The sequence below is a fragment of the Condylostylus longicornis genome, unplaced genomic scaffold (assembly GCF_029603195.1).
Source record: "Condylostylus longicornis isolate FDR11 unplaced genomic scaffold, ASM2960319v2 ptg000220l, whole genome shotgun sequence".
Lineage (NCBI taxonomy): Eukaryota > Metazoa > Arthropoda > Insecta > Diptera > Dolichopodidae > Condylostylus > Condylostylus longicornis.
In genome coordinates, this window is record NW_026578187.1 from 32,215 (window position 1) to 176,393 (window position 144,179).

General features: G+C 30.6%; 1 protein-coding gene across 2 annotated transcripts; it reads right to left on the bottom strand.

Annotated features, from left to right (window-relative positions):
* Nucleotides 1-34,530: 34,530 nt before the first annotated feature.
* Nucleotides 34,531-107,936, bottom strand: LOC129616474 (uncharacterized). 2 transcript variants are annotated; one of them, XM_055532121.1, is made up of 3 exons: nucleotides 107,729-107,936; nucleotides 34,913-36,756; nucleotides 34,531-34,808 (listed from the first exon to the last, which is right to left on the bottom strand). In XM_055532121.1, the coding sequence occupies exons 2-3, from the start codon at nucleotides 36,750-36,752 to the stop codon at nucleotides 34,660-34,662; spliced, it is 1,989 nt and encodes a 662-aa protein (XP_055388096.1). In that variant the 5' UTR covers nucleotides 36,753-36,756; nucleotides 107,729-107,936; the 3' UTR covers nucleotides 34,531-34,659. The 2 variants fall into 2 exon arrangements, with proteins under 2 accessions (XP_055388096.1, XP_055388098.1); XM_055532123.1 differs by lacking the exon at nucleotides 107,729-107,936 and adding an exon at nucleotides 106,378-106,498.
* Between the last annotated feature and the right edge of the window lie 36,243 nt (nucleotides 107,937-144,179).

Genomic DNA, 144,179 nt, shown 5'->3' on the forward strand with positions numbered 1-144,179 from the left:
ACGGGCACTTCCTATTCCTCCGCCTCGGCTTAGCGCGGCAGCTCCCGTGATAGGCATTAGTAATAGCCGCCGTCAGGGTCTCGCTGGCCAGTTCGATATCCATCACCGTTCTGACAGAAGTAGGAACGGATCCAATCTCATTCATGAGGAGCGTTTCGAATTGACTCCAATCTGTGGATTGGGGCACCCGATAAATTTCTTCTGCCAGGCCCCCGGAGACCATGATATCAAACCTCATCTGCCTATGATCGGACATGGATGTCTCATTTGAGACATACCATCCACCAACCCTACTGCCGATAAATTCAGTGCAAAGGGTGATGTCAAGGACCTCTTCCCTAATTGCATTTATGAATGTCGGCCTATTGCCCTCATTCATAATCATTAATTTATTACTATATATAAATTCAAGTAGGCCCTCACCTCTTTTGTTTATATTGCTGCTTCCCCAGACGGTGTGGTGGGCATTGGCATCACTTCCTATTATGAGTTGGAAGTTCCTCCTTCCACAAAAGTCCACTACACCCTTCAGTTGCTCGTCCGGGTGGGCACAGTCCCCCGGGAGGTAGGATGAGCACACAATGAACTCTGTCCAGCCCCCGCAGGACTTCACCTTCACCAACGCAGCTACCTGATCCTTAGAACAGTATTCTGGAATGGGAAAATACATTAGCCTTTTACTAAACAAAATGCAAGCCCTAGGCCTGCACCCAGTTGTATTATCATACAATAGCTCACCTGTTAGGCCCTTAACCTGATTTTTCACTATGTAAGGCTCTTGGATAAGGGCGATATCGAGGTGATCCTTCATAAATCTATGAGCTAGAACATCAGTAGATGCCCTAGCATACTGTAGATTTATTTGGATGCACCTCACAGCCATATCATTTCCTCCGGCTCTTGTCTATGGGCTTTGGCCCTTTAGACAAAGGCTTTACATGAGCCTTACCTCCCATTGCCGCCTTTTTACACATCTTGGTGGGCGCCTGCCCTGCCACAGCCTCTTTTGCCGTCCCAGGTGCCACGCTAGCCCCTCCAACAGCAAATACCGAAGCAGTTCCGGGCTTCCCAATGGGCTTGAGCCCTTTTGGTTCCCCCGGGACGCTTGTATTTGGCGTGCTGGTCGATGGTCCTTCCGTTTCCCTTGCCGCCATTTTCGGAGCGACTTCAGACTTTCCAATGAGTTTTGGCTCTTTTGGTTGGCCTGAAGTGCTCGTCGTTGTCGCGGTGGGCACTTGTTTTTTATTTTGTCCTGCCCTGCCGCCAGCACCTTGAGAGGATTTTCTTCCTTTAACCCGAACGGTAACACGGAAGAAATTCAGGAAAAGTCAAAACTCCGCTTTCCGTAGATCTTCCAATCCGGAATCATCCACGGAAAAGGTGATGGAGCAGCTCCCGTCCTTTTCCTTATCCATCCTCAGCACCCTCCAGGAACTTATCTTGAGGCTGGGATTTTGCTTCCCTATCCTGCATAGAAATTTGTCCCTGGAGAGAATGACGGTTGTCTCGTCCTTTGGTACGTAGGTGACGTAGACATGCTGTTTGGGCATGCCGTCGCCATCCAGTACCACGACATCGCAACCGTCCCAAGGCTTTATCTTCCTGCAGACACTGGTTATCCACTCCCTGGTGTTTTGATTGTTGCATGTTACGGATATCCATCCGTCCCTTTGCAACGCTGCAGTGAATTGTGGATGAGAGTCCACAACCCTGTCCATTTCATCCATGATGGCTACTTTGATTTTCCTCATCTGGACTTCGGATAGCCTTTCCTCTGGATGCAGTTTATGAGTGATGGCTACCTTGACCTGTGCTACTGCATCCCGATAAGAAGTCATCTTCGGGTTTTGTTGAGGAATGTTCCCAGGGACCTTTTCCTCAACATTGCCCTTCATCGACCTCTTCTTTGAGGGCCCTGCATCAGGGGTGTTGCTTTCCGACCTTTCCCTCTTTTGGCCACAAAGATGGTCGGCCACAACACCCGATCCGCAGGCCTTCAGCTTTTCCAGCCTTTCCTTCTCATATCTGCGAGCTAAGCTCCCCCTTAACCACGCAGTCATCAGCATATGCTGTTCCACCTTGACTTTGGACGCCTGTCGTCAGCTGACGTATAGATATAGGGCTGAAACTCACAAAGCAAGAGGCTCGCCGCGAGACATGACCACGACACGAACGTAACTTTGATCGTTTCAATCACCCCTTTATCCTCCGCCATTACCGGGGGGCACCACTAGAAGGTGACAGTGCGGTTTTGGGCCCCTGTAAACTATGTAAATTTTTGTAATTATGTAGCATCTTGCTTGGTGCAAATTAAAAATAAAAAAAAAATAATTCAGGTGGGCAATCATACAACTGCGTCATACCGAAGAATGCGGCAGTTTTATTACCTACAGCATATGTATACGTTAAAAATACACCATTGCAAGCCCTAATAGACTAAGGGCCGTAGTCGTTCTTTATAACAAAGGAAGTTGCAAATCAATTACAACTCAAAAGAACAAAAATTGATGCCATAATAACTGGAATCGATGCAAAAGAAATAAGCTCTGTAAAAAATAATGTGAGCATAACAATTACATGAAAGGAATGTAGGGAATTTTCCGTTACCACGGCTTACGTTCTGGAAAACCTGACAAAAATCTTGCCACGAAAACTAGTACATAAAGACGAAATGGGAGCACCTTAAGAACATAGAGTTAGCCGACCCTGATTTTGAAAAACCAGCAAAAGTGGATCTTATATTAGGGTCAGATGTCATTGGAGAGATATTGCTTAGTGGAATAATAAAAGGACAATCATACCATCCAATAGCTCAGCAAACAATCTTTGGATGGATTGTAACGGGTACTGGAGCAATGAAAACCCTTAAAAACAGCTTGATATGTCATGTTACACTGGATGACATTGACGCACAAGTCAAACAATTTTGGGCTTTCGGAAGAAATTTCGAAGAATAAAATGATGAAAGAAGATGAAGAATGTGAAGCATTTTATGAAGCAACTACTCAACGTAATAGCGAAGGGAGATATATTGCCCAAATCCCCTATAGAGAAGACTATAAAACAGCATTGCTTAATAACGACAGCAAAGAGGAGCAATCGCACACCTAATTAATATGGAAAAACAGTTCGCAAGAACCCAAAAACTTGCCGAAAGTTACAAAGCATTTATGCGAGAATATAAGAACCTAGGCTATTTCTGCTTTTTACCACATCATGCAGCACGCAACCACAAAACTTCGTGTTGTATATGATGGATCCAGTAGGTTGCAAAACTATATAAGTATCAATGATGTCATGAAGACAGGGCTTAAACTTCAACAAGATTTAACTTCTGTTTTAACCCGATGGAGAAAACACAAATATGTTTATACGGCAGACACTGAAAAAATGTATCGCCAGATTTTAATGAATGACGAATACAGGAATATGCAAAAAATTGTCTGGCGATATTCATTAAATGATCTGTATACTCTTGAATACGTTAATTACGTTAAACAGTTAACTACGGAACAGCTGCATCTCCATATTTAGCAATGAAAACTCTGCTATAACTTAGCACAAATGAACAAAATACGTTTCCAGTAGCAGCAAAAATCTTACGAGCCGATATGTATGTAAATGACGTAATGTCAGGTAGCGATACAGTTGAGCAAGCCATACAAGAAGTGGAAAACCTTCGTTGCCAATCGCGTTAAAATCATACAACAATCACCAAGGAAGATTATTTGGAATTACGTTGATACGACTGAAAATCCCGTTGATTTGGTGTCAAGAGGAATCTGTCCGAAACAAATCAAAACAAAAAATGGGGTGGTCAGGACCAGAATGACTACATAATGATACAATAAATGTAACAGACAAGGCACTTCAACCAACACAGTTGGAGTTAAAAATAAGTTCCTTCACGTCAACAAGAACACCGATCAAAACTCTTTCCATTGAAAAATTTTCATTATTTCCAAGGCTAGAAAGAACTATTGCCTTCTGTCAAAGATTTCGTAATAATACAAAATTTCCAAAAAGGAAGAATACTGGACAACTTACAACAACTGAGTTGGAAACTGCACTGTATTCTATAATCAAACTAGAAGAAACTATGTATAACACAAAAATTAGCTGTCTAATAAAAAACAAGTTACTGCCTGGTAACAACAAGATACTAGAGCTTCGCCCATTTTTGAAAAATGGTATATTAAGAGGGAGGCAGACTACGAAGAGGAAATATCGATGACAATTCCAAACATCCTATTATAATACCAAGTTTTAGTCAAAAAACACTTCATGGACGGAAGGGTTTAAGCATGTCATGGATCCTGGGAAAATTTTGAATTACCAACGGACTTCACAGAGTAAAAAAACGAATAGCGTTTGTGTCATTTGTCGCAGATACAACGCACGCCCAAACACCCATTGCGATTTATTGCAAGACGAGAAAATGTGGCCCATATTTACAGTTACAATGGTACAAACTTTGTAGAAGCATACAACCAGTTAAAAGCCAACGAGAAATTGGGGCATTTTATATCAGAACAGTCAATTCAATGGCATTTTATTCCTCCAGGCACTCCCCATTTTGGTGGACTATGGAAAGCGGGAGTCAAATCGGTTAAACGTCATTTCTCAAAAACTATTGGCGATACTAAACTCACATTTGAAGAATTGGGAACTCTTCTAGCAAAAATCGAAATTAATTTAAATTCCCGTCCACTTACACCATTTGCAGGAGGCACTTTTTGGTAGGCTCAAAACTATTTTAGAAGAGCATAAAAATCAAAATGATCTTACAAGATTAATAACAAGACAAAAAACGGAGACATTAAACGCCCGATTACGTCGTTTATACTTCTACCAGTGAAAACTCCAAAGAATGAACCACCTAAAGTAGGATCAAGTCATGATACAGTTGAAGTCAAGACAAGGCCGCTATCTGAACCCAGCCTTACTCTGCCACATAACAGCAATTCAGAAAGCACAAATCACGCCTCTACGCCACAACTTACATTATCAAGTAATGTTGCTGTAACATCTGTCACAGGGAAGCTAACAATCACAAAACATCTAGAAAACGCCCGGCCTTACATAAGTTATCAAAAGTAAGCAAAATAAGCAAATTTACTATTAACCCAACCTCCATTCCTATAAGGCCACCAATAGAAGAACTAATTGAACGTCAAAAAATCTATTAAGGGCAATTCGCCGATGAAAATAATTGTTTCACTTTTGCTCACATCGATAGTCCTACCTAAGGTTTCATCCCTATATTCTGTCACTTCCTTTAAAAATAATCCAGGAGGGTATTTTGAAGGCGTAGAAGAAGTACGTTTCATTGATGCAGAGTGGCCGTTCGCCGTCTATTGTGACTTCACTTCTTATTATTAAAAATTTAAGAGATCTACAAAGAATATCTGATATTCTTTTGAGGAATTGCTCATGTTTGTTTAAACCTAGTCAATGCCAAATACTAAACCAACTCATTTCTAAGCGGGTCTCATCGTTAGAGCAAAACAACGAACTTCGTCAGCATAAAGCTGGTGATGGATCGCTATTAGAACATGTACCTCAATCACCATTTGATTTTGTTGGAAAGCTGTCAAATATTTTATTTAGCATCCTAGACCAAGATACAGCTAAAGAACTAGAAAACAAAATTGGTGATACAAAATTAAGTATTCTATACTAGAAACCACATTCAATTTAGTCAAACTATCTGATAAGAGATTTAGAGAATTACCTGAAAGTTGTGTGATTTCAAAGATGAATCGGCAATAAATATGGATTCCGATGAAAACCACCAATAACTGAATTTACGTTATGGACAAAAGGAGAACGTTCAACTTCATTTGTAACAACAATACAATCAGTTTAACATTAGAGCAAAGAGGAATACTACAACTTCACAACTGCCAATTGAAACAACCAGCAATGACAATTTCTTCGCTCGGTGCCATTACCAGTTAAGTCGAATTATCGTATCTTTCTGCTTTGAATATCACCAAGTTCGTAAAGTCTATCCACAATTTACCACAAGATCAATTAGACAAAATAAATACTAGGCATTCAGGAAATGTCACTAAGTTTGAGGAACAACTGCATCAATTGAACACAAGCGAACAAGTAGTTGATGTTGACAATGTGGTGCACTATGTAAATAGCACCATCATCTATATAATTATACTAGCACTTGTATTATTGTTTATTGCCACAAAATGGAGAGCTCAACAACAACTTCCACAGCTTCAACCCCGAGCTCGTAATTGTTCATTTATGGGAGAATGTTGTGTAACAACAATTATTTTACCAAAATTGCTAAAATTGCTAATTTGTCCAACTTAATATTAACGCACATGTATTTGCAAACATTATATTTAGTTAATGTAAATATTTTCCCATACAAAACTTTCTCACAGTATTTTAGTAGGAGTCAAATTACATATATTTTGTTTGTTATTTTACTTTAGGTAAATTTGAAACCTATATGATACGTATGTAAAGTAAACATGGGAAAATTATGAATTTTAGAAATGTATAAAATTGCTTACTAGCCTATTTCTGTGGGAAATAACTAATTTAAAGTAGCATAATTTTTGTACAAATAGGTCAGATTTTTAATAAATAAATTAATTAACTTCAAACCAAGCAACAAGAAGTTTTTCAATTGAACTCTCTAAAAAGTATAAAAGAAAAACGTGCTTTTGTCATACAAAAATTTTTTCAGAAAATCTTAAAATAGGACTATTTCGGGGCTAAAAAGTTCCAGTTTCTGGGACCCTAGAGCCAAAACCCTATCTAATGCCGTTTGTTCCATGTCTCTAGCCCTTCTAGAAGTACCTGTATTTTTTGACACCTGAGAAGTAGCTACATATATGTATATAAGTATATATAATACTTTTTTTCTGAATTTGATTCAATAATCTTTAAACTTTTTAAATCCACAAATACAAATCAAGAATACCGTCGTAAAAATTATTATAAATCAACAACATCCAATAATGTTACAAAATATTTACCATTTCAATTTCCACAAAAACATACGGAAAGCAAAATGTTAATGAAAAAAGAGAGACGCATAATAGCAAGTTTCCAGCAATGGGTGCCAAATGCAATTTTTGTAACAAATTCAACAACTTCTGAAAGATAAGTAGCAACAACGTTTTAGTCAGCAACATTATTGCAGCAACAGTTTACAAAAATGGAGATGATGAAACATATTTTGTAGGTACATTACAGAAAGGTAATCTTTAATATGAATGGTATGTAATTTTTTTAACAAATAATAAAGTATAAATGCACAAATTGATACAGTTTTTTTACTATTAAAAATATATTTTTTAATAAAATCTATTTTTACTATTAAAAATAGTCAATGTGACATACACTATTAAAAATTTATAATATACTCTATGGAAGCAATAATCAGGCATACAATTGATTTAATAGTATATTCATATAAATTCAATAGTTCTATCAAATAAAAATTTAATAGTTCATACTATTATCTTAATAGTATTTTTCTATTGACATTTAAAGCTTTTCATAGAATTTTAGAGTTTATACTATTATTTCAATAGTTTTCTACTATAAATATAATAATACGTCCCATAAGAGTTCAATGGTGCAAATTAAATTATAAGTTTTTACTTTACACAAAAAAAATATTTTAAGATTTATAAAAGTTCTTTTTATTTCATTTATTAATTAATTACACTTTAATTTCCAATTCCAAACTTATTAAATTAAACTATAAGTTTTTACTTTACACAAAAAATATTTTAAGATTTATAAAAGTTCTTTTTATTTCATTTATTAATTAATTACACTTTAATTTCTAATTCCAAACTTATTAACTTTACTTTTAAATCTTTATTTTCTAAACGGCAAAACGATTTAATAACTAACGAGCTACTGAATTACCAACCAAGCCAAGTTGCTATTGAATTTACTACAAAAAAAATATTTTAAGATTTATAAAAGTTCTTTTTATTTCATTTATTAATTAATTACACTTTAATTTCCAATTCCAAACTTATTAAATTAAACTATAAGTTTTTACTTTACACAAAAAATATTTTAAGATTTATAAAAGTTCTTTTTATTTCATTTATTAATTAATTACACTTTAATTTCTAATTCCAAACTTATTAACTTTACTTTTAAATCTTTATTTTCTAAACGGCAAAACGATTTAATAACTAACGAGCTACTGAATTACCAACTAAGCCAAGTTGCTATTGAATTTACTCTATTTATAAGAAATAACTGTTTAGTAAGCAAAAAATTGTTTAGAATAATTCTCATGGGAAAGTTTTAATATTGTAATTTGAATATTTGGAACTTTGCTTTAGTTTTGTCTGTAAAAGTTCAATCACGTTGCAATTAAATGATTTCATATAGGAGTTTAATTGCAACGTTGAATTTTAATTTTAATTTAAAATAAATATTTTGTTTTTGTCAAATCACGTTGCGATTAAATGATTTAGAATAGGTTTAAGTAATAAAGTATGGAAATTTGATCGCAACGTTCGATTTAATTTTAGTTATAGTTAAATTTTATTTTTTGGTGTTCCGGGCGTAAGCGAATATATAACTCCCCCCTCGTTAAGCTGGAAGCTCTCCTGAGCTCCAGAGATTATATTTCCTTTACTATTATTTTCATTTGTATCGTTTGGCCGTTTTTTACATTTATAAAATTTTTTCATATAGTATTTTGTAATAAAAATTATTAAAAGCAATACAATAGAGATATTTGACAGTATTAAAATATAATGGTTTTTAATTTCAAATTTTACAAATTCTATTTCATTGTAATTTTCAATTTGCTTCAAATTAATATTTTCTAAATTTGGTATATAACTAACATTATAAGGTTCTAAATAGTTTGGTATTATTATGTGGTTGTTAATTTTTCTCTCTATGTTTTTGAATATTACGTCATCTATTTTTATAGTGCAATTATAATATGTAATTAAGTTAGTTTTAATTAGTTTGTATTGTATGTTATTACAAGTATTTTCTAACATTACATTATTTGCATTTTTTACTAAGATAATATTAGATGAAACTTCCACAATCTCAAAATTAATATTTTTCCTTTTTGTACAATTCTTAAAATTATTATTCATTAAATTTTTTATACAACCATTTATTACTTTTAGTTTATTTTCACAATTCTGTTTATTATTAAAGTAAATTTCATTTTTAAATTTCAATATATTAGTAGATTCAATGTTTATTTCCTCGAAATTTTTGTTAGGTACTGGAATAATTTTATATCCAACTGCAAGTTCCTTTGCAACGTTAGGAATCAAAATGGCAAAAATAATATTATTATCTAGACTAATAAGTGAACTTTTTATTTCTTTATATTTAAAAACATCGATTTCAAATTCATCAATTTCTTCATTGGATAAAATGGAGTGAGTCATGATACCATGTTTAGCGAAAAGAATGTTTTGTTGGACTTTGTCTATTTCTGAATTTAGTAAGTTAATATTTGTGTAACTAGAAAGAAACTGTAAACTTTTTATGCTTTTGCTAAAGGTGTTGTTTTGTTCTCCCAGTGTAATATTTAAAATTTCTTGGTTTTCGTTAATTCGTTTCTGTAGAATATTTAGGTTTTTCTGAAATTGGTCGTTTATTTTAATCTGTTTATTTATGGTCTGAATGGAGTTGTAATTTCCCTGTTCAATAAGTTTTATGTTTTCTACAATTTCAGTTTTGTCATCATCGTCTAAGTTTCCAAATAACCATTTTAAAATTTTGCCACCTAAATTAATGAGTCCTCGTTTTTGTCTGTGTGGTAGTAATGTTTTAATGTTATGTCGAGTTTTTTCGATTTGAATTTGTAATTGTTTCAATGTGGTATTGTCTTGGTTAAAAGTGTTGTAAATATTATTTTCAATTTGTGCTAAAGTATTTTCTAGTTCGCTAATATTTATAAAGTGAAGAATTTTAGAATAGTTTTGAATTATAGGAATTTCTTCCCGTTTGATTAGTTGGAATCCACCCTGATTTTCCAATACCTGAACGTCAATATTTGCAGAACAAGTATTTGAAGTGAGGAGTAAAATTAGTAGTGCTAATTTAAGTTTGTTGTGGTAGTGGTTGAGTGGAGTCTGTTTCTGGGTTACCTGAGGAAAATTTAAAATTTCTTTTTAATCTACTTGGGTGAATATTTCTATTCTGGTTATCTTTTAATTTACCGTTAATTAATTTAGATTTAATATACGTATATTTCTTTTTATGTTTATATCTTAGAGCTTCGGGATTTTTTACAAGAACTTTGTCTCCTTCTTTATAGTCAGGGTCTATCCTATCTTTGTTTAGTTTTTCAATCGTTTTAAGTTTATTTTCATCAATTAATTTTCTAATTTTTTCAATATCGGTTATTTCGTTATTTACAAAGTTTATAGGCTTAACTTTAGTTACAGAGTGAATGGAATTATTATATTTTTCGACTGCGAATAATATTTTTTCATACGGTGTTAAATGTGATTTTTGTGTATCTAAGATACGAAGGTGTTCGCTTAAAGTTCCGTGAGCTCGTTCGATTGTAGAATTTCCGGTATGGCTTCCGGGTGACGTAAAGTGAGCGTTTATATTTTCTGTTCTAAAGAAGTTTTTGATATTAAGACTATCGAACTCATTGTCGACAACGATTTTATCTGGCCTACCGAATAGTGCAAACCTGTTGCGAAGTGCTTGTATAATAGTAGTTGCATTTCGGTCATTAAGACGTTGGACCATTAAATGCTTTGAGAATTTGTCAATTATTGTAAGAAATATTTCCTTATAACAGAAAAATAAATCGACGTGTATTATTTTATTAGGAGAGCTCGGGGTTTCGGAAATTTCGAATCTATATTTATTTGGTTTGCGATCATATTTTGATTGATTACATATGTCGCAACTGTTTATATACTTATGAAATAGTTCCTTAAGTTTAGGGAAGAAAAACTCATCTTTCACTTCTGTATAATTTTCAACGATACCTCGATGGTTTGATTCTTTATGAATTTTTTCTATTAATTTTAAAGCCTCTTCTTCATTTTCTATGTCTATTGCTTTTTTAGTACATTTTATGAATTTCATTTTATTATTATTAGAAAAGAGTTCCGTGAGTTTCTGTTTTACTATATCAAATTTTTCATCATTTAATTCGGAATAGATAGCAGTTATTCCACTTCTAATGAATCGTCTAAGTATGTCATTTAAATAATGGCTATTATTGATTTCATTTTCACTAATAAAGATTTGTCTAAATTTTTTATATTTTATAATTATTTCCCTTTCTTTTTCTTTTGTCAAATAAAGCTGCGTCAAATATTTATTAATTATTATATCGGATGTTGGGAATTGATTTTCATGGCGACTATGGTTTGTTGTTATAACTGAATTATTAGAAGGTGTTTCGTTAGGGTCATCTATATGATTAATTTCATTATTTGTAGAATCCATTCTACTTAAAAAATCAGCAACACGATTTTCTTTTCCTTTTACATAGTCTATTTCGAAGTCGTATTCGTTTAATCTGATTCGCCATCTTTGTAGTTTGGCGTTCGGTTCTTTTAGTGAATGCAACCATTTTAAGGGTTGGTGGTCTGTTCTTATTAAAAATTTTGTACCATACAAGTATGGCCGAAAATATTTAGTGGCCCATACTATGGCAAGAAGTTCCTTCTCTATAGTAGAGTAATTGCATTCATGATTATTAAGGGTTCTGCTAGCGAAGCAGATTGGGTGGTTTTCTTGTGATAGGACCGCTCCAATTGCAAAGTTGGACGCGTCCGTCGTTAATACAAATTTCTTTTTAAAATCAGGGTAACGAAGTATAGGATAAGTTGTAATCAATTCTTTTAATTTTTGAAAGGAGTCTTTATATTGTATATCATTTTCATTGATTTTATTTCCCCTTTTCAAATATTTAGTCATAGGCTGAGCTACTTTCGCATAGTCCTTGATGAACTTGCGATAGTACCCCGTAATGCCTAGGAAACTTTTTATCTGCTTGGGAGTCTTAGGCAGTTTGATTTGTTTAATTACATTAATTTTATCTTCGTTTGGCTTTATTCCCTCTGGTGTTAATATGTGTCCTAAATACTCTGTCTCTTTAGAGAAAAATTTGCACTTATCCACTTGGATTTTTAGATTGAACTCTCTTAATTTTGAAAATATTTTATTAATAGCTGAGAGGTGTTCTTGTAGTGATGTAGAGAAAATAAGGATGTCATCTAGATAGACAACGCAAATTCGCCCGATAAAGTCCTTTAAAACGTAATTGATCATCCTTTGAAAAGTTGCCGGAGCATTCCTTAGTCCGAATGGCATCCGTACAAACTCAAAGTGACCTTGCGGTGTAGAAAACGCGGTCTTTAGACGATCTTTTTCATCCACCAATATCTGGTGAAACCCCTTTGCGAGGTCCAGAGTGGTGAAATATTGAGCCCGACCCAATTTATCAAATATAGAATCTATATTCGGTATCGGGAATTTGTCATCAACCGTAATTTCATTTAATTTACGGTAGTCGATGACAATGCGCCATTTTTGTTTCCCTGAGTAGTCCAATTTTTTGGGTACTACCCATATAGGGCTATTATAAGGGCTACTGGATGGTTGAATAATATTTTGCTCTAACATTTCCTGAACTTGCTTATTTACTTCCTCTTCATGTATTTTTGGAAACCGATATATTTTACTATAAATCGGTTGGGAAGTAGTTGTAATTATTTGATGTTTTACACTTCTGACACATGTTAATCGATCCCCTTCTTTATAGAAAAGATCCTTATTAGAGTTTAAAATATATTTTAATGATTTAGTTTCTTCTCTATTCATATTTTTATTTAATAATTTTTCAAATAATTCATTATGGTTGATTTGTAAAGGTTCTATTTGACAAGTGTTTTCAAAAGGACAAGCTGAATTAAATTTAATATTACGGTTGTTAATTTCTAACCGCTCCTTTGAAAGATTAATATTTGCTCCTATTGGTTTTAAAATATTTTGGCCTAAGAGAGCGTCAAAGTTTTTATTGCTAAGATCCATTACTTTCCAGGACATAGTTGAATTTTCATTGAACTCGTCAGGTACTTTTGTAGTTATTTCGTATTTAATGGCTTGGTTTCCTGCGAGTGTTTTTAATTGAATTGGATTTTCTAATTTGTTTTGTTTAGATCGATCAAAAATATTGCCGTTTATAATTGAAGTAACTGATCCTGTGTCGATCAGACAGGTCAGCCTTTTGCCTTCTATTGTTAAGTCTACTAAGGGTAATGCCGGATAGGGGGACCACAGTGAAAATTTTCTGTGGAACCCGAATCCACATCCATTGGAACTGGACTCGACCGATTTTCGTTATAAGATGGTCCTGGTAGATTATTACCTGTACCACCAAACTGTTGGTTGGGCCTAAAATTCCTAAACTTTTCGTTAGTAGTGTAGTTTCTGTCCATTGGTCTATTTGTGTAAGTGTTTCTTATGTTGTTATTGTAATTGTTATTGTTGAAAGTTCTATTTGCGTTTCTATAGTTATTTCTGGAATTTGTATTATTACTACTATGTCTAGAATTTATGTTATGGTTATTTCTGTAATTTGTATGATTATTGTTCCTATACTGAGAGTTGGTGTTTGGAACCTTGCTGTCGGATATATTGGTTTCTAATAAGCTTCTATAAGCGTCTTCTAATGTTGTTACATTTTTAGTTCTAAGGTACATTGAGTCTACTCTATTTAATTTATTCAAAAATTTTTCTAATATTGAATTTTCATTATTAATTGGATTAAATTCTGAAGATTTATTGTCATCCAAATCATATTTTAAATTTAACAAATTTAATATGGAATTTAATTTAACATAAAGATCACTTACATTTCTAAAAATTATACAGTCTGCTTCTTCTTTTAATTTCAAATAAGATTTCTGTACTCCGAAGGTAGCTTTCAGTTGTTGTTTTACTTCGTCCCAAGTTTTTTCCTGAATTCTCCGGATTGCTGCCGCTGCAGGACCCTGGATCTTGCTGTACAAAATTCTGTATAGATAGTTTTTTGCATCGGCATCCGCTGCTAAGGCAATTAAACTTTCGACTTCTTCGATGAAGGATTTTAGACTGTAGGCGTCTTGTCCAGTAAAAATTGGTACTGAACGAGCTTCGCCTATCAAGTCTTTTAATGTAATTGCAGCAAGTGACATGTTAAAATTTTTTTGTATATTTTTTAGATTATCAAAGTATTTTTCTTTTTCACTTTTCTTCATAAATGTTAAAAAAAAAATATTTTGGTTTTTTTTTTTTTTTTTTTTTTTTTTTTTTTCTTTTTATAATTTTTGTTTTATCAATTTAATTAGTTGTAAAATTTGATTTGATTAAAGATCTTTTAATAGATATTTTATTTGTGTTTTACTTATAATTTTTTGTTCGTTTATTTACCGAATTAACTTTTTGAAAAAAGTTCTCCGCCTTTACACAACTAAACTTTTATCACTCAGTTCACCACAAAATTTTTTTTTATTATTATTATTTAATTTTGCTTAATGGTTTGAGCATTACACTATTTTATTTTCTAGTTTTTTGTTCATTTAAATTGACTTAAGAAAAATGTTAGTGTTTTCTTTTTTTTGTTTAGATTTTTTTTTTTGTTTTTATAGACGGAGTCGGTATCCTACCGACTGCGCCAATTAAATTATAAGTTTTTACTTTACACAAAAAAAATATTTTAAGATTTATAAAAGTTCTTTTTATTTCATTTATTAATTAATTACACTTTAATTTCCAATTCCAAACTTATTAAATTAAACTATAAGTTTTTACTTTACACAAAAAATATTTTAAGATTTATAAAAGTTCTTTTTATTTCATTTATTAATTAATTACACTTTAATTTCTAATTCCAAACTTATTAACTTTACTTTTAAATCTTTATTTTCTAAACGGCAAAACGATTTAATAACTAACGAGCTACTGAATTACCAACCAAGCCAAGTTGCTATTGAATTTACTACAAAAAAAATATTTTAAGATTTATAAAAGTTCTTTTTATTTCATTTATTAATTAATTACACTTTAATTTCCAATTCCAAACTTATTAAATTAAACTATAAGTTTTTACTTTACACAAAAAATATTTTAAGATTTATAAAAGTTCTTTTTATTTCATTTATTAATTAATTACACTTTAATTTCTAATTCCAAACTTATTAACTTTACTTTTAAATCTTTATTTTCTAAACGGCAAAACGATTTAATAACTAACGAGCTACTGAATTACCAACCAAGCCAAGTTGCTATTGAATTTACTCTATTTATAAGAAATAACTGTTTAGTAAGCAAAAAATTGTTTAGAATAATTCTCATGGGAAAGTTTTAATATTGTAATTTGAATATTTGGAACTTTGCTTTAGTTTTGTCTGTAAAAGTTCAATCACGTTGCAATTAAATGATTTCATATAGGAGTTTAATTGCAACGTTGAATTTTAATTTTAATTTAAAATAAATATTTTGTTTTTGTCAAATCACGTTGCGATTAAATGATTTAGAATAGGTTTAAGTAATAAAGTATGGAAATTTGATCGCAACGTTCGATTTAATTTTAGTTATAGTTAAATTTTATTTTTTGGTGTTCCGGGCGTAAGCGAATATATAACTTGCATACTATTATTTTAATTGTAGTATCTTATTAATACAACAGTGTAAACTCATTGCAACCTAATGGTATAAACTATTATTTCAATAGTATTTCCGTTTAAATATAATAGTACATCCCATAAGAGTTCAATGGTACATACTTTTGTTTTTATGATAGTTTCCTATTAGTCAATCCAATCCAATTAGTTAATCCAATTGAAATTAATGGTATATAATTTATTTTAATATTGTTTTCTAACAATTATAATGGTACATCCCATAAAAATTAAAGGGTACTTACTATTGCTTCAATAGTAGGGTACTATTAGTGCAATAGTCTAATTTCATTAAAAGTTAATGGTATATACTATTAACTCAGTAGAATTTTCTCATTATTACAATGGTACATCCTGTAAGATTTCAATGGTACATACTATTACTTTAATAATATGTCATACTATTACTTTAATAATATTAGTACAATAGTCTTGCTTCATTAAAATTTAATGGTTAATACTATTATTTCAATAGTATTTTTCCCTATTTTTCATGATGCCCACTATGAAAATTAAATGATAACGGTGGAATGGAAATGATAACGACTGTATCCTATACAATAGTACATTCTAATTTGAATTTGATGACAATTTCAATAGTATAAGAATTAATTAGTAAAATATTGTATTTATTGACATATTGAAATGTATAGTATTGATTCGATTTTATTTGACTTAAGTACTTTAAATTTAAATACATTAAAGTACTGTTAAGTTACATTTATGTCAAATATATGTCAAATATTATTTAACATTTTTTTTTGATAAATTTTAAATAATTTGAATAATTCAAATTAAATAAATGCAGTAACAAAAGGTATTGTAGTTATGATATGTATGTTATCTTCTTTTCTTTAATAGACATTTTTTATTTAGTCTAATAATATTTTAAATATTGCTGTTTTAAATATTGTTTTCTATAATATAACCTTATATTGGTTATAACATATTTTTTTTTTTTCTTTGTGTACTCCCAGAAGGAGCATAGGGCTAGTGCATGATTTCTCATGCACTAGTTTCATAGCGTCATAGGATTTAACTAGGTAGGTGACTAGCCTGCCGTAGTTTTTTTTTTATATATTAATTATTTGAGGTTATTAATATTTACTATTTATTTTTCTTAGTTTTTTTTTTTTTTTAATATCGAATATTAGGAATATTTGAAAATTACTTGTATAATATTTTTATTAGTATTGTATATTAAGTTATAATAATATTGAATATAATTTTTATAGTGACCTGACCGGGGTTTGAACCCGAGACCCTTATAACATATAACATATAACCAATTTTAAAAGGAAAATTGAAATTTAATTGATGTTGCAAATATGTTCGCTAATATAATGTTAAAATATCAGAAATTGTCAAGAAATTAATTAATTTCTATTCTTTTCTAGTACTATATATTATAAAAATAAAATTATAAAAATTTCTACCCGTCAAAGGGTATTCGAACTTCACCACGTGAAATAATTTGAATGTAATACACGATTCTTGTATATCTGTTATTGAAGGTTCCAAATTTTTGTTTTCTTTCTTTACCGAACAGAAGCTTGGTTTTAAAAGCATAAACAATATTAAGCATAAACAATATTTAACATAAAAAAGCATAAACAATATCAAACCTCGATAACTTAAAATTGCAGAAATAAAATAATATTAAATTTTTGAAATAAGAACACTCCAAAAATAGTTTAGTAATGTACCGTTATTTTATTTGCCAAAGTTATTAACTTTATATCAATTTATTAAGTAGTAACAATTTATTAAGTTTCTTATAGTTTTAAGTAATATTTTACGTTGTTAACTTACTTGTATTCACAGTGTTTTCCAAATGCTTGAGAAACAACTTTACTTAAGAAAGGAGTGAGGGAAAAAAATTTATTACTAGTGAACGTCCAAGACTATGTTTGGCCAATTTTTCAAAACATTTTCATCATTGCTTTTATTTAACTTTGTAATGTGTTAAATACTATTCTTCAATAATTATTTTTTACTTACATATATCCGAATTTGCTTGTTATGTGGACTTTGGTCAATAGGTTTAACAGGATCATCTTGAAGAGAAAAGTAAAATTTGTTAAATATAATAACTCAATAACTATTGTATTTTAAAAGTACCTTCTTTGAATAGCAATCCTTATTAACAAGTGCATTTGTAAAAAACACAGCACTGCAAAACCTTGGAGCAATCGAAAATGTGTAAAAATTTTATTTTGAACATAATATATACATACATTTAAAAACAAAACAAAAATTCATTGTGGGATCACTTCTCAAAAAACTTGATATACTGGTGATATTTAAGTATTTTTTTCTATCCACAAATTCCCATAGGTATTTGAAGTAGTACTGCTAGTCTAAACTTAAAATAAAATTTTAGTTCGATTTCACAAACCAAAAATAAGACTTACGTTTTTTCTGCAAACGTTACAATCTAATTTAGTTCTCCTTTCCTAGAATGAAGCAGGAAACAGGTGGTTGCGGCTAAAACTTCAATTTCAAAACTATTTTCTATATATCAAAATAATTTTTGCATTTATATTGATTTTGAAATATACTACAATATTTAAGTTTATCTTTTTACCTGCGACATTTAAATAGAATATTTATTTTTTATGTTGGCGGGAAAATTACTATGCATTTTATAATTTTTGATGTTTTACAAAAACTTTTAAAAATAGTTTTTTTTGTAGGACTAGTTAATTACTGTAATAAAACTTGAAACAAACATACACTTAATTGAAAATGAATTATTAGAAATTTCAATTTCCGCTTTCTAATCTCCGTTTTTTCTTGTAATTTAAATCTTAAACAAAAGTTCTGCAACAAGTTTTTTGAATTTGTATGTGTAGAACATATAATTTACAGCCTTTATTTTTCTTAGAAATGGTAACTCTATAATTACGTGGCAATGTACATCTCGACATTACTGAACTAATAGTATATACGAGTACTATTGAATCAATGATATGCCCTATTAATTAACAGCAACAATAGTGCGTATACTTTTATATTAATGTGATTCTACCATTAAATTAAACTGATGTAATTGACTAGAGTTGTCGAGTGCACCCTAAAATGATGTATAAATATGTTCAAAGTATTTTATTAATTTAAAATTTCTAGTGATATAAAACCTTTTATTTTAATGAAATAAGTTTTACATTATTTTTTATGTTCTAAAAAATTTATATGCACTAATTGTTTTAATAAAATTTTTGAAAAATTTTCGTGATCGCTAAAGTTTAAAATTAATATATGAACGTGCAGAATATAAATTGTTATAAATTATTATAATATTATTATAATAGTATGTACTATTAATTTAATGGGATATACTAAAATATATGAAATCAATAGTATGCATACTATTAAATTAATAGTACATACTATTGAATTTTCTATAGACTTTGAAAAATATTCAAAATATTTGCAAAATATTTTTTTGTTTGGTTACATCTTTGCCCATTTTTTTTAAGTAATTTGTCGATTTTGTTTGTTTTGGTAAGAAAAATTTTGAACAATAATAAAAAGCAGGTTTCATTTAATTCAATAGTATATCCCTTAAAATCAATAGTATATGTAACATTATTGTTCAGTATTATGTACTATAAATTCAATGGGATACGTGATTTTTGCACTATTTATGGTATAATCTAATTAAATTAAAGAGGCACAGTTTTAAATTAATAGGAAAAACTAATAAAAACGAGAAAAAAAGTAGAGTTGACCTTGTCAACTCTGTGATACCCGTACGAATTTGTTATCCTATGTGCGAATAACTAATGTGCCATAACTAACTATGGGGCAGACTATGACTTCAAGTTGCCGTATTACCATATTAATTTATGCAAAATTTCAGTACTATATGATATTCAAAATACTGGTTGTGCCAAACTACTATTGAAGTTGTATGACAGCTACCAGAAAGAGCCAAGAAATTTTAGCGAATTTTATCAAGCACATCGGCCTTACTAATATATTCGTTTGTGTGAAATCTCAATATCACAGCTTTTATAGTTTCTGAGATATAGCCAAATAACTTTTGAAGTTGTATGGCAGGTACCAGAAGGAGCCAAGTAATTTCAACGACTTTTATGAGACACATTGGCCCTGCTAATATATTCGTTTGTGTGAAATTTCAATACCATAGCTTTAATAGTTTCTGAAATATAGTCAAATAACTTTTGAAGTTGTATGGCAGGTACCAGAAGAAGCCAAGTAATTTCAACGACTTTTATGAGACACATTGGCCCTACTAATATATTCATTTGTGTGAAATTTCAATACCACAACTTTTATAGTTTCTGAGATATAGCCAAATAAATTTTGAAGTTGTATGGCAGCTACTCGAACCGGTACCCCGATCACGTCCAATTTAAATAGGGTTCTGGCACTTACTACAATAAATCATTTGTGAAAATTTGGTGAACTTAGCTCAATTAGTTTTTGAGTTATCGTTCGGACGGACGGACGGAAGGACAGACAAAGCTAAATCAACTCAGAATTTGACGCTGATCAAAAACATACACTTGAGTCTATATCTAACACGGTTATTTCTTAGCGTTACAAACGATAAGGCAAATTTAGTATACCCTTCGAACATACGTTCGTACGGGTATAACAATGGCTTGAATACTAACTATTAAAGTAAATACTATTAAATTAATTGTACACAGTATTGAATCAATAGTGTGTACTACTAATTTAATAGGAATGTACCATTGAAACAATTCTTTAGATTTTATAAAAAATTAATAATTTATATCATTAAAATAATAGTATTATACAATTAATTTTATTATAAAATATTATTAAATCAATATTATACACTAAAAATAATAATGCGTATTATTGAAAATTAATAATTCGCGTCTTATTAATTTAATAGTACAAAAACCATTATTTTTCCTCTAAAACCATGGTTTTAATAGGAAAATCCCTTTAAAACCATGTCCCATTGAATCAGTGGTCGTGCCAGTGAAATTGAAAGGTGTATATTTTTTGAGTGTAGAAAAGAAAGCCTCACACTGGCAATATTTCATGTCTTATAAGTTATAACATATTATTCAATATGTAACAGTAATGAATTTAAATATCTATTTTAAAAAATTTGCATCAATTAATATTGCCCTTTCCCAAGAAACAACTCTTTACTAAAAATAAATTGTTATGTTGATTTATTTCACATTATATTTAATTTATTTAGAGGTATACAAACTTTATTCTGACTTTTAAATTGGTGTAGTGGTCCTTTAACCGAAGGTTCTCTGGTTAAAAAACAGGTCAGGTCACTATTAAAATTATATTCAATATTAAAGCTTTAATATGCAACACTTATGAAATAACAAATTAGTATACAAGTAATTTTCGTATATGTATAATTAAGTCACTATTAAAAAAACCAAGAAAAGTAAACAATAAATATATAAGCTTAAACACTCGTATTTAATATAAAGAAAAAACTACGGCAGGCTAGTCACCTACCTAGTTAAAAACTCTATGACGCAATGAAGCTGGGGCATGGTCTATGATGTCATGCACTAGCCCTATACTCGTCCTAGGAGTGAAAGAAGAAAAAAAATATAAAACAAAAACTTTAACAACAGTAATATGATCAGTCAGAAATGACTATTTTTAAAAATGAGTTTGAAACTAAATTGAAAAAATTATGGTGCTTAGTTTTACGATTTCTAATATTCTTTTCTTAAAGATTAACGTAGGGTAACAGAGGACAGCAGGAGTTATTAATAATCCATTAAAACAATTTGAGTCATTTAGCTTCCAGTATAAGTGATCCTAAAAAAAAAATATTTAAAAAGGTTGCGCCATATATGTATCTGGCTTCCAATTCAGAGTAAAATTTTTCGGCAGAAAAGAAACTGCATGTATTTGTGTTTCGCACTTTTTTGGTTACATCTACTGAGTTTAAATGTAACATGTGCAACAATTAAGCGATTGTTGTTATACGATTTATTGTTAAAGACGGAATGGAAAGAAAGATGAAATAATATATGAATAAAAAAAATAATAAAATTATCAAACAAATTTTTTTTTTAAAATCTGGTTGTTACGTGACGTATTTAGTGTTATGATATTTGTGTTGTTATGGGCGAGGTCGTAGGACTTATAGTAATTTTTTTATCGAAAACAAACGAATCCCTTTCATAAGAAAATAAATTTCAAGATCATAAGCATACATATAAATCTTAATAAATCGCTATATTCTAGTTAGTAAAATACAATTTAAAACTCCCATCTCTAATATTGATTTCAATAATAAAGTCTTTATACATAACAAGTCCCAAAACTCAATTTTTTTACGAAGTACCTATTACTATTTTTTGCGTTCGTTTCTGTTTCCTTCTTTAAATTCCACTGATCGTGTCACATTTCTTATTTTTTTTTTCTTTTTTTTAAGTAAAAAAGAGTTTAATATTTTAAAAAATCTCAGGTAATGTTTTTACATCTAACAAGTCCCAATACTCAATGTTTTTACGAAATATTACGAATTTTTGGCTTCGTTCCTGTTTTTTTCTTTAAATGCTACTGATCTTGTTATATTTCTTATTATTTTTTTTCTTTTTTTACGTAAAAAAGAGTTTAATATTTTTAAAAATCCTAGGATATTATACACATTTTTTAAAAAGCTTCCCATTTAAATTCTATTGCACGAAAAAGAAAGAAAAGTAGGAGGAAAGAAAAAATGAAAAAAAATTTCAAATTCATATTTCAGTATGGTTTCAAATGTTAATGAGGAAGGATGTATGATTTTTCATGCACATTTTGTATTTCCCAATAAGGTAAGCTGAGTAGTGTAGGCTAACAAAAATGTTAGTAAAAGTAATATAGGTTGACACATTTCATCAATTTGAATTGTCTCATTTCGGTTATTTATACATTACTTATAAAATTGTTTCAAATAATTTCAGTTAGTTTTTAAGTTATTAAAAATATGTATGTACCTACTTCCAATCAATCTTTTTTTGTACTTAGTTATTATCAAAACTAGTTCAAACATGTTATATTGAGTACTTAATAATTAATTTTTGCTCTTGTTTCATATTTTAATAGCAGGTAGACGAGAGTAATCTATTTATAAAATGGCCCTGGCTATGTATGAATCTTAATAGTAAACGCAAATGGATAAAAATTTACATAAGTATCTACTACCTGGCATTACACATTCGGAATTTTTGAGTCATTTGCTGAGATACTATTTATTTCAAAAATTAAAAAAATATTCAAATCCGATCATAAAAATATATGATTGTCTTTTCCAAAACCTTTGAAATATTCTTTCTCAAGAAGAAAATCAGCTTTGATAAAGTGCGTATGTGAAATACTTTTTTTTTGTAAAAATACAAAAAAAAGTATTTTATTCCGAATAAAATGAAGTTTTCTTTTCATACCAATAAAAAAAAATCTGATGTGGTCAACACATAACCGACCGCATTGTGTATTGTCTAGTTAAATGAAAGTGTTACAGAATATTATAAAAATGTCTGTTAAATACTTCTTTCCAATTTTTAGGACATTAGTAAGCTTATAGTTAACAAACTTAGAAAAATGTATTTTTGGCTCTTAGTAGAGTTTCGCTTTGTGCTACCCGAATTCCCTGAAATGCTCGCCAGTTAGTTTCGGTAACAACCAGAACTCAAATATCAAATTTCAAGAAATTCCATTAATTTGTTCTGTGGATATGGTGAAAAATGTAATATCGGCCCGCAAATCAGTTCTCGAGCCCTGATCTTTCCAAAAAAGTTATATGTTCATTGCTTTAATATGAGGAATTCATATATTAAATTTCAATGAAATCGGTTGATTATTTCTCTTTATAAACACAAAAGTGTATGTTTGGCCCGTAGTAAACGTCTAGTTGCCGATGCCTGATCTTTCCAAAAAAACTCACATGTTCATTGTTTTAATACGGGGAATTCATATATTAAATTTCAATGAAATCGGTTGATTATTTCTCTTTATATACACAAAAATGTATATTTGGCCCGTAGTAAACGCCCAGTTGCTGATGCCTGATTTCTTCCAAAAGTTAGGAATTTTTGCGTATGATCGAGCAAAGCTTATATATGAAATTTCAAGTAAATCGGTTGAACACTTTCTTCAAAATGGTGAAAAATGTAAAATCGGCCCGCAAATCCGTTTTCGAGCCCTGATCTTTCCAAAAAATTAATATGTTCATTGTTTTAATACGAGGAGTTCATATATTAAATTTCAATGAAATCGGTTGATTATTTCTCTTTATATACACAAAAATGTATATTTGGCCCGTAGTAAACGTCTAGCTGCCGATGCCTGATTTCTTCCAAAATATACGAATTTTTGCGGACGGTCGAGCTGAGCTTATATATAAAATTTCAAGTAAATCGGTTGAATATTTTCTTCAAAATGTTTAAAAATGTAAAACAGGCCCGCTAAAAAGTGCAGTTCCCGAGGCCTGATATATACCAAAAGTTGATCGATCCGTGCCATGGTGGAAACAAACTTATATATAAAATTTCATCAAAATCGGTTCAGCCGAACTTGAGATACACGCGTGCACACACAGACCGACAGACCGACAGGTTGCTAAAAATAGTTTATTTACACTTCCCTACTATGGAGAAGTGCATTCCCACCGAAAACTCGATATGCAAAATTTGTTGCCATCACATAACCTAGCTATTGTTTACACAATACGGTCGGTAAAAAAAAAGAAAATGATTTTAAATACAAAAAAAAAATTTTTATTCCGAATAAAATGAAGTTTTCTTTTCATACCAATAAAAAGAAAAAATCTGATGTGGCCAGCACATAACCGACCGCATTGTGTATTGTCTAGTTAAATGAAAGTGTTACAGAATATTATAAAAATTTCTGTTAAATACTTCTTTCCAATTTTTAGGACATTAGTAAGCTTATAGTTAACAAACTTAGAAAAATGTATTTTTGGCTCTTAGTAGAGTTTCGCTTTGTGCTACTCGAATTCCCTGAAATGCTCGCCAGTTAGTTTCGGTAACAACCAGAACTCAAATATCAAATTTCAAGAAATTCCATTAATTTGTTCTGTGGATATGGTGAAAATTGTAATATCGGCCCGCAAATCAGTTCTCGAGCCCTGATCTTTCCAAAAAAGTTATATGTTCATTGCTTTAATATGAGGAATTCATATATTAAATTTCAATGAAATCGGTTGATTATTTCTCTTTATATACACAAAAGTGTATGTTTGGCCCGTAGTAAACGTCTAGTTGCCGGTGCCTGATCTTTCCAAAAAATTTACATGTTCATTGTTTTAATACGGGGAATTCATATTTTAAATTTCAATGAAATCGGTTGATTATTTCTCTTTATATACACAAAAATGTATATTTGGCCCGTAGTAAACGCCCAGTTGCTGATGCCTGATTTCTTCCAAAAGTTAGGAATTTTTGCGTATGATCCAGCAAAGGTTATATATGAAATTTCAAGTAAATCGGTTGAATACTTTCTTCAAAATGGTGAAAAATGTAAAATCGGCCCGCAAATCCGTTTTCGAGCCCTGATCTTTCCAAAAAATTTTATGTTCATTAGTTTTAATACGAGGAGTTCATATATTAAATTTCAATGAAATCGGTTGATTATTTCTCTTTATATACACAAAAATGTATATTTTGCCCGTAGTAAACGTCTAGTTGCCGATGCCTGATTTCTTCCAAAACATACGAATTTTTGCGGACGGTCGAGCTGAGCTTATATATAAAATTTCAAGTAAATCGGTTGAATATTTTCTTCAAAATGTTCAGAAATGTAAAATAGGCCCGCTAAAAAGTGCAGTTCCCGAACCTGATATATACCAAAAGTTGATCGATCCGTACCATGGTGGAAACAAACTTACATATAAAATTTCATCAAAATCGGTTCAGCCGAACTTGAGATACACGCGTGCACACACAGACTGACAGACGGACAGACCGACAGACCGACAGACCGACAGGTTGCTAAAAATAGTTTATTTACACTTCCCTACTATGGAGAAGTACGTTCCCACCGAAAACTCGATATGCAAAATTTGTTGCCATCACATAACCTACCTATTGTTTACACAATACGGTCGGTAAAAAGGAAAATGATTTTAAATAAACGTATTGATAGGTTGACAACATGAAGAAAGATAACAGTTTTGGCTATATAACTTTCCTTTATACATAATTTCATTTGGAAACCTATAATGACCTTCTTTTACATCTGATTCAATAATATTTCCAGACTCTGTTCTTTTTGTATTGTAGCACTATTCCTTTCAACAATATTAGTGAAAATAATGCTTTTAAATATAATTTATGTATTTTTACCACACTATTATTTTAGGATAAAAATAGTTTTGTATAAAAATAAAAATAGAGAGGGGGTGGAGATGAAAAAAAATCTTCTTCTAACGAAATAAGTTATTTATTAGTCTCTTAAAGCTGCTAAAATTTCAGGCTCTATATGCCTTCATGAAGTTCACGAATATTTATTTGAAATATGAACTTTAAACTGAAGAAGTCAGTTTTTGAGAACTAAATAGACGATTTCAAACAAAACTTTTACCTCAGCTTCAAAAACTAATTTTGGTATTCCAATAATACTTTTTTTGTTAAAAATACAAGTAATTTTAACATTGAATAGTTTAAATATATATTATTGAAGATGTTATCCGAGGCACAAAAAAATTTAATACATTTCAAATGAAAAAAGTAATATATTTACCTGTATCTAAAAAGCTTTCGTAAAAATGTTTACAATTTTCACTTTCTTCTTCGACGCTGAAATCTGGATCCTTTTATTGTCCAAATCAAACACATTTTTAGCTTTCAAAAAAGCGCTTATTAGTTTCACTCTGTCCGTCCGTCCGTAGACACTTTTTTGTTTACAAAACTTCTACACCCTTGAATATAAAAAGCTGAAATTTAATATGTACATAGATCTTCACTAGAAACTTATTTCAGTAGAACAAAATTTTTACCTATCTTCCCCCCTCTAGAAGTTATACCCGCCCAAAACCCTAAAAATGGCCTTTTTTAACTATTTGTTGCAATGAAACCATAAGCATTTTTCAAATTTTGCAAACGCAGAAAGACAGTAGCTTGCTTCCCCTAGCGCGATATACTATAGTTAAACTTTAGAAAAACAAAATGGCCGTTCAAACATTACCGTTATCTAAAATTCTTTTGTTCCAAATTTTTGATGTCATTTTTCTTGTAGACCCCAGCCTGTGTAAGCTTGAAATTTTAGGGGCTTTTAGACATTAACAAACAGTTCATTTCGTTAGAAGAAAATTTCTTTTCATCTCCACCCCCACTCAAGTTATCGCCTCTTGAAATTTCTTAAATTTGAATTTTTTACGCCTTATATATCTGAAACCGAACATGAAAATTAAAAAAGCAAAAATTAATATAAATAAGGCTTAACATAACGCTCGATTTTAAGGGTTTATTGCGTCAGTTAAGAAAAATAATTATATCTTTTAATGTTATGGAATTTACAGTTAGCTTTTCGCGTTTATAGAAATTTGAAGAAGCTTGCGGTTTCGGAAATATAAAGCGTCAAAAATTCAAATTTTACAAATTTGAAAAGGCAATAACTTGAGATGAAAAAAAATTTTTTCTATCGAAATATAAACTACTTATTAGTCTCTAAAAGTTGCTAAAATCATGCCCCTACCAAATCTAAAATCCATTTTTTCCAAATTTTTGGAAACGGTAAATTTAGACGCCATTTTGTTTTTCACGATAGGAGAAGCAAGTCACTGCCTTTCTGCGTTTGCAAAATTTGAAAAATTCTTATGGTTTGATTGCAACAAATAGTTAAAAAAGGCCATTTTCAGGCTTTTGGGCGGGTATAACTTCTATCGTATATCTTATTTGATATAGAAAAATAATTTAAAATTTTAATATTATATAATATTTAGCAATAACATTTTAAAATGCTAACTTTTTAAACCATCCTCGCTAAACTTTCATTAGTTCATGTTTTAGTAATACAAAAATAACGCAAAAAAAATTTCAATGATGTTTTACTCGAAAAGACAAAAATGTAGATATCATGTTCTGACAAAAAAGCCTCGAATTAAAGGCAAAGTTAAATTTTAGTTAAAATACGATTGTAATATGAAAAAGAGTTCAGAGAAGGTAAAAGAAAGAGGAGTGCATTATGGAGAATTTTTTTATATGCAATGAAAAACAAAGATGTTAATTATCCTTTTTCAGATGAAGAATGCATAAAGAAGTTTAGCAACTTACTATTAACTTACAAAAGAGTAAAAAACAAAAAATCGTAATAGTTAGGAATGTTTCCAAAAGTTCGACGTGTCTCTGGTGGCAAATCGTGTCCCACCAAACGACAATTTATTTTCAACATATGATTGGGAAGAGACCAGAAACTGGTACTATAAATAATACTGCAAATCATTGGCGTATTGATGAAACTTCACCAAAAAAATCATCAAAGTAGAAAAGAACCGATATTCGAGATTTTTTGGAACAATTTGACAAAAAAGAGGAAGAACATCATAATGATTTCGTAAATCAAGAAAAACTTAGAGTGGAACATTTTTGTATACCTACATAAACTTACTAAATAATATTTGCAACAAAATTGTGTATAACAATGTAAATGCTATTATAGGTAGTCATTGTGTACACTCACAGGCATCTTTATTCTCAAGACTTCGTCATACCCTTTTCTGAACAAAAACTTTTGAATACACACATACGCAAAAATATTAAGACGTCTTGTACATTATAGGAGTCTATGGTATACTACAATGTTTGTGGCTTCGTGTATTACCTGCATATCCATGTACATGACAATAGGCATTAGGCTTGCGTATGAGAATCAGCACAAATTCATATTCGTATTAGCATTTTATTATACTTTCTTTTGTTTCTTTTTATATCTATTTAGTTTTGTAAACGTTGTCTAAAAGGATATTGAGTTAAACTTTGTTATCCGTTTGTATATAGAGTCTACATACATATTCAAAAAAACATTCAAACAATACAGGGTAATGATTATGTGATAATATTTTAAATAGCATAATTTATGTAAACAAATTACCTGTTCCAGTATTAAGAATACAAACAGTTGCTTAAAGATTAGCAAATTGTTAATGAAATTAAAATAAAGCTAAATGTACCTAGCTTTTAACGTTTATGATCCTGAGTTTTTTAATTTGAAGACGTTTTGTATGTAATAATGAACTTGCCTCTTTGTTAAACAAGAAACGACATGGAAACTCCTTTCTAAATTTTATTTTAACAATATTAGGAAACGTTAGTTTATTAACTGTTATAAACTAATAATTGTATTTTGATACCTGCAAAAAACTTTGGAAAACACAAAAGAAAGTGTAATAAATTTATATTATCTGTATTAATTATAAAATATTGTTACCCAATGCTATGAAAATAATTGGTCTATATAATTCAATTTAATATCAGAAATATGACACCAAGTAATATTATCTTAGGGGCCCAAAACCGCACTGTCACCTCCTTGTGGTGGGTTCCGGTAATGGCGGAGGATAAAGGGGTGATTGAAACGATCAAAGTTACGTTCGTGCCGTAGTCATGTCTCGCGGCGAGCCTCTTGCTTTGAGAGTTTCAGCCCTATATCTATACGTCAGCTGATGACAGGCGTCCCAAGTCAAGGTGGAACAGCATATGCCGATGACTGCGTGGCGAAGGGGGAGCTTAGTCGTTAGTATGCGGACTCTGGATTGGTATGCAGGCGCCCTCCAGTTTAAACGAACCTTCCCATGGTATGCAGAGCTCTGCCATGGGTGACTTTACTTTCCCGCGCTACTCGTGGGAACAAAATGGAGAACGTAAACAATAACAACGACAACAACAGCAACAACAAGAATAACAACTGTGACAAATACAACAACTGCAACAACAACAATAACTACAACTATAACAACAGTGGCAATTACAACAACAACAATACTGAGGACAACATTAATAGAAACACAGTTAGTGCTCAAGGGTCTGCGGAATCAGAGCTTCTCTCGACTGACGCAGAGGAGGAACTCCTTCTCACACCAGTAGAGGAAAAGGAGGCGTCTCCGATGAAGACGGATAATCAGGATCCTCTTGGACTTATTATCCAACAAACTGAGGAGGACCTGAAAAGGTTGGACATCAGGGGAAAAAAGCAATATTTCTCAATATCAGGGATGGCATGTCCCCAGAGGAAGCTCGCAGATATGAAAAGGAAACGCTAGAGAAGCTGAGGGCCTGCGGATCGGGTGTTGTGGCCGACCATCCCCAGAAGAGGGAAAGGTCAGAAAGCAACAGTTCAAGGTTGAGGGAAAGGTCTGACTTCTTATCGGGATGCAGTAGCACAGGTCAAGGTGGCCATCACTCATAAACTGCATCCAGAGGAAAGGCTATCCGAAGTTCAGATGGGGAAAATCAAAGTAGCCATCATGGATGAAATGGATAAAGTTGTGGATTCTCATCCACAATTCACTGCAGCGTTGCAAAGGGATGGATGGATATCCGTAACATGCAACAATAAGGGAGTGGATAAACAGTGTCTGCAGGAAGATAAAGCCTTGGGACGGTTGCAACGTCGTGGTACTGGATGGCGACGACATTCCCAAACAGCATGTCTGCGTCACCTACGTGACAAAGGACGAGACAACCGTCAGTCTCTCCAGGGACAATTTTCTAAGTAGGATAGGGAAGCAAAATCGCAGCCTCAAAATGAGTTCCTGGAGGGTGCTGAGGATGGTAAGGAAAAGGACGGGGGTTGCTCCATCACCTTTTCCGTGGATGATTCCGGATTGGAAGATCTACAGAAAGCGAAGTTCCGACTTTTCCTGAATTTCTTCCGTGTTACCGTTCGGGTTAAAGGAAGAAAATCCTCTCAAGGTGCTGGCGACAGAGCGGGACAAAATAAAAAACCAACGCCCACCGCGACAACGACGAGCACTTTAGGCCAACCAAAAGAGCCAAAACTCATTGGAAAGTCTGAAGTCGCTCCGAAAACGACAGAAACGGAAGGACCATCGACCAGCGCGCCGGATACAAGCTTCCCGGGTGAACCAAAAGAGCCCAAGCCCATTGGAAAGCCCGGTACTGCTTCGGTATTTACATAGTGAAGCTATTGTATGATAATACATTTGGCGGCAGCCCTAGGGCTTGCATTTTGTTTAGTAAAAGGCTAACGTATTTTCTCATTCCAGATTACTGTTCTAAGGATCAGGTAGCTGCGTTGGTAAAGGTGAAGTCTTCCGGGGGTTGGACAGAGTTCATTGTGTGCTCATCCTACTTCCCGGGAGACTGTAACGAACAACTGAAAGATCTAGTGGACTTTTGTGGAAGGAGGAACTTCCAACTAATAATAGGAAATGATGCCAATGCCCACCACAACGTCTGGGGAAGCAGTAATATAAACAAAAGAGGTGAGTGCCTACTTGAATTTATATATAGCAATAAATTAATGGTTATGAATGAGGGCAATAGGCCGATATTCGGAAATGCAATTAGGGAAGAGGTCCTTGACATCACCCTTTGCACTGAGTTTATCGGCAGTAGGGTTAGGGGATGGCATGATTAGGTTTGATATCATGGTCTCCGGGGGCCTGGCAGAAGAAATGTATCGGGTACCCCAATCCACAGATTAGAGCCAATTCGAAACACTCCTCATGAATGGGATTGGATCCATTCCTGCTTCTGTCAGAACGGTGATGGTTATCCAGCTGGCCAGCGAGGCTCTGACCGCGGCTATTACTAGTGCCTACCATGAGAGCTGCCGCGCTAAGCTGAGGCGGAGCAATAGGAAGTGGCCGTGGTGGAATGAAGAGCTTTCAAGGCTTAGACTAAAGACCAGAAAGCTATTCAATAAGGCCTAGGCGTCGGGTTCGTGAGAAGATTATAAAAACTCACTCACGAAATACAATAAAGAAATTAGAAAAGCGAACAGAATTTCGTGGAGAGCGTTCTGCAAAGGCATTGATGAACTCTACAGCAGTGGGTGTCTTCGCAGGATGCTTTCCAAAAAGCATCCTGCTAGCGGGTTGGGCCTTATGAAACGGCCTGATGACTCCATGACTGAGAACGGAAAGCGTTGGAGCTTATGGCGTCAACGCACTCTCCTGACTCGGAGGTTCTTCGGAATCACTCAAATGTGGTCATTGAACCAAGGGCATCCTGAGATGACTGGCAACGATCCCGTCTGGTCTTCGCGATGGGCAGGATTAGATGAGCTGTTTTCTCTTACAGGCATGGAGGGATGTAACCCCACGAGGCCAAGGTCTTTCCGTCCAATTAGCCTTACTTCCTTTCTATTGAAAGCAATGGAAAAAGTGATTGATAGATTTGTACGGGATGATGCACTGGAAAGCAATCCTTTGCATGAATCTCAGTACGCTTATCAGTCGGGAAGGTCTACTGCACTCGCTCTGCAGAGTCTGGTGGGGGTCCCTGAAAACTCACTGGAAGTGTGGGAGGTGGCAGCTGGTTGCTTCCTTGATACAGAGAGAGCTCTTGGCAACACCCCATATCATGCCATCTGCAAGTCGTTGCACAAACGAAGGATTGATACGACGACTAGCAGATGGTTTAATCGGATGCTACAGGATAGGATTATTAAGTCCACCATAGCTGAAGATATACTCTTCATCTCCGCTGCAAAAGGGTGCCCGCAGGGAGGGGTTCTTTCGCCCGCCCCCCTGTGGTCCATTGTAGTGGATGATCTAATCGCTGCTCTTAGTAGCTCCGGGGCACGTGTCTGGGGATACGCTGACGATGTGGCCTTCGCCGTATGGGGAAAATTTGAGAGCACTATTTCTTATCTTCTACAGCAAAATTTACGTGTTGTGGAGAGATGGTGCGAAGGCGTTGGGTTAAATATAAATCCAAACAAGAGCACTTTGGTCGTCTTCACCAGACGCAGAAGCAGGGATAGATTAACGAACCCAATTCTGTTTGGCGACGTATTAGTTACTCTAGGGAGGTGAAGTATCGGGGGGTAACTTTGGATGATCGTCTCTCTTGGAATACCCATATAGATAGAGTTATCGAGAGGGCTACGGCGGCCTTATGGACGTGTAGGAGCTTCATCTGGGGGACCAGGGGAATCAGTCCCAGTATAGCACTGTGGCTATATACGGCCATTGCTAGGCCCATCGTAATCTATGCATCGATTGTATGGTGCCGTAAAGCTCAGCAGGCGGATGTGCGGGCCAAGCTGGAAAAGCTACAGAGGCTGGTCTGCCTGGGAGTGACCGGAGCAATGCGGGCGGCTCCTACCACTGCATTGGAAGTGATGATCGGGTTGCCGCCATTGCATCTCCATATATTGAGGGAAGCTTGGCTAGTGACCGTCTTTGGCCAGGACGGGGAGCTAAAGTCGGACCATAGAACTCACAGAGACTTGCTTGAGAGCGACCCGATTCTAAGAATAACCATATCGGATACCTGTCTGCCGCGGTACAATTTCGACCACAAGTACAGGGTTCTGTTTCCCGATCGATGGACGTGGGATCGGGGTGGTCCGGTACTTGAGTCGGGTTCGCGCGTGTGGTATGCGGACGGGTCCAAAACGGAGTCGGGTGTAGGTTCGGGTCTATACGGTGTCCGCCCGGACACGCGTGTATATGCAACCCTTGACCCGTATTGCACGGTGTTCCAGGCCGAAATACATGCAATAAAGATCTGTCTGAGAATCAATTTACAAAGGGGGTATAGAAACCGCATCATCTATGTGTTCTCAGACAGCAGGGCTGCATTGCTGGCGCTTCGTTCAGCTCAGGTTACATCCAAGCTGGTCTGGGGCTGCCTTGCTTCACTTATGGAATTGGCATCGGAGAACAGAGTCACGATCATTTGGGTTCCGGGCCATAGTGGCCATGCGGGCAACAAAATTGCCGATGGGCTGGCGCGAAGAGGATCTGGGGCTGACTTTGTGCAGCCGCTGCCTTTTTGCGGTCTGCCTTCTTCCGCCGCGGGGGCCAGGCTTGCCTGCCTGCTCGCGGCGGAATGCGGCCGTCACTGGCGGGACGCAAAAGGGTGCCGTCATGCGAAGGTGTTCCTTTCGACGTGCTTCAGCGGATTCACCGCAAAGTTGCTGGGGATGAGCAGGAGCCGGTTTCGCACTATTGCGAATTTCTTTACGGGGCACTGTAGATTTTTTCCCCCCTGTGTAGATTTTGTGGGGGTGGCGATGAGACCGCCGTGCACATTCTCTACGACTGTCCGGCACTGGCTGTTCGGCGCGCCAATTGTTTTGGATATGGGTCCCTAAGTGTTCGGGAACTGTTGTCCAACTCCCTTAGAGATTTTATAGGCGGGAGCGTGGGGAGGCTACAATAAGTCATGAATGGCTTTATTAAATTGATCTTATATATTTAAAAAAAGTCTTACAAATATTTTCATTTCCACTCTTACAAAACTGAACGTTTAAAAAATATTTCAAATAGTTACACTCATAACGTATTTTATAAAAACTTTCTAAGACCAGCTGATGGGAATATGCTACCTTATTATTCTTATTAAGTGCTATGCTCTTTAGTAAGTTTTTTTTTGTAATACTTGTGCCGTTTATTTTTTTATTGATAGTTTTAGCACACTACAAATCTGTAAAAGTAAGATATTCAAATGTGTAAAAAGACTTTGAGATTTTATGTAGAAGTCGAACTTTTAAAAACATGTCTGCATTATCGAAAATCACTATAGTTCTAAAATTTTGGTAAAGTGTTTATTCACACTGGAAATTTAATGTCTTAATATTTGAATTTGCAATTAATTTACATATCTTTAAAAAATTTGCATTCAATTGATATAGCTGCAAGCAACAAATTTTTACGAAAAATAAATTTTTGTTTCCAATTGATTTATTTCATGTAATATTTAACATATTCATAAGTATAAAAACTTTAACAACAATAATATGCTCAGTCAGAATAAATAACTATTTTCTTAAATGAGTTAATGAAACTAAATTGAAAAATTTATTGTGCTTCATTTTTTCTATTTTTTCTATTCTTTTCCCAAAGATTAACGTAGTTCAAAGGATAACAGAGGACAGCAGAAATTGTTATTAATATTCCAGCAAACCAAAATGACGCATTATAACTTCCAGTATAATCATAGAAGAACCCTAGAAAAATATTTAAAAAGGTTGTAACATAATTTTATTATATGTAACCATAGATAAGTGGTCGTTAAGGTAAACTTGTATATTTCTAGTCTTAAGTATTATACCTGCTATTGGTGAACCTATAGCGGCAGCTAATCCTTGAAATAGCATTAAAAATCCAAAGGCATTTGTTAGTTTTTCCAGTCCCATTAGCTCTACAGCAATTATGGATCTCAAAGCAGAGAAACATGCAATACAAATACCAAACATAACGGCATAAGAAAACTGAACGCCTGAAGTGATAGAATAACAACTTAAACAAGTTGCAACTCCGCCAGCAGTTATAGCAACATTATTTAGATGCAATGCACTAATTTTGAAAGAACTCATCATACCGCATACAATCCTAGAAACGGTATTTGTTATACCAATGACGGATATAATGAAATTGGCAGTATTTTCATCCATACCATTTTTTATAGCACGACGTTCGATAAAAATAAAGGGTATAAAAAAACCCATCATAGTTAGGAATCCACTTGTGCATAAAAGCATAAACGACGGTGATTTTAGTAGCTCGACATCTAACATGGTTGACAATGTGCGCATAAAAGCTTCAGGAAAAATTTTACAACCAGGCTCTTCCCGTTCTCTTAAATCCTTTGTGGTGGGAAGTCTTGTTACTGACATATGGTATGCCAGGGATGTCTGCGACGTGTATTGAGGAATTCTTACTAAAGATCCAGTAAAAAAAACATCATCTCTGTACATTGGTCGAATATCACAATGGCTCCCTAATTTGTTGTTTCTTGAGCCGAATTCTCCCGGCCTTCTAGACGTGGAAACGGTATGACGCCTGCCTGACAGATTTTGCATTTCTTTTACAGTTTTTTCTGTCACCAATAAATTATGGCTTTCAGTTTCCTCTTTCTCTTCTTCTCTCTCGCCAAGAGTCGCAAGTTCTTTTGTTAAGTTAAAATTTGGTTTTTGCACATCATTTGTATTTTGCAAAACATTACTTTTTTTTAAAATTTTCAATTCTGTTCCTTTTTGAGAAAAATTTGTAAAATTTTTTTCTAAGTGAGCTGCTCTGAAAACTTCGAAAGCTGTTGGATGATGTGAGTTACTGGCTTGTCCCATATATGTACTATATGCGCTATTTGGAACAGAAAAAGCAAGTCTGCCTTCGGGTAAAGGTTTAATTAAATGACTTTTTGAAGAAACTCCTTTGTTTAAACTTAATTTTTCATTTATTTCTTCCTCTTTATTTGAAATTTCAAAGTGAATTGGTGGAATCGGCCGATACGCCATAGCATAAATGGCGCACGATAATATTATGGCGCCTTGAATTACTAATGTGTTCCTCCAACCAGACTGTTGAATCAAAAATTTGGTTAAAGGAGCAAATATAAATGTTCCGACTCCTGATCCACATAAAGCGATTCCAGTAGCTAAAGCACGCCATTTTTCAAAATAGTAACCAATTGTAATAACTGACGGTATATAAATTAAGCAAAATCCAATTCCACCAATTATGCCATATGTCAAAAACAAAAATTCAACGCTGTTTGCAAAATATGATAAACAGAACGCTGATGATGCAATTATAGCTCCAGCTATTGTTACTGGGCGGAATCCAAATCTGTTACATAATGCACTTACAAAGGGTCCTGCAATTAAATAGAATCCGCTTAAAAGAGAGCTCACCAGAGCGACATAGCCTTGGGAGGCTCCAAAATCATTCACTATGTACATTTGAATAGCGCCAGAACTAAACACGATCCCATCTACCACGATGTTACATAAAAAGGATGATATCATAACAATCCACGCCCATCCAGCATCTGGCGGAATAGTAACAACTGCTTCATCTTTTTTATATTCTTTAGTTTCATCTTGTTTGCTATAACATTCAGCATTTTTTACATGAAATTCGGACGAATTAAATATTTTATTGTTATTCATCGGGCTGGAAAAAATACCAAAATGAAAAACGTAAGTTAAACTTATAATATTATGTAAAAAATAAGTGAAAAAATAATTTAAATATGTTTAACTGACAAATATGTCAGTTAAACATATTTAAATTAGCTATTGTAAAAAAAGTTTAAACGTAAGCTCAAAGAAAATCCGGTGTTCCCCATTGTCATAACCTTTACTACCTTTATTTTAAATCGTCTCCTACTTTTATTAGAAACGATTTTAAAATTTGATTCTAAAAGGGCTTAAATGAAGAAATAACTGCAAAAACTATGTAGACGGTTTACATCTACATACATCATGTGACAACATAATTTTTATTATATGCCATGTCCAGAAAAAGTATTCATATTGTCGCGATAATACTATAAATAATGAAGTAGATAAATAGATCAAAAAATTACGTTATTATTATTACCTGGTAAATTACAAATAAAGGTTACTATTATTATCTAATAAATTATATCAATTATTTGTTAGGCTCTCACGCTGCTTGACACTTCAAACTGATTTGAAAATTTGAGCAAAGAAGTGTTAGAAGAGAACTTCAAGTTCCTTTATAGCCCAAAATAATATTAGTATGTGTTACAAAAGCTGATTTGAGTAGGAAAAGTTTAAAACAAGCATACAGAATAAATTAAAACCAAAAAATAAAGTAAGGTAAAATTCAACAAAATCAATATACAGTAAAAACAATAAACAAAGTGTATACAACACAAAATTATCTTATATAGTTAGGAAATCATAAAATACTAGCATTTAGTATCAATAATCGTCAAAATTAGTGTAGTTAGCACACAAGTCAAGTAGGTGAAGACATCAAACATAAAAAAAAAGAAAGGGCATAGACTATCTGGGCCATAAAGCATCTCCAACATCTGCAGTACATACTGCTTTCTATGCGGACGCTCTATCAACTGAGCAACAACAGACGCATAAATGCATTGCCGGCAAATTGTTCTTCACATTGCGTTATATTGTAATTTACATAATTAATGACTTTATATCTAACAAGTCCCAATACTCAATTTTTTTTACGAAATATTTATTTCGTTGCTAGTTTTTTCTTTAAATGCCACTGATCGTGTCATATTTTTTATTATTTTTTTCTTTTTTTTTTAAGTAAAAAAGAGTTTAATATTTTAAAAAATTTCAGGATATTATACACATTTTTTAAAAAGCTTCCCATTTAATCCTTTTGCACGAAAAAGAAAGAAAGGTAGGAGGAAAGAAACAATGAAAAAAATTTCAAATTCAAATTTCAGTATGGTTTCAAATATTAATGAGGAAGGATGTATAATTTTTTATGCACATTTTGTATTTCCCAATAAGGTAAGTTGAGTAGTGTCGGATAACAAAAATGTTATTAAAAGTAATATAGGTTGACACATTTCAACAATTTTAATTATCTCATTTCGGTTATTTATACGTTACTTATAAAATTGTTTCAAATAATTTCAGTTAGTTTTTAAGTTATTAAAAATAAATATGTATGTACCTACTTCCAATAAATTTTTTTTCAAATAATTATTTCAAAACTATTTCAAACATGTTATATTGAGTGCTTCAAAAATTTTGCTGTGCTCTTTTTTCATATTTTATTAGCAGGTAAACAAGAGCAATCTATTTATAAAATGTCCCTGCATGTGTATGTATGACCTATCTTAATTCTAAACGGAAAGAATTTTAAAATACCTGAACAAAAATTTTAAAATACCTGTTATTTTACAGTCGGAATTTTCGAGTCATTTGGGAAAATTCCATTTATTTCAAAAATAGAAAAATATTCAAATCCGGTCATAAAAATATATGATTGTTTTTTCCAAACATTTTAAATATTTTTTTTTCTCAGGTAATTGATATAAATGATAGTAAGTTTTTAATATTTTTTCAAATAAAAATAGAGGTAAAATTTTGAATTTTATATAAAATTTGTATTTAACAAATAATATTTGATTGTATTTAAGATACTATTTTCTAATTCCCTCTTCAAATTTTTTCTTTAGTATGTATTTATATTAATATTTAAGAATTATCTTTCATTAATTATATTTTCAACTTGACACCACAGTTACTCCCCATATCTTGAGTTAACTTACCCTATGAGAAAAAAATGCTGTTCACTTAAAAATAATGAAATGCTTTCAGTAACATATAAAACGTTGAAGGCGAAGGATGTGCTTGTTGTTTTTCCGTTTTTTTTTTAATTTTAAAATAATTATCAATGAAAATATTAATATATTTTTTTGATTTTTCAAATATATTTTCTAAATTTTACCTGCTTTATAATAAGTGTGAATTTATTTTAATATTTCTTCTCAAAAAATAGCCACTTCGATTTAAAAAACCCCATATAAAATAAGGTCGTGCTTTCAAGTTTCTCTCTGAGCATTGGTACTTGTTAGATATAAAGACATTAACATAATTATTAAGTATTGTTTACATGAGATGCTACATGCAATCTTCTATTTGAAATCATAGACTCCTATAATGTACAAGACATGTTAGTATTTTTGTATTTGTGTCTATTGATTATTGTAGAAAAAATGAGACTTTAGTCCATATATAAATTTCGTACGGGAATTGTGTCGCTGTGCGGTAAAATAATTTGTTTGTTGTTTAAAATTTTTAGTAAAGTTGCGTCGAAGGAGGCAGAAGCTATAGCCTACGAGGAAAGGAAAACGAACGTGCTATACCTTATATTTCCAAAGAATGAAGTCATCAGGGATAAATGGATACAAGCATTAGAAAAAGGAATTGAACACCAACGAATTATTCAGCGATATGCATTCAACATTTTCGGTCGGAAGATGTACAACATAACTTGATGATACAAAATAAAAAAACTCCGTATGATTTGTTGAGATCAAAATTGCTTAACGTCGCAATACCTTCTGTTTTCCCCGGACGTCCGCATCCAAAAGAAATGGGCTTGCAGAAAACCACCAGATGAACAAAGGAAGGAAATCTTAATAAGAAAAGAAATGGAAAACCAAAAAGTCCTTGTAAACGATATGATATGTACTTTTAACGATATTAAATTTGATTTAAAAAAAAATTAATGCATAACGATACAAATATTTTGAAACTTAATTTGTCATAAGATTTTAATGATCTTTTTCAACATTTTTTTGCATATTCTAGATTTAGCTTTGGAAATAATTCTTGACGAATACAATTATGTTAATGAACTTATTTTTTTAATAGATCAAATTAAATTACTTACAATTAAGAACTAGTCGTGTGTTTTTGTATTGCAAGCCTTGCAAGTATTATTCCTGTAGTTTTGAAATTGTGTTCCATTCTGTGGCTGAGATATTTTAAGTTTACTTTATATTTTCAAAAACACACCCGTAATATACATACATATAGATATACTTTTTCCTAATAAATAATAAGATAAAACTTAAAATAAGAAAAGTTCTAAAAATAATTACCAATGAACTTTTCCCTTCAACAAGTGAAAATTCTGCTTTTAAATACAGTCTATGTATACCTATCACACTATTCAAATTATTTTCATTCATATACAAAATTATTTCTAGGATTGCATACATTTAGGATGAACGATTTATACAGTCTTTGAAATAAAGCAAAAATTAATATAAAGTGGGGTTAACATAATTCTCGATTTTAGGGGTTAATTGTTTGACTTAAGGAAAATAATTATATTTTTTAATGTCATGGAATTTACCGTTAGCTTTTTGTGTTTATAAAAATTTGAAAAAGCTTGCGGTTTCGGAAATATAAGGTGTCAAAAATTCAAATTTTAAAAATATCAAGAGGCGATAACTTGAGAGAGGGTGGAGATGGAAAAAAATTTTCTTCCAAACAAATGAACCATTTGTTAATGTCTAAAAGCCCCTAAAATTTTAAGCTTCTACAGGCTGAGGTCTAGAAGAAAAACGAAATCAAAAATTTGGAAAAAAAAGACTAGATAACGGTAAATGTCAACGGCCATTTTGTTTTTCTAAAGTTTAACTATAGTATACCGCGCTAGGGAAAGCAAGTCGCTGCCTTTAAAAAAGGCCATTTTTAAGATAGGTAAAAATTTTATTCTAAGGAAATATGTTTCTAGTAAAGATCTATGTACGTATTATATTTCAGTTTTCTATCTTCAAGTGTGTAGAAGTTTTGTAGACAGACACACGGACAGACGGACGGACAGAGTGAAACTAAAACGCACTTTTTTCAAACATTTTTTGGAAAAGTGCTAAAAATACATAATTAAACAAATAATTAGTTCCTTTAAGATCTCTTACGTATACAGTCATTTATCGCACTCTAAGCGATAAATGACTGTATACGCATAAAATAATTCGACACTAAAATGCATGTACGTATGTATTTGGAGTTTATAATAGATGCGAATAAGACGCGTGACTCTAGAACGAGTTAACTCCAATACTAACGTGTATAGGTAAATGCGTATAGCATACGATTTCTATGCCTTCTAGAAGTACCCGTACTTTTTGTCACCTGAAAAGTAGCTATATATATGTAATGTAAAATATGATGGTTTTTGATGAGTTATACGAAATATGAATAAAATATAGAATTATAAAGGAAAATTCTAGGTACTGCGTAGCCTTGTGCCTGATTATTTTTTTTATTTTGTTTAAATTTTCTGTTTTATTTTTTTATATATACATATGTATAACAGATAAATGTTATTATAAAAGTTTAAAGAAAATTAAAAAAAAAAATGGAAAAATTTTAAGTACATAAATATGTATGTATGTAGAGTTTTTTTAGAGCTTGTATGAATTGAATAATATTCAAAACTGTGGTTTGCTATTTAAAAATAAATTTTAAACGCATAATTATTAAATCATGGGGGTTAACATACAAAAATTAATTTTTCAAATATAGAAAAGGTTTATGAACATATTAAAGTATGTACATATGAATGTATTAGAATTGAACATTTTGAAATTTTCTGTTGGAACAATTAGAAATAAAATTATAAGTATAAACATACATAATTATGAATGGATACCTGTTTTTTTAAAACTGTGGGTGAACATATCGATTAAATTTTTCAAATAAAGAAAAGTTTTAGCAAAAACAAAATAATAATTTTATTCAAATATGTGTATGTACATATGAATGGATTAGAATTTAGCATTTTACAGTTTTTCGCTCGAACAATAAAAATTAAATTTTAGGTATATACATACGTACATAAATTGTGCACGTATATTTTTTTAAAGCTTGCTAACGAAACATAATATTCAAAACAATAACAAATGAAGCATTAATATTCAGTTGCCACAAAACAATTTCTAAAACCTGACATTTATTTAAGTTTATTTCGATTGTTCGAACTTAAAATATGTGAGATCATTATATTTTCGATCATTATACTTTTAACGATATTAAATTTGATTTAAAAAAAAAAATTAATGCATAACGATACAAATATTTTGAAACTTAATTTGTCATAAGATTTTAATGATCTTTTACAACATTTTTTGCATATTCTAGATTTAGCTTTGAAAATAATTCTTGACGAATACAATTATGTTAATGAACTTATTTTTTTAATAGATCAAATTAAATTACTTACAATTAAGAACTAGTCGTGTGTTTTTGTTTTGCAAGCCTTGCAAGTATTATTCCTGTAGTTTTGAAATTGTGTTCCATTCTGTGGCTGAGATATTTTAAGTTTACTTTATTTTTTCAAAAACACACCCGTAATATACATACATATAGATATGCTTTTTCCTAATAAATAATAAGATAAAACTTAAAATAAGAAAAGTTCTAAAAACTAACTTTTCCCTTCAACAAGTGAAAATTCTGCTTTTAAATACAGTCTATGTATACCTATCACACTATTCAAATTATTTTCATTCATATACAAAAGTATTTCTAGGATTGCATGCATTTAGGATGAACGATTTATACAGTCTTTGAAATAAAGCAAAAATTAATATAAAGTGGGGTTAACATAATTCTCGATTTTAAGGATTAATTGTGTGACTTAAGGAAAATAATTATATTTTTTAATGTCATGGAATTTACCGTTAGCTTTTTGTGTTTATAGAAATTTGAAAAAGCTTGCGGTTTCGGAAATATAAGGTGTCAAAAATTCAAATTTTAAAAATATCAAGAGGCGATAACTTGAGAGAGGGTGGAGATGGAAAAAAATTTTCTTCCAAACAAATGAACCATTTGTTAATGTCTAAAAGTCCCTAAAATTTTAAGCTTCTACAGGCTGAGGTCTAGAAGAAAAACGAATTCAAAAATTTGGAAAAAAAAGACTAGATAACGGTAAATGTCAACGGCCATTTTGTTTTTCTAAAGTTTAACTATAGTATACCGCGCTAGGGAAAGCAAGTCGCTGCCTTTAAAAAAGGCCATTTTTAAGATAGGTAAAAATTTTATTCTAAGGAAATATGTTTCTAGTAAAGATCTATGTACGTATTATATTTCAGTTTTCTATCTTCAAGTGTGTAGAAGTTTTGTAGACAGACACACGGACAGACGGACGGACAGAGTGAAACTAAAAAGCACTTTTTTCAAACATTTTTGGGAAAGGGCTAAAAATACATAATTAAACAAATAATTAGTTCCTTTAAGATCTCTTACCTTTTGAGTAATTTATTTTAGAACCTCGATTTGAGTTATAAAATCGTAAAATACCTTTTACAATAAGCACTTTAAGCGATAAGTGACTGTATACGCATAAAATAATTCGACAAATAAAATGCATGTACGTATGTATTTGGAGTTTATAATAGATGCGAATAAGACGCGTGATTCTAGAATGAGTTAACTCCAATACTAACGTGTATAGGTAAATGCGTATAGCATACGATTTCTATGCAAAATGTCCCAAGTTCGAATAATGAAAAATGCGATTTGCCAGATGAACTTTTTTTTATTGATAATTTTATTTTTTTTAATTAAATAAAAAAGCTTCACCCTTACAAATCAATACCAGCGAGTTTGCGTTCAAAATATTTTTTGAAAATACCCCTTTTGTAAAAATTTTAATTCAATAAAATAAAATTTTCTTATAAAATTTTGCCCTAAAAATATATTGTCAAGAAGTTTAATATACACTTATGTTTTGCTTACTAATACATTTTGCATGAGATCACGAAAAGAACACATAACTAAATGCCTACATACATACTTATTACAAAACAAGGTAGATTTTATTAAAACTTTACAATTTTCTTAAGAAGTTATATCACTTTTTGTTATAACATTTTACAATTTTCTTAAGTTATCACTTTTTGTTATAACACACAAAATTTATATATTTATAAATTCCAAATATGAATTTATATACAATATTTATACCACCAAAAGTAAATAAAAAGTTACCCCTACAGGATGTAGTACCATTTTGAAAAAACGATTACAAAGCATCTTGGGAGGGGGTGAAAAAGGAGGGCGGGTGGAATTAATGCTTTTCTGGGACCGTGGAAGCAAAACCCTATCTAATGCCTTTTGTCCCATGTCTCTAGCCCTTCTAGAAGTACCCGTACTTTTTACCACCTGAGAAGTAGCTATATATATATAATGTAAAATATGATGGTTTTTGAAGAGTTATACAAAATATGAATAAAATATAGAATTATTAAGGGAAATTCAAAGTGCTGCGTAGCCTAGTGGTTAGCATGGTAGTCTGATAGCTAGAAGGTTATTGGATCAATGCTTGCCTGGATGTTGTCGTATTTTTATTTTTTTGGATTATTTTAAAATTTTTTTTTTTATTTTGTTTAAATTTTGTGTTTTATTTTTTTTTAATATATAACATATAAATGTTATTATAAAAGTTTAAAGAAAATTTCCAAAAAAATATTCTTATAATAGTTTGGAAAAATTCGCAAAAATTTTAAGTACATAAATATGCAGGGACGGATTTTTCATATATGCAAAGTATGCATTTGCAGTGACAGAAAAGCAGGGGATTCAATTTACAGCGAAATTAACTTTATAAAATGTACCTACATACAAACATAATATTTTATTCCTAATAATATAAAAAATTTGAGTAAAGTATTGATCTTCATATATTTTTCTTTCATATACAATGAAATGTTCGTAGAATGAAAATTATTGATACATTTTCTTACTCTACACTACTCTTATTTTTTGTACGAATACACAAAATATTTTTTTCAATGTATGAATCATCAGAATTGCAATTATTAATTTTTCCTTTTACGTACATACTAGAATAAATTCGTATATTATGCCTATAAACAGAAAATATACAGCTGTACACATTCAATCCAACATATACATGTTGACAACAACAGTGAAATCGTCTCATTCTATGTATATTATAATATACATAGAAGCAAGATACGCAAAAAATAAAAATATTCAAAAATATACATGCACACATAATTTATATTGTTTAATATGAATAAGATCAACACTCATGCGTACACATATTATTATCTCATAAAGCAAGATTTTTATTTTGCTGAGATTGCTCCCTATCAACACTCGCTCGTACACATGTAATTATATCACAAAGCAAAATTTTTATTATGCTTAGTGATCTCCCTGGCTACACTCGTTCGCACACATTATATTTAAATTGTTTCATAAATGCAAAATTTTATTAATGCTTAGTTGTCGCCCACTCACCAAACAAACAAACACATTATTATAATGTATTACTTTTTCTGTATACTATTGCATTAGTAAACAACAAGAACAAAACAAAAAAAACAAAAATTAAGAATGAGAATAGAAAGAAATTATAACGAGAAAAAAAATAGAGTTGACCTTGTCAACTCTGTGATACCCGTACGAATTTGTTATCCTATGTGCGAATAACTAATGTGCCATAACTAACTATGGGGCAGACTATGACTTTAAGTTGCCGTATTACCATATTAATTTATGCAAAATTTCAGTACTATATGATATTCAAAATACTGGTTGTGACAAACTACTATTGATGTTGTATGGCAGCTACCAGAAAGAGCCAAGAAATTTTAGCGAATTTTATCAAGCACATCGGCCCTACTAATATATTAACTTGTGTGAAATCTCAATATCACAGCTTGTATAGTTTCTGAGATATAGTCAAATAACTTTTGAAGTTGTATGGCAGGTACCAGAAGAAGCCAAGTAATTTCAACGACTTTTACGAGACACATCGGCCCTACTCATATATTCACTTGTGTGAAATATCAATATCACAGCTTTTATAGTTTCTGAGATATAGCCAAATAACTTTTGAAGTTGTATGGCAAGTACCAGAAGGAGCCAAGTAATTTCAACGACTTTTATGTAACACATTGGCCCTACTAATATATTTGTTTGTGTGAAATTTCAATACCATAGCTTGAATAGTTTCTGAAATATAGCCAAATAATTTTGGAAGTTGTATGGTAGGTACCAGAAGAAGCCAAGTAATTTCAACGACTTTTATGTGACACATTGGCCCTACTAATATATTTGTTTGTGTGAAATTTCAATACCATAACTTTTATAGTTTATGAGATATAGTCAAATAAATTTTAAAGTTGTATGGCAGCTACCCGAACCGGTACATCGATCATATCCAATTTAAATAGGGTTCTGGCACTTACTACAATAAATCATTTGTGAAAATTTGGTGAACTTAGCTCAATTAGTTTTTGAGTTATCGTTCGGACGGACGGACGGACGGACGGTCGGACGGACGGACGGACGGACGGACAGACAAAGATAAATCAACTCAGAATTTGACGCTGATCAAAAACATACACTTGAGTCTATATCTAACACCGTTATTTCTTAGCGTTACAAACGGTAAGGCAAATTTAGTATACCCTTCGAACATACGTTCGTACGGGTATAAAAAGAGAATGAGAGCAATATTCTTAAATAATGGAATGCATAGCTTGATATTGAGATTGTGTATACCAATATTTTCTTTTTGTTTAACAACAAAAAATTTTGAATGAATTTCAAAATTACATGATCGTTATCAATTTCTACTACTATGTTTTGCTTTCGTTTTTGAGTTAAAACTGTTATCAATCTCAGAATTAAATATTAATTGGTAATATCTACTACTTATATTGAATTGAAAAAATGTTGTTTAATAATCAAGCGAATGTTAAGAATTTTTATGTATTCGTAAATTTAAAATTACGAATAAAAATAAAAATAATTTTTTACTTTTTTTCATATTCAAATAAGCTTTGAAAAAATTCATTTGATATAATTTTCATAGAACCTTTTACAATAAGTTTCACTTACGTCAAAAAGTAAATTTTTTGGTTGTTAAAATCAAAAAATCAAGTTTAAATGATTGATATAAATCTGATCATAACTTCATAAAAAAACATACAGTGAAATAAATTACCTTGTTTTTGAATTTATAAAACAAAAAATTTAAAGTTAAGTTCCAGACTTTAATTCTATAATTCAGCATAATAAGGTTACAAGAAAGTGCTTTATGATGCACAATGTGCAATGCCTATTAAATTTTGTTCACAGTACTAAAATAGGTGAAACGGTTGAAGGGGGGGGGGGGGGGGCGCACTTTTTAGGAACCGCTTAGGGCGACGAATACATCAGTACCGCGCCTGTAAATATGTATGTATGTATATTTTTTTTTAAAGCTTCCTGAGTAATTTTTTTAAGCTTTCTATATGAATTTAATAATATTCAAAACTGTAAAATATATAGAAATAAATTTTAAACGCATAATTATTATATCATGGGGTTAAACATACAAAAATTAATATCTCAAATAAAGAAAAGGTATAGTCAAAAACAATATAATAATTTTATTCAAATATATGTATGTATGTATATATGAATGTTTTAGAATTGAAGATTTTAAAATTTTTCGTTCCAACATATGAACGTATATACATATAAATGTATTAGAATCGAAAATTTTGAAATTTTGCTGTTGGAACAATTAGAAATAAAATTATAAATGCAAACAGACATAATTATGAATGGATACCTGTTTTTTTAAAACTGTGGGTGAACATATAGGATTGAATTTTCCAAATAAAGAAAAGGTTTAGTCAAAAACAAAATAACAATTTATGTATGTAAAAATATATGTATATATGTATATATGAATAAATGTATGTATGTACATTTGAATGGATTGGAATTTAGCATTTTACAGGTTTTCGCTCGAACAATAAAAATAAAATTTTAGGTAGATACATACGTACATAAATTGTGTATGTATATTTTTTTAAAGCTTGCTGACGAAACAAAATATTCAAAACAATAACAAATGAAGCATTAATGTTCAGTTGCCACAAAACATCTGATGTCTTTTATAAAATCTGACATTTATTTAAGTTTATTTCGATTTTTCGAACTTAAAATATATGTGAGAGCATTGTATTTTCGAATATTATTTCTCGTTCTCGGTTTGTGTTTCTAATAATAAAAAGTATTATTTCATTTGTTGGTTTGCGTTTCTAGTAATATGAAGTATAAAAGAAAAAGGTGCTTTTGTTATACAAAAATTTTTTCAGAAAATCTTAAAATAGAGCTATTTCGGGGCTAAAATGTTTTAATGGCAGATTTTTCGGGGACCCTAGAGGCAAAACTCTATCTAATGCCCTTTGCCCCATGTCTCTAGCCCTTCTAGAAGTACCCGTACTTTTTACCACCTGAGAAGTAGCTATATAAATATATAATGTAAAATATGATGGCTTTTGATGAGTTATACGAAATATGAATAAAATATAGAATTATTAAGGGAAATTCAAGGTACTGCGTAGCCTAGTGGGTAGCGTGGTAGTCTGATAGCCAGAAGGTTATTGGATCAATGCTTGCTTGGATGTTGTCGTATTTTTCTTTTTTAGATTATTTTAAAAATTTTTTTTTTTATTTTGTTTAAATTTTGTGTTTTATTTTTTTTAGTATATAACATATAAATGTTATTATAAAAGTTTAAAGAAAATTTCCAAAAAAATATTCTTATAATAGTTTGGAAAAATTCGCAAAAATTTTAAGTACATAAATATGTATGTATGTATATTTTTTTAAAGCTTTTTGAGTAATTTTTTTAAGCTTTCTATATGAATTTAATAATATTCAAAACTGTAGAATATATAGAAATAAATTTTAAACGCATAATTATTATATCATGGGGGTAAACCTACAAAAATTATTTTCTCAAATAAAGAAAAGGTTTAGTCAAAAACAAAATAATAATTTTATTCAAATATGTATGTATGTATATATGAATATATGTATGTATGTATATACAGGCGCGCCCCTCATGTATTCGTCGCCCTAAGCGGTTCTTAAAAAGTGCGCCCCCCCCCCCCCCCCCCTTCAACCGTTTCACCTATTTTATTACTGTGAACAAAATTTAATAGGCATTGCACATTGTGCATCATAAAGCACTTTCTTGTAACCTTATTAAGCTGAATTATAGAATTAAAGTCTGGAACTAAACTTTCAATTTTTTGTTTTATAAATTCAAAAACAAGGTAATTTATTTAACTGTATGTTTTTTTATGAAGTTATGATCAAATTTATATCAATCATTTAAACTTGATTTTTTGATTTTAACAACCAAAAAATTTACTTTTTGACGTAAGTGAAACTTATTGTAAAAGGTTCTATGAAAACTAAATGCTGTTTGCTTAAATGAACTAAATGAATTTAAACAAAATGTGATAATATCGGGTGACTTTAATATTAATTGGTTGCTTAATAACTTTACTAAAAATAAAATAGCAGAAATCTTATGTGACAGTAGTTTTTATCAAATTGTAAATCAGTATACTAGAATTTCTGAAACCTCTAGATCTCTTATTGATTATGTTTTAGTTAATGATAAGTACAATATTAGTGCTATAGTTGAGGAAGATCTAAAAATCAGTGATCATGAAACTATATTGATTGAAGTTAATATTAAAGTCAACACAAGACCTGAACCATTAGAGATTAAGTATTTGAATTATAACAAAAATAGATTTAGAAGTAAAATAAATTGTAGTGAATTAATGACAATGTACTTTCTTGATTGCAATTCAAAAGCTCAAATATTTCATAATAATTTAATAAATATTGTTGATCAATTTGTTGTTAAAAAAAAAGTTTATAATAATAATAATTGTGAGTGGTATTCTGAAGACTTACGTATGTTAAAAAATGAAAAGATAAGGCAATATAGAATAGCTAATATTACAAACAGTGTAATTGAGTGGAATAAATATAAAAAACTACGAAACAATTACAAAAATATGATAAATAATGCTAAATTTAAATTAATTTATAACAAAATTGATAAAGAAATTGATCAAAAATCTATGTGGAAGTCTATAAAGCAATTAGTATTGAAGAAATCTAAAAGAGAAATAAAAGAAGTAATTTTTGATAATAAAACTTTTAAAAATGATACTGAAATTTGCAATAATTTTAATAAATACTTTATTAATAGTGTTAATGATGTCAATAAATCTATACCAATAAGACAGTACATAAACTTAATTGAAAATAGAAATTTACGTTTTGAATTTAAGCAATGTACATTAAATGATTTAAAGTCGGTATTAAGGACAATTAATAATAAGAATGATATGAACTTTTGTAATGTGCAAATGATTAATGACAATATTGATCTGATTGGTAATAATCTTCTGCAAATTATAAATGAATCCTTACGATCTGGTATCTTTCCGGAATGTTTGAAGGAGTCAATTATAGTTCCAGTTGAAAAGGTAAAGAACACAATCCAATGTAAAGAATTCCGTCCTATTAATATCCGGTTCTGGCTAAAATATTAGAAAAGGTTGTATGCGTCCAATTGGAACAATTTTTTGAAACAAATGGTTTAATATCGTTGAATCAATCCGGATTTCGCAAAAATCACAGTTGTGAATCATTATTAAATTTGGTATTGACTAACTGGAAAATTGCTGTTGATGATAATAAGGTGGTTGGGGCAGTTTTTCTTGATCTACAGCGCGCATTTGAAACAGTAGATCGTAATATATTAATGCAGAAATTAAGTAACTATGGTATTTGCGACATTGAATTGTGCTGGTTTGGTTCATATTTGGCAAATCGCACTCAAAGAACAAGAGTTGGTAATTCACTATCTGATTCAATTGATGTGCCACTTGGTGTACCTCAAGGTACAATATTAGGTGTATTATTATTTTTAATTTATATTAATGATATGGAGAAGGTAATCAGGTTAAGTAGTTTAGCTTTGTTTGCAGATGATGCTTTAGTTTATACTGTAGGTAACTCAGTGGAGGAATGTGTGTCAAAAATTAATGGTGACTTAAAAGCATTAAACGATTGGCTGATATGTAATAAATTAAAATTAAATGTGATTAAAACGAAGAGTATGATAATTAATAATAATTCTAATGTTGAAATTAAAATTGATAATGTAACAATTGACAATGTTAGTGAAATTAAATATTTAGGTGTAGTTATAGACAACAAGCTAAATTTTAAGTCACATTTGGATTACTTATGTAAAAAGATAGCGAAAAAATAAGGATTTTTTTCAAAAATTCGAAAAAATTTGTCATTAATGAGTGCAATAAAGCTATTTAATATTATGATAAGGCCACACTTCGAATACTGCTCTTCAATTCTTTTCACTATGAATTCTGAAATGATGAGCAGATTGCAAAGATTACAAAATAAGGGTATGAGAAGTATTCTTAAATTCAATAGATATTCTTCTAAAACTTTTATGCTGAGCACTTTGAAGTGGTTGAGTGTAACTCAAAGAATTAAAATGAATGTGTTATTGATTGTGTTTAAAATAAAAAATAAAATGATACCTCAATACTTAACCAATAGATTAATATATGTTAAAAATAGTCATAATTATTTTTTAAGAAACATTATGGATTTTAGATTAAATTTATTTAAAAAAAGCAAAACTCAGAATATGATTATGTATAATGGATTAAAATTATTCAACGAATTACCTTTAAGCTTAAAAAGTGAAAAAAATTTTAGAATATTTAAAAAAACTTTAAAAGAATATATTATAGAAACATTTGTGTGATAACTTGAATTTAACTTAAATTTTTTTTTTAGGTTATAAGATTTTTTGTTTTATATATAGAAACAAATTAATATTTGTAATTGAATTTTTTTAATTATATGTATATTGTTATAAATAGTAAAAATTACTAAATAAATAAATAAATAAATAAAAAAACTATTTCAAATGAACTTTTTCAAAGCTTATTTGAATATGAAAAAAAAGTAAAAATTTGTTTACTTATATACTTAAATGATTGTACATAGAAATTAATAAATTATTCGTAATTTTAAATTTACGAATAAAATTTGGCTTTTTATTTCACAAATCGCCTGAGAAATGAAGCAGCGTATAAAAAAAGTTACGACTTGCATTCAAAAATTTAAGGAAAATCAAAGTTTCGTTCTAAAATTTGTGACTTAAAAAATAAGCTTTTTATTAAACATTTTTTCAATTCAATATAAGTAGTAGATATTAACAATTAATATTTAATTCTGTGATTGATAACAGTTTTTTCAAAAACGAAAGCAAAACATAGTACATAATAGAAATTAATAACGATCATGTAATTTTAAAATTCATTCAAAATTTTTTGTTGTTAAACAAAAAGAAAATATTGGTATACACAATCTCAATATCAAGCTATGCATTCCATTATTTAAGAATATTGCTCTCATTCTCTTTTTCTAATTTCTTTCTATTCTCATTCTTAATTTTTGTTTTTTTTTTTTTTGTTCTTGTTGTTTACTAATGCAATAGTATACATAAAAAGTAATACATTATAATAATGTGTTTGTTTGTTTGGTGAGTGGGCGACAACTAAGCAAAAATAAAATTTTGCATGTATGAAACAATTTAAATATAATGTGTGCGAACCAGTGTAGCCAGGGAGATCACTGAGCATAATAAAAATTTTGCTTTGTGATATAATTATATGTGTACGAGCGAGTGTTGATAGGGAGCAATCTCAGCAAAATAAAAATTTTGCTTTATGAGATAATTATATGTGTACGCATGAATGTTCATTATGAATCTTATACATATTAGGCAATATAAATTATGTGTACATGTGTATTTTTGAATATTTTTATTTTTTGCGTACATTGCTTCTATTTATGTATGTATGTATATTATATGAGACGATTTCACTTATATAATTATATGAATGATTGAATGTATACAGCTGTGTGAAGTAATATTCTGTGTTTATAGGCATATACAAATTCATTCTATAATGTATATAAAAATAATAATATTAATAATTGTAATCTGATGATTCATATCATTCAAAAAAATATGTTCTGCATTCGTATAAAAAATAAGAATGAAAGAGTAGTGTAGAGTAAAGAAATGTATGAATAATTTTAATTCTATGAACATTTTTTGTTATATGGTGCAAATAGAAAATATGTGTAGGAACAAAATATTATGTTTGCATGTAGGTAGATTTTATTAAGTTAATTTCGCTATAAATTGATAAATAAAAAAAATTTGGAATCCTTTTTTTGGGTGAAATTTTTTTTTTTTAATTTTAGGGGTTTTTTAAGTTTTCAATGGCGCCCCTATTTTTTATCGCCCATTGCAAATGCATACTTTGCATGTATGATAAATCCGGGTCTGTGTATATATGAATGTTTTAGAATTGAAGATTTTAATATTTTTCGTTCCAACATATGAACGTATGTCCATATGAATGTATTAGAATGGAAAATTTTGAAATTTTGCTGTTGGGACAATTAGAAATAAAATTATTAATACAAACATACATAATTATGAATGGGTACCTGTTTTTTTAAAACTGTGAGTGAACATATAGGAGTGAATTTTCCAAATAAAGAAAAGGTTTATTCAAAAACAAAATAATAATTTTATTCAAATATGTATGTATGTATGTATATATGAATATGTATGCATAATTAGAAATAAAATTATTAATACAAACATACGTAATTATGGATGTATACCTATTTTTTTAAAACTGCGGGTGAACATATAGAAATAAATTTCTCAAATAAAGAAAAGGTTTAGGTTAAAATAAAATAATAATTGTACTCAAATATATATATGTACATATGAATGTAATTTTTCAAATAAAGAAAAGGTTTAGGCAAAAGCAAAATAATAATTTTATTCAAATATATGTATGTACATATGAATGTATTAAAATTTAGCATTTTACAGTTTTTCGTTTGGAACAATAAAAATAAAATTCTAACTACATACGTACATATATTCTGTATGTATATTTTTTTAAAGCTTGCTGACGAAGCGTAATGTTCAAAACAATAACAAATGAAATATTAATATTCAAATGTCACAAAACATCTGATGTCTGATAAAAGCTGACATTTATTTACGTTAAGATTAATTCGATTATCCGAACCAAAAATATGTGAGATCATTATATTTTCAAATATTATTTATTTCTCGGTTTGTGTTTCTAATAGTAAAAATAACGTAAAACGTATCATTTATTTTTTGGTCTGTGTTTCTAATTATAAAAAGTATAAAAGAAAAACGTGCTTTTGTTATACAAAAATTTTTTCAGAAAATCTTAAAATAGAGCTATTTCGGGGCTAAAATGTTTTAATGTCAGATTTTTCGGGGACCCTAGAGGCAAAACTCTATCTAATGCCCTTTGTCCCATGTCTCTAGCCCTTCTAGGAGTACCCGTACTTTTTACCACCTGAGAAGTAGCTATATAAATATATAATGTAAAATATGATGACTTTTGATGAGTTATACGAAATATGAATAAAATATAGAATTATTAAGTTAAATTCAAGGTACTGTGTAGCCTAGTGGGTAGCGTGGTTGTCTGATAGCCAGAAGGTTATTGGATCAATGCTTGCTTGGATGTTGTCGTAGTTTTCTTTTTTAAATTAATTTAAAATTTTTTTTTTTATTTTGTTTAAATTTTGTGTTTTATTTTTTTTAGTATATAACATATAAATGTTATTATAAAAGTTTAAAGAAAATTTCCAAAAAAATATTCTTATAATAGTTTGGAAAAATTCGCAAAAATTTTAAGTACATAAATATGTATGTATGTATATTTTTTTTAAAGCTTCTTGAGTAATTTTTTTAAGCTTTCTATATGAATTGAATAATATTCAAAACTGTAGAATATATAGAAATAAATTTTAAACGCATAATTATTATATCATGGGGGTAAACCTACAAAAATTATTTTCTCAAATAAAGAAAAGGTTTAGTCAAAAACAAAATAATAATTTTATTCAAATATGTATGTATGTATATATGAATATATGTATGTATGTATATATGAATGTTTTAGAATTGAAGATTTTAATATTTTTCGTTCCAACATATGAACGTATGTACATATGAATGTATTAGAATTGAAAATTTTGAAATTTTGGTGTTGGGACAATTAGAAATAAAATTATTAATACAAACATACACAATTATGAATGGGTACCTGTTTTTTTAAAACTGTGAGTGAACATATAGGAGTGAATTTTCCAAATAAAGAAAAGGTTTATTCAAAAACAAAATAATAATTTTATTCAAATATGTATGTATGTATGTATATATGAATATGTATGCATAATTAGAAATAAAATTATTAATACAAACATACGTAATTATGGATGTATACCTATTTTTTTAAAACTGCGGGTGAACATATAGAAATAAATTTCTCAAATAAAGAAAAGGTTTAGGTTAAAATAAAATAATAATTGCACTCAAATATATATATGTACATATGAATGTAATTTTTCAAATAAAGAAAAGGTTTAGGCAAAAACAAAATAATAATTTTATTCAAATATATGTATGTACATATAAATGTATTAAAATTTAGCATTTTACAGTTTTTCGTTTGGAACAATAAAAATAAAATTCTAACTACATACGTACATATATTCTGTATGTATATTTTTTTAAAGCTTGCTGACGAAACGTAATGTTCAAAACAATAACAAATGAAATATTAATATTCAAATGTCACAAAACATCTGATGTCTGATAAAAGCTGACATTTATTTACGTTAAGATTAATTCGATTATCCGAACCAAAAATATGTGAGATCATTATATTTTCAAATATTATTTATTTATCGGTTTGTGTTTCTAATAGTAAGAATAACGTAAAACGTATCATTTATTTTTTGGTTTATGTTTCTAATTATAAAAAGTATAAAAGAAAAACGTGCTTTTGTTATACAAAAAGTTTTTCAGAAAATCTTAAAATAGAGCTATTTCGGGGCTAAAAAGTTCCAATATCAGATTTTCCTGGGACCCTAGAGGCAAAACTCTATCTAATACCTTTTGTCCCATGTCTCTAGCCCTTCTAGAAGTACCCGTACTTTTTACCACCTGAGAAGTAGCTAAATTTTAAACGCATAATTATTATATCATGGGATTAAACATACAAAAATTAATTTCTTAAATAAAGAAAAGGTTTAGTCAAAAACAAAATAATAATTTTATTCAAATATATGTATGTATGTATATATGAATGTTTTAGAATTGAATTTATGTATGTAAAAATATATGTATGTATGTATATACGAATATATGTATGTATGTATATTTGAATGGATTGGAATTTAGCATTTTACAGGTTTTCGCTCGAACAATAAAAATAAAATTTTAGGTAGATACATACGTACATGAATTGTGTATGTATATTTTTTTAAAGCTTGCTGACGAAACATAATATTCAAAACAATAACAAATGAAGCATTAATATTCAGTTGTCACAAAACGTTTGATGTCTTTTATAAAATCTGACATTTATTTAAGTTTATTTCGATTTTTCGAACTTAAAATATATGTGAGATCATCGTATTTTCGAATATTATTTATTTCTCGGTTTGTGTTTCTAATAATGAAAAGTATTATTTCATTTGTTGGTTTGCGTTTCTAGTAATATGAAGTATAAAAGAAAAAGGTGCTTTTGTTATACAAAAATTTTTTCAGAAAATCTTAAAATAGAGCTATTTCGGGGCTAAAATGTTTTAATGTCAGATTTTTCGGGGACCCTAGAGGCAAAACTCTATCTAATGCCTTTTGTCCCATGTCTCTAGCCCTTCTAGAAGTACCCGTACTTTTTACCACCTGAGAAGTAGCTATATATATATAACTAGCTGTGTGTGCTTGCATTGCAAGCCTTGCAAATATTATGCCTGTAGTTTTGAAATTGTGTTCCATTCTGTGGTTGAGATATTTTAAGTTTACTTTATTTCTTCAAAAACACACCCGTAATATACATATAGATATGATTTTTCGTGATAAATAATAAGAAAAACTTAAAACTTAAAATAAAAAAGTTCTGAAAAATAATTACCCAAAAATGCATAATTAAACAAATAATTAGTTCCTTTGAAATCTAATACCTTTTGAGTATTTTATTTTAAAACTTCACTTGGAGTTATGTCGCATAAAATCGTAAAATACCTTTTACAATAAACACTTTAAGCCATAAATTATTGTATACGCATGAATTAACTTGCTACTACAATTCATGCACGTATATATTTGGAGTTTATAATACATGCGAATAAAACGCGTGACTGTAGAATGAGTTAACACCAATACTAATGTATATGGGGTAATACGTATTGCATACGATTTCTATGCGAAAAGTCTCAGGTTCGAACCCTGCCAAATGCGATTTGCCAGATGAAGTTTTTTTATTGATAATTTTATTTTTTTTTAAAATGAAATTAAAAAACCTTCACCCTTACCAAATCAATATCAGCGAGTTTCCGTTCTAAATATTTTACCCTACTTGTAAAAAGCTTAATGCAATAGAATAACATTTTCTTATAAAATTTTACCCTAAAAATATATTGTCAAGGAGTTTAATGTAAACTTATGTTTTGCTTTCTGATACATGTTGCAACAGATCCCGAAAAGAATGCACAACTAAATGCATATGTACACACTTATTATAAAACAATGTAGATTTTATTAAAACATTACAATTTTCTTAAGAAAGTTTTCACTTTTTGTTATAACTCACACTTCCAAAAATGAATTTATATACAATATTAATACTTCCAAAAGTAAGTAAAAAATTACCCCTACAGGATGTAGTACCATTTTGTAAAAAACGGTTACAAAACATCTTGGGAGGGGGTGAAGGCGGAGAGCAGATGGAATTCTTGCTTTTTCTGGGACCCTAGAGGCAAAACTCTATCTAATGCCTTTTGTCCCATGTCTCTAGCCCTTTTAGAAGTACCCGTACTTTTTATCACCTGAGAAGTAGCTATATATATATAATGTAAAATATGATGGTTTTTGATAAGTTATACGAAATATGAATAAAATATAGAATTATTAAGGGAAATTCAAAGGTACTGCGTAGCCTAGTGGTTAGCGTGGTAGTCTCATAGCCAGAAGGTTATTGGATCAATGCTTGCCTGGATGTTGTCGTGTTTTTATTTTTTTGGATTATTTTAAAAGTTTTTTTTTATTTTGTTTAAATTTTGTGTTTTATTTTTTTTTAATATATAACAGATAAATGTTGTTATAAAAGTTTAAAGAAAATTTCCAAAAAAATATTCTTATAATAGTTTGGAAAACTTCGCAAAAATTTTAAGTACATAAATATGTTTATTTATTTTATTTTATTTATTTATTTATTATTTAATTTCAGACAATTCATATAAAATTGTGTATAAGAAATTAAAACTAAAATTAATCTTACAAACTAATTTTTTATAAAAAATCCAAATTGGTTTTTATTTTCTAAAATTTTTTATATATTTGAATATATAGAAATAAATTTTAAACGCATAATTATTAAATCATGGGAGTAAACTTACAAAAATTAATTTTTCAAATAAAGAAAAGGTTTAGTCAAAAACAAAATAATAATTTTATTCATATATATGTATGTATGTATGTATGAATATATGTATGTATGTATATATGAATGGATTAGAATTGAAGATTTTAAATTTTTTCGTTCCAACATATGAACGTATGTACATATGAATGTATTAGAATCGAAAATTTTGAAATTTTATTGTTGGAAAAATTAGAAATAAAATTATAAATGCAAACATACATAATTATGAATGGATACCTGTTTTTTTTAAACTGCGGGTAAACATAATTGAATTTTAAACATAAAGAAAAGGTTTTGTCAAAAACAAAATAATAATTTATGTATGTAAAAATATATGTATGTATGTATATATGAATATATGTATGTATGTATATATGAATAGATTAGAATTGAAGATTTTAAAATTTTTCGTTCCAACATATGAACGTATGTACATATGAATGTATTAGAATCGAAAATTTTGAAATTTTGCTGTTGGAAAAATTAGAAATAAAATTATAAATGCAAACATACATATGTAATTATAAACAAAATAATAATTTATTAAAATATAGGTATGTATGTATATAGGAATATATGTATGTATATATGAATGGATTAGAATTAAAGATTTTAAAATTTTTCGTTCAAACATATGAACGTATGTACATATGAATGTATTAGAATCGAAAATTTTGAAATTTTGCTGTTGGAACAATTAGAAATAAAATTATAAATGCAAACATACATAATTATGAATGGATACCTGTTTTTTTAAAACTGTGGGTGAACATATAGGATTGAATTTTCCAAATAAAGAAAAGGTTTATTCAAAAACAAAATAATAATTTTATTAAAATATAAGTATGTATGTATATAGGAATATATGTATGTATGTATATATGAATGGATTAGAATTGAAGATTTTAAAATTTTTCGTTCCAACATATGAACGTATGTACATATGAATGTATTAGAATCGAAAATTTTGAAATTTTGCTGTTGGAACAATTAGAAATAAAATTATAAATGCAAACATACATAATTATGAATGGATACCTGTTTTTTTAAAACTGTGGGTGAACATATAGGATTGAATTTTCCAAATAAAGAAAAGGTTTAGTCAAAAACAAAATAATAATTTATGTATGTAAAAATATATGTATGTATGTATATATGAATATATGTATGTATGTATATATGAATGGATTGGAATTTAGCATTTTACGAATCTTCGCTCGAACAATAAAAATAAAATTTTAGGTAGATACATACGTACATAAATTGTGTATGTATATTTTTTTAAAGCTTGCTGACGAAACATAATATTCAAAACAATAACAAATGAAGCATTAATATTCAGTTGCCACAAAACATCTGATGTCTTTTATAAAATCTGACATTTATTTAAGTTTATTTCGATTTTTCGAATTTAAATTATATGTGAGATCATTGTATTTTCGAATATTATTTATTTCTCGTTCTCGGTTTGTGTTTCTAATAATAAAAAGTATTATTTCATTTGTTGGTTTGCGTTTCTAGTAATATAAAGTATAAAAGAAAAAGGCGCTTTTGTTATACAAAAATTTTTTCAGAAAATCTTAAAATAGAGCTATTTCGGGGTTAAAATGTTCCAATGTCAGATTTTTCTGGGACCCTAGAGGCAAAACTCTATCTAATGCCTTTTGTCCCATGTCTCTAGCCCTTCTAGAAGTACCCGTACTCTGTACCACCTGAGAAGTAGCTATATATATATAATAAGATGCCTCGGTATTCACAAAACACAATAGTAATTGCTCATATTTTACATTCCCAGTCAAGCAGTGCATATAATATTTTACGACAATATTTAACATTAGCACATCCTAGACATTTACATTATATTTCAAATTCGCTAAATATATCCGCAAACAATAGTATTTCAAACAATAGTTATTTAAAACAGGTAGTTGCAAGTTTAAAAGATATAGAAAAGAAAGTAATTTTAATGATCGATTAAATGCACATAAAATTAGAATTAGATTATAAAGCAGGTAAAGTTAAAGGCTTCACAGAAAATATATCAGCAGAGCTAACTAAAACCGTACAAACCGTTATGGTGAAATCTGCCTTTGTGATAGTTACAGATAACAATAGTATAAATAGAAAAATGTTTGAAATTTTTACAACCAATATTGATTTCTTTTTCTCTCATCCGTGTGATTCAAATAAAACAGTTTTTTGCTGCTGCGACTCAGTTATATATTTAAAAAAATTCGCAACAATTGGTTAAATGTTAAAAATTTTAATTATTCGTTTTTATATAATGATTTTCAAACAGGTGAAATAAAAAAAGCTAGTTTTACTGTCTTGAGAGAATTGTATGAAAAAGAAATCGGTTTATCCAGCAAAACTGCCCATAAATTAAATTTTAAATCCGTATATCCAAATACACTTGAAATACAGAAAGTAAATTTAGTATATAATATCTTCCATCATAGCACAATAGTCGCACTCAAACAACTTGATAATAATTCCGAAACTGCCACTTTCATAGAAATTATTAAAACTTGGTTGGATATTGTTAATGTAAAATCAAAACTTAAGGGAACAATTAAACGTAATGAAAATGCGGAACTAATTACAAGTGCTGATAATGACAAAGTTAAATACATAGAAAATTTCGTAATTTGGCTTGAAAAGTTGATAGCATTAAAAACAGTAACGGAAAATTATCTAGGGAAACGCAAAATGCCATGGTTAGAACATCCAAATCGTTTATTTATATAATTAAAAATAGTTTTGAAAAATTTAATATCGAATATGTTCTTCTTGGAAAATTTCAAACTGATTGTATTGAGCATAGGTTTGGCAGATACAGATTTCTTTTCAGGTTGTTGCTATAACATATCTTTTAGAAATATAACTGAATCTGAAAATCAGTTATGTATTCGAAAAATTTTCAAACGATTAATTCCTATAAATTTATTTAAAAACATTAATAATGTATTAGAAAATAACTTATTAGATACTTCACCAACAGGTTTTAAGATTTTTTGACCTTTTTTCGCTCTGAATATTATTTAGTGAATGTTGAAATGAATGAAATTTCAAATAAATATGCATCTCATTCAATTAAAAAAAAATTAGTTGCAAAGAGTGCCACAAAATATTTGTTAACAATGTTGGAGCCAATGTGGATGCAATTTATTTTGATTATTTGCAAAGAGGTGGCCTGGTTCAACCAACCGAAGTGGTACATATGTGTGCTATTTTTAAAGAAATAATTAGAAGTGAAAACCTAAAAACTAGCTTTTTTTCTGAAAGTAATCAAAGAAAAATTTTAATAGAATTAACTTTGAGAAGCATTCAACAAAAAAATTTTTGTATCGAAACCGACAAAATTTGCAATTGTGGAAGACGATACATTGAAATTCTTAAAATGCTACAAATGACTATGGCAAATATAATTTTAGCCAATTACCTACTATGCTAAAAATTTATATTTTATGAACACATATGTGATGGAAACGCCTAAGTTTTGTTTTCAAATATTACTAGTTTTAAGAAAAATTAATTCAAAATTTTATTTTTTTATGTAAATTACTTTATTTTTTATGTATTTCATAAAAAAAAATTAACTGAAAAATTTTGTTCTAAAAACTTTTTTTTTAAAAACAATTTTTTTAAGGTAAATACTATTTTTGTTTTACCTAAAAAACATTTTGTTACCTGCAAGTAATCGTTTTTATTTTTTAAAAATCCCAAACCACCATGAACATTTCTAATTTATTCGAAAAATACCTAATATAAAATATATTTCTTAACAAAAAGTACGTTGATCAATTTTCAATAAACCGTATGAGTGTATTAGTAAATTGTGTATTGTCAAGTTTTAAGGCTGTGTTTGAAACACGCAATACCAAGAACATATTAATAGGTATTGTGCCTATTACAATAATAATATTGCTAATTACTAATACAACGTGCAGTTATTTATTTTTTATAATTTTATTAATTCTTATAAGAATAATAATGGAGATTTCTTCATACAACGAACAAGACTCGAACCAGTGACCTACCGCTTTATAGGCGGATGCTCTACCAACTGAGCTCTATCTCTATAGAACAAATTTAGATTAAAAAAAAATTTTCGAGAAGAAAAATTGTACAAAATTATGTTATTTCAAAATCATTGAGGGAAAGCACATGAGAATTCACAGAGAAGGAGGACACGAAAATATTGGAAACAGCTTCTGGACCTTCAAAAACAATACCCAAGGTACAAGAAATACAAGATAGCCGTCGGACCCGGATCCTGGATCATATTAGTCCTAACCCGACTCAAAAAGAAACTAAAAAGAATTATGTGAACGAAAAAAAAATTTAAAAACTCTTTTATCCCTTGATCTAACAGGTACCGAAGCTTGGAAACAATCCAACAACAAAAAATAAAAACGTGCAACACAATCATTAATATCGAAAGCAACACGCCAATAGACACAATCACGAAGTCAAAATCAGCCCTCTCGCGCAAGTGTCCCCCTCGGCATAAACTCCTTCGCTAAGATATTGGCAGCCCAAGAGGCTTGGGTCAAAAGCTTCCGAAACAGATCACCAGAAAGCAAGAGTTTAAAAGACGAACATTCGTGTAGCCACATTCAAATATAAAACTCCCAAATGCCTCAATTCAAGACCACCCAAAAATAATTGCAACATGCAAAATATTCTTCGTGGTTGCCTCCGGACCAAGTTGAGTAACGAAGACCCGCTTGTGAAATGATTGGCCAAGCACAGCCGACAGAACACGAAGAGCATCTTCGGCATAAAAGCGGAGGTCACTAACGCGGAATTAGATGCAGACTCCACGCAAACTCCGTCTCCAGAAGTCGATCGGTAATTACTTGATTCAATTTAAGAGAAAATTTTATAAAGTTCGACGATTTTCAAAGAACATAGCATATAAAATTTATCTATAGCAAACCAACTATTTACACTTCTCAATATTCTTCTAAAATTTTATATTTGTTATTACTTAAAATAAAGAGAGAACGAAAATTAATTGAATATAGTGCTACATATAGTGCGAAAAAAACCATTTTTCATTGCTGTCAGCTCTGCTACATAGATTAACCCAAACCCTTCGACATCTTCAATTAAAGTTCAATTGAAAAAAATGGGAAGCCAACATACGAAGATTTCAATATAATGTAATTTTCGATTGAGAATATTTATTTGGTACTGCGTATCACGTTTTTTCTCTAAAATGCATACAAAATTTATTCACTTTGTTTTTGAAAGTGAGATCTTTAGTTGATAATTTGAGAAAAAATGCAAATCCAATTAAAACCCAATTAAAAAAATCTGATGTGGTCAGCACATAACCGACCGCATTGTGTATTGTCTAGTTAAATGAAAGTGTTACAGAATATTATAAAAATGTCTGTTAAATACTTCTTTCCAATTTTTAGGACATTAGTAAGCTTATAGTTAACATACTTAGAAAAATGTAAATTTGGCTCTTAGTAGAGTTTCGCTTTGCGCTACCCGAATTCCCTGAAATGCTCGTCAGTTAGTTTGGGTAACAACTAGAACTCAAATATCAAATTTCAAGAAATTCCATCAATTTGTTCTGTGGATATGGTGAAAAATGTAAAATCGGCCCGCAAATCAGTTCTCGAGCCCTGATCTTTCCAAAAAAGTTATATGTTCATTGCTTTAATATGAGGAATTCATATATTAAATTTCAATGAAGTCGGTTGATTATTTCTCTTTATATACACAAAAGTGTATGTTTGGCCCGTAGTAAACGTCTAGTTGCCGATGCCTGATCTTTCCAAAAAATTTACATGTTCATTGTTTTAATACGGGGAATTCATATATTAAATTTTAATGAAATCGGTTGATTATTTCTCTTTAAATACACAAAAATGTATATTTGGCCCGTAGTAAACGCCCAGTTGCTGATGCCTGATTTCTTCCAAAAGTTAGGAATTTTTGCGTATGATCGAGCAAAGCTTATATATGAAATTTCAAGTAAATCGGTTGAATACTTTCTTCAAAATGGTGAAAAATGTAAAATCGGCCCGCAAATCCGTTTTCGAGCCCTGATCTTTCCAAAAAATTTATATGTTCATTGTTTTAATACGAGGAGTTCATATATTAAATTTCAAGGAAATCGGTTGATTATTTCTCTTTATATACACAAAAATGTATATTTGGCCCGTAGTAAACGTCTAGTTGCCGATGCCTGATTTCTTCCAAAACATACGAATTTTTGCGGACGGTCGAGCTGAGCTTATATATAAAATTTAAATCGGTTGAATACTTTCTTCAAAATGTTCAAAAATGTAAAACAGGCCTGCTAAAAAGTGCAGTTCCCGAGTCCTGATATATATACCAAAAGTTGATCGATCCGTGCCATTTGGTTGAAACAAACTTACATATAAAATTTCATTAAAATCGGTTCAGCCGAACTTGAGATACACGCGTACACACACAGACTGACAGACGGACAGACCGACAGGTTGCTAAAAATAGTTTATTTACACTTCCCTACTATGGAGAAGTACGTTCCCACCGAAAACTCGATACGCAAAATTTGTTGCCATCACATAACCTACCTATTGTTTACACAATACGGTCGGTAAAAATCTGATGTGATCAGCACATAACCGATCGCAATGTATATTATCTAGATTAGTAAAAGTATTCCATAAGATTATGAAAATGTGTCTTCTTTACAATTTTAAGCACACTAATAAGCTTTTATTTAACATACCTAGAAAAACGTAAAATATGGCTCTTAGTAGAGTTTCGTTTTGTACCACCCGAATTCCCTGAAATGCTCGCCAGTTAGTTTCGGTAACAGCCAGAACTCACGTATTAAATTCCAAGAAATTCCATCAATCTGTTCCGTAGCTACGATAAAAAATCGGCCCCAGATCAATTTCCGAGCTCCGATGTTTCCAAAAAATTTATAGGTTGTTTTAACACCTCGAATTTAAATATTAATTTTCAATGAAACCGGTTGATTATTTCTATTTATACACGCAAAAATGTATATTTGGCCCGCAGTAAACGCCTAGTTATTAAAGCCTGATTTCTTCGGGTCTTGAAATCGGTTGAATATTTTCTTCAAAATGATCAAAAATGTAAAATAGGCCCGCTGAAAGGTCAAGTTCCAAAGGCCTGATATATCTCAAAAGTTGATCAATCCGTGCCATAGTCGAAATAAACTTACATATAAAATTTCATCAAAATCGGTTCAGCCGAACTTGAGATACAGACGTGCACACATAGACCGACAGACAGACAGGTTGCTAAAAATAGTTTATTCACATTTCTCTACTATGGAGAAGTGCGCTCCTACCGAAAACTTGATATACAAAATTTGTTTAAAATTTTTGAAATTAAAAATTAATATAAAAGTTAACATAAAAATAAAATTAAATACGTACATATGTATATTAAAATAAAAGAAAACATTATTTTACTTTTTTCCCGAAAATGACTTCATTCATGTCGGACCCAGATGCGGATGCCGTTTTACATGTCGGACCCAGATGCGGATGAAGAAAATAATTCAAACAGAACCAACCGACAATATTTTTGAGATAACTAGAATGCATTGGATTTGCCACCAAGCATGTAAATTTCCATTAAAATATTTGAACACATTTGTTTTTAAAACGAACTTTCGATTTAAAACGATGCAGCTTCAATGAAAAAAAAAGATACTGATGTTATGTCGATGTGATGTGTTTATTTCGCTGATGCAATTTTATTTTGGGATTTTTGGATACTTTCTAAATCATATATTTTTTGGCATTTATTTCGAAAATGTTTTGTTTAAAAGTGTTAAAATTATAAACAATTGAAAATTTAAAAAAGAATTTTTTGGTTAAGCTTAGAAAATTTTATTATAATGAAACATTTAAAAATATTAATGCAATCATATTTTCACTTTTTTAGTCAATTCTTTATTCAAAATAGTATAATCAAAAGATAATTGATTTTGTTAGTTATTGATTTAAAATAATAAATTGTTTACTTTTCAGCTTCCATTTAAAAAACTTTGCATCAACACAAAATCACAAAAAAAATTGATGCACAGCTGATTTGCGTAGGTTGATTTGCGATTCGCAAGTGATTTGATATAATGCGACAAATCGACGTAGCAAAATTTACACAAGGCAAGGATATAATCAAAATTACAAATTCGGAGAATCTTTTAAGCTTTATTTGGACGTATATACATTTTTTTTGTGGTTATATTATTTACATGAGCAGCATATAACAATATATATATTTCTATTTTAGATTCTCTTCATAATTTTGATAGTTCTGTTGACAATTGTGTAAAAAATTGTCTTTGATTTTCTGTATACATGCGGTTATAATAGACTCTCATTCGTTTCTGAAAAGGCACAAAGTCTTAGGAAAAACTCTGAGTCGCTTCTTCCCATATTGCTAGCCTTAATCATTTAGCCGATTCGATTTTTTTATCGGAAATATGAATCTCCAATAATGAAAGTTATGACGTCATTCACGATGGCATATGCAACTAATCATGTGGTTTGAGAATGCTGCTGTATATTTCAAAAATAACCTATGGTGTAAAGTGCGTAATATTAATTTAAATACTTGTGGATGTAATTGTAATAAATAGGGTTATCTCAGGCACTACTTACTGTATTATTTGTTTTAACAGACTTTGTAGCATTGATGTAGTAGTTTTTTAAAGTGAATTCGAAAATTTTTTTAGAAGAAGGAATCTAAAAATATAATATTGTTAAGAGATTTCAATATCAATTTATTGTCTAGCTCTAATGATGCCGATCTCTTTCTTATACTACCTTCCTATACTCATCGCTAATATCGAGTGCTACGCGCATTTGTATAGGAATTCAACAATATCACAATTGAAGGCGTTAACCACTGCAAATACTTAAGTCTCAATATTGACAAAGATTTGAATTGGAATTATCATGTTAATGAAATTGCTACAAAATGCAAGGTACCGTGGTATTTGTGTATTAAGGTTAATGCATAATTTTATTTTTTTTACTTTAAGAAATTTTAAATTTAGTTCATTATACAAAATTTATTTTAATTTGTCCTCACAATCCAAACCTGATAACATTAATTCAAATGTTTTTTTTTAAATTCATAAAAAAAATTCACAGTTATTTTCTTTTAATGCATTAACTTTGCCATATGACTCAGATGCGGATGCCGTTTTACATGTCGGACCCAGATGCGGATGAAGAAAATAATTCAAACAGAACCAACCGACAATATTTTTGAGATAACTAGAATGCATTGGATTTGCCACCAAGCATGTAAATTTCCATTAAAATATTTGAACACATTTGTTTTTAAAACGAACTTTCGATTTAAAACGATGCAGCTTCAATGAAAAAAAAAGATACTGATGTTATGTCGATGTGATGTGTTTATTTCGCTGATGCAATTTTATTTTGGGATTTTTGGATACTTTCTAAATCATATATTTTTTGGCATTTATTTCGAAAATGTTTTGTTTAAAAGTGTTAAAATTATAAACAATTGAAAATTTAAAAAAGAATTTTTTGGTTAAGCTTAGAAAATTTTATTATAATGAAACATTTAAAAATATTAATGCAATCATATTTTCACTTTTTTAGTCAATTCTTTATTCAAAATAGTATAATCAAAAGATAATTGATTTTGTTAGTTATTGATTTAAAATAATAAATTGTTTACTTTTCAGCTTCCATTTAAAAAACTTTGCATCAACACAAAATCACAAAAAAAATTGATGCACAGCTGATTTGCGTAGGTTGATTTGCGATTCGCAAGTGATTTGATATAATGCGACAAATCGACGTAGCAAAATTTACACAAGGCAAGGATATAATCAAAATTACAAATTCGGAGAATCTTTTAAGCTTTATTTGGACGTATATACATTTTTTTTGTGGTTATATTATTTACATGAGCAGCATATAACAATATATATATTTCTATTTTAGATTCTCTTCATAATTTTGATAGTTCTGTTGACAATTGTGTAAAAAATTGTCTTTGATTTTCTGTATACATGCGGTTATAATAGACTCTCATTCGTTTCTGAAAAGGCACAAAGTCTTAGGAAAAACTCTGAGTCGCTTCTTCCCATATTGCTAGCCTTAATCATTTAGCCGATTCGATTTTTTTATCGGAAATATGAATCTCCAATAATGAAAGTTATGACGTCATTCACGATGGCATATGCAACTAATCATGTGGTTTGAGAATGCTGCTGTATATTTCAAAAATAACCTATGGTGTAAAGTGCGTAATATTAATTTAAATACTTGTGGATGTAATTGTAATAAATAGGGTTATCTCAGGCACTACTTACTGTATTATTTGTTTTAACAGACTTTGTAGCATTGATGTAGTAGTTTTTTAAAGTGAATTCGAAAATTTTTTTAGAAGAAGGAATCTAAAAATATAATATTGTTAAGAGATTTCAATATCAATTTATTGTCTAGCTCTAATGATGCCGATCTCTTTCTTATACTACCTTCCTATACTCATCGCTAATATCGAGTGCTACGCGCATTTGTATAGGAATTCAACAATATCACAATTGAAGGCGTTAACCACTGCAAATACTTAAGTCTCAATATTGACAAAGATTTGAATTGGAATTATCATGTTAATGAAATTGCTACAAAATGCAAGAAAATAGCACGGATTTTTAGAAGGATATCCAGTTTTATTCCTACTGATACGAAGAAATCTATTTATTATAGTTTATTTAATTCCAATATAACATATGGACTATTGGACTAATTCCAATATACATATGGGAGTAGGTTCTCTTTAAAACTTAAAGAAACTACAAATTCTACAAAATAAGGCTAAAACTTATTTAATCTAGAAAATAGGATAAGCTCAGCATATTTATATAAAGAACTTAACATAAAAACAGTACAACAATTGAAAATTACGTAAGCTTATCACATGTACAATATTCTAAATGAATTATTAATTTCGAATACAAATTTTATATAAGGAACTGAAACACATAACCACAACACTAGACACGCATCAAAAATTAGAAAAATTAAAGCAGGCTCAAGTAATGTTTATAACAAGGCAATAAGTAAGTTCAATAAACTACCAGTATGGCTTCATCATTCAAGCGCCTCAGTTTTCAAGAAAAACTTAGAAAATTTAAAAAAAAAAAAAATACGTTATTGCAAAATATTATAATAAGTTTCTCATATCGCTTCGAACGTAATATAAATTCTTCAAATGTAAAGAGAGAGCTTATGCTCTCTTGAGATAATGAATGAATAAATAAATAAAAGTCGTTCGCGAAAAAAAATTTAGCTCGCGATAAAATGTGTCGTCTGATTTTTGTTGAAAAAGAAAAATGAAATGTTAATAATTTAGTTAATTTCGCGGAATTAAATTACGAAAAATATAAAAGCGTTAAATCTCAATGAGAAAATTTGTTTATTAAATTTTTCTCATAATTTGATTAATATTTTTAAAAAATATTGGATTTCAGTGGGAAATGTTGTTAGTAAATTTTCTTATAGCCAAATAAAAACATTTAATTTTTTTAGATTTATTGCATGATTATAATTATAGGTGAATATAATAATGTACTGAACTGATAACTCATTGGCAATCATAAACTGATCATGTTTATTTTTACATGAACTCAGTTTTGTAAATAATTCAAAAGTTGGTTTATTTACTTCTTGTATGGTGCACGGATAAGATTTCGCCATTGGTTGAAAGCTTCTAATGAATTTATAGATAGGGAAATTATTTCATGAGTTGCTGAATAGGATGACATTGAATTGAACTTGTTTATTGTATACATTATGTATACATTAAGCATTAAGTGAAAATTGCTGAGTTATCAACTTGAATATGGTGACGACAAATAGGATCATTAGAAATATTGTTACCTTTACAATTATTTTTTTATTATGTCAGTTTTGCATTATTTGGTGTTATGATCGCCTTGTTTGAGTAAGTTTATACATTCCCAAAATCATATCCATGACACTAGATCTGACAACTCGTACACTTTTTTAACCTTTTTTTTAAATTTGTCGTTTTCACAGCGTTTTTTGAAAAAATACAAGGTACCGTGGTATTTGTGTATTAAGGTTAATGCATAATTTTATTTTTTTTACTTTAAGAAATTTTAAATTTAGTTCATTATACAAAATTTATTTTAATTTGTCCTCACAATCCAAACCTGATAACATTAATTCAAATGTTTTTTTTTAAATTCATAAAAAAAATTCACAGTTATTTTCTTTTAATGCATTAACTTTGCCATATGACTCAGAGGATTTTCAAAAAACTTTGATACCTATCGTTTAAGGCGGAGTTTTTGAATTATTTTTGATTTCACTAGAATTATTTTCAGATTGATTAGTTATATTTTTAGCATTCAAATGTCTAAATTTTTATCATTTTTAAGACCACTTAAACGTAATTCTAAAATAGAATAATAAAAATTATTTATTTCAGCATTTAGTTCGTTTCATTAGGTTTTTTTTTAGCTTGAGTTATTTAAGAAAAATTAGTCGCTATATCATCGCTATTTAATTGGAAAAAGGATTTCTTATGATTTACCAGTGAGGATTTCTGGTAAATTCTTAAACTTCAAATTTTACAAAATCTGAGTTGTCTGAGTTTACGAATACTCTACTGCATTTTTACTTTCAGTCAAAGTTTAAATTCTTAAACGTTTAAAAAAAGTCAATTAAGCGTCAAAATTGCAGATTTCTTTTTTACATGCAGACAGTCTGACGTAGTAATTCAGTAAATAAATTAGATGTATTGAGTGACTATCATTACGTTAAAAATAATATAAAAAATATTTTTTTTCTTAATTTTTAATATGTAACTAAAAAATTATTTTAAATCTAAAAAAATTTTTTTTTTATTTTGACGTTTACGGATGATCAAAATTCAAAGTCAATTACGGGTAAAAGTTACATTTCTGTCCGTAAAAGTTTTATACGTCAGACAGTTTGCAGACTGAAAACAAAATTTTGACGTTAAAGAATTTGCGGTTACTGTAAGTCAGATAGATGCTTCCATTATTCTATGTGCAAGACTACCCCTCATCCCTACACACATTTTGTATGTGGTTTTCATACCACAGAAACCCCAACAAGCATCATTAGGTTGCAAACCGGCCCCCTTAGAGGCCACACCAATACATTCAATTGCTATCACAGTAAAAAAGAGGGGTAAAAAATAAAAAGCAAATGTGAGCAGAATGGTAAACGGAGTGAAAGAGCCCAAGTAACCGAACTCAGCACGCGATCAATTCAAACGAAATTGAAGTGCAAAGAATGAAGAATCGCACTAAATTCAAATATGTTTGAAAATATTGAAAGAAATTAAAAAAAACATAAATTTGTATATTACTCTGCATAAATAATTAATTTAATATTGGAAGGAAAATTTAAAATTAAATAATGCTGTCGTTAAATCGCAAAGTATAAAAATTTATATTCATGTACCAGCACAGCAATAGTCATTGCAATAGACTTGAAATAATCATGCATTGTACAGAATAAAATATTAAAATATTTGCAATTCTGAAGCTTTATCATTTTCTTTAGCATCTGTATAATCTTTATGAATATTATGTTAAGTACTAGAAGCCCCTAGTGCAAATCGCACTAATTTCAAATATTTTTGAAAACAGTAATACAAAATTAACAGGTTAAGCTTCATCACTATAAAAAATAGTTACATTGAGTTTCGTAGGGTCCGTACTCATCTGTGAGCGACTTATCACAGATGTAATCCTACAATCTAGAGAAACTAAGTATATGTATAAGTAAAAAAGCTATATATATAAAATTCATTTAATGAAGGAAGAAAAGTTAAAACTTAAATAAAGTAAGCCGTTGACCCGCAAACTTAAGTTTAAAAACAAAATATACAAAATTCATCTCTATGCATTGTTTGTTGTAGCACCTGTACAATGCGCATGAATCACATGTTTAACATGCAGAAATCATTATTTTCTATATAAACTTAGGATATTAAGAAACATAATAATTATGTTATAATATTCTTTGCAAACATGATGTTGATTTACATCCAAAAAAAGATCTGATATGATCAAGGTTGAGTTCAAGTTTGCAGATCTTGAAAAATAGTTCTTATGTTTTCAGCGCTATTCTGCAAAAGAAAATTCAAAAACTGAAAAAAAAAGTTCTGAAAATAAAAACCTCTCACTGTTTTTGACATGTCAATTTTATTTTGTCATTTTAGTTTTAAACCTTGGTGTTGGTATGTTAATATTATTAATTTATTTTTAAAAAAAAATGAATAAAAAATGGATACGGATGGCAAAAAAAAGATAAAGGAAGTAATTTCCTCTTAACCAACATCTTACTAAGCAGCTTTCAAAAAAAAACTTAACAGAATAAAAAAACATCGAAATTTTTTACAACAATCTACTCTTACTACTCCTCACATCACACTCCTCTTTCTACGCCTCGAGCAGAAGTCGTTTTCTAATTTCAGTCTTTCAGTTATGAGGAGTTTGATTTCTGCACTGGACCATCTTTTTATGCTATTTTCTTGATCCTCAAATCTACATAATAAGAAAACCATTTCAAATTTATTGAAAAATTTAATTTTTATAATGTAGATATGTACTTACATGTCCTCAATAGTCTCGAGTGTTTCAGACATTATACAATTTTGAAAATTAGCAAGTTTTTTTTAGAAGAAACTATTGAATTTTGTTTTAGAAGAAACTATTGAAATTTATTGAAAATTTTTGAACAAAGTTAAATTTTTTTAAAGAAATTAAAAATTTTTAAGCGGTCTTAAAATTTAAGGTTATATTTTTTTCCTATTAATGACAGCACAAATTTAATGGTTCGATTCGATGATTAAAGAGCTTGTTGGTAAATATATGGCTTTTCTCTTTTTTGTGAAAAAAATAGATTTTGATTTGTTACAATTAATGGATATTCCCCATGTTTTGTAGTTTTGATTCAAAGCATTTAGTGACTTTTGCAAATTTTTAACAATAATGTCACCATATGTGCCAGCGCAATATATACTTGTATCGTCAGCAAATATCGACAGGTAAACAGAATCAAATTATGGAATGTCAGATGTAAAGATGCAAGATGGGGCAGAGCACTGAGTCCTGAGGGACACCAGAAATAGTTTCAAAATTTTGCGATTTATGATTACGGATTACAACATGAAACTGTCTGCTTGGTAAGAAACTCTGTATTATTTTAACCAAGTAAAGATCAAGACTGTAGTTAACTAATATGTGTACCTGACCGTCATGCCACACCCTGTCAAAAGCGGAACTTATATCCAATATCACCATACCAATGGATTTGCTATTTTTTAGATTATTTTCAATAAACTTTCTGATTCTCAGCAATGCATGGCTTGTACTGTGGCGTTGACGAAATTCAAATTGCTCCCCAGGCAGGATGTTATTATTATCCAGGAACGTAATTAATCTGTTTTGCAGTATCCTCTCAAAAACTTTCGATAAGGTGCAGAGTAGGTTAATAGAGCGATAACTCTCGCAAGTATCCGGGGCCTTACCTGGTTTAGGGATAGCGATTACTTTTGCTTGCTTCCATGTGTTTGGAAAATAACTCAAACTGAGACAACAATTGAATATATAACAAAGGTATATGTTGTCATTTTTGGGCAAATTTTTGATACAAATATTAGGAATTTGGTCACATCCAGGAGCTTTGTTGGTTTTTAGCCTATTTATTGCATTTAATACCTCATCATATTTAATTTTTACACTGTTGCTTATAACTACATTCGAGTTTTCAACATTATTAATGGTGTTTTGTACCAAAGCTTTAACATTATCATCGACACTATTTGATTGAAGTTGATTTCTCGAAAAATGTTGAGCTAAAAGGTTAGACTTTTCATCATCAGTTAGGTATTTTTTACCATTTTCCTTTAAAGCTGGCAAGCCTCTATTTTTACTTTTTATAATTTTACCAATTTTCCAAAATGTTTTTGAACTTTTTTTAGTTTTGAGAACGAATGATTCCATTTATAATTACGTAAATATTCTAAGTTATTTTGTATGAGATATGAAAAATGTTTAATTTGAGCTTTATAAATAAGTTGACGTGTCCTCATCCTTTTACGCCTAGCACAATTTCTCAAACTTATTAAATGAAGTATATTTTTTGATAGTTTGCTTACAAATAGTTTCAATTGTTTTCTTGGAACGCTATTTTCAATAGCTTCATGGAAACGGCGTTAAAATCGCAGATCAAATTATCTATTTCGTAATAATTGTTAACATAGCCGCAATTTAATTTATTTTTGAAATTTCGATTTAAAGTCTTTTTGAATACACTCCTTTTTGCATTTTTGTAATCCAGAAAAGTGGGTGCAACTAATGATATATTCCTGTGTAACTTAATTAATACAGGTAAGTTATCTGATGGTAAATCGTTTATGACAATTGGTGGAGTAAACATTTGGCACGAGTTAGTTAAAAATAATTCAAGAACAGAAGGATTTGAATTATCATTAAATGGTAAGTTGAATCTGGGGAGTACAGAATTGCAAATTTATTGATTGTGACCAGCTCATTCAAAATGTTGCCCCAGGTATGTATTTCTTGCATTTAAGTCGCCTCCAATAATATATTGTTTAGACATGTTAGCAAATTTCAAAATATCAGATTTAAAAAGAGATTTTAGTTCAGTTTTCGTGAAGTGTATGGAGCTACGAATAGGGTTGGTAACTTGCTTCCCAGAAAAGTAGACCGAAAATATGTATACACTAGACTGTTCATACAAAATAACCAATTTATGTTTTAAATTTTTTTTTAAAACAATAGTCACTCCGCCACCTCTTGCTAATTGTGTATCATTTCTATATATGCAGTAATTTGAATGAGATAATGTAACATCTGGCTTAAGCCAAGTTTCACTAAGGAGACATACATGAACGTTATTATTTAGTAAGAAATCAAAAATTCTGTCTTCTTTTTATAATAGAACGTGCGTTTCATGTTATGATATTAATAACATCAGTGTTACATATTGATATACATATATTTAAAAGTAAGCTCAGTTATGTCCTGAAATTGTTCCATTCTGCTGTGACAATTTGATAGTTTCGTAAGAATGTCAAATGTCAAGCTGTTGATTTCATCAAGTGAAAATAATTTATTTGTCATAGTCAAATTTCTTACGTGACCTTTGTTAAGAGTATCGCAATTGTTGTCACTGGTACTGTTATTATTATTAATACTACCATTATTACTCACAATATTGTTTTTGTTGTTGTTGCTGTTATTTATGATATTACTTGGGTTTAAAACAGCACCACCCAGTTTGAAATTGTTCCAATCTGAGTTTTGAACATTAGTATTGTTAGTTATATGGTCGTTAATCAATTGCGGAAAATTATGATGATAATCTTTCGCAAATTGATTTGTTTTTTGAGAAAATATTTTAGGGCTTGTTCGATTTTTATTTTCATTAATTAAACGAATATAAGCAGCTCTGTGAGGGCAAGATGGATCTGAAGAACGATGATTATCTTTGCAATTAGAACATTTTAGGTTTTCTTTGTTTTTGCATTCGGATGTATAGTGATTTTCAGCACAGTAGGAGCATCGAATTTTAACCTTGCAGTGGCTAGAACCATGCCCAAACATTTGGCACTTATAACATTGTGTAGGCTTTTTGTTTTTATTAATTTTATGTTCCCAACGAACTTTAGTATTGTTTATAAAACAATATTTATTTTTCAAATCATTAATTTTGATTGAGTTTTTTTTTTTTTTTCCAAAATATACAATATATAATAATAAATTAGAAATATAGCGAGTGGTTTTGTTTAAGGATTTAATATAAACATATTCTAATCCCTTTTCTAACAAACAAGTTTTAAGTTCATTTATTTCAATGTCATAAATACCTGAAATTATGGCTTTAAAAGGCTTTTCATATTTAAAACTATAAGAAAAAAATTCACATTTTAATTCATCTAAGACAACAGAAATATTTTTATATGTAACCACTGATTTACAATGAGCCTTATTCTAGTTGTCGCGTCACTTACGTGACATTTGTCGTTGTCGCTGTCACATCATTTGAAATGTGGTATTCTGGTTGTCGAGTGACGTGAGTGCGAGAAATAATCGAAAATGAAACGTTTCAAGTGAATTTGATACATTTTAAAAAGAAATTTCGGCGAGTAAAGTTCAAACAAAAAAAAATTTCAGTGTATATATTTATATTTTTAAATAATAAAAAATGTCATTTGCATTATGGTTTACGAATTCATCTCATTCCGGTAGTGATGAAATTAAAAAAAACAACAATTAAGGATCGAACGATTTAAGATTAGCGACAGCTCTAATCCATTGGATTTGCCAAATTTTTTCTAGTAAATTAGTTGCAAACATTTTATTTTATTTACAGATTTATAAACTACTACAGACTTCCAAAATAGGTCTTTGAATATTTACTGAATATATTCGAGGGAAAAACAAGTACCCGTAAAAGGCGTGCCCTGTCATGAAATTTCCAATTCTTCAAATTTATAAATACTTTCACGCTAAAAACAAAAATTAAATTATATATTTTATGACTTGATTTATGTATAAAAATAATTTTTATATGATTTTGTTAAATTCTTTTGTTTTAACTTGCATTTTTGGTGTATCCTTCTTTCTTGTCAGTTGTAAATACTTTTCGACAAAAAACGTCGTTTCACTACGACATATCTCGCATCAGAACGACAACTGGGATATGGCTGAAACACATTTTCCCGCTATTCCCCGACGATTGTCACTGCGATCGCAGCTTAGAATATCAAATTCAAGTCGTAACGACAATTGTTGCTCTACTTCAACAACTAGAATAAGGCTCAATATAATTTTGTTCCAATAGAAATTGCTTTAACATAATAATCTTCAAACTTATTTTCTTTCATTAATTTGGTATATCATTTTTGTTCATCAAATTGTTGCTAAGCTGTGCTAATGCATTTACATTTTCACCAATTTGCATATCATCATTATCTTGATTATCAGAAAATCTGGATTGTAGAATTGAATAATAATTATTATCAACATCATTTGGCTTTTGTTTTTTATTATTGTCATTTTTGCTTTAAGACATCATTGAACTACCTGCTGCATTAGCATCAGTAGTATTATTTAGAGTTGTTTTTCGAGTTATTTTACCAATTATTTACAAAATATGATATAAAACAAAAGAAAGCAAAGGTAAAAAAAAAATAATAATAATAATAAAACAAATCAAAACAACAAAGAAAGACTTGTTGTAAAAATTCAAATAAGACAAATTCAAATTTCAATTTTCTATTATGACCAATACAGTGCACGATTGGAGATAAACTGACAATTTTCGTAAAAATTACTAAATAATTGAGAAATGCAATTTGAGACAGGTTTTAATTTATTTTGGAAATTTTCCGAAGTAAGATAGTAAATTTTGTTTTTGTATTTTATAACATCTCTATTCAAATTTCTATATTTACTTCCTTTAAATTTGAATTAGTGATAAAAAAATTTTATATTAAATAGCCTTCTCTTGGCTTATTTTTGGAATACTAATTACGAATATTGATTTAGTATCAAAAGCTAACAAAGAAGTTTAAAGATTTTGAATTTTGAAAAGGTCAATTATTTAACACAAAGATCAATTTCTTCTGGCGTAAGAAGAGGTCGACTCATTTTTTAATGCTTTGCGAACATTATGTTTTCTTGAATTTTCTCTGGTTATTCGTTCAGAAAATTGACATTTAAAATTAAATGGAGAAATCGTATTTGTTTGATTATTTTTTTATTTTTTGTAGAAACGTCATTAGAAAGTTAAAAAGTGTGTTTAAGTTTGTTGATGTTACTGTTAAAAGTTTCAAGGGTTATTGTGTCAGCTGATAGATTAAAGATTGAGTTTATTTGTGTATCAATTCTATGTAAAGTTTATTCAATTTCATTTATTTGTGTATCAATTGTATGTAAAGTGTACTCATTTAAATCGAATATATGAATAATTTTATCATAAGTTTTTATTATATCTAATAGAAACTTATGATAAAAGGTTTGCACCTAATTAACCAGAGCTTGACAAGGTCATGTATTTATTAATAATAGCATCATTATAATTAATGATTTAAGTATGGGTTTTCTTTCCTAAAACAGTTTTTTTCAAAATTAGAAATTTTGCCATTAACAAAATCTATTGGTTTGATCTCAGAAGTCGCATGAATGGTGTAATTGTAAAACTCAGCCGCTTCTAAAATTGTATTTTCGGTATCTAAATTTGGATTTGTAAGGTTTAGAATTCTAATATGTTCAGAACCCTGGATTCCAATGTGTAAAGAATGTGAGTTTATAACTACTTGAAGGAGTCATCTGTGATATGAACATATGTATATATTCTCCATGAGCTTAAAATTCTGCGTTGATTTAGACATATCCGTCCGTCCGTCCGTCCGATCGCACGATAACTCAAAAACGAATAACGTAATCGACACCAAACTTTCACAAATAGAGTCTTTTGTGCCAAGGACTTTGTAAACATAAGTTTGGTGAAAAACACTATTTGTGAAAGTAATAGAGTTCCTATTGTAATTGGACTAATTCGGACAACGGGTTCGGATTTTAAATGAACTCAAAGAGTTTATTTTAAATATTTGAAAATGTAATAAAGGTATAAATAAGAAATTTTGCATACGTTCGTCCAATTACATTCTCCATATGCTCTAAAAATTTTAATGAGCGGCACCGGTTCGGATGGCTGCCATACAAAAGCAAATTTTCTACATTCGGAAAAACAATAAAGTCAGATTCATGAAATTTGGCAGCCGTGTGTCCAATCATATGTCAGATATATTCTACAGGTTCGGGTACCTGCCATACAACTCCAAAAGCGAATTTTAAATATTTAGAAAAATAATAAAGTCAGATTCACGAAATTTAGCAGTCGTATAGGTCATATATATTCTTAAAGTTTTGGTTTTATTGCCTGACAGGTTCGGGTACCTGCCATATAGGTTCATAAGCTAATTTTAAATTTGTGAAAAAATAATAAAGTGAGATTCATGAAACTTGGAAGTCGTATGTTCAATTATAGGTCAGACATATTCGTGAAGTTTCTATAGAATGGTTTCAAAGGTTTGAGTAATTGCTATACAACAACGAAAGGTGCAGGTTATAATTCAATCGGTTTATACCGACTGAAACGTTTTTACTTTTTATTATTATAGTTAGGTTTCGCCAATTAATCTGCGGAATCGGATTACATACTGTTCGTTGAGAATTTAGAAAAAAGTCAAATAGGAGGGGATCGAACCGCTGGATAAGTCTTTGTTCTTTTGGTAATATTTTTTTTAACTGGCTAACTTTTCAACACATAAATGATCATTTTTTAACACTTCCTGTGGCAATCCTTCATACAATCGGGTTTCGAATTATATTATGATGTATCATTTGCAAAAAACTTTAAAACACATTTTTGGTGTGGATGGATATGAAAATTGAATGATATACGTATATGAATAGAATAAAAAAATAAAAATAGAATACAAAAATAGTTAGGAATAATTATTATAAGTATGTTAAACCATATTTACAAATTTCTTGTTAACTCTAAACAAGAATTTTTATTCGCTTCTATATTCAATATTCTGATTCTCAAATATTGTAAAATTTTAATTTTCAAAAAGTACATAAAAAAGCACAAAATGATAACAGATCAGATATCAAGCTCATAACATTAATATTACTAGAAGCCCCTAGTGCGAATTGCACTAATTTCAAATATTTTTTAAAACAGTAAAGCAAAATTAACATGTTGAACTTCATGACTATAAAAAATTGTTACTTTAAGTTCCAACTTGTTACCCATGAGCAAATGTAAAAGGCTTCGTACAGTCAGAATTCACCTGTGAGCAACGTATGATAGGTATAATCCTACAATTTAGAAAAACTAAGTATATATACATATGTATAAGTAAAAGAGCTACAAATATATAATTTTAGCCTTTTTTTCTTCTTGTACTGCTCTGCAAGTATAAATTCATATTGAAATGTAACTTATTAAACATAACATATTAACATAACATATTAACTAACATAATACGAGTATGTCATAATATTCTTTGCAAGTATTATGTTGATTTACATAAAAAAAATCTGATACGATATCACATGACGACAAGATATTGTCTAATTTAGCTAAAATGTTGCATAAGACTACGAATATGCCTTTTAATACTGCTCACAAAATTTAGGGAGGCTAATACGCTTTTACTTAAAATACTTAGAAAAATATAAATTTAGCTCTTAAAATAGAACTCAAATTTTTAATTTCAAGAATTCCATAAATTAGTTCCATAGATATAGCAACAATCCAAATTTTGAGCCCTGGTTCGGTTTCCGGCCGCTGAAACTTCCAAAAAATTTGTAAGTTCACGGTGTAAACACTCTGAATATAATCATTAAATTTCACGAAAATTGGGTGAATAATACTTTTTATATACGTCAAAATGTAAACTTGTCCCATATTTTTTGTCTTATTTATTTTATAATTACATTATGTTGGATGTCTCAATCACCTGGGCTGATTTTTAGTATTACTTTACTTCGCATGCGTTATTATGATTCATGCACGAATTAACTTTTTTACTGATTTAATTCATTTTGCAGAAAATGTGTAACAAAACAATAATATTAAGAATGAATTATACAGAAACTAATGTTGTAGCCTCTGCGCTGCGTAACAGGCTAATTAAACTTATAAGAAAAATAAAAAAGTTCTGCAACAAATCTGTGTACAATTTATAAAAAATGATATACATGCTTAAAATGTTGGGAGAATACATGATTATTTTTTTTCTTTTCATTTTCTTTTTCTATGCTATTGTATTATTACTATGTTGTATGTATTAATTTCTTTTTTTCAAAAGAATTTGAAAACTCAAACAAAAATTATTACATATTTGTATAATGTACTTTAAATGGCTCGAACTTTTGTTAGATAAAAATTTAATACTTAAGTAAATGTAAATAAATAAATCTAAGAAAGGGAAATTACTATTTGATATTCGATTTATTAGTTTAATTCTGTGCAAAAAGGAATAATCGGTAAAATCGACTTTAGCGAAAAATTAGAAAGCCATGCTATAATGTTCTCCACATTCAAATCTATTTCCAAAAAATTTTGGTGTCTCTATCATTTAATTCAGCCAAGTTATTAAAATTTTTTCTAATGGCTCAAGTGTAAAATGAAATAATAGCATACGGAAAACCCGCTAATATATACTTTTATCATTAAAATATTTACAACGTAATTGAATCAAGAAATAATAAATAAAATTACTATAGCTTTTATTTTAAATTGCAAAATTTAAAAACATATCGTCCTAATATTTTATGTCTAACTTAGATAAAAATAAAATTTTGGAACAAAAACTTAAATAAAGTTTAGTATCTTAAACTTGTGCGAAACAATTTTGAAAAAAACACAAAGTGTTATTTGTTTAAATAAACCCAAAAAAAAAAACAATTTGAATAAAGGCAAAAGTCGTTTAAATTGTACAAAATAGACAAAAACTAGAATTAGAATTATACATAAGTACAAGTAAGTTCTGCGATCTATCAAACCGCTTGTGAACCTTAAATTTATAAATAACTCATAGAAATGATAAACAGCAGACAAAAAATTATGAAAATTTCAATTTATTCTTCTGAAAATTAGCAACAATCGAATTTAGCGATTATTCCTTTTAGCCACAGAGTTATTAGTAGAAAAGTATGCAAAAATCATGTATCTGACCATTGCTGCAGTGGTTATGGCACCGGCCCTTTAAACGAAGGGTCTCGGGTTCAAACCCCAGTCAGGTCACTATGAAAATTATATTCAATATTATATAACTTAATATGCAAATACTAATAAAATATTATACAAGTAATTTTCAAATGTTCATAATATTCGATACTAAAGACTAAGAAAAATAAACAGTAAATATTAATAAACTGAAATATTTAATATAAATAAAAACTACGGTAGGCTAGTCACCTACCTAGCTAACTCTCTATGACTATAGAAACTAGAGCATCACAGATATCATGCACTAACCCTATACTCCTCCTAGGAGTGAAGAAAAAAAAAAAAAAAAAAAAAATCATGTATAGAAAAAAAACTTATGACCTTGGTCGTTCAACTCTATGCATTTGGCTAAGAATTTGCTCGAATTGTTTTGTTTTCATTTTCTTTCAAGAATATTCTGACATTTTTTTCTTCGTTAAATATGCATAGGCATATAAATGTGCATGTTTTGCATATCTATATATGCCCATATGCATATATGCGCATATGTATATGTTTTTTCTACTCTTCTTTTCCTCCTTGAAAAGAAGCAAAGAAAAGAATAATATTCAAAATTATGATTTTTAATGGAATATGTGCACACAATTTTATTTTCAATCCATAATGTAAAAATTTAAAACATAGTTGCTAAAAACCTGTCTAGGTTTAGAAAAGTTTTACTAAATTTTTTGAAACTTTAAATTTTTGGAAAGAATAAAATTATATTTTACTAAACCAATTTTTCGTTTAAAAATTAAAGTTTGGGATTCTTTTAACAAAGTTTTCTTAAGATTCTTGAAAAACTTAAGGAAATCCTCAAAATTTTCCTTTGTATAACTACTTTTTATATGAACATTACCATAGCATTGAAATGACATTATGAACTAAGCGATTGTAGAAGTAACATAACTTTTTCATGTTCTTGAAAAAGCAAGTTTTTAAGAAATATTTAAAATAAACTCTTTGAGTTGTATGGCAGCTACCCGAACTCGTTGTTCGAATCAGTCCAATAACAATAAGGTTCGTCCTTGGCACAAAAGAAAAAATTTGTGAAAGTTTTATGTCGATTGCATTATTCCTTTTTGAGTTATCGTGCGATCGGACGGACGGAAGCACATGTCTAAATCAACGCAGAATTTTACGCTGAGCAAGAATATATATATATATGTAAATACCACAGATGACTCCTTCAAGTAGTTACAAACTCCATACCAAAGTTAATATACCCTTGACAAAGTGCAGGGTATAACTATATTGGATGTCTGAACAATATATCGTCAGTTAAGTAGCAGAAAGCACTAAGTCAGAAAACTGTATTTTTGAGTAAATTCAATTTGCCAAAAATTGTTAAATTAATCAATTAGTGCAATTGTATCGGCGTCCATAATTTTTAAATTGTATTCTAGTTTTTAACAAAAAGAAAGATTATGTTTTTCTGACTTAATTCATGCGAATAACTGAAATTCTCAAAAAAATGCATTTAGTGCTTTCTACTTTTCAACCGACGATACGCATCTGTGGTTACTGTTAGATAGTTTAAGTCACAAACTTGTTGATGGGTTTGACATTAATTATTTTTTTTGTTTATTAATGTCAGGTACCAGAACCTGCCAAGCAATTCCACTAAACAATACGTCAAACAATTCCACCAAAACTTCAGAAATATCTTTGACCTATAATTGGACACACAACTGCCAAGTTTCATGAATCTGTCTTTATTATTTTTCCAAATATTTAAAATTAGCTTTTGGAGTTGAATGACAGGTACCCGAACCTGCCAAGAAATTCCACTAAAACTTCGCAAATATATCTGATCTATAATTGGACACACAACTGCCAAGTCTCATGAATTTGACTTTATTATTTTTTCAAATATTTAAAATTAGCTTTTGGAGTTGTATGGCAGGTACCCGAACCTGTCAAGCAATTCTACTTAAACTTCGCAGCTATATTTGATCTATAATTGAACACACAACTGCCAAGTTTCATGAATCTGACTTTATTGTTTTTCCAAATATTTAAAATAAGCTTTTTGAGTCACTCGAACCTGTCAAGCAATTCCACCAAAACTTCAGAAATATCTTTGATCTATAATTGGACGCACGACTGTCAAGTTTCATAAATCTGACTTTATTACTTTACCGAATATAAAAAATTTGCTTTTGCAGTTGTATGGCAGCTACCCGAACCCGTTGTCCGAATTGGTCCAATAACAATAGGGTTCGTCCTTGGCACAAAAGAAGCAACTTGTGAAAGTTTGGTGTCGATTGCAATATTCGTTTTTGAGTTATCGTGCGATCGGACGGACGGACGGGCGGACGGATATGTCTAAATCAACGCAGAATTTTACGCTGAGCAAGAATACATATATATATATATATATATATGTCCATACCGCAGATGACTCCTTCAAGTAGTTACAAACTCCATACCAAAGTTAATATACCCTTCACGAAGTGCAGGGTATAAAAAGTGTAATTTAACTCCTACTAAAATAGTATGAGAAGAAAATACAATTTGCATTAACTAATATGCTTGCAATTGCATATTGAACGATGACAAAATAGAGTTTTAACATTTTTTTGGTAAATTAAATACATGAATAATAACAGAAAAATGTAGAATTGTGGAATTATGATAATATTTGTTGTTACATAGCATTTTCCTTTTCAAAGGCAAACGAAAAGTCATGAACCGTCATTGATGAACGATTACGAGCTCAAGGTTGAAGCTGTGGAATTCTTTGCTGAGCTCTCCATTTTCTGATAATGATACAAGTGCTAGTATTATTATATAGATAATGGTGTTATTTACATAGTGTACCACATTTTGACCATTAACTAGCTCTTTGTTAGTGTTCAATTGATGTAGTTGTTCTTCAAACTTACTGACACTTCCAGAATACTTAGAATTTATTTTGTTTAATTGATGCTATGGTAAATTGTTGACGATACGATAATTCGACTTGGTTGATAACACCGTGCGAGGAAATCGTCAATGTTGGTTGTTGCAATTGGCAGTTGTGATGCTGGAAGAATCGACCTTACTCTACTGTTAAACCGATTGTATTGTTACAAATTCAGATGAACGTTCTATTTTTTTGTTCATAACGTTATCCTGTTATTATGTGTTTTCTTATGAATCATTTACAGAACATGAATACAATTTTCAGGTAATTCTGTCTGGTTATTGAGTAGTTGAACTTCACATTGAACAAGCAACTTCGGATTTTTCGTTGCATACAGAATGCAACTTACGGCAATAAAATGTATTGAAATCAAATGATAGGCAGCTTTCATACTCCGTTTCGTTAGTTGGATAATATGAGTCACGAGCTGAATTAATTATGATGTATTTTGATGACGGTTTGATAATTATAAAATCGTTTGAAGTGTTGGTATTGAGATTACATGAAAAATTTGAAAAAAATCTACCTGTTGTAGTGGAATTTTGCATTCAAATAAGAAGCGAGATGATGTTATTCGTTATGATGTATCGTAATTAATTTGCATAGTTGCTGTATAGTTTTGATTTCGGGAATGTAGTTACCAGACCGAATATGACTTTTTATAGATGGGTGGTTCAGTGCGTCTTGTGCTGTGGTCATAGTTTAGATTGGGTTTTGCTCTTGTTGTACTTCATTGGATATCTTTAGTAGCATTCTCAATACTAACAGTAAAATTTAAAAATCTTCCATTAGATAGTTCCACTAAATTGAATGTTGTTTTCAGTATAGAAGTATTGTTTTTTGGTAGTACGGCTACCTAATTTGGCACCATTAATTTTGTTTTCTAGTTCTTCAACTGTATCTTAATGTAGGATACCAAAAAGAATATTTGACAAAATAGTCAACAAAATCGAATAATGATAGATGTACTTATTCTGATAGTTAACCTCCTGTTTAGAAACAAGTTTGTTTAGTTCCTTGCCTTGACAAGGTTTAAACACAGGAGAGTAATTAGTTAAAAGAATATCAGATATCTTTGCAGATCTCTTAAATTTTGATAATAAGATTTCAAGTCATAATAGACCCCGAATTGTCAGTCTATGTCAAAGGAATGTGCTTCATATACCTTCAAAGTTCCTATATACCCTCAAATATACCTCCTGGATGATTTTTTGACGAAGTGACAGAATACAGTGATGAAACCTTAGCTAGGATTATCGCTGTGAGCGAAAGTGAAACAATAATTTTCACAGATGAATTAACCTTCTTCTGATTTAGATTCCTTGACGTTCAAATAATTCTTCTATTCGTGGCCTTATAGAAATCGATGTTGGGTTAGTGATTAACATCGTTCGCTTACTTGCTTGTGACAATTTATGCAAGGCTGGGCGTTAGCTAGATGTTTTGTTATTGTTATACTGGACAGATGTTACAGACACATTACTGGATAATGTGAGTTATGATGCTTAGGAGGAACTTTTGCTCCCTGGGTGGTTATTATGTGATAGTGTAAAACTGAGTTCCGATAACTGACTGGGATGACTTCAGCTATGTCATGCTTTGATACTATTTCGTGTGGTTCATTATTTGGTGTTTTTACATTTAAAAATATAAGCAACGTAATCGGTCGTTTCAGTAGGTTGTAAGAAACTTTTTGACAGTTAATTTTTGTCTTATAGACAGTTTGTTTTAATTTAATTGTGGAATAATAATTTGGGTTTTTGCATTAGTGCAAAATCTGGTACAAACGAGTCTTTGTCTTATATTTCTAAATTATCTGCAACTTTATGAAGTAGTTTCATTAGTAATTCTGCTACTTTTAGTTGTAGTCCTGGGATTGAAATTTTTGTGGCGGCTATTTTGAGCTATTTTTGTTTTAGGGCTGATTAATATTGTTTTGCCTGTTTGGATGCAATAGTAAGTATACTACGGAAGCGTCACAAAATCTATGAAGCTAAATTGGTTTTTCTGAAGTGTAGAAGAATCTCTAAACTGTAAAGCGACCTATAAATTGTAGCTGCTTTTGAAAATTGATATATTTATTATATAGGCGCTTCATATGTCTTGTAGAATCATTTTTGCGGTTAATGCAACTGGTACTATCCACCCAAATGTGTTGAAAATTCTAGAAATTTCGGAGAGCTTTTTGTTATATATTTTTGTTTGTCCAGAAGTTCGGTTAATATTCTCAATACGTCTTTCATTTGTCGTAATACTAGGAATACGAACGTCCATCGTATTCCTGAAATTTTATGTGACTAGGTTTGTGTATTTTCCATTTTAACGCTTTTTGTCGACAGTGTTACTTACACGTACCCATTTACTTACACGTGGAGTTTAAAGCCAGCGCTCTTTAGGGTGCTTACGAGTTGTAATTTGAATTATATGGCTTGTTCAACCTATCAAAATAATTTCAGGGCTTTGTTAAAAATTAATTATTAAGTGTAACTGTTTATGATGCTATAAAAAGGCTGTTACTTCATTTAAAACTTAATTTTTCAAATTAATTAGGTAATGAAGACTGAAATTAACGAAACAGTTATACATATATCTGTTATATAGTGTGAAATGCCTTGTAATATTTAGAGTGTAAGTGAACAGACAAAATAAATTTACTGATATTTCGACTGTGAATAAGCTATTTAATTGTGAATAAGATTAAAAAAAATTTATTTAATAAGGAATTAATAAAAAAAATCTGATGTGGTCAGCACATAACCGACCGCAATGTGCCTTGTCTAGTTAAGTGAAAGTGTTACAGAATATTATAAAAATTTCTGTTAAATACTTATTTCCAATTTTTAGGACATTAGTAAGCTTATAGTTAACATACCTCGAAAAATGTAAATTTGGCTCTTAGTAGAATTTCGCTTTGTGTTACCCGAATTCCCTGAAATGCTCGCCAGTTAGTTTCGGTAACAACCAGAACTCAAATATCAAATTTCAAAAAATTCTATCAATTCGTACCGTAGATATGGTGAAAAATGTAAAATCGGCCCGCTAAAAAGTGCAGTTCCCGAGGCCTGATATATCCCAAAAGTTGATCAAACCGTGCCATGGTCGAAATAAACTTACATATAAAATTTCATCAAAATCGGTTCAACCGAACTTGAGATACACGCGTGCACACACAGACCGACAGACCCACGGACAGACAGGTTCCTAAAAATAGTTTTCTTACACTTCCCTACTATGGAGAAGTGCATTCCCACCGAAAACTCGATATTCAAAATTTATTGCCATCACATAACGTACCTATTGTATACACAATACGGTCGGTAAAAATATTTAATATGGATGTCAGAACCTCGGGCATCTCTTGCATCAAGGTATGGCCCCTCTACGTCTAAAAGGTTCAACTTTTATTCTCATGTGGTGACGATATTCTATTTTGTAAATTTTATTTATGGCTTCGGTATAATTGAAGAGCAACATGAAAAGGAACAACTTTTTAATAGTATTTACGTTATTTCTTTCTTTTTTTTTAATTTTACTTATCACGCGATAGAATCTGCTTTGGGTATGTTCACACTTAATATCTTCTAGCTTACATAATGCATGTAGTTTTCTGTCAATTTCTTTTCATAAGTATTCCATTTCAATTTGGCTGTATTGACAGTTTTAGTCAATTAGCTACGTTATATTCATTTTCAAATCATCAAAAAATACTATACTTCTATTTTTAAATTTGTAGCATTTTTGCATTATCTTAAACTATTTTTATAAGAAAATAAGTTATTTTCAACTGAAATTAACTTTTTTATTTTGCAATAAACTTTTTTTTATTAACTTTCTTTTCATAACAAACTTTTTTTCAAACATTAGAAGATTTATAGTATTTTAAAACAAATATTGTAAGAAATTAAAACAAGCAGGTTACCATAATTATATTAATAATTACATACATACATAGTAACAATGTAACTAATTCAATTAATGTGTAAGTGATGACAATATTTAAGCATAAAATTTCCTTTTCGATATAATAATTCCAACATATGAATATATAATAAACTAGTCGTGTGTGCTTGAATTTCAAACCTTGCAAGTATTATGTCCATTCTGTTTGAGATATTTTAAGTTTACTTTTTTTCTCCAAAAACCATCCCCAATATACATATAAACATTTTTTTTTCTAACAAATAATAAGATAAATCTTAAAATAAGAAAAATTCTTAAATATAATTACAAAAAAGTACATAATTAAATAAATAATTAGTTCTTTTGAGATCTAATATCTCTTGAGTACTTTATTTTAGAACCTCGTTTTGAGTTATGTCGCATAAAATCGTAAATTACCTTTGACAATTTATGTATGTATTTACACGTACATAAATTGTGTATGTATATTTTGTTAAAACTTGCTGACGAAACATAATATTCAAAACAATAACAAAAAATCTAATGTCGTCAGCACCAAACCGGCCGCAATATACATTAGTGAAAGTTAAATAAAAGTCTAGTTAAGTGAAAATGTTTCAAAAGATTACAAAAATGCCTTTTAAAGACTTCTTTCAATTTTTAGGGTGTTAGTAAGCTTTCAGTTAATATACCTAGAGAAATGCAAATTTGGTTTTTAGTAAAGTTTCGCTATATGCAGGTCAAATATCAAAAATATTTCAAGAAATTCCGTCGAATGGTTGCATAGATATGGTAACAAAATGTAAAATCGGCCCCCAGTTGGTTTTTCAAACCCTGATCGTTTATCACCAAAAAATTTATATGTTCATTGTTTTAACATTCTAAATTAAAATATTAAATATGACGGAAATTGGTTGATTATTTCTCTTTATATAGACAAAAAAATCCAGTTCCCAAGGCCTGATATATCTCAAAAAATTGTCAGTCCGTGACATAGACAAAACAAACTCGCACATAAAATTTCATGAAAACCGGTTTAGCCGAACTTGAACGAAAATAGTTTATCAGCGCTCCCCTACTATGGAGAAATGCGTTCTCACCAAAAACTCCATATCCAAAATTTGTTGCCATCACATAACCTCCCTTACTTTATGCAATGCGGTCGGTAATGAAGCCTTAATATTCTGATGCCACAAAACATCCGATGTCTTTGATAAAAGCTAAAATTTATTTAAGCTTATTCCGATTTTTAGAACTAAAAATATGTGATGTCATTATGTTTTCAAATTTTCGGCAAAACTCAACTAACGGCTTTTGTCTTATGTCTCTAGCCCTCCTAGAAGAAGTCTTACTCTTCGACACCTGAGAAGTAGGTATATATATATAATGTAATAGGATAGTTTTTGAAGAGTTATGCGAAATATGAATAAAATAAAGAATTATAAAAGTAAATTAAAGGTACTCCGTAGCCGAGTCCGCAGCTTGGTAGTCTGATAGCCAGAAGGGTTTTAGACAGATGCTTGCCTTGTTGTGTTTTCCTCTTTTTGGATTATTTTAATTTTTTTTATTGTATTTTGTTTAAATTTTTTTTATTTTAATTTTTAATTTAAAGCTTCCTAACGAATTTTTTTTAAGCTTCCTATATGAATTGAACAATATTTGAAACTGTAGTTAAGCATATAGAAATAAATTTTAAACACATTATATTAAGTCATGGGGGTAAACATAAAGAAATAAATTTTTCAAACAAGGAAAAGGTTTAGGCATAAAGAAAATAATAATTTTATTCAAATATATGCATTTTCTTTTTCAAATATATGCATTTTATTCAAATATATGTACACAACTAGCTTTGATACCACAGCTTCCAAACATTAGTCGACAACCTAATTTCAATAGATTTCAATCAAGACCATATGCCCATAATAACGAACCGCAAGATACAATAAATTAGAATTACCATTAACGTCCAACAATCTTTCATAATTTTCAGAACAGACAGCCACCTACCATCCATAGATATAGGTAGAAGCATCTAAACAAGGAAAATAGACTACATGAACAGACCTATGCAAAATCAAACTTTAGGAAAAAGATTTAGCACTCTCACAATCATTTAAACACTGTCACATTTTTTAGCACTCTCACATCAACATGTAACAAAACAACAAAGAAACTTTCATGCCGACATGAAATTATTTACGGCGGACTCGAATGACATGACATATAATAACGAACAAGCTTATACAGGAAACTTATATATGGTACAGGAACAGGAAATTCCTGGCAAAAAAGCCTTGGAAACTCTGACACGTACTAATCGACTTGTAATAAACAATTGTATCAATCCAATTGTATCAATAACTTGTATCAACCCAATTTTAAGGAAATTTCAAATATCCGTTTCGTAGGTTATGTGGCTCTTCCCGACCACAAAGAACGAAATTTTCTTCGCTAACTCAATAGCCGGAAATGTCACGATTTCCGAGGATACCCTATTAAAACTCTCCGGCTTCTACCCAGCTTTATTACATCTGACTGCATTTTAGACAACGACAGTCTTAAAAAATTATCCGCTGTCATACATAACAAGGAAAAATACCATCTAATCCAAAAGGAAAAAAAGTTTAAAATAAAACAAGAAAAATCCTAAGACGTGAATGCAATTAATGTCCGCACTGACCATATGACAAATAATCAAAGAAGGAAATAGAAGCAATAGTATGGTCCCCTCCTAATTTATTCTGTGAACCTGGCAAAAAGTTAACATTTACGTGGAACGTGTGGAATTTCATAGCTTACTTGTTTAGGCGGATTGTATTAAAACTAACCCTACGAAAGTGGAGGCTATAACAAATTTTTCCTTTTTAGGACTCTATGAGTATTCTAGACGATTTGAAAACCAGGTAGCATTAGAATTTCAATTAACAACAGACGTATTAGACTACGCTATCAGGACGGTCTTAAGTCAGGACGACGGGCCGATGACTTTTTCGTACATTGAGGCAAAAGAAAGTTACGCCACAAATGAAAAAGAAATGTTGGCCATCATTTGGTCAGTTGATACGTTCAGAAACAATCTCTATGGGTTCGTCAAAGTAAAGCTCCACACCGACCGCTCACATACGCGTTGAACAATAAAAATACCAATAACAAAATGAAAAGGTGGAAGGCCATTCTTGAGGAATATAATTATGAAATCCTTTTAATATAATTATGAAAGGAAAAGCTAAAGTTGTTGAGGACGCCCTTTTCAGAGCTCCTCAGATTCAACTCATATCGATAACATCTACTGCCCATAGTGATGAAAGTTCATCACATGACTTAAATTCCTACGTAGAAAACCCCTTTAATGCATTTAAGAATCAGATATTTCTCACCATAAGAGAGGAAAACAAATAATTTTCTATATCGTTTCAAAAATTTCAGAGACACACAATCATCCAACTTGACTTTAGTACGGAACAGCTTATTTCCCCTCTAAAACGACATCTCAAGCCTGGCGCCATAAATACCATTTATACAATAAAACCAATTGTGGGGAAAATCCAAGATATACCTCCTTCACTTTAGAAATTACAAAATGAGATTTTGAAGACCTAAACAGCGGAAGTATACAAGAAGAAAAGATCTTAAAAAAAACACAAAAGAGCGCATCGAACATATTCGAGAACCTTAACGGCAATTTATATTCGCTTTTGGAGTTCCAAAGGTTATCGTAATTGATAACCAAGCGTCATTGAGTTCTTCGTTAATAAATTTCATGGTCAAAGACCAACTCGGGATCGACATTTTCAAGACGCCTTCATATAGCATTACAGCTAACGGACAGGTGGAACGATCTCATTTCACTCCGACGGAGATCATACGGTGTCGCAAGACTAACAAAATACATAGAAGCTTCGACGAATTTCTAGACAGGTCGATATACGAGTATAACTCCTCTGTACAATACCATAACAAGAAAAGGAGGCATTACAGAAAGTATACTATAGGACAAATTTTTGTTAAAATTAATAAAAGATTATGTTCCAAACTCTTGACAAAATAAAAAAATCTGATGTGATCAGCACATAACCGACCGCATTGTGTATTGTCTAGTTAAATGAAGGTGTTATGAATAAAAATTTCTGTTAAATACTTTTTTCCAATTTTTAGGACATTAGTAAGCTTATAGTTAACATACCTGGAAAAATGTAAATTTGGCTCTTAGTAGAGTTTCGCTTTGCGCTACCCGAATTCCCTGAAATGTTCGTCAGTTAGTTTCGGTAATAACCAGAACTCAAATATCAAATTTCAAGAAATTCCATCAATTCGTTCCGTAGATATGGTGAAAAATGTAAAATCGGCCCGCAAATCAGTTTTCGAGCCCTGATCTTTCCAAAAAATTTATATGTTCATTGCTTTAATATGAGGAATTCATATATTAAATTTCAATGAAATCGGTAGATTATTTCTCTTTATATACACTAAAGTGTACGTTTGGCCCGTAGTAAACGTCTAGTTTCCGATGGCTGATCTTTCCAAAAAATTTACATGTTCATTGTTTTAATACGAGGAATTCAAATATTAAATTTCAATGAAATCGGTTGATTATTTCTCTTTATATACACAAAAATGTATATTTGGCCCGTAGTAAACGTCCAGTTGCTGATGCCTGATTTCTTCCAAAAGTTACGAATTTTTGCAGACGGTCGAGCAAAGCTTATATATGAAATTTCAAGTAAATCGGCTGAATATTTCTTAAAAATGGTGAAAAATGTAAAATCGGCCCGCAAATCAGTTTTCGAGCCCTGATCTTTCCAAAAAATTTATATATTCATTGTTTTAATACGAGGAATTCATATATTAAATTTCAATGAAATCGGTTGATTGTTTCTCTTTATATACACAAAAATGTATATTTGGCCCGTAGGCATTTTCGCGGACGGTCGAGCTGAGCTTATACATAAAATTTCAAGTAAATCGGTTAATTATTTTCTTCAAAATGTTCAAAAATGTAAAACAGGCCCGCTAAAAAGTACAGTTCCCGAGGCCTGATATATACCAAAAGTTGATCAATCCGTGCCATGGTGGAAATAAACTTACATATAAAATTTCATCAAAATCGGTTCAACCGAACTTGAGATACACGCTTGCACACACAGATCGACAGACCGACAGGTTGCTAAAAATAGTTTATTTACACTTCCCTACTATGGAGAAGTACGTTCCCACCGAAAACTCGATATGCAAAATTTGTTGCCATCACATAACCTACCTATTGTTTACACAATACGGTCGGTAAAAAAGAACTAATCAAAGAAAATCGCCAGCAGACTGTCGTAATTGAATCAGGCCGGATCATTCGAATATACACATTAAAAATTAAAATTCTTTTCAGATTCTACGGCATGGTTTGCTTGACAAATGTTCATAAATTTAAACAAGAGTCAAACTTAAAACCAGTTTCTTTCATAAGAGCACCGGAATCAAATTTTTAATAATGATTATTGTTTCTAATCAAAAATTCAGTCGAAATTTATTTCTTCATTTCTAATGTTATTAACACCAATGTAATATCTTTAAATTATAAATATACATGAATCAGATTTTAAATAAATTTCCTAACTTGTATTTGAGTTGTAAAAATTAATTTAATTATTAATAAAAAAGAGAATATTTTTTTTTACGAATAATATTTTAAATAATTTAAAAATTCACGGGGTTCATGCAATAACTATTAAAATTCAGAAACTTTTATCAAAAACAATAAAGTTGGGTCAAACCAATGGTTTGTATTGTAGCACTTTTCCCTTCAACAAGTGAAAATTCTGCTTTTAATTACAGTTTTTATATACCTATCACACTATTAAAATTATTTTCATTCATATACAAAATTATTTCTAGGATTGCATATATTTAGGATGACACATACATGCAGTCTTTGAAATAAAGCAAAAATTAATATAAAAAGGGGTTAACATAATGCTCGATTTTAAGGTTTAACTGTGCGAGTTAAGAAAAATAATTATATTTTTTAATTTCACGGAATTTACCGTTAGCTTTTTGCGTTTATAAAAATTTGAAAAAGCTTGCGGTTTCGGAAATATAAGGTGTCAAAAATTCAAATTTTACGAATTTCAAAAGGCTATAACTTGAGAGGGGGTGGAGATGGAAAAAAATTTTCTTCTAACGAAATGAACTATTTATTAATGTGTAAAAGCTCCTAAAATTTCAAGCTTCTACAGGATGGGGTCTAGAAGAAAACCGAGATCAAAAATTTGGAAAAAAAGAACTTTAGATAACGGTAAATTTGAACGGCCATTTTGTTTTTCTAAAGTTTAGCTATAGTATACCGCGCTAGGGGAAGCAAGTCACTGCCTTTCTGCGTTTAAAAAATTTTAAAAATGCTTATGGTTTCATTGCAACAAATATTTAAAAAAAGGCCATTTTTAGGGTTTTGGGGGGGTATAACTTCTATAGGGGGGGATATAGGTAAAAATTTTGTTCTACGGAAATAAGTTTCTAGTGGAGATCTATGTATGTATGAAATTTCAGCTTTCTATCTTCAAGGGTGTAGAAGTTTTGTAAACAAAAAAAGTGTCCACGGACGGACGGACGGACGGACAGACGGACGGACGGACGGACGGACGGACGGACGGACGGACGTACGGACGGACGGACGGACGGACGGACGGACGGACGGACGGACGGACGGACGGACGGACAGAGTGAAACTAATAAGCACTTTTTTCAAAAAATTTTTTGGAAAAGTGCTAAAAAAAAAACCGTAACTATTTAAGTGTGAGGGATTGTAAGCCTCAGTGTACGCGAAAAAACAAAATTGTCAAAACTAATTTTACCACAAAAATCTAAATTCATGGCATATTTTAAATGAAAAAATTTACGAAAAATGAAAACAAAATTCTCAAAAAAAGAAAAAAAAAAGAAAGGGAACACAAAAACAACATTAAAAATGGAGAATAACATATATACTGCAAGTTAATTCTAATACATGTGCATACTATATATAATACATATTTATGCTATTTCGACTACACTAACTCACAAGTTGTCACACTTAACACTGGAAATACAAAATTACAGACAGGAACTTTCAAAATAATTCACGTCATCGAATAAGACGAATTCAGAAAGCTCAGAGAAACTTAAACTGACATTAAGAATACAATTGACTCTAATCATACACTATACACGTTTTTGGCTTATACCGTTACACGAATCAAAACTTCACTTACCTGTCTTACACCGTATTACATTCATAAACGTTCCTTAAACTTCATAAGAAGCGCGTAGAAATGGGTGACCGATAACTCGATCTTGAGGAAATACAGGTCCTTAGAAACAAGTTAGAAATTATTAACAATGAGTATGCAATACACTGGGCAAAAGCCAATTTTGTTAAATCCTATGTTGTATCCGAAACAGAAATGAATATTATAGAAAATATTTTTGATAAAGAAAATATGCCATATGAAAATTTAGATGAAGCACTAAGTTTTGTAAACCTAAGTAATAATACAATTCTTTATATAATTAGCATACCTATAACAACCTATGAGTTCTGTGAAACTTTATTAATAAAAGCCGTAAAACGAGGCAAATTTATAATAGAAATACCCTATAAAAATATTGTATAAATGTAAAAAAAAGAATTTTTGGATTTGATAATCAATTTAAAACTATTAGAGCAAATTCTCTCTGGTGAGTATTATCGGAAAGTAATCAAAAATGTGCATCAATACAGCGTCAATGTAAAAAAATGTTGCTGATGTTATACCGATGTGATGCGTTTACCTTGCTGATCCAATATTATTTTGACATTTTTGGACACTTTCTAAAATATATGTTTTTTGGCGTTTATTTTGAAAAGATTTTGAGTAAAAGTATTAAAATATTATTAACAATTGAAAATCTGTTAAAATTTTTTTTTAATTTCAAATAAGTTTTGGAGATTTTAATATAATGGAACATTTAAAAATATTAATACCGTGCATAAAGAAATACTTAGTTGTTGAGCTAAAATAATAAATAATTTACTCCTCAGCTTCCATTTAAAAAACTGCATCAATTCAAAATAAAAAAAAAATTGATGCACAGCTGATTTAATATGATGCTAAACTTCAAAGTATTACTGCATTGATGCATTTTCGTAAATGATTTTTACATGATTACACGTTGATGCTGCACCAATTACTTTCCGTTTCTACCCTATTTCTTAATAATTTTAAAGGTGTAGCTTCAATAAACAATGATAACATAAATCTTACGGGAATATTCATGATTCAGTACCATAATGTAACAGTTAACTTAAATAATAATTCAAAAAATTATTAATAATTTAATAAATAATGAAATATTTCACTTCAACAATACCCAGCATCTTAAGCTATTGGGTTCAGATACTAACGCCAAAAAAATAATAAATTTCAGTTCTACAACCATATTAGTTTCCATAACAGCAATAATAATTCTACTCAAAATACTTACACGCCAACATAATTCAGACACCAAAATGACCATAGATATAGATACCAAAACAACTTCCCAAACAACTAAAAATTTACCACAGTAGCCTGTAACCCAGGTTAGCAACATTCCATATTTTTAATCAAACGAAGATCTTCAATTCAAGCATGGAGAAGTTAACACAAAATACATTTTACTGAAAAATTCAATAACAAAATATCTTTCGCACAAAATAACGCATAAAAATGTTGCAATAAAAATTCCAGACGCAATGTCAGCAATCTTAACATATACCAACAATGTCAGTAGCCTTGCTCAATTGCTCCATCATCAAATATTGAAACATTTTCATCAAATAGAGTCTTTCTTGATCAGACCCACGTGATTGTATACGATAGTAATATTTCCTTCTGTAATTTCTTATAGAATGACTTACAACCTTTTCAAATCATATTATGTAATTATTAAACAAACCAACATTATTTGATTATATTATCACAAGGAGCAACACTAGAGACTATGTTCAGGCTGATGATCCTTCTTATATCAAAAATTAAGTTATCATTTAAATTGAGATTTATATAACAATAATTATTTATAGAAATTGTTGAATTTATTATACATTCAACATTAGAAAAACTGGTTATAGGTTGATGTCTTTATCATAAGTTGATTACCAGAATACTATTTTAATCACTAATATTATTTTCAATTGCACATACATAATGTAACAGATAGTCATTTGTAAAAATATGATCAATACAAGAAGTGTTTCTTGGCCTGGTGATTAAATTTTGTTGTTGGTAATAAATAAAAGAAAAGAGAAATAGTAAATAATTGGTCTTTAGCAAGAAGGAAAGTCGGTATTTTATTTAATAATTTTTCACTGTTCTTAGGAAAAAACTAAAGCAACATTTTAGTGATCTAAAAGCTTTTATTATTATACGAGATATCTATTAACTTTAACGAAGTAGAATTACAATAGTTATAGTTAATAATAATTGTATACATTAATTACCTCATAATTTAAAGATACATGTATATAAATACTTACACCCACGTAAGAATAGTGACGGCAAGAATGTATTACGCTATAGTTCGGTATGTTATTTAATTGAATCAACTTATCATCAAACCAAATCTCTTAAATCATCAATATTTTTGATAGTTGTACCAAAGTGTGTAAAAATTCTTTAAATTTATTGAACTTATTAATTTTTGCGAGACTCCTCTCATTAAAAAATAAAATATCAGGATTATAATTTAAGTTATTTATAAATCTATTACAATTTTTTGTTTTTGAAATTTTAAAGAAAAAGGAGAAAAAAAAAGTTATATTTCCATGAGAAAGAAAAATTATTTACTATATTTACGTGCTATTATATTCGTCTTCGGAACCATCATTTGGATTATTGTGCTTATTTCTTACATTGTTAGTTATTTTTCCCCTTTTTCTCTTACTCTTTAAATAAAACTAAACAAGAGCTTCAACCTTTAGCGATATTGTTTAAGAAGCCCGCTCATTAATTTGTATTGATTCCAACTTGGGATTTAGTAATGCTTTTTGAAGAGTTATACGAAATATGAATAAAATATGGAATTATAAAGGGAAATTTAAGGTACTGCGTAGCCTAGTTGGTAGCGTGGTAGTCTGATAGCCAGAAGCTTATTTGATCGATGCTTGCCTGGATGTCGTCGTATTTTTCTTTTTTGGATTATTTAAAAAAAATGTTTTTCTTTTATTTTGTTTAAAATTTTTGTTTTATTTTTTTTAATATATAACAGATAAATATTATTATAAAAGTTTAAAGAAAATTTTTAAAAAAATATTGTTATGATAGTTTGTAAAAATTCAAAAAATTTTAAGTAGATAAATATGTGCGTATATTTTTGTTAAAGCTTCCTAACTATTTTTGTAAGCTTTCTATATAATTGAATAATATTCAAAACTGTTTTTTGGCATATGGAAACACATGATAATTAATCCATGGTTACGGTAGGCTAGTCACCTACCTAGCTAACTCTCTATGACTATAAAAACTAGGACATGATAGATATCATGTACTAGCCCTATACTCCTACTAGGAGTGAAGAAGGAAAAAAATAAAAATTAAATCATGGGAGTAGCATACAAATAAATTTTTCAAATAAAGAAACGGTTTAGGCATAAATAAAATAATATTTTATTCAAATATATGTATGTACCTATGAATGTATTAAAATAGCATTTTACAGTTTTTCGTTTGGAACAATAAAAATAAAATTTTAAGCACATACGTACATAATATTATATTCTGTTTGTATATTTTTTTTAAGCTTGCTGATGAAACATAATGTTTGAAACAATAACAAATGAAGCATTAATACTCAGATGCCACAAAACGCATGACGTCTTTGATAAAAGCTGACATTTATTTACTTTAATATTATTTCGATTTTTCAAACCAAAAATATGTGACATCATTATATTTTCAAATATTATTTATTTCTCGGTTTGTGTTTCTAATAATAACGTAAAACGTATCATTTATTTCTCGGTTTGGGTTTCTAATTATATAAAGTATAAAGAAAACCGTGCTTTTGTTATACAAAAATTTTTTCAGAAAATCTAAAAATAGAGCTATTTCGGGGCTAAAAAGTTCCAATGTCAGATTTTTCTGGGACCATAGAGACAAAACCCTATATAATGCTTCTTGTTCTATGCCTCTAGCCCTTCTAGAAGTACCCGTACTTTTTTGCACTTGAAAAGTAGCTATATATATATAACTAGTCGTGTGTGGTTGCATTGCAAGCCTTGCAAGTATTATGCCTGTAGTTTTGAAATTGTGTTCCATTCTGTGGCTGAGATATTTTAAGTTTACTTTATTTTTTCAAAAACATACCCGTAATATACATAGAGATATGTTTTTTCCTAATAAATAATAAGATAAAACTTAAAATAACAAAAGTTCTAAAAATAATTACCAAAAAATACATAATTAAACAAATAATTAGTTCCTTTGAGATCTCATATCTTTTGAGTAACTTATTTTAGAACCTCGCTTTGAGTTATGGCGTATAAAATCGTAAAATACCTTTTACAATAAGCACGCACTTTAAGCGATAAATGACTGTATACGCATAAAATAATTCGCTACTACAATGCATGTATGTATGTATTTGGAGTTTATAATACATGCGAATAAAACGCGTGACTGTAGAATGAGTTAACACCAATAGTAACGTGTATAGGGTAATGGGTATAGCATACGATTTCTACGCAAAAAGTCCCAAGTTCGAACCCTGAAAAATGCGATTTGCCAGATGAACTTTTTTTATTGATAATTCTATTTTTTTTAAATTAAAATTAAAAAAGCTTCACCCTTACAAATCAATACCAGCGAGATTCCGTTCTAAATATTTTTTTTGGAAATACCCTATTTGAAAAAGTTTAATGCAATAGAATAACATTTTCTTATAAAATTTTGCCGTAAAAATATATTGTCAAGAAGTTTAATGTACACTTATGTTTTGCTTACTAACAAATTTTGCATGAGATCACGAAAAGAATACATAACTAAATGCGTACGTACATACTTATTACAAAACAATGTAGATTTTATTAAAACTTTACAATTTTCTTAAGAAAGTGATCACTTTTTGTTATAACTCACACTTCCAAATATGAATTTACACACAATATTTATACCTTTAAAAGTAAATAAAAATTACCCCTACAGGATGTAGTACCATTTTGTAAAAAACGGTAACAAAGCATCATGGGAGGCGGTGAAGGGGGAGGGCGGGTGGAATTCTTGCTTTTTCTGGGACCCTGGAGGCAAAACCCTATCTAATACCTTTTGTCCCATGTCTCTAGCCCTTCTAGAAGTACCCGTACTTTTGCCACCTGAGAAGTAGCTATATATATATAATGTAAAATATGATGGTTTTTGATGAGTTATACGAAATATGAATAAAATATAGAATTATAAAGGAAAATTCAAGGTACTGCGTAGCCTGGTGGGTAGCGTGGTAGACTGATAGCCAGAAGGTTATTGGATCAATGCTTGCCTGGATGGTTGTAATATTTTTCTTTTTTTGGACTATTTTAGAATTTTCTTTTTTTATTTTGTTTAAATTTTTTGTTTTATTTTTTTTTAATATATAACAGATAAATATTATTATAAAAATTTAAAGAAAATTTCCAAAAAAATATTGTTATAATAGTTTGGAAAAATTCATAAAAATTTTAAGTACATAAATATGTATGTATGCATATTTTTTTTTAAAGCTGCCTGAGTAAATTTTTTTAAGCTTTCTATATGAATTGAATAATATTCAAAACTGTGGTTTGCTATATAGAAATAAATTTTAAACGCATAATTATCAAATCATTAGGGGAAAACATACAAAAATTATTTTTTCAAATCAAGAAAAGGTTTAGTCAAAAACAAAATAATAATTTATTCACATATACATATGTATGTATATATTAATGTTTTAGAATTGAAGATTTTAAAATTTTTCGTTCCAACATATGAACATAGAGGAAGAATACAGAATGTTTGAATGGCTTTTGCGGAGGCGAGGTCTGCGCTGCGCAGATTGGTATGTCTGTAATGGCGATATACACAGGGATCTCACGATCCTAAATGTTACAGACGAAATTAAAAAGCAAGCAGCCAATCATAAAATGCGTTTATCCAATCATGTCAACATCGAGGCGCCTCGATTGGTTGACAATCCAAACTTTGTTAGGAGACTTAAACGTACGAGACCTTTCTAGTTAGTTTGAAGCTTTTTATCTGGAACAATGAGTACTTAGTACGCTATTGTGAAATCTATACAAAGATTTCAAAATAGAGTATTACGGGACATTGTAAACGCCCCTTGGTATGTCTGTAATGCCGATATACACAGGGATCTCACGATCCTAAATGTTACAGACGAAATTAAAAAGCAAGCAGCCAATCATAAAATGCGTTTATCCAATCATGTCAACATCGAGGCGCCTCGATTGGTTGACAATCCAAACTTTGTTAGGAGACTTAAACGTACGAGACCTTTCTAGTTAGTTTGAAGCTTTTTATCTGGAACAATGAGTACTTAGTACGCTATTGTGCCAGATCAAAGGCTTGTAAATAATCAAAAAAGGTAGAGCAAAATTAATGGTTAGTCGTTTCTGACTAGTTTTATAGTTTATTTTGAGGAGGGTGTTTTTTAGTAGATTAAAGTTCCACACTACTGCTTTTCGTCTGGCAGTGTCTTTCGAGATTTTTCACCCTTCCTCTGGGTAAAAAAAAAAAAAAAAAAAAATATGAACGTATGTACATATGAATGTAATAGAATTGAAAATTTTGAAATGTTCTGTTGGAACAATTAGAAATAAAATTATACTACAAACACACATAATTGTGAATGGATACCTGTTTTTTTAAACCTGTTGGTGAACATATAGGATTAAATTTGTTAAATAAAGAAAAGGTTTAGGCAAAAACCAAATAATAGTTTTATTCAAATATGTATATGTATATATGAATGAATTCGATTATATTATTATATATATATAATAACTAGTCGTGTGTGGTTGCATTGCAAGCCTTGCAAGTATTATGCCTGTAGTTTTGAAATTGTGTTCCATTCTGTGGCTGAGATATTTTAAGTTTACTTTATTTCTTCAAAACCACACCCGTAATATACGTAAAGATATGTTTTTTCCTAATAAATAATAAGATAAAACTTAAAATAACAAAAGTTCTAAAAATAATTACCAAAAAATACATAATTAAACAAATAATTAGTTCCTTGGAGATCTCATATCTTTTGAGTAACTTATTTTAGAACCTCGCTTTGAGTTATGGCGTATAAAATCGTAAAATACCTTTTACAATAAGCACGCACTTTAAGCGATAAATGACTGTATACGCATAAAATAATTCGCTACTACAATGCATGTATGTATGTATTTGGAGTTTATAATACATGCGAATAAAACGCGTGACTGTAGAATGAGTTAACACTAATACTAACGTGTATAGGGTAATGCGTGTAGCATACGATTTCTACGCAAAAAGTCCCAAGTTCGAACCCTGAAAAATGCGATTTGCCAGATGAGCATTTTTTATTGATAATTCTATTTTTTTTAAATTAAAATTAAAAAAGCTTCACCCTTACAAATCAATACCAGCGAGTTTCCGTTCTAAATATTTTTTTGAAAATACCCTATTTGAAAAAGTTTAATGCAATAGAATAACATTTTCTTATAAAATTTTGCCGTAAAAATATATTGTCAAGAAGTTTAATGTACACTTATGTTTTGCTTACTAACAAATTTTGCATGAGATCTCGAAAAGAATACATAACTAAATACGTACGTACATACTTATAACAAAACAATGTAGATTTTTTCAATTTTCTTAAGAAATTTTGTGAATATAACAAAAAGTAATAACTTTTTGTTATATTCACAAAATATTTTTTGTTTTTGTATTCAAAAAATTTTAAGTACATAAATATGTATGTATGTATATTTTAAAGCTTCCTGAGAATTTTTTTAAGCTTTCTATATGAATTGAATAATATTTAAAACTGTGGTTTGCTATATAGAAATAAACTTTAAGCGCATAATTATTAAATCATGGAGGTAAACATACAACAATTAATTTTTCAAATCAAGAAAGTAAAATACATATGTATGTATATATGAATGTTTTAGAATTGAAGATTTTAAAATTTTTCGTTCCAACATATGAACGTATGTACACATGAATGTATTAGAATTGAAAATTTTGAAATTTTCTGTTCGAACAATTAGAAATAAAATTATAAATACAAACATACATAATTTTGAATGGATACCTGTTTTTTCAAAACTGTGGGTGAACATATAGAATTATGTTAAATTTTTTAAATAAAGAAAAGGTTTAGTCAAAAGCAAAATAATAATTTTATTCAAATATATGTATGTATGTATATATGAATATATGTATTTATGTATATATGAATGTTTTAGAATTGAAGATTTTAAAATTTTTCGTTCCAACATATGAACGTATGTACACATGAATGTATTAGAATTGAAAATTTTAAAATTTTCTGTTGGAACAATTAGAAACAAAATTATAAATACAAACATACATAATTATGAATGGATACCTGTTTTTTTAAAACTGTGGTAAACATATAGGATTAAATTTTTTAAATAAAGTAAAGGTTTAGGCAAAAACAAAATAAGAAGAAGCTATATATAATAGTAGTTTGAAAACGAAAAAAAATAGAGTTGACTCTGCGATACCCGTACTAGTTTGTTATTTTATGCACGAGTAAATATGCCATAGCTGACTATTTGAAAGATTATGACTTTAGGTTGTCGTATTCTAAGATATGGTCAAACTACTATTGAAGGTAAATGGCAACTACCATAAGGAGCAAAGCAATTTCAACGAATTTTATCAAACACATTCGACTTACTAATATATTTAGTTGCGCTAGATTTCAATACAACTTTTATAGCTTCGAAGATATAGTCAAACAAATTTTCAAGTTGTATGGCAGCTACCCGAACCAATACCCTGATTATATCTAATTTAAATAGGGTTATCGCATTTACTATAATAAATTATTTTTGAAAATTTAGTGAACTTAGCTCAAGTAGTTTTTGAGTTATCTTTGGGACGGACAGGCAAAGCTAAACCGACTCAGAATTCGGCACTGATCAAAAACGTACACTTAAGTCTACATCTCAGATTATTATATGTTAGCGTTACCTCGAACATACGTTTTTACGGGTATAATAAATTTAATAATATTTGCTTTTTCTAAAATTTACTTTCTTAGTTTTAAAGAACATTAATTCTTTTACCTGTGAGAATAGTTATATAGTTTTTGTTTTACCTGTTAAATTATTAGTTACTTTCACTTATTTACATATATGTATATGTATGTATATTAATTTTTATTTTTAATTTGAAAGAACTTTAAATTTCACTATTTTGCCAGCGGTAAATATAATTTAATCAATTCCCTGCTATGATAAGATTTTAATAATGTAAATAAACTCCAAAGTTAAATAAAAGAAATGAAAAAAAAATTGTATAATGCATAGATGAATACCAACATATGTATGTATGCATAGACTCCTATAATGTACAAGCCATGTTAATATTTTTGGATTTGTGTCTATTGATTATTGTACAAAACATGAGACTATAGTATTCTTTAGGCCATATATAAATTTCGTACGGGAAATCTGCGTCGCTGTGCGGTAAAATAGTTTATTTCCTGTTTAAAATTTAATTTTAATTTAAATTTAATTTTTCGTGTTATTAAATAAAATAAAGATTTATAATATATATAAATAAATTTTTTCTTTTGTTTGTCATATTTTGCATGAAACAAAATGTGGATTTTGAAAAAAATCACTAAATAAATTAATAAGATTTGGTGTACTTTTTAAAGTTTTATTAGTAATCATATTTAAATAAAATATAACAGTATATTTAATTACGTTCATATAAATAAAAATACCCCGAAAGTTTTGCGGCGAAGGATGGACAAGCAATAGTCTACGTGAAAAGGAGAACGTTGCCAAAGAACGAAGGTATCAAAGTTTTTACAAAAACAATTTTGTCATGTATTTATTATTTTGGTTTTAACTGAAAAATATTTTGTTACCTGTAATTTATTATAATGTAATTTCTTACCTGTAATAAGTAACTAGTTTGTAAGGACAAGAATTCTAATTTTGTTAATATTTAAATGAAATAAAATAATTTCTGCATATTTCTTGTATTTAATCGTTTTTTATTTTACAAACATCGCAAATCACCACATGAACATTTCTAATTTATTCGAAAATACCTAGTATAAAATATATTTCTTAACAAATGACGAGTACAATGATCAATTTTCAATGCACCGTATGAATGTATTAGTAAATTGTGTATTGTCAAGTCTTATATAAAAATGTCTGTCATGAAATATACTTTGTTATCAAACATTACTAGCTTTAAGAAAAACGGATTCAAAATTTTATGTTTTTATATAAAATTGTTATGTAATTAAAAATTTCACTTTTTCTTATGTAAATATGTTATGTAGTTAAAAAAGTTATTTTTTTATATACGGTATTTGTTTTGACTGAAAAATATTTTGTTATCTGTAATTTATTATTCCAGTTCGTAAGAACATAAAATTTCATTCTGTTCTTATTTAAACGAAATAAAATAATTTATGTACATATTTTGTATATAATCATTTTTTATTTTTCAAACATCCCAAATCACTCTGACAATTTCTAATTTATTCGAAAATTCGTAATATAAGAATAATATACATATTTCTTAACAAAAGTATATTGATCAATTTTCAGGACACTTCATGTATGTATGTATGTATATAAGTACGTAGCAATTTGCGATTTACACGGAGAAGTTAAGATATCTGCATAAAATTCAGTCATGTATCCGAAATTTTTTTTAGTACTATATAAATACATATTACATATATACACGCGTGTATAGATATATAAATTAAAACAAAATGGTTATCTGTCAACATGCGATTTGTCAACTTATCCGATAATTGTCATGTGACATGCACGCATTTTTTTAATTTAACTAGTTTTTTATTAAAATTAATATCAAATTAATCATGAATTGAAAATAAAAAGGAAAATATGTATATTGCGATATCCATATATAAATTTAAATAGGTACACACATAATTTTACCCTTCCATACATATGCGTAAGTATGTATGCATGTAAATACAAAATAGTAAATAAATAAAGTGCTTACGCATAGGCACATGCTGTTCTGAATATTAATTGAAACATCCAGCTCTGCACAAGTCGTACATACAAATGTACATAATGTACATACATTTGTATGTGCGTATATACACACATATTTTAGAAATTGCTAACATGAAACCATTGATTCTGCGAGTTAAATTTGATTTTGTAGTTAAAACACACAAAAGTACTGATTGAGATGCAGAAATATGCGTGATTTTTAATAAAATATGTAACCATAAATTATGATGAGTACTTACATTTATTATTTCAATATTTTTCAGCTTATAGAAACGCAAGTTTAGCGCTTCGTAGTTTTTTCTAAAACAATAACTTTTAGGTATAACTTCCTATTTAAGTTTGACTGAATCGTATTAGTATAAAATATTTCAAATGTAAGCATATACTTTATATTACGTACTTTATATTTTCTAAACAGGACCGAAAGAAAGGCATTCAGCTTTTTCGCTAAACTATTTTCATTTCATTTTTGAAGAACAAAAACAAACGCAGCATTTTAACGCTGTACTATAAGACAAAAGTCAAGTTAGAAATAAGTGTTGGCAATTGCTCACTAAATTTTGTCAACTTTGGGACATTATTTTCTCCAAATCACACATTTAGCATGTATACAGGCACTTTATTAAAAATTCCAATTTCAATCTCTTTCTAAATCGTCTTCAAAATTACGTTCTCTTTCTCTTTCCTAAAATATTGATGACGACTTCCGTTTTCATATACCATATTTATTATTTTCATATACCAAATTACTTTATTCTTATCCGATTTGCTCTTATATTTTTTAAAAGAAAAATAACAACAATCAATTTTTTGAGTAGCCATCAGTTAATTTTTGTTCTGCTAGCAATTAATTTTTTGAAACAAATTGTTAAATTTCGGCACAAAGTGTGAGTCCTTGACACTACAAAAAATCAAAGTCTGGACCTTGCTTTTTTTGTGAATTCATTTGCAAAATTGCCTATGTATTTTTGACAAAATTACATTTCTGAAGGATCATTCTTTTTGTTGTTATTTTGGAAAAATTGTTTTTGAATATTTTCATTTGGAGTTTTCTATACGAAAAGTTGAATAAAACCTAAAATAAAACCTAAATGAAATTTGGAGTTTTCTGAACAACATATCAAAAATTCAAATTTTAACTCGAAATTTTAACTATAATTTTGATTTAATATATTTTGTAGATTTTTCCGCATTTTTTTTGTACCGCCTTGTCAGGCAACGTATCTGAGTGAATTGAGAGTAAGAATGATAATACACTGAATAAAAAAAAATTGGTGCTATATTTTTCAGTCTAGAATACACAGCTTAAAATAAAGTCAATAAAAATTTTATTAGGTTTAAATTTAGAATTTAAGTTTGTAATTATTTGATTTTAAGTTTCATAATTATGATAGTGCTTTTGAAATTTTATAATCAAACAAAATGTGTCATTTCAAGTTGTCCCCTATATGAAAATAAAGTTGGGTCAAACCAACGGTTTGTATTGTAGCACTTTTTCCTCCAACAAGTGAAAATTCTGCTTTTAAATACAGTCTATAGTAGAGTATAGTAGACCCATCACACTATTAAAATTATTTTCATTCATATACAAAACTATTTCTATGATTGCATATATTTAGGATGAACGATTTATGCAGTCTTTGAAATAAAGCCAAAATTAATACAAAGTAGGGTCAACATAATGCTCGATTTTAAGGTTTAATTGTATGAGTTAAGAAAAATAATTTTATATTTTAATGTCATGGAATTTACCGTTAGCTTTTTGCGTTTATAGAAATTTGCAAAAGCTTGCGGTTTCGGAAATATAAGGCGTCAAAAATTCAAATTTTACAAATTTCAAGAGGCAATAACTTGAGAGGGGGTAAAGATTGAAAAAAATTTTTTTCTAACGAAATAAATTATTTGTTAGTGTCTAAAAGCTACTAAAATTTCAGGCTCCCACAACCTAGGGTCTAGAAGAAAAACAACATTAAAAATTTGAGAAAAAACGGATTTTATGTAACGGTAAATTTTAACGTCCATTTTGTTTTTTTAAAGTTCAAGTATAGCATGCCGTGATAGAAGAAGCAACCTACTGCCTTTCTGGGTTTGCAAAATTTTCATTTCAACAAATAGTTAAAAAAGGCCATTTTTAGGGTTTTGGAGAGGTATAAATTCTAGAGGGGGAGATAGGTAAAAATTTTGTTCTGCGGAAATAAGTTTCTAGTAAAGGTCTATGTAGGTGTTAAATTTCTGCTTTCTATTTTCAAGGGTGTAGAAGTTTTGTAAACAAAAAAAGTGTCCACGGATGGACGGACGGACGGATGGACGAACGAACGGACAGAGTGAAACTAATAAGCACTTTTTTTCAAAAAAATTTTTGGAAAAGTGCTAAAAAATATGTATTCTTCAATCCATATTATGTTGTATTCATATCGTATAAACTTTATACCGATTTGCTGCACAACTTATTCATTTTCGTTTTATTTTTTGTTTAGCGTTCCCACTTGAATACAATTGTATCCATTTGGATACATTTTTGCTTTAAATTTAACGTGAATACAAAGATACTCAAATCTGCTAAAACGCCACAATTGGCTACATTTAAAAATTTTGCTGAAATATAAATACATTCTTTTCTCAAACATTAAATAAATATCACAAAACTGTCGAGCTGCTGCTAATATTAAATCACAAAACTCTTTTATCGTTAAAAAAAATTATTTGTTGACTTTAATAAACATATTTCCAAATTTTTTAGCAGAAAGTAAGAAAGACAATTAAATTAGTGACAAGAAGAACATACCAAAAGGAACATACAAGAACATACCAAAAACATGTTGCAAACAGAATAGCAGAAAAGAAGATTGAAAAAGAATAAATCCAAACAAAATCAAGCTAAACTTAATGAGCAAAGAGCTCCAAAAATAGCAAAAAGTTAAAGGGAGTATCATATTCACAGGCACATCAAAGCAGAACAGGATATAAGAATAATAATAAGGAACCTGAGAACAAAACCCCACAAATGAAAAGAATTGACGCAAATATTATGCAAATCATGCATAGTATGTTGATTACTATTGACGAGATCTCTGAAAGTTTAATAAAAATAGAAAATAGATACACTGAGGTGTACACGGGGACACTAAAGAAATTAAGAAAAGACGTACGTAATTGAAATACGTATAGCAACTTGGAATGCTAATGGTGTTCTTAATAAAAAACAAAAATTAGAGATTTTTCTCAAAACGAGAATATTATACGGGCCTTAAGGTAAAAGGCTATAATTGCTATAAAGGGACACCAAATCCCTGGTGCGACGCAGATCCAGTTTTGGCAACAGTTCCGTGGTTGCTGTGTCCCAGAACCCAAACCAGGTTAATTTCGAACTGGTCCGCCAACTCTTTGAGAAGCAACTTGCAGTCCTGGACCGGTCTGGCTGTCGATGAACATACTGATTTCCCTGCAGGATATCACATTGACGACTAGTCAGCGCATAACTTCACCTAGTGCAACCACCTCCGCCTGAAAGACACTGCAGTGGTCCGACAGACGAAAGAAAATCTCCACGCCAAGCTTTCCGGAGTAGACCCCCGCTCCAACTATGTCACCCAGTTTGGATCTATCAGTGCAAAAATGTGTTGTCTTCTTCCCACCAGGTTTCGAGTACCACCAGGTCTTCTTTCACCAGGTAGGTCGAGTGACCCACGGGACCATCGAGCCACTGTGTCACAGCTCTCAAGCGCACATCATTGCCATCCTTTGGGATTTGCTTATCAGTTTTAAATTGACAGAAGTATTAAGTGCAGACCACCACACCAAAACTCCGTACAGGAGCAAGGGCCTGACCACCGCAGTGTATAGCCAGTGCACCATGCGTGGCTGCATACACCACCTCTTTCCGATGGCGTTCCTACATGAGTTAATCACGGTGGTTGCCTTCCTTACTCTGTCTGCGATGTTGGGTTTCCAGTTTAGCTAAGCTACCAAGTGTTGACGGAACCACATTCGGCGCCTTGGAGTTCCTGGTGTAAATGACCAGTTCCGTTTTCTAGGGGTTCATTGTTAACCAGCATTCGGTACCCGAGTCGAATACGAGATTTAATGCCTTTGAAATTAGCCCTCCTCCTCCAGGCGTCGCAAAATTTTATTTACGATGAGATTCCAAAGGAGAGGCGAGAGCACGCTCCTAAGGGGTGCCTCTCACAACAGAGCGCTCGACACACTGATCCCTAAAATCTGTGAGAGTTTTTTCCGGCCTTAGGTATAAAAACCACCTTAGCAGTATTCCAGATTTTTGGAATGTAGGTCAGGTCTATGCATCCTTTGTATATAGTTTTTAACCAGGGAAGGATAAAGTTAGGTTAGGTTAGGTTGCACGGCCCTCCGAAGGGTACATGTAGGCCACCAAGGCCGGTTGTGATGCCGCCGAATCCTCCCTCTCTCCCTAATTAGAACAAGGTCGAGCTCCTCAGGAACTGGCCAAGATCCCTAGCATTTACATTCGCTAGGTCCGTAGCCCGCCCAAAAAAGTGGCACCCAAGAAACCTCCGCCTGAATTTCGCCAACGCCGGACACGAGCATAGCAGGTGAGTCACCGTTTCCTCCTCCTCCTCGTCACAGCAACTCCTTCAGAGATCGTTTGCGGAGCAGCCCATCCTCCTGGCATGATCGCCAATCGGACAGTGTCCAGTTAAAATCCCTATCACCGCGCCAATATCCTCCCTTCGGAGATATATCAGATCTCTTGTGCAACGCAAGCCTAGCTTTGGCCACAACTTCCTTGCTGCATTACACGTAGTTCCATTCGCCCATCTGAGACTGGTACGTTCTACCGCTGCACTGCCTAGCTGCAGCCTGTGAGTGCTTAGGGCATGCCCAGGTTCTCTTTTTCAGGCAGAATTCTGAGGGTCGTTCCAAATCTCGCAAGCTCATTCACCTTGCAATTCCCTGAAATGCCACTGTGTCCGGGAACCCAAACCAAGTTTAACTCGAACTGCCTCGCCATCTGGTTAAGAGACGACCTACAACCTAGGACCGTTCTGGACGTAGGGGTCTGCGACTCCAGCGTCCTTATTGCGGCCTGGTTGTCCGTGAAGATGCTGCCCACGGACACCACATGCTCGCCAAGCCAACGCAGAGCCTCTCCAATTGCGACCACCTCTGCCTGAAAGATACTGCAGTGGTCCTGCATGCGGAAAGAGAGCTCAACTCCCAATTGCTCGGAGTAAACACACCCAACCACCTTTCCATCAAGTTTGGATACATCCGTGTACAAATGGACGGAGCCATTCCTGACCGCGTCCCACCAGCTTTGCCTCGGCAGGACCGATGCTTCGAAATTCCTCACGAATGAAAGCACGGGAGGAACCAAATTAATTGACCCCACCTCGTGCCCCCAGTCGGCAAGAATCGAAGCGTGACCTGTGGGGCCACGCGACCACTATGATGTGGCCACCGGACGCACTGCAGACTTCGCAGCCATCTGCTTGCTCAGTATATCCAACGGCAGCAGGTGCAAGAGAATCTCAAGAGCCTGGGTGGGGTAGGAGCGCAGAGCCCTACTAACACACACCATTGGCATCTTCTGAACCCTGCTAATTAATCTCAGGTTTAAAGAAGTACGGGGCGCCGGCCACCACACCAGAACTCCACATATCAGGACAGGTCTCATTACCGCGGTGTACAACCAATAAGCCATGCCTTTCAAACTCTCCATGTTGTTAAGTCTCCAGTTCAGCTTTGAACCAGAAATCTAGCCTCTAGCTGAAGGAAAGGCTTAATAGATAGCCCACAGCCGCTCGCCCAGTTCGAAACTAGGCTAAGAGCCCTCTGTGTTAGCCCATTTAGTGCATGGAGGTGCTTCCCAGATACAGCGTAGGCGACCACCTTATAGTCCTCCCCCTCCAGGAGTACCAGTAACCAATTGATTACCATGTTCCAGAGAAGAGGAGGAAGCACACCCACCTGCGGGATGCCCCTTCCATCAGAGCGCTCAATGCATGACCCGCCAAATCTGGCTCTGATGGATCTGCCTGACAGCATATTCCCTATCAGGGTAGTCAGGGAGCCATTAATTGAGAGCTCCGACAGAGCTTGAGTGATCGACCGCGAACCGACATTGTTGAAAGTGCCTACAATATCTACGAAGGAAGCCAGTGTGTATTCCCCGCAGTTGAAGGACCCTTCAATGTAGTGTATCAAAGAGTGTAGGGCCATTTCCGTTGACCTACCCTTCCGATACGCATGTTGTGCCGGGGACACTCACTTCGGGTTAAGGTTGTTCCTTATGTTAAGGATGTAGAAATGATGTTAGACCAATTGGTCTAAAATCATTTGAGCAGCTGTGAGAGCTGCTCCCAGTTTTAGGAATGAAGAGCCCTGGCAACATTTCACAATTTTAGAATGTGAGGTAGGTGAGCTATACAGCATTCGTAGATACTTTTAAGCCAGAGCAGGATGACCTCTGCAGCACTTTGTAATTCAGCTGGCACTATATCGTCTGGACCTGCCGACTTGAAGGGTTTGAAGCTGCGGATGCCCTTTTTTGAGACAACGGCCTCCGCACACGAATCGACAATCGCCCTGATTCTTTCATCTTCACCGTCTGCCCCCGAGCTACTGGGAAATGAGTGGTCATCAGCAGGTCCAAGGACTCCGCAGCAGAGCTGTTGCCAGGGACTAGAAAGTGACCTGACACGACTGGGTCGTTTGAGTCTCGAGGACTCTGAAATTCTCTTCAATTTTTCAGCAGAACTCTCTCCAAGAGGGCCTTTGTGCCCTCAGAGCTACACCCTGAGGTTACCCTTATATCAGTCCCAATCTCGCGACTCCCTTGTATGCTTTGCTTTGTTGAACTGAGTCCTACAGTTCCTAAGTAGGGCCCCCAACTTAACAGTCTACCATCGCGGTTTGCGCTTTCCTCTTAACAGAGTGATAGGACATGCTGCCCTGGAAGCGCCATTAACGGCCTCCGTGAACGTACCAACGAGCTACGGACGCGAACACATAGATCCCGGGAGATCGCTTAGCGATTCCCTGAATTTTGACCAGTTAGTCATTGTATGGCTTCTGTAGGTCCGTGGAGTATTCTGCTTGCCAATGAATTCAAAGACTATGTAATGATGGTCAGAAAAGGAGTGCTCTTGCAAAACCTTCCAGTTCGTGACCATCCTATCCCAACAGATTGAGAGGCAAGGGTTGTGTCTATAACCTCTTGCCGACCTTTAATAATGAAAGTGGGCTCTACCCTATAGCATAAAAAAAGGTTAGTACTCAAGAAATATCTGAGCTTCTCCAGACTGTGTGATGCGCGTTCGCGTTTCCAATGATAAGGCTGTCTCTACCAGGTCTCTCATGTTTGGCGGCGGTAGCTTCACTAGGGGGTCATAGCGCAGATATGCTGAAGCCCGCCATATCCCTCTCTCACGATTTTTAGGCTGATTGCTGTTAGGTCCCCATTGCTGTAAAGGGTAATGGAAAAGCATTTAAATTTCTTTTAATGAGTATGCATAATCTTATCTTTCTACTTCTACAGAATAACTTGTTGTTTTGCATCTTGAGTCCACAGATCCTACCTGTAATCCAGGGCTCCTGGATCAGGACTGCGTCTTCTCCGTTTCCTTACAAACGGAGAACCAGCGCAGCGCAACCACCGCTGTTTTAGAGTGGTGGAGGTTGACTTGGGTTACCGTAGCATGACTGTTTACGTTTCTGTCTCCTTGTCACTCCGATAAAAGTCCAGCAGAGCTCCTTCCAAGTCGAGGTGCATCAAGTCGTTATAAGTTGTTTCCGCTCCATCCAGCATTTCTGCTTCTAACGAAAGCGGTGAACAAACAGATGACTGCTCGGGCTTTGCTTCCAGGATTTTGGCATCCATGCCCCTCCGGCTTCGTGTCTGTTCGATACATTTTAAGTGAAATCGAACCAGAGCCGTAGCTTATGACAAAACCATGTTTTTCCAGGGGCGCCCGTGATTCTTTATTTAGTATTATCAGGGTCAGTCTGTAGTCGTCATCTTTGTCTTCTAATTTAGCAATTCTCCAATTAGATGTTGGCAGGTTGGGGTTGCCTAGCCTTATCATCTCTTGGATGATCTCGATATCGGATGACTCTACCGGAATCCGCGAGCAAGCTCGCGGTCCGCTGGGTACTTGATCCGTTGCCACAACCGCAAGTCTAGCTCCCGGCCAGATATCGCCTATCTTTTGGATCACCTTCATGTACAGGTCGACTGATCTCTTGTCCGCATACGCTATGAGCTTGATGTACCCCTGATGTCAACCGTGGTCTCTGCATGAAGTTTGCCATCAGCTGAACGTCAATCTTCCTTCAATTTTCCGCCGATATCCTGCCATTATCTTATGCCTGGTCTACCACAGGGAAACAAAGTCTGACGGTCTATTGACCATAAATCCCCGAACCCATAAATCCCGAGGTGAAACCTCTGTGGACCTTTGCCTTTTCTTAGACCCTTCCAGCTGGATGTGCTTCTTCTCTACTATACTTTTCGCCCACCTGTAGATGGACTTCTCCTTCTACGATATCTAATCTCTCGGGATTCGGCCGATCCTCTCCAAATTCCTAAAAGCCGATCTGCGCTCTCTATAGGCCCTCTGAGGGGGCGTCATAGCTGGTGTAGGCACGCGCATGTGTTTGGCTTCGCCTTGACATTCACTTGGCTTCTGGAATTCGCCACCGCTTGCTGGACTTCAACGTGCGCGATGTTCCAGTGGCGATTTTCGGAATTGACTTGCTCATATTACTTTCCGTGTTTTGATGAGTACCTGACTCATTCTGTTTTCTAAAATTTTTCTTCTCTATACTGTTCCCGCAAGTTGTGGAGAATGGATGTTCATCAAAGCAAAGATCAGTTATATTTATATAACGCTAAATAATCCGGATACTCCTTTCGCGACTGAGCTATTTGTTTGTGCCCCCAGCCAAGCTGATTATCGGCACTGGTCGTATAACAACTTAATCCGGGTTGTGGAAAAGGTCAATTGTCTTTTAGTTCAACAATATTGACGTAAATATTAATATACAATCAAGAGAACAATTAGATCTTGAGCTAGAAGAATTTATTAAAATCATTCAAAAAGCTTCATGGAACAATACAAAAATGTCAAAGTACAAACCGAAAGCAAATAGCTATCCTAAAGAAGTAACGGATTTAATAGGTGAAAATAAGAGGGACAGAGGTAGATTGCAACGTTCGCCTTACCTTGATAAAACTGTTTTAAACAAACTTTTCCAGGTGTTTAAAATAAAATCCAAGAATAGGAAGAACTTGTCAGCCACGAAGGAAACGAATTTGTCTTTATGGAGGGCGGCAAAGAGCAAAAAGAGACCGAATGAGCACGCTCCGCCACTGATAAAAAGATATAACAGTTGGGCGAGGAGCAACATAGAGAAGCCGAATTATTTCCTAATCACTTACAAAGCATATTCACAATAAAACTGAATAACATCAGATGTGAGTTTAGTAGAATTTATCGCAAATGAAGCAGACAGCATAGCACCACTTACTCAATTAGAGGTTGCAGAAGAGATAAGATCCCTGAGGTTGAAATATTCGCCAGCTTTTGATCTTATAACTGTGGAAGTACTGAGAGAGCTATCAGAGGAGGCATTGAAGCATTGGACGAAAATCATGAATGCAGCTATATATTTTGAGTATGTTCCTTGTACTTGGAAAGTCGTAGAGGTAATTATGGTGCCCAAGCCTGGGAAATCCTTGAGGGAAACAAAGGCCTATTTCACTTTTACCAATGATGTCTAAGCTTTTTGAGAAGCTGCTATTAAGGAGATTGAAGCCAATAATAGAAAATAGGGGCCTAATACCGGGCCATCAATTTAGTTTTAGAGGAAACCATTCTACGATGGACCAGGTTTATAGAATAACTAATATTATAGAAAAAAGCTTAGAGAATAAGGAAATCTGCTCTTCTATGTTTCTAGAAGTAGCACAGGCATTCGACAAGGTGTGGCACAGGGGCCTTGTACTTTAGTTTTATTACCAATAAGACGGCAAATTTTACCGTCGTCATTGGTAGAAATTTTGAAATCTTACTTAGGTGATAGATTATTTAGAATTAAACAAGATGCTGAATACTCCACGTTAAGATAAATTAAGACAGGTGTGCCTCAAGGCAGTATATTGGGCCCAACGTTGTACCTGCTTTACACGAGTGATTTGCCACAAATAGAAAATGCTACGATAGCCATTGGCAGTAGGAGCGAACATTGACAATTCGACAAAAAAATTGCAGGAGGCAATTAATAAAATAAGCCAGTGGACTAGAGATTGGGGGGTGAAGTTGAATGAAGCAAAATCGGTTCACATAAACTTCACCAATCGGAAAATAGAGAATCCACCATAAATTAACGTAAATGGAACGAACGTAGCGATCCATAACTCAGCAAAATACCTAGGAATGACTTTTGATGTCAAGCTAAGGTGGAAAGAACATATAAAGAAGAAACACATGGAATTAGAAAATAAATATAGAGAATATGATTGGCTCCTAGGTCCAATTTGGAAATTGATAATAAAGTATTGATTTATAACCAAATCATTAAACCAATGTGGCTATATGGCATTCAACTGAGGGGTTGTGCCAAGAAGACACACATTAACAAAATTCAAACCTTCCAGAATAAGGTTCTACGGGGCATGGTAAATACGCCATGGTATACGTAACAGTGACATCCACAGGGACTTACGAATTTCTTTTCTTGTCTAAAACAGGATAGAAGTAGCTCGGCTGCTTGACAATATCGTTATGACAGTAGTAAGTATTCCTATGAAAGGCATTTAATTCCTGAACGGAAACGCCAAGTTACCGCAGAGGTAATTGGTATTGGAAAGGCAGGTTGTGCCGTTCTTCGCCTTCAGGATTTTTTCCCCTAATAGAAAAAAAAACATGATGTAGGCTAGGTGTAATAGAAAATGTATTGGCTGCACAAATTTTTTATAAATTGTTAGTTTTCATGATGAATCGTCATTAGCAGCTACAGAATATATATTTATCGGCTTAACTCTTACAATTAATATGTGATAGAAGTTTTATGTGGAATCTTAAGGAATTTACTATAAACATCAAAACTCACATTATTGAATGTACAATTTAAGTTGAATGTACAATTATTATACTAAGACGACTTAGTATAATAATTCCAACCGGATACATAGTTAGCATAGTAAAAGCAGACCAGTTTTACCGAGCGGGAACGCTGTTCATTTTCTCATAAGTTGAATAAACTTTAGCTTAATACGCAGCGTAAGCGATTACATATGAATTGTGTTCCATTCTGTGTCTGAGATATTTTAAATTTACTTTCTTTCCTCAAGAAAACACCCGTAGTATACATATAGATATGTTTTTTTCTCAATATTTTTTAAGATAAAACTTAAAATAAGAAATGCTCTTAAAAATAATAACGAAAAAATACGTAATTAAAGAAAAAAATTAGTTCTTTTAAGATCTAATATCGTTTTAGTAATCTATTTTGACAATAAGCACTTTAAGCGTATACGCATAAAATAATTTCCGTTCTAAATATTTTTTAGAAAAACAATATCAAATGGCGCATTAATATTCAGATGTAACAAAACATCCGATGGCTTTGACAAAAGCTGACATTTACTTATGTTAAAATTATTTCGGTTTTCCAACCCAAAAATATGTGATATCATTATATTTTCAAATATTATTTATTTCTGAGTTTATGTTTCTAATAATAACGTAAAACGTATTATTTATTTTTTGGTTTGTGTTTCTAATTATAAAATGTATAAAAGAAAAACGTGCTTTTGTTATACAAAAATTTTTTCAGAAAATCTTAAAATAGAGCTATTTCGGGGCTAAAAATTTTCAATGTCAGATTTTTCTGGGACCCCAGAGGCGAAACCCTATCTAATGCCTTTTGTCCCACGTCTCTAGTTCTTCTAGAAGTACCCGTACTTTTTGGCACCTGAGAAGTAGCTATATATATATAATGTAAAATAGGATGGTTTTTGAAGAGTTATACGAAATATGAATAAAATATAGAATTAATAAGAGAAATTCAAGGTACTGCGTAGCCTAGTGGTTAGCGTGGTAGTCTCATAGCCAGAAGGTTATTGGATCAATGCTTGCCTGGATGTTGTATTTTTCTTTTTCTGGATTATTTTAAAATTTTTTTTTTTTTTATTTTGTTTAAATTTTGTATTTTATTTTTTTTTAATATATAACAGATAAATGTTATATAAAAGTTTAAAGAAAATTTCCAAAAAAATATTCTTATAATAGTTTGGAAAAATTCGCAAAAATTTTAAGTACATAAATATGTATGTATGTATATTTTTTTTAAAGCTTCCTGAGTAATTTTTTTTAAGCTTTCTATATGAATTTAATAATATTCAAAACTGTAGAATATATAGAAATAAATTTTAAACGCATAATTATTAAATCATGGGAGTAAACATACAAAAATTAATTTTTCAAATAAAGAAAAGATTTAGTCAAAAACAAAATAATAATTTTATTCATATATATGTATGTATGTATGAATATATGTGTGTATGTATATATGAATGTATTAGAATTGAAGATTTTGAAATTTTTCGTTCCAACATATGAACGTATGTACATATGAATGTATTAGAATCGAAAATTAAAAAAGAAACAAAAACAAAATAATAATTTATGTATGTAAAAATATATATATGTCTGTATATATGAATACATGTGTGTATGTATGTATATATGAATGGATTAGAATTGAAGATTTTAAAATTTTTCGTTCCAACATATGAACGTATGTACATATGAATGTATTAGAATCGAAAATTTTGAAATTTTGCTGTTGGAAAAATTAGAAATAAAATTATTAACACAAACACACGTTATTATGAATGTATACCTAGTTTTTTTAAAACTGCGTGTGAACATATAGAAATAAATTTCTCAAATAAAGAAAAGGTTTAGGTTAAAATAAAATAATAATTGTATTCAAATATATATATGTACATATGAATGTAATTTTTTTAAATAAAGAAAAGGTTTAGGCAAAAACAAAATAATAATTTTATTCAAATATATGTATGTATATATAAATGTATTAAAATTTAGCATTTTACAGTTTTCCGTTTGGAACAATAAAAATAAAATTCTAACTACATACGTACATACATATATTCTGTATGTACATATATTTTTTTAAAGCTTGCTGACGAAACGTAATGTTCAAAACAATAACAAATGAAATATTAATATTCAGATGTCACAAAACATCTGATGTCTGATAAAAGCTGACATTTATTTACGTTAAGATGAATTCGTTTATCCGCAACAAAAATATGTGAGATCATTATACTTTCAAATATTATTTAATTCTCGGTTTGTGTTTCTAATAATAGGAAGTATAAAAGAAAAACGTGCTTTTGTTATACAAAAATTTTTTCAGAAAATCTTAAAATAGAGCTATTTCGGGGCTAAAAAGTTCCAATGTCAGATTTTTCTGGTACCCTAGAGGCAAAACTCTACCTAATGCCTTTTGTCCCATGTCTCTAGCCCTTCTAGAAGTACCCGTACTTTTTACCACCTGAGAAGTAGCTATATATATATAATAATTACCTTTTTTTGAACATATCACCTGTACTTTATTTGCACATTCATTTCTTTATTTTTTTATTTGTTAGTTTTGTTTTTATTATAAATTAATGTAGAATAAGCAGAATTATTGTAAGTAACTGTAAAATTTTATGTATAATTTAAAATAAAAGAGTTTTATGTATAATTTAAAATAAAAGAGATTCAACCGTAAATGAGGAAGTTTTATTGTAGAATCATAGATAACTGGCGCAGCAATCGGTTCGCGTAATAATAAAAAAAAACTGCAACCGCGACTGTAAAACATTTTGAAGAGTATGAGAATTACACGAAAAAAAAAAAAAAAAACAAAAAAAAATTAATAGTATATAAGAATTACGCGATTAAAATAATTAACTACTAAAAATTAATTATTAATAAAATTTTTGATTTAACTATAAAAAACAAAAAAATAGTCTGTGACATAATAAAATAAAATTACAAAAATTAAAATATTAAATATTGAGTTCAAAATAGAATATTAATTCCAAAATACACCCAAAATAAAAAATATATAAGAAAAAGAAAAAAAAATTAAACTATAAGTGAGAAAAAACAATACATAATATTATCAAAAAAATTGTTTTGAATCAAAGAAATTCAACTAGCAACCTAGCCAGCTCAGCCAGCCCAACCCGCCTACTAGCCGAAATCTGTAGATCAATTTCAGAGTCATAAACATCAATCAATAATTATAAAAAAAAAAGTAAGATAGTTCTAATTCAATTAAATTTAGATTTTTAAACAACAATTATTATTTATGTACACTCCGATCGTATACAATTTTTTTAACAATTTGAGAAATACAAGTGTGTTAATCGTATATAATTCATAGAGAACTTGAAACAAAAACTATTATATTTGCAAGGAAAAAAACATAATAATAATAATTCTTTACTTAAAATTACATTTATAAAAAAAAAAAATTTTTTTGTACATATAATGTAAAACACATATTCACTTATACCCAAAATTTACTCTTGCACATTCATGTAAATAGAATTATTTTCCTTCTAAATAATTTTTTCGAAAAAATAAATCCAATAATTATAAAATTTCTTTGTACTTTCACAAAACAAGTTGTAGGTACCTTTTTTATATAACATAAGTACGTACTTTAATATTACATATTGCTTTTAATAAAAACTAGTCGTGTTGCGTTGCAAGTATGATGTCTGTAGTTTTGAAATTGTGTTCCATTCTGTGGCTGAGATATTTTAAGTTTACTTTATTTCTTCAAAAACACACCCATAATATACATATAGATATGTTTTTTCCTGATAAATAATAAGATAAAACTTAAAACTTAAAATAAAAAAGTTCTGAGAAATAATTACCCAAAAATACATAATTAAACAAATAATTAGTTCCTTTGAAATCTAATACCTTTCGAGTAATTTATTTTAAAACTTCACTTTCAGTTATGTCGCGTAAAATCGTAAACTACCTTTCACAATAAACACTTTAAGCCATAAATTATTGTTAATTATAAACTACAATTCATGCACGTATGTATTTGAAGTTTATAATACATGCGAATAAAACGCGTGACTGTAGAATGAGTTAACACCAATTCTAACGTATATAGGGTAATATGTATTGCATACGATTTCTATGCGTATTTTTGACATTTTTGGGAACCAAACTTTGTTAAAACATTTTCATACAGGTCTTTTACATGATTGCATACCAATGCTGTATCGATTACTTTCCGATTGTACCTTAGTATAATTGATTATACCTTAGTAGCAAATCGCAAAAAGAATACATATGTATATAAGTAAATGTGAATGTAATCGTACATGCTATAAAACTATATGTAGATATTATTAATTTTTTGTTTTCTTGTTATAACTCACACTTATAGAATTTAACTTATCTCTAATAAATATGCCACCAAAATTATACAAACATTACCCCCATAATATGTAATACCATTTTGTAAAAAAATGGACCAAAACATCTTTGGAGGGGGTGAAGGGGGAAAGCGGGTGGAATTCTTGCTTTTTCTGGGACCCTAGAGGCAAAACTCTATCTAATGCCCTTTGTCCCATGTCTCTAGCCCTTCTAGAAGTACCCGTACTTTTTACCACCTGAGAAGTAGCTATATATATATAATGTAAAATATGAAGGTTTTTGAAGAGTTATACGAAATATGAATAAAATATAGAATTATAAAGGAAAATTCAAGGTACTGCGTAGCCTAGTGGTTAGCGTGGTAGTCTCATAGCCAGAAGGTTATTGGATCAATGCTTGCCTGGATGTTTTATTTTTCTTTTTTTGGATTATTTTAAAAATTTTTTTTTTATTTTGTTTAAATTTTGTGTTTTATTTTTTTTAATATATAACAGATAAATGTTATATAAAAGTTTAAAGAAAATTTCCAAAAAAATATTCTTATAATAGTTTGAAAAAATTCGCAAAAATTTTAAGTACATAAATATGTGTGTATGTATGTATATTTTTTTTTAAAGCTTCCTGAGTAATTTTTTTTTAAGCTTTCTATATGACTTTAATAATATTCAAAACTGTAGAATATATAGAAATAAATTTTAAACGCATAATTATTAAATCATGGGAGTAAACATATAAAAATTAATTTTTCAAATAAAGAAAAGGTTTAGTCAAAAACAAAATAATAATTTATGTATGTAAAAATATATGTATGTATGAATATATGAATATATGTGTGTATGTATATATGAATGGATTAGAATTGAAGATTTTAAAATTTTTCGTTCCAACATATGAACGTATGTACATATTAATGTATTAGAATTGAAAATTTTGAAATTTTGCTGTTGGAAAAATTATAAATAAAATTATAAATGCAAACATACATAATTATGAATGGATACCTGTTTTTTTTAAACTGTGGGTAAACATATAGGATTGATTTTTCCAAATAAAGAAAAGGTTTAGTCAAAAACAAAATAATAATTTATGTATGTAAAAATATGTGTATGAATGTATATATGAATATATGTGTGTATGTATATATGAATGGATTAGAATTGAAGATTTTAAAATTTTTCGTTCCAACATATGAACGTATGTACATATTAATGTATTAGAATCGAAAATTTTGAAATTTTGCTGTTGGAAAAATTATAAATAAAATTATAAATGCAAACATACATAATTATGAATGGATACCTGTTTTTTTTAAACTGTGGGTAAACATATAGGATTGAATTTTAAACATAAAGAAGAGGTTTAGTCAAAAACAAAATAATAATTTATGTATGCAAAAATATGTGTATGAATGTATATATGAATATATGTATGTATGTATATATGAATGGATTGGAATTTAGCATTTTTTACAGGTTTTCGCTCGAACAATAAAAATAAAATTTTTGGTAGATACATACGTACATAAATTGTGTATGTATATTTTTTTAAAGCTTGCTGGCGAAACATAATATTCAAAACAATAACAAATGAAGTATTAATATTCAGTTGCCACAAAACATCTGATGTCTTTTATAAAATCTGACATTTATTTAAGTTTATTTCGATTTTTCGAAATTAAAATATATGTGAGATCATTGCATTTTCAAATATTATTTATTTCTCGGTTTGTGTTTCTAATAATAAAAATAACGTAAAACGTATCATTTATTTCTTGGTTTGTGTTTCTAATTATAAAAAGTATAAAAGAAAAACGTGCTTTTGTTATACAAAAATTTTTTCAGAAAATCTTAAAATAGAGCTATTTCGGGGCTAAAAAGTTCCAATGTCAGATTTTTCTGGGACCCTAGAGGCAAAACTCTATCTAATGCCCTTCGTCCCATGTCTCTAGCCCTTCTAGAAGTACGCGTACTTTTTACCACCTGAGAAGTAGCTATATATATATAATGTAAAATAGGATGGTTTTTGAAGAGTTACACGAAATATGAATAAAATATAGAATTATTAAGGCAAATTCACGGTACTGCGTAGCCTAGTGGTTAGCGTGGTAGTCTCATAGCCAGAAGGTTATTGGATCAATGCTTGCCTGGATATCGTCGTATTTTTATTTTTTTGCATTATTTTAAAAATTTTTTTTTTTATTTTATTTAAATTTTGTGTTTTATTTTTTTTTAATATATAACAGAAAAATGTTATATAAAAGTTTAAAGAAAATTTCCAAAAAAATATTCTTATAATAGTTTGGAAAAATTCGCAAAAATTTTAAGTACATAAATATGTATGTATGTATATTTTTTTTAAAGCTTCCTGCGTAATTTTTTTTAAGCTTTCTATATGAATTTAATAATATTCAAAACTGTAGAATATATAGAAATAAATTTTAAACGCATAATTATTATATCATGGGGGTAAACTTAAAAAAATTAATTTCTCAAATAAAGAAAAGGTTTAGTCAAAAACAAAATAATAATTTATGTATGGAAAAATATATGTATGTATGCATATATGAATATATGTATGTATGTATATATGAATGGATTAGAATTGAAGATTTTAAAATTTTTCATTCCAACATATGAACGTATGTACATATGAATGTATTAGAATCGAAAATTTTGAAATTTTGCTGTTGGAAAAATTATAAATAAAATTATAAATGCAAACATACATAATTATGAATGGATACCTGTTTTTTTTTAACTTTGGGTAAACATATAGGATTGATTTTTCCAAATAAAGAAAAGGTTTAGTCAAAAACAAAATAATTATTTATGTATGTAAAAATATATGTATGTATGCATATATGAATATATGTATGTATGTGAATGGATTAGAATTGAAGATTTTGAAATTTTTCGTTCCAACATATGAACGTATGTACATATGAATGTATTAGAATCGAAAATTTTGAAATTTTGCTGTTGGAAAAATTATAAATAAAATTATAATTGCAAACATACATAATTATGAATGGATACCTGGTTTTTTTAAACTGTATGTAAACATATAGGATTGAATTTTAAACATAAAGAAGAGGTTTAGTCAAAAACAAAATAATAATTTATGTATGTATGTAAAAATATGTGTATGAATGTATATATGAATATATGTATGTATGTATATATGAATGGATTGGAATTTAGCATTTTTTACAGGTTTTCGCTCGAACAATAAAAATAAAATTTTAGGTAGATACATACGTACATAAATTGTGTATGTATATTTTTTTAAAGCTTGCTGGCGAAACATAATATTCAAAACAATAACAAATGAAGTATTAATATTCAGTTGCCACAAAACATCTGATGTCTTTTATAAAATCTGACATTTATTTAAGTTTATTTCGATTTTTCGAAATTAAAATATATGTGAGATCATTGCATTTTCAAGTATTATTTATTTTTCGGTTTGTGTTTCTAATAATAAAAATAATGTAAAACGTATCATTTATTTCTTGGTTTGTGTTTCTAATTATAAAAAGTATAAAAGAAAAACGTGCTTTTGTTATACAAAAATTTTTTCAGAAAATCTTAAAATAGAGCTATTTCGGGGCTAAAAAGTTCCAATGTCAGATTTTTCTGGGACCCTAGAGGCAAAACTCTACCTAATGCCTTTGGTCCCATGTCTCTAGCCCTTCTAGAAGTACCCGTACTTTTTACCACCTGAGAAGTAGCTATATATATATAACTAGTCGTGTGTGCTTGCATTGCAAGCGTTGCAAGTATGATGTCTGTAGTTTTGAAATTGTGTTCCATTCTGTGGCTGAGATATTTTAAGTTTACTTTATTTCTTCAAAAACACACCCATAATATACATATAGATATGTTTTTTCCTGATAAATAATAAGATAAAACTTAAAACTTAAAATAAAAAAGTTCTGAGAAATAATTACCCAAAAATACATAATTAAACAAATAATTAGTTCCTTTGAAATCTAATACCTTTCGAGTAATTTATTTTAAAACTTCATGTTCCGTCATGACGTCACAGTTAATTTTCTCCTTTCCTAAAAAGAAAACAACAAAAGAAAACCACAAAGAAACACTACTTGATATGAAGGAAAATTTTTGATACTTATCTAAATTTGCTATAATCCAGTGTAATCCACTCAGCGGGTTTTTGTTCTTCACCTAAAATTGAATATATTGGATTTAACATGTAATCTTATTTGCAATAAAATACTTACATGAATTTGCAATGTTTTCCAGCTATGCATCTACCAGTCCAGATAGGATTTTCAAGTGCCGGTCCAGCACTTTTTGGTTGCTCTTCACTCCTCCATCGTTTTTTCCTTCCATTGCTGCATTTCCTTTTTGAGCTCCGGCTCCTATAAATCTCCATTTTTTTTTGTGTAAAATTTTGATTTTTTGCTTTCTTTAAAAAACTTGCACTTCACATCACAATATAAATAAAACTGGTGAGTGACAGTTTGCAGCGATCATTTCTGCACAAATATTATATTTCAATGCTGCCAACTGTCACCTATGATCATAGATGAGTTTGTTTAGAGTTATAGTCAGCTATTGATGGAAGTGTAATAGAGTAAGAAAAGAAATAGAAGGTGAATGAAATGGAGAATGGAAGGGGAAAATAGCATAAAATAGAAAAGAAGAAACGTAGAATTTTACGGCAACAATTTGTATTGCGATGTATATAAGAATGATACATTGCATTACAGGTTCGTTGAACTATACCATATGATCTATGTAAAAGAAAGGAAGAAAACGTTAGCAACCGAAAAGTGGGACTGGCTAGGAACAACTTCACCGTTTACTCAACCGCTGGTTCCAGAAATTATAAAAGGGACAAAATCATCAAGAAGAAGTACTACTAAAGAGAAGATCGCTAACCGCAACGTATCGACTTTCGAGTTATACATTTTGTCAAAATTGAAATAATTTTTTGAATTATATAATTGAAACCGAAAGAAAGTATTGTTAAACAAAGATCATTTTTTTTTGAATTGTATAATTTCAACTTTTGTACACATAACTTTTGCGTTGTGAAATAATTTGAAGAAAGAAAATTTGTATTGATTTGTATTGTGAAACAATTTGAAGAAGAAAAGAAAATTGAAGAGAAAGAAAATATAACATATATATATATAAACATATTTATTTAGTAAATTTTTTTTAAGAAAAAGAGAACATAAATTTTTTGGATTTGGTGCTTTCTATAATAAACTGAGAATTCTAAAAAACAAAAAACTTATTTTTTATTTAAATATTTTAAAAGTGTTAGCAATTATTCGCGAACATTTTTTGGTCCTTCGAGCCGGATATTTTTAGAGGCAAATTTGAATTTAGAAACTTGGTTTTTTTTTTTATTGTAAAATTAAACTTATATACTTTAAATGAAGAACGGTGTTGTGTAATAAATTGGTGTTAAAATAGACCATAGACAAAGGTGGTAGTGCGATATATATATAAAAAAAAAGGAAATAATTAATAGTGGTAAAAGTTTGAAAAAAAAAAAAAGGTGTTGCTTAAAACATTCAAAAAAAAATATCAGTGAACCATTATATATTTAAGTTTTGTTGCAAGGGAACAGTGTAAAATATTAAGATTTACAAACATTAAAAAAAAAAAAAATATATAAGAAGGGAACATTGTGTTTTTTTTTGTGTGAATTTTTTGAAGCTAGTAGTGCAAAACGGTTTCGGTATCGGTTCGCGTTTCGCGCCAATGGAATAAGCGGAGTAAGTGCTTCTGGAGTAAGTGGCTGGCTAACAGAAAATTAAGTAAGTCCGTTCCAATTTTTTTTGAGAAAAATATTTTCTTCTTTTTGTTGAGATTTTGGTTGAAGATTTTATTATATGTTTTGTTCAACCTTTTTTAATGAAATTGGATTGCTTGTGTGGTGTCTAATTGATTTGTGGACATTGTTTTTTTTGGATGGATGGAATAAATTTATTTATATTTTTGAGGCAACAGATTATTTAAAAAAAAAAAAAAAATAATAAAAGAAAGAGGATTTTAGAGTTGAAGGTATCTTGTGCGATTTAATCAGAACGCGGTAATAATTATAATTGAAATTACAAAAAAAAAAAATTAATTAAGGGATCATAACTTTATCGTTAGTGGTTGCACATATTACTAATCTAACATTCAACAACATTTTAAGATTATTTGTTTGAACAATAGAAGCGTTGTTTTTCGCGCGGAGATTCCGTTTTTTAAAAAGTGAATTCATGAGTTAACAACTTTTAATGCAAGAATTGTGCAATAAATTGATTGAAAGTGTTGTGTGAAATAAGTGAATTGTAATATAATTAAAATTAATTTAATACTGTACGGTATGGATTATTTTTCGGTAAAGTTGTAAAAAAAAAAAAAAATATATAAATTTTCTACAAAATAAAAACTTTGTACAAGGCAAAAATTAACTGAATTCTTGAATAAAATTATTCGTTTGATTAACAATAAGCGTTTATTTTTTTATTGCCCGTATTCGTTTACTTTTGTATTTTGTTCCTTTTACATTAACGTAAAAGGATATTTTCGTGACACACTTTTTTTTGAAACTATATACAATGGACAAATTAATTAAGCTTCAATTAGCGGACAAGTTTTTGATCGAGGAAATAGTCTCACATTTTCTGGATGACACACGTGAAAGCAAGCCGAAGGCGTTTTACAGGGAAGCTCTAGATGACATAGGGGGCCTGTATGCGGAGCTGAAGAAGAGACATAGACAAATATTGGTTGCATCATACACTGACAAAAATGCAGACAATGTGAAGTACCCTTACTTGGAAAATAGCGTTTTCAACGAAATAAAAACATTTTATCAACATAAACATCAAATGATAGAAGCTGAAATGAAAACCAAATTCCCAGAGAGACCACCGGAGCTAAAGATGGACCCAAATCAAAGTATTAGCCAAAGGGTGGATGTTCCCAATATTTCAATAAATTTGCCAAAAATCACCTTGGCAAAATTTGACGGCGATTATCAAAAGTGGCCTTCGTTCTATGATCTTTTTAAATCTTTGGTCCATAATAATGAGATGATTCCAGCGGTCCAGAAATTACAGTACCTCAAATTGCACCTTTCCGGTGAACCAGAGCATTTGTTGAGAGCCTTTCAAGTAACAGAGGATAATTATGCTGCCGCATTCAACATGTTGAAAGAAAGATATGACAACAAGCGAGTATTAGTTAATACTCAACTTAAATTGCTGCTCAATCAAAGCTTTGTAAATCAGGAGACGGCTACGGCAGTTAAAAAATTACTGGACACTACTAATGAATGCTTACAGGCATTAAAGAATCTACAAATAGATGTGGAGGGCTGGGATCCTATAATAGTTTATCTCATCGTGCAAAAACTGCCAACCGAGACACATCAGCTATGGGAACAGAGCGTCAGCGCGGAGAATCAATTACCAACTTGGCGACAATTGGAAAGTTTCCTTGAAACTCGATTTCGCACATTGGAGGCTATATCAACGAGGCGATCTTCATCACATTATAGACCTTTACAAAACGAAGCTAGTAAGCACAGGAATAGTTGCGCTTTGCATGCTGCTACGGATGCAACGGCGAATAGTAACTCACCTTGCCCTATTTGTCGGGGCCCACACAAGGTGAAGCAATGCAAAAGATTTTTGGGATTAAGACAAAACAAAAGATTGGAAGCTGTTAAAGGTAGGGGATTGTGTATCAACTGTCTTAATTCTGGACATATGATGACCACTTGCCCTAGTCAACAGAGTTGTTTTAAATGTCATCAACGACATCATACCCTATTGCATAGGGACAACGAAGAAATTGGGGATCGAAGCCTATCACGGCGACAGCAGCAGACCGCAGTCGCGTCACAAGTACGTGCGCACTACGTCTCACATGATCCATCACCTCCAACCACGGCGGGTGAAATTTCGTCATCGGCGCCAGCGTTCGTACCCGGCAGCAACAGCCATGTTCACACTTGCGGCACATCGGATGCACACAAACGACAGGTTCTACTGGCCACTGCGTGCATTAAAATAGTATGTCCAGCAACGGGACGCTATCAGAGGGCGAGAGCTCTAATCGATCCTGGTTCGCAGAGTTCTTTCATCATCGAATCAGCGGTTCAGAATTTGAAATTACGAAAAAACAGAACAATAACAAATATACACGGTGTATCAGAAAGCAACATTGGCAAATCACTAGCAAAAGTGGATGTCATTATACGAGATCTAGGAGATTCCAAGCAGGTGAGAACTTCGGCATTGGTTCTCAAGAAACTGACCAACTTGCTACCAGAGCGTAATATTCAAACCAAGGAGTGGTCACACATAGACGGATTGATCCTAGCTGATCCAAGTTATTTTGCGATGGGAAAAATAGATGTACTCATCGGAGCAGACATTTTTGGCCAAATTATTTTGGAGGGACTAAGAAAGGGCCCCCCTGGTGCACCAATTGCTCAAAAAACTATTTTTGGATGGATCATAACAGGCAATGTCGATCAACAAAGTGTCAACACGACATCAACAGAGACGTTCCACATCCAATCCGATTTGGATGATAGTATCAGAAGGTTCTGGGAGTTAGAAGAAGTACCGGAACAAACAATATATACAGAAGAAGAATTATTATGTGAAAAGCATTTTTCTGAAACATTTCGTAGACTTGAGGATGGACGCTATCAGGTTGAGTTACCTTTTATACCAGATGAGCGTCCCATATCACTTGGAAGTTCGAGACACATTGCGATTGCCAGGCTTTTCGGCATGGAGAAGCAATTTTCAAAAAATGAGGTATTGAAAGACAACTACAACAAGTGCATAGCTGAATATTTGCAGATGAACCATATGGAGCAAGTGAATTCAATGGAATTAAAAAATCAACGACAACAAATCATCTCGAATTATTTGCCACATCACGGCGTCATTAAAGAAAGTAGCTCAACTACAAAACTACGAGTGGTTTTTGATGCATCACGGCCTACTTCAAATGGTTCATCATTAAATGACAAAACATTAAAGGGCCCGGTCATACAAGATGATTTATCTACTCTTCTATTACGATTTCGAAAATATAAAATTGCATTTACAGCAGATTTGGAGAAGATGTATAGGCAAATCAGAATCGCACCGCAACATGCCGATTATCAAAGAGTAGTCTGGAGAGATTCTCCGAGTCAATCAATTCGGGACTACAAATTAACTACAGTAACATTTGGTACAAAATCAGCACCGTTTCTAGCAACACGAGTATTAAAACAGTTGGCGATAGATGAAAAGTTAAACTATCCTATTGCATCAAGAATAACGTTGGATTCATTTTATGTGGATGATCTGCTGTCGGGTGCGGATTCTATCGAAAAGGCATTGGAAATGCAAAAACAATTATTGAACATGATGACTTCGGGCGGATTCTCATTGCGCAAGTGGTCATCAAACGCAGCTGAGCTACTAGAAGCCCTTCCACAAGAACATCGAGAAATCAATTGGCCTTTAAAAATTGAAGAAGCTGAAACCGTGAAAACATTGGGCATACAATGGGATCCAGCCAACGACCAATTTTCGTATAAAATTTCCCTACTGGAAAATGATTCACAGAAATGGACAAAGCGAACAATATTGTCGGAGGTTTCAAAACTATTCGATCCTCTCGGCTGGTTGGCACCTTGTATCATTATGGCCAAGATAATGATACAAAAATTATGGCTTTCGGGTTCAGGCTGGGATGATGAGGTAGAAGGGAGCTTGCACGATGAATGGCAAATCTACAGGAAGACTCTTGTTCATCTGGAAGCACTACGTATAAACGGGTGGTTCTACTATTCAACATCAGCAAATAAAATAGAATTACATGGATTTTGTGATGCTTCGATAAAGGCGTATGCTGCGGTGGTCTACCTGGTTGTCATAGACGAAAAGGGAAGCCGAAAAACTAGCATGTTAATTGCAAAATCAAAGGTGGCTCCAATAAAAACAATATCTTTGCCAAGACTAGAGTTGAGCGGCGCGGCATTATTGGCGAAACTTGTGAAATATGTCCAGCGAGTATTGAAAATTGAAAATATATCGAAGGTGCAAGCTTGGACGGATTCAGAGATCGTGTTGGCTTGGTTGCGGGCTCACCCGAGCAAATGGACCACGTTTGTAGCAAATCGGACCGCTGAGATTCATCACACATTAGGCAAAAACATATGGCGTCACGTGCCCTCAAAGGAAAACCCAGCAGATTGTGCTTCACGGGGAATGCATCCACCAGATCTTATAGACTTCAAAATGTGGTGGAACGGCCCAGAATGGTTACAGAAATCCGAGTCACACTGGCCAACTAAAATACTACTTCATGATACGGATAGCGAGATACGAAAATCGACTCTGTGTCACAACACGATCATAAATGATAAAGAATGCAACGAGATTCACGAATTGGAAACACGATATTCATCATTTACAAAACTCATAAATGTAACGAGTTACATCAAAAGATTCATCGCCAAGGTAACCAAGAGAAATCTAAATTGCAATACATTTATATCGGTGTCAGAATTCAACGCTAGCGTGGAGATGTGGATACAAATAGTGCAACATAAACATTTTTTACAAGAAGTGACACAATTGCGGAGAAAGAAACTTATTCATACGAACAGTCGTTTAACGAGGCTTAATCCCTTTACATTTACACATACTGGCGTTGATTATTGCGGGCCATTTGAATTGAGAACTCATAAAGGCAAAAATACGAGGACATATAAGGCGTACATATCTATTTTTATATGTCTTGCAGTTAAGGCCATACACATCGAGCTGGTCACGGACCTTAGCAGTGAGGGATTCATCGCAGCATACAGAAGATTCAGTAGCAGACGCGGCAGGTGCGAGGTACTCTATTGCGATAATGGTACTAATTTTGTCGGCGCTAGCAAAGAGCTTGCAAAACAACATAAACAGATGTTACAGCAATTAAAATCAGAATTAGCACAAGTACACGAACGTGAGGGGGTGGTTTTCAAATTCATGCCACCTGATTCGCCTCACTTTGGCGGATTATGGGAGGCTGGTGTCCGCTCTACAAAGCAGCATCTTAAAAAAATACTCGGAAATGCGAAGTTGACATATGAGGAGTTTTCAACGGTCCTAACTCAGATTGAGGCTTGCCTAAACTCTAGACCTCTCTGTGAAATTAGCAGAAATCCAGACGATTGCACGGCCCTAACACCTGGGCATTTCCTGACTGGTGATGTAATTATTACACCACCTGAGCCTTCTTTGCTGGATTTAAACGAAAATAGATTGAACAGATGGCAACTATTGCAAAAATTGCATCAAACCTTTTGGACACGTTGGAATAAAGAATACCTATACCGATTGCAGCAGCGTCCAAAATGGACTAAAAGGACTGAAAACATGAAAATTGGTGATTTGGTTTTACTTAGGGACGAGAAGTTGCCACCAAGCCGATGGTTGATGGGTCGAATAACAGAAATTCATCCTGGTCCCGATGGACTTGTTCGAGTTGTTACGTTAAAAACGAAGGATAATATGTTGAAGCGTTCGATTGCAAAGATATGTTTACTACCAGTAGATACAATGGAAAATTATGATGAAACCGAAACGCAATCAATCGAGACCGATTAATCGCATTTTTGAGAAACAAAAAAAAAATCGCGTAACGTATCGTTATCTAATCGTACGCAACTGGCACTACACTTAATACGCAATAAAACGAAAAAAAAAAAAAACGGGAAGAAATCGCGCAACCTAACGTTACCGAGTTGCACCTAACATCGCACTACCTAATGGCACCTAACTTGCGCTACTTAACGATAAAAAAAAAAAAAAAAAAAAAAAAAAAAAAAAAAAAATTAGAGGCACCTAATACAAACATTTCTAACCTACGCTTAAATTTAACTTAAAATTTAAAATTAGTAACACTTAAATTAATTTGTTAGTTAACTTATTACTAATAGATTTTTTTCTTTATCCTAATTCGTCCCACTTCCTGAATTTCCGGAAAGCGAGATAAAGCGCTATATCTTCTTCCTTCTATCCCTCTGCTCTTCTCGTTACAGGTGAAGACCTAAAAGGAACATGACTTTAGTGATGGGTACAACTTGCATTTGGAACGTTTAATCGAAACTTGAAAACTTACCAATTATCATCACAACATGGCTAATTCGGTATCAATATCACTGTTCACCAGCAACACACCTTTTATGTTCCAGCAACCCGTCAGCACGTCACTGTTTTGCCATCTTTCAACATGGATGCCAAGGCCGGGAGAATGTTCCGTCATGACGTCACAGTTAATTTTCTCCTTTCCTAAAAAGAAAACAACAAAAGAAAACCACAAAGAAACACTACTTGATATGAAGGAAAATTTTTGATACTTATCTAAATTTGCTATAATCCAGTGTAATCCACTCAGCGGGTTTTTGTTCTTCACCTAAAATTGAATATATTGGATTTAACATGTAATCTTATTTGCAATAAAATACTTACATGAATTTGCAATGTTTTCCAGCTATGCATCTACCAGTCCAGATAGGATTTTCAAGTGCCGGTCCAGCACTTTTTGGTTGCTCTTCACTCCTCCATCGTTTTTTCCTTCCATTGCTGCATTTCCTTTTTGAGCTCCGGCTCCTATAAATCTCCATTTTTTTTTGTGTAAAATTTTGATTTTTTGCTTTCTTTAAAAAACTTGCACTTCACATCACAATATAAATAAAACTGGTGAGTGACAGTTTGCAGCGATCATTTCTGCACAAATATTATATTTCAATGCTGCCAACTGTCACCTATGATCATAGATGAGTTTGTTTAGAGTTATAGTCAGCTATTGATGGAAGTGTAATAGAGTAAGAAAAGAAATAGAAGGTGAATGAAATGGAGAATGGAAGGGGAAAATAGCATAAAATAGAAAAGAAGAAACGTAGAATTTTACGGCAACAATTTGTATTGCGATGTATATAAGAATGATACATTGCATTACAGGTTCGTTGAACTATACCATATGATCTATGTAAAAGAAAGGAAGAAAACGTTAGCAACCGAAAAGTGGGACTGGCTAGGAACAACTTCACCGTTTACTCAACCGCTGGTTCCAGAAATTATAAAAGGGACAAAATCATCAAGAAGAAGTACTACTAAAGAGAAGATCGCTAACCGCAACGTATCGACTTTCGAGTTATACATTTTGTCAAAATTGAAATAATTTTTTGAATTATATAATTGAAACCGAAAGAAAGTATTGTTAAACAAAGATCATTTTTTTTTGAATTGTATAATTTCAACTTTTGTACACATAACTTTTGCATTGTGAAATAATTTGAAGAAAGAAAATTTGTATTGATTTGTATTGTGAAACAATTTGAAGAAGAAAAGAAAATTGAAGAGAAAGAAAATATAACATATATATATATAAACATATTTATTTAGTAAATTTTTTTTAAGAAAAAGAGAACATAAATTTTTTGGATTTGGTGCTTTCTATAATAAACTGAGAATTCTAAAAAACAAAAAACTTATTTTTTATTTAAATATTTTAAAAGTGTTAGCAATTATTCGCGAACACTTCACTTTCAGTTATGTCGCGTAAAATCGTAAACTACCTTTCACAATAAACTCTTTAAGCCATAAATTATTGTTAATTATAAACTACAATTCATGCACGTATGTATTTGAAGTTTATAATACATGCGAATAAAACGCGTGACTGTAGAATGAGTTAACACCAATTCTAACGTATATAGGGTAATATGTATTGCATACGATTTCTATGCGTATTTTTGACATTTTTGGGAACCAAACTTTGTTAAAACATTTTCATACAGGTCTTTTACATGATTGCATATCAATGCTGTATCGATTACTTTCCGATTGTACCTTAGTATAATTGATTATACCTTTGTAGCAAATCGCAAAAAGAATACATATGTATATAAGTAAATGTGAATGTAATCGTACATGCTATAAAACTATATGTAGATATTATTAATTTTTTGTTTTCTCGTTATAACTCACACTTATAGAATTTAACTTATCTCTAATAAATATGCCACCAAAATTATACAAACATTACCCCCATAGGATGTAATACCATTTTGTAAAAAAATGGACCAAAACATCTTTGGAGGGGGTGAAGGGGGAAAGCGAGTGGAATTCTTGCTTTTTCTGGGACCCTAGAGGCAAAACTCTATCTAATGCCCTTTGTCCCATGTCTCTAGCCCTTCTAGAAGTACCCGTACTTTTTACCACCTGAGAAGTAGCTATATATATATAATGTAAAATATGATGGTTTTTGAAGAGTTATACGAAATATGAATAAAATATAGAATTATAAAGGAAAATTCAAGGTACTGCGTAGCCTAGTGGTTAGCGTGGTAGTCTCATAGCCAGAAGGTTATTGGATCAATGCTTGCCTGGATGTTGTATTTTTCTTTTTTTGGATTATTTTAAAAATTTTTTTTTTTATTTTGTTTAAATTTTGTGTTTAATTTTTTTTAATATATAACAGATAAATGTTATATAAAAGTTTAAAGAAAATTTCCAAAAAAATATTCTTATAATAGTTTGGAAAAATTCGCAAAAATTTTAAGTACATAAATATGTATGTATGTATGTATATTTTTTTTAACGCTTCCTGAGTAATTTTTTTTTAAGCTTTCTATATGAATTTAATAATATTCAAAACTGTAGAATATATAGAAATAAATTTTAAACGCATAATTATTAAATCATGGGAGTAAACATATAAAAATTAATTTTTCAAATAAAGAAAAGGTTTAGTCAAAAACAAAATAATAATTTATGTATGTAAAAATATATGTATGTATGAATATATGAATATATGTATGTATGTATATATGAATGGATTAGAATTGAAGATTTTAAAATTTTTCGTTCCAACATATGAACGTATGTACATATTAATGTATTAGAATCGAAAATTTTGAAATTTTGCTGTTGGAAAAATTATAAATAAAATTATAAATGCAAACATACATAATTATGAATGGATACCTGTTTTTTTTAAACTGTGGGTAAACATATAGGATTGATTTTTCCAAATAAAGAAAAGGTTTAGTCAAAAACAAAATAATAATTTATGTATGTAAAAATATGTGTATGAATGTATATATGAATATATGTGTGTATGTATATATGAATGGATTAGAATTGAAGATTTTAAAATTTTTCGTTCCAACATATGAACGTATGTACATATTAATGTATTAGAATCGAAAATTTTGAAATTTTGCTGTTGGAAAAATTATAAATAAAATTATAAATGCAAACATACATAATTATGAATGGATACCTGTTTTTTTTAAACTGTGGGTAAACATATAGGATTGAATTTTAAACATAAAGAAGAGGTTTAGTCAAAAACAAAATAATAATTTATGTATGCAAAAATATGTGTATGAATGTATATATGAATATATGTATGTATGTATATATGAATGGATTGGAATTTAGCATTTTTTACAGGTTTTCGCTCGAACAATAAAAATAAAATTTTAGGTAGATACATACGTACATAAATTGTGTATGTATATTTTTTTAAAGCTTGCTGGCGAAACATAATATTCAAAACAATAACAAATGAAGTATTAATATTCAGTTGCCACAAAACATCTGATGTCTTTTATAAAATCTGACATTTATTTAAGTTTATTTCGATTTTTCGAAATTAAAATATATGTGAGATCATTGCATTTTCAAGTATTATTTATTTCTCGGTTTGTGTTTCTAATAATAAAAATAACGTAAAACGTATCATTTATTTCTTGGTTTGTGTTTCTAATTATAAAAAGTATAAAAGAAAAACGTGCTTTTGTTATACAAAAATTTTTTCAGAAAATCTTAAAATAGAGCTATTTCGGGGCTAAAAAGTTCCAATGTCAGATTTTTCTGGGACCCTAGAGGCAAAACTCTACCTAATGCCTTTTGTCCCATGTCTCTAGCCCTTCTAGAAGTACCCGTACTTTTTACCACCTGAGAAGTAGCTATATATATTGTTATGTTAGCAACACAACACGCGTATCAATCTAATGGAAACTTACATATTTCACCCTTTCAATAATTTCGTAATTTCATTTTTAATTAAATTTCATTACCTTTTAATTTAACGTTATTCTTTTTATCAAAATCAAAATTTGCATTCATTATTTCCTTTTGTTTTTTTTATATGAAAGTTTCATGTTTCAAGCGAAAAGCCAAATGAACTTATTTTTTGCTTGAAACATCAGAACGTATGCACAAAGGTTAATGAATTTGAAACACCAATAAAAAATTATGAATTAAGTTTTAATTTTCAGATTTCGTAATAATAAGTAGGTCAATGGCAAACGTAATAATTGTTGTTGTAAAACGTTTGTTCTTTTATAAAATAATAAAAAAATAAAAAAAGTAAAAGTAATGATAAGAAGTCAGTTCGTGTTAAAACTTAAGAAAGTTAACTTGTAGAATTTGTGAAGTAACTTAAAAAATTTTTATGTGAAATAAATTAACTAATTATAAATCAATGAATTAATAAATTGAACTTATTTTAACTTATAAAATTTATGTGAAATAAATTAATTAATTACAAATCAATAAAGTAATAAATTAAACTTATTTGTAGAATTGAATGAAACATTATAAATTAATAAATAAAGTTGGGTCAAACCAATGGTTTGTATTGTAGCACTTTTCCCTTCAACAAATGAAAATTTTGCTTTTAAATACAGTCTATGTAGTCTATGTACCTGTCACACTATTAAAATTATTTTGATTCATATACAAAACTATTTCTAGGGTTGCATATATTTAGGATGAATGATTTATGCAGTCTTTGAAATAAAGCAAAAATTAATATAAAGTGGGGTTAACATAATGCTCGATTTTAAGGTTTAATTTTGTGAGTTAAGAAAAATAATTATATTTTTTAATTTCATGGAATTTACCGTTAACTTTTTGCGTTAATAGAAATTTGAAAAAACTTGCGGTTTCGGAAATATAAGGTGTCAAAAATTCAAATTTTACAAATTTCAAGAGGCGATAACTTGAGAGGGGGTGGAGATGGAAAAAAATTTTCTTCTAGCGAAATGAACTATTTGATAATGTCTAAAAGCTCCTAAAATTTCAAGCTTCTACAGGCTGTAGTTTGGAAAAAAAACGACATCAAAAATTTGCAAAAAAAGGACTTTAGATAACGGTAAATTTGAACGGCCATTTTGTTTTTCTAAAGTTCAAATATAGTATGCCGCGCTAGGGGAAGCAAGCCGCTGCTTTTCTGCGTTTGCAAAATTTCAAAAATGCTTATGGTTTCATTGCAACAAATAGTTAAAAAAGGCCATTTTTAGGGTTTTGGGGGGGTATAACTTCTAGAGGGGAGGAGATAGGTAAAAATTTTGTTCTACAGAAATAAGTTTCTAGTAAAGATCTATGTACATATAAAATTTCAGCTTTCTATCTTCAAGGGTGTAGAAGTTTTGTAAACAGACACACGGACGGACGGACGGACGGACGGACGGACAGAGTGAAACTAATAAGCACTTTTTTTCAAAAAATTTTTGGAAAAGTGCTAAAAAGAAGCTTGTGAAACTTTTGTGAACTTATTATAAATAAAGAAAACTTTAAATAAAATAAAATTCAAATAAAACTCTTGTGTATTTATTTTAAACAAGAAAAATTAAAATAAAATTGGCGCAGTCGGTAGGATGCGTCAAGTGTAATAATAAAATTTTAATTAAATAATTGTAAAACTACACAAGTATAATAAAAAATTTATGTTAAATAAATTTGTCAAAAAAAAAAAAAACTCTAAAAGTGTAAAAATTAAAAAATTAATTTAATTAAAATTGTCTAATCGTTACACTTAAATTTTCAAATTTTTTGTGACGCATTAAAATCAGAAAAAATTCAAAGTTAACTGTTAAAAACGAACTCACAAAACAACAATTAAATTTAATAATTATTCATCAAGAAATAAAACTAATAAAAATTATAAGAAATTAAAATTTGATTAACCTAATACTCTAATAAGCAAAATTTAACAAAAACAAAAATTACAATAAAGAATTTTATGATAAAAAGCAATTTTAACAAAAACCTGTAGAGAAACAAAAACAAAAAAACAAAATAAAAAAATAAAACAATCAACAAATAAAAAAAATTAAGTTTGAATGTTCAAACGCGAAAGTGCTATCAGAAGAGCTAGAACAACAGCAAAGAAATTTTACCAGAAGAGTGAAGAGGATTCAGACATGGAAGCATCAGCCGGGACATCTCAAGCAAATCAAGATCAACAACTTACGTTACAGATAGATCCACTAAAATACATCGAACGTCTGCCAGAATTTGATGGGAAAGGTAACGACTTAAATAATTTCTTAGAATTAGTTGAATTAATAATTCCATCTATAATTAAATATGATATAAGTAGTCAGAATTTACTTTTTAGTAGAATTAAAAGTAAATTAATTAGTAAAGCTAGAACGATAATAGAAATAAACAATAATGCAAAGACTTGGTCTGAAATACGCGAAGTTTTAATAAGAAATTTTGGAGAAAAGAAAAATTCGCTCCAAATTTATAATGAACTAAGGGACGTAACGTTTACTTCTAATAGTGTAGAGTTATATAATAACATAAAAAGTATTTTAAGAAGATTAAATAATAAAGTAAAGGAAGAACCTAATTCAAACTTTAATACCGATACAAATATTAGGACCGCGTTAGAAATTTTTAAAAACAAACTACCCGAACCCATGCGTTCGATAATTTTTAGTTGAAACCCTTCAACTCTCGAAGAGGCAATAGATATTTTACACGAAGGAAATTACGCGTATTATAATCCTTTGGAAACTAAAATTAGAAATAATAATAATAGAAATCATCAAAAAAATCCTAGTACTAACAGAAATAATTATAGTCATTATTCAAACCATTCACAATCTAATAGTAACGGTAACAATCTTAATAGGAATAATTATAATACTAACAGAAACTTTAATAATCCAAATAATCGAAATCAAAGCTCCAATTTTTATAGATACAATAGGAACAATAATTTTAACCATAATAATAAATTTAGTAATAGTTTTAATAATAATAACAATAGCAGGAGTCCATTTTCCAATAATCACAACCCAAGACCAAATTCAAGAAACCAAATTTCGAATGTAGAACCTATGGATGTAGATCCTTCAATCAATTCTAGAATTAACCCTGCAACTGATAGAAATCGTATTCAAAATTTTCGTGTGCAAGCCTCGGACAACAATCTTTACCCTATATAAAAGTGCAATCTAAAACCAGGCCTTTACGATTCATTATTGATACGGGTGCGTCAATGAGTATTATAAATAAAGGAATATGCAATGCAATATGCAATATATTAAATAATATATTAAATAAAATGCAATAGTAAAATCAAACCCACAACTATTACAACCTTAACTAATTCAACAATTTGTGATACAATAGTAAATATTGACTCTTTTGTTGAGTTCGATTCCAATCATAAAATGTGTTTTCTCGAATTAAACTTCCATGATAAGTTCGATGGAATCATAGGTAATAATATTTTACGCGTTTTGGGAGCTGAGGTTAGTTACCAGAGTAACACCTTAAAATTAAACACTGGTAATGTTATCCCGCTTTTCTTCAATGAAAATGAAGAAAAAGACTATTACATTCCATTCCCAACTGAAGAATTAAAATTGTTTCACCAAGAAATATTCCTAGCAGAAAACCAAATCAGATGCGGACATTTGGACGCATGTACAAAAAGAGAGCTTTTGAATCTGATAAAAAAATTTGATAGTGCCTTCTATCACGAGGGTGACGATCTTACATTCACTCATGCTATTAAACATAGAATAAACACTTTAAACGAATTGCCCATTTACACAAAATCTTATCGGTATCCTGAGGTACATCGTCAGGAGGTTAATGATCAAATTCAAGACATGTTAAAACAAGGTATTATCAGGCATAGTGACTCCCCTTATTCCGCGCCATTATGGGTCGTTCCAAAGAAACAAGACGCATCGGGCAAACAAAAATGGAGGGTTGTGATTGATTATCGCAAATTAAACAATATTACAATTGACGATAAATATCCCATTCCAAACATTGAAGATATTTTGGACAAATTGGGTAGGTCAATGTACTTCACTACTCTAGATTTGGCGAAAGGTTTCCACCAAATAGAAGTAGCTGAAGAGGATATCAAAAAAACCGCTTTTAGCACGAATAATGGCCATTTCGAATTTGTCAGGATGCCGTTTGGTCTCAAAAACGCTCCTGCCACTTTCCAAAGACTGATGAATTCTGTTTTAAAAGATTTCATTGGAAAAAGCTGTTATGTTTATTTGGATGACATTATTGTGTTTAGTACTAGTAAAGAGGAACACTTTGATACTTTATATAAGATATTGCAAAGACTAAATAGTGCTAATCTGAAGATTCAATTAGACAAAAGCGAATTTATGAAACAGGAAACCGAGTTTTTGGGCCATATTGTAACGACTAACGGTATTAAGCCTAACCCTAACAAATTAGATGCCATCAATAAATTCCCGATCCCAAGAACACAAAAGGAAATAAAATCATTTTTAGGTCTTGTAGGATACTATCGTAAATTTATTAAGGATTTCGCGAAAATTGCGAAACCAATAACTAGTTGTTTAAAGAAAGGAAAACAAGTTGACATTACTAATACAGAATACAAAAATGCTTTTAATAATCTGAAACTATTAATTTCTACTGATCCTATATTAGCATATCCTGATTATACAAAGAAGTTTATTTTGACCACCGATGCTAGTAATTTTGCGCTTGGGGCTGTGCTTTCTCAGGACAACCACCCAGTTTGTTACGCCTCAAGAACGCTCAACGAACATGAGTGCAAATATTCCACTATAGAAAAAGAACTGCTTGCTATAGTGTGGGCAACAAAGTATTTTCGCCCTTATCTGTTCGGTCGAAAATTCACAATTAGAACTGATCATAAGCCTTTACAGTGGCTTCATAATTTAAAGGAGCCAAACTCCAAACTGCAAAGGTGGAAAATTAAATTGGAGGAATTCAATTTTGACATAGAGTATCTTTCGGGAAAAGAGAACAAGGTTGCAGATGCCCTATCACGAATTCATATCAACACAAATGATATAGAAAATGACGATACATGGTCAAATAATGCAACAATTCACTCTGCTAACG

Bases quoted from the DNA above. Each gene is read 5' to 3' on its own strand.
- LOC129616474 (XM_055532121.1), bottom strand. From the start codon at position 36,752: ATGAATAACAATAAAATATTTAATTCGTCCGAATTTCATGTAAAAAAT. The intron at 34,809-34,912 runs GTATAATACTTA...ATATTTTTCTAG, and splicing joins TATAGGTTCACCAATAGCAG to GGTTCTTCTATGATTATACT.